We start from the raw sequence: 144,179 nt of genomic DNA on the forward strand, positions 1-144,179 counted from the left end.
TCACTATCAGGAGAAACTCTTCACCTGTGAGTCATTCCAAATAAATATTATCTAGTCAAGGGTAAGCATTATACCACTATAAGCGGAACCAATCCTATAGCACGCAATATATCAAGATCAGTAGATCATCATATCACAATAAGCAATATTTGAAAGATAATTACGTATGTTTACGGATCAAAATTAGACACATTGGTAGCATCATTAGTTGCTACCAATCTCATTAGTTGCATAGTTCAAATTATAGATCATCCTTGCATAATTGTTATCAGTCATATCAGAAACAACAGAGATAATCTTAACATTGTTGCATTAGACTAAGTGCAGATATATAGACCAAAATCACCTTACATATACCTAATTGTTGTATCAGAGATAGTAGTGACATTGTTCTCATATATCATATCAATTGTATAACATAAGAACAATCATTTAAAAGTGGTGTCATAGACTATTTTTCTTACATCAATCATTACAGTTTTAAGTGTTATTTGAGACTTTAAGACAAGAAGTCTCCTGCAATTGAGTTTTGTAAGTTATTTGTACCTATTTCCCAAATTTTAATAAAAGGAGACATTACATCAAGGGCATTATCAATGAGGAGAAACACATATATCAAAGCTATATATAGTGTTTCAGAGGCATATTTTATGACAATGAAAACTAAATCATATCAGAGGAAATAATAGAAAGTTTCAAACTGACTATTATGTACAACACAGATATCATAATCATATCATCACAAGCTCATGGACATGGAATTGGTCAACAGGATATACATTTAAGACTATATTAGATGATTGAGAATTGAAATCACATACCTATAGGATGTCCACCAGAACCCTCATCAGGTGGATGAACTTGTTGTGGCCTCCAAAAATCTTGTAACAAAACATACATATTATGGTTCATGATCCATAAATTAGTAGAAAACATAAAGCTTTATTTAACTATTGTCCTAGCAAAATACTCATTGTTGCTTACTTCCAAACAGTGTGCTTTACGACACAATTCAATTTTTGTGGCCTCTTTTTCTTCTATTAGATGCGCATCCATGGCAAGCCCAAGAATTTTTAGATTGACATTCTTCAAGGTCTTTTTACACAGGCTAATAGGGTCTTTTCTATATTCGATGTCATCGTCACATAATACAATGGCTTCCATATCAGCAAGTAATTGCTCTTGTGCAATTTGTTCCTTTCCCTTTCCCTATGAATCATATTGTGACAAAAAAAATCAGTAAAATAATCAAAACAAGCCCAAAACCTTCACGAAAGTAACATAATAATTTGACATTTTGTAAAATTAAAATTGCATTGATTTTTATACAGAAGGTTTACCTACACTGGAGAAGGAGTGGAAGCAACATCCCTTCTTTTGTCATCTGATGACTTGGCCATGTCGCCCTGTGACAAGGAATATATATAAAAACATCACCATAATCAAAGGAATAGCCCACTTAGAAAAAAAACTTATTATTAAAATATTATATTATATATTAGAGTTCTAAGTGGAAGTAATTACTTTAAATTTTATATATATAGTACTTACAAGCCCCATGATAGTAACTTTATTTGTATCTATGTGATTCAAATTGTAATCTATTAGCAACTCTTCCCCTAAACTTATTTATTTTATCGCACATAAAAAAACATGATTTCCCTCACACGCCTCGAAAATGCAATTGGGTCGCTTATAAGTTGACCCAGGATGCGTACTATTTATAAAACCTGCAATGTTCCCTATTGCTTTTGGCATTCCATCAATGTACATAGAAAGTATTTTACTTTGATCATTTTCTTTCCATTGTAGATAATTTGCTAACAGTGCATACATATGCATACTTTTTTTAATATTGAATTTTTTGCATCCAATTTTTGTAATTGTAACAAGGTCCTACATAATCCATCAATTCAACAACCTTTTTATAATTGACATTTATATCATCCATGGAAAATAGGCCCAAACCATGTAATGATGATGGAGCTATGCGATATATCCTCTTGTTAACACAAAAATCAATGTTAATTGGAGGTAATTCCTTGGATACCCATTCTTTCGCAAGGTGTGTGTACCTCAAGGGAACCTTCATATTGTTCTTTGTCTCATCACCATAAGAACATGACCCCCCTTGAGCAAGGAAAAATTGCATGTGTTTATTGAATTTTCTTCTAATCTTTTTCTCTCTAGTTTGTCTCTCTTTCATAGACCTACTACATGTCTTACTGTCCTCTTCTATTCCCACATTTCCCTCACTTGAGAAAGACAAATCTTCCAGATACCTACTTTGTGGTACTTGGAGTCCATCAAGTGAGAGATATATTTGAAGGAACAAAATATCAAGATATAAAATGAGGCTAATATTGATAAATTTTTCCTAAAGTTAATATTGAAGGTAAAGAGAAAGCAAGCATATAATAAACTTATACCTCTCAATCCATGTCACTTTGTACGATCCTTGTTAAAGGGGTATAGTTTCTTGCATATGTAAATCATTTGTCTTAATTTAGTTACAAATTACATGATACTTATGCTACAAATTATGCATAGAACATAACATGAACAATATGCATACATCGCAAAAAATATAACATTGTATATTTTTCAATTGGTTACCTCTACTAAAAACATATTATAAGTAATCAACACTTAATACATTTCCATTTATCATGTTATTGATCATCTTTTTCTCCCATCTCATCACCATGAACATCATCATTATCGCCATCATCATCCAAATCGTCAGAATGACCATCATCAACATCATGATCGTTACTATGACCATCGTCATCGTCATTGTCATCATCATCGCCATCACCATCATCATCTTCACCACCACCATCATCATCATAATCATGATCATCATCAATGCCATCACCATCATCATGAATATCTTTGCCATCAACATCATCATCATCATCTCCTTCTTCATCTTCGCCATCATTAGTATCATCATCTCCTCCTTCATCTTCACCATCATCATCATCAACTCCTCCATCTTCTTCTTGAATTACATTATACTTTATTGGTCTTCCTCTTGGATTGTGTCTAATGACAAATGACCAACCCAGTTTATGTGGAATGCCCAAGTAAAACACTTGCTCGCATTGGCTTGGAAGAACATAGCGCTCATTTCCAACTGGCTCAAATGACATTGTATTAATCATTATAAATCCATTATCATGTTCAATAACAGTTCTATCAAGATCATTTTGATTCAGTCGTAGCCTGTACCATTTGACACCGAATAGAACTTGTTTGAGGGAATCAAAGTCGCACTCAGTTATATCGTCCAAAATGTCATAGTATATATTTTGTGATTGTTGAGGATGCATGTCATTTCTATACAGAATATTGGTGACCTCTAACATTGTAGTTATCCCAAAATCACAAGTTCTCTTAGTCTCGTCTACCTTTTTATATGAAATTTATGGCCATTGTAGCACATAGCTCTATGGTGCTTGACTTGTTATTTTTCAAACATGTCAAAATTATGCATTCATCCTTGAGTTGATATTAATAAAATGGGTTATGATAGATTAACTTATACATACCTTTCCACCTCTTAAACCATTTGCTAGATCAATTACCATTGGCATAACATTGGGATCTCCGTTACAATGAGCTTCTTTAACCAATGAAACAAAACCTTCCCATGTTAATGAGCGGCCATTTTGTTGAGATCATCCATAGCATTATCCAATCAAGATTGTTTGCAATATACAAATTAAGTGCATCTCACTCACGAGCAACTTTATAAAATAAATAGACCAATTAGAAAAAGTTTATATTGATGATGAATAAGAACTAATGAACTATAATAACATCTTATAATTACCTCTCACTTTCCTCAATCTACCTTTCCCAATCAAGTACTCCTCTTCAAATCTATTCATAGAGTTGGGATCCCAAAAGTGATCTACATGGATCTTTGATGCAAACTTGGTAAGATATTCACTCATGTAAACCATGGTCTCGTAGACCATATATCCCTCAACCATGGAACCCTCAAGACATGCTCTCTGTTGAACCAAGCCCTTCAAAAAAATTAAGTGTTTCTCAACCATCCACATTGACTTAGTTGGTACAAGTCTACACAATTTGATCTCCTCAACTAGATGTATGAGGTAGTGTTCTTGTGCATTGAAAAAATTTGAAGGTAGACACTTTTTCAAATCACATAAAAGATGAGGAATTTTTCTCTTCCATTGCTTTATGTGTTTTTTATCAATTTCTTTAGATGAAAACCACATAGACGATATTCATCATGCAAAAATATACTAACGAGACTAATAACACTTCTATACAACAAATCTAACAAATAGCACGTCTAACCTCATGTATTTTCAAAGATCATATATAACATGTTTGACACTCATGTTGTCGAAATTGTGTGGCAGAGATAGAGGTAGAACATACTACAGTAATAATAAAATGATATTTTTAATATAGTATAGAATAAAACAAATCAAAAGTACATGATGTTTTCAATTATGACTTACCTTAACGAAGGTATGCCAATCATGCTTTTTCAACCTTGGCCCAAAATCACATTTCTTTGATATGAGACTACTTATGTTTGCAGAAAATCTTATGGGAAATTTAATTTTTTTATGGCATCAGTTTATTGTTGCATTAACAACCAATGAATGACGCACATATTAATCTGATTTCCATCTCTATTTGATTCAACGAAAAGTTTCAATGCATGATTGGATTCATCAATGTCATTGCAGATTTTAACCAATTTTTCTTTGTCACGCCTTCCATCCAATATTTTCCATAGTGCCTCTATTACATTCTTTCCAATATGCATAGAATCAAACAAATGCATGATTGAGAGGTGCTCGTAACACAACAAGCTACTAAATTGTCTAGGGTAGCTTTTAATTCCTTTTGGAAGTTTCTCATTGATGCCTTAATGACCTTCATGAACATCAATTATATCATTAGTAATTAAAAGACAGTATCCAAATTTAGATTTCATACGAAAATCTACATCAAATGGAATGCCATTACCTCGACGATTCAATCTATTCAATTCCAACTTCCACATGTGAGGTGTCATTCTTCATGGCTTTGATGTTGTCTCTTCTTTCCCACTGAAAGGATATTTTTTGACAATTCAATCCTTATGATTTCTGTGGAAAAATTGTCTATGTTCATCAAACACCTACTTTCCTAAACTTTTTGAATGGTGAGATTTCATCTTTGGACCACAAATTGGACATGTAAATTTTTCCTTTGTCTAAAGACCTACAAGATTGTGTATAATTGGATGAAATCTATACTATAAAATTCATATTTACAATTATCACACGCAACTTAAACATAGAACGAAAAATATGTGTTAATGGTTTTACATACCAAAAAAATGTGTTAGTGTAGGGGCATCATGTATAGTCCATACAAGCATTGCACGGAATTGAAATTGTCTTTCACCAATTGGTCTAGAGATGTCATACATTTGTGACCCCATTCTATAACTCCAACAACTCATCAATCAAAAGCTCAATATATACATTCATATCTTTCACTTGGTACTTATCTAGTTGAATGAACATAAACAAAACATAATTATTATGACCATTTCGGGACTATGTTTATAAATTAATTTAGATGACTACTAAATGGAAAAATACCTGGTATAATCATTGCCAGCATTATGTGCTTCTTTACAAACATCCAAGGAGGAATGTTATTGTTAATAACAAAAACAGGCCAGACCGAGTAAACAAATCTCATCTCTGCAAATAGATTGACATTGTCTGCTGCCAACGAAATCTTCAAATTATGAGGTTCTTGTTTAAATACTGGCTACCTATCTTCTATGTCCTTAAATGCACAACTATCCATAGGCATTTGCATAATGTCATCTTATCTTCTATTGTGTGCATGGTAATCCATAAATTGTGCCAAGCTAGTACACCTGAATAATCATTGTAGATGTGGAATAATGGGAATGTATTGAAGAACCTTATGAGACACATTTTTCATTATTTGATCTTATCAATATCTAATAATGTGACAAACAGGGCATTCTGTTGCAAATTCATCTTTTTTATGATATATAATATGATCATTGGGACATGCATGTATTGTTTGATACTCCATTCTAATATCTTTCATAATAGTCAATAATTCTCGATAAGAGCGAGGTAGAATGTTTGCTAGTGGTAACAAACACTCGCCTATCAACCTATGGAAAAACATTGATATTAATATAAAGAACATTAATGGTACGCAAACATAGAAGATGACAAAAATGACACTATACCTTAGCATACATGAGATTACTACATTAGATATACGATTCATAACCTTGAAGTTTACTAGCAAAATACAACAAAGAGAAGTGTTGTTTGGGATCCTCGATACAAGGGTTCGTATGCCTTTTCAATTATAGGTATATCAAGATTGTCTTCATCACCATCATTAGATGGATGACCATCATTGTCTTCATAATCTTCATTAGTTGCGCCAGTAACATCTTCTTCAATCCTATTCTCTAACACATTATTAGTTGCACCAATACCAAGATCTTTAATTATGTTATTTGCCTCATGATCATCTTCTTCCATGGGAGCATTACCTTTTGCTTCAATATTCACACCTCCATGTTCCACCAATTTGAAATTGACATTCACCAAAGGATGAAAATTCTTTCCCCCTTCAATGTGATCATGTTGCTTACAATGTCTCTGAGCTATTGTGATTAGAATTCTTTGATTCTTTAAGCCCTTGCACTTTTTATAAAGATAATAACATTTTCCATCACCATTTCTTTTGAATTGAGACCACAAGCTAGCAATTGTCACCTTTTATTTTGTTTTGGGTCCATATTGTTAGGCATGGATTTTCTTTACAAGAAAATATCCAAGCTATAAAATTATAACAAATATAAATATACAAACATTAGTAGTTTGTTTTATATAATTGATAATAATAAAATAATTAAATATTACTATCTCTTCAATAAAAATGGCATCTAAACAAATCAAATGAATTATACAATATAAATATTGGCATTGATTTTGATCAATATAGCATTACCGTTGATTCTAGACTTCATTCAACTTGGTAGAAAGATTTTGAACTTTTACATCCATGAGGTGAAACTGGAGAAAGTGCATACCGCATTGTGACGATCCATGCTACCTAACTATGTCCAAGGTGTCTACACACAAAAGGCATACTCCTCCTACCAGGCTGCCTACATACTCATATATACAATATCAAGACCCTTGAACTACTCACTCTAACAAATATGTAGTTTTGGTTTCTAATTGTTTTAATGTAGTTGTATTCCTATAACCATTGGTGAACTTTATTCACCTAATACAGCTCTTCACCATCATACACCCACTAGGGCGAATCAGATAGCTTTCTATAATTACAATCTTGTAATGCCCTAGTGCAACCTTTATGTTATACTTTACAATTAATGTAAGGTTAACCTATATATGTCATAACTCACTCCTTATATAGTTATGTTTTAAAGCTTGTGACAATAATAAATGGGTCTAAATAGACCAGTCAAGTTAATGCTAGTTGGGAATAGTTGATTGTTCATTTTATTGTACCTAATTTGATGACAGTTCTATAGGAATTTGTAATCAACCCAGCTAATCAACAACTAAACCAATTGACTTATATGCGTCCTAAATCATTCCTTATATAGTTATATTGAAAAGCTTGTGTCCATGCTACCTATTGAGTGAGTTTTATTGTTTATGTATGTATGATGCATACATACATACATATACACATATATATACATATACATATGTTTATATATGTATATACATACATACATATATATACATCGATCAAAAGGGCACGGCAACAAAATCCTAGATCTTGGTGCAAGGGCCCTAGGTCCTAAATAACATGGTCAAACACCAAGGAGGATGGTATAGAAGGTGATCAATAAGCGTCCAAGTTAACATGAGATAGTTTAGACAATCTCAAACATGCATTTAGGCAAGTTGTTTACATGTTGTACTAAGGTTATAGGCAAGTCAAAGGTTGGTCGACCATTAGTCAAATATTGTGAGTTGACCAAAAATATCCATTTTGTGTTTTATAATCTTTTTGCATATTTTGGTATAGTTTTGAAGGCATGTGGAGTCTTTTATTTGAAGTTTGTGTAAAAAGTTGTAAAAATTGCAAAAAATGCAATAAAAGTTGTCATGCAACTATTTGCAATTTTTCTTGCAATCTGGAAGTGTAACAATCAAATTATTTTTTTGATCAAACATGAAAGGATGAAGTTGTAAGGTCAAGATTTGTGACCTATAAATTGATTATCTTCAACCTAGTCTGGGGTTGGAATAGTACTGTACATATTTGGAATGAAATTGCAATCCTTTTTGTGGGAAAATCCTTACTCTTGTTCATTCAGTCTTCATCCCACCATAACATACATACATACATGTATACATACATACATATATACATACATACATATATATAAACATACATACATACATACATACATTTGCATATGCAATTTTATCACCCAATTTAACTAACTTTACTTTCAAATAAAAAGTTAGGAACTAAAATATTGGAATCATACAAAGGAATCATGGAGGAAAGTCCAAATTAGAACAAATATATGTAGTCTAATAGGTTCAATCAATTAAAACTAAGATGCAAAAGAAAGTCTTGTGGTTCAACACATAGCTAAATTTATGTTTGGCCTTTTGGAAGTGATTTGGGGCAAACCAATTTGATGAGAGAGACCCAAAAGAGAGAAAGAGCAAGAGCTCCTTCAATTGGAGGTATTTTGGATTATGCAGTGGTTTATTTGTACTGGTTCCTGTGATTGTTTACATTCAAGAAAATGTTGAGTGGGGTTTGGGTTTTTCTCTCCCAGTTACAGCCATGGCTATTGCTCTTACTCTATTCCTCTTCCGAACAAAGATGTGCCAACATAAAATACCTTGTTCCAGTCCAATAACTCAGATTGTCCAAGTTTTTGTTGTAGCAATTTGCAAGTGGAATCTATATGGTCATTTTGAAGAAGGCTATTTATATGGTATTCAAGGATTAAAGAATGAAAAGAGAAGACTTCTACCCTCTAATCAATTCAGGCAAATCTCATATATACCTGTTCTTGCAATTTGGAGGAGTTCATTCATAATTTCATAAGAAATTACATTTCTGTTTAGTTTTAGGTGTGATCAACTCTGCTTCTTTTTAAAATGCATTTCACAAGCTTAGGAAAATGCTCCTAAGAACATTTGGTGTTGTTCTATAGGTTTCTTGACAAAGCTACAATTGCAATAGATTAGGACCATGAGAACAAAACAAATATTGATTGGAGGCTATGTATAACTGCATTGAAGAGGTCAAGCTTGTTCTAAGATTGACACCTATTTGGATGACTTGTATGATATATGGTGTTATTTGTGCACAAACACCAACATTTTTAACAAAATAGGGAAGCACAATGGATAGAAGGATCATTGGAGACTTTAAAATACTCATAGCAAACTTGCAGAGCTTGATCAACCTGACTATTCTAGTGCTTGTACCTATGTATGATAAAATCTTTGTCCCACTGACCAGAAGCATAAGTGGAAATGAACATGGTATAATTCTCCTACAAAGAATAGGGTTTGGTATGTTTATTTTTGTCATTTCTATGATTGTTGCAGTAATGATAGAAATGAAAAGGCTTCAAGCAGCAAGAAAATATGGAATGATAGACCTGCTCCAACTAACAATTCCACTTAGTATTTTGTGGCTACTTCCTCAATACATCCTATTTCATATTTTGGATGTGCTCACCTATTTAGGCTTGCAATAGTTCTTTTAAGATCAAATGCCTAACTCAATGAGAAGCCTTGGGGTGGCCCTCTATTTGAGTATTTTTGGAATTGGTAGCTTCCTCAGCAACATTCTTATTTCTATTATTGAGGAACTCAGTAGCAAAATTATGGGACTAAAATAGTTTACAAAAAACTTAAATAGAGCTCATTTGGACTACTTCTATTGGCTTTTGGTTGCACTCAATGCACTCTTCCTGTGTATCTATATTTCGTTTGCCAAAAGCTTCATTTACAAGCAAGAAGAAATAAATGTTTGGAAAGATGAAGAGATATCCTGATCATTAAACATCACTCATAGAAATATTCTACGACAGTCCCTTCAAATTTGTCAGATTTTGGTATATAAGTACATAAAGACTCCATACTTCAAGAAATGGAGAGGAAAATCTACCTTCATGTCAAATCCTCATTGTAGGAATTTTTGTATAGAACATAAGTTTTCTAGCCCTCGTTTAGAACTACGTGTATAGAACATATATACACCATGCTTCAAGAAATGAAGAAGAAATTGTACTTTCATTTTCAAACCTCATTTTGAAAACTTTTGTATTGCATGCAATAGCAAAAGAAAGCATAAAAGTTCAAACATGTATATTATCAACTAGTTGTATAGAAGATGGATGAATCAAGTCTGCAAAATCCTGTCATTGCCCTGACTTTGAATTAGTTGACAACAAATTCAACTAATTTAGCACAAAATGACTTATTGTAATTATCATACAACTCAAATAAAACTTAATTATCATACAACTCAAATAAAACTAAGGACTTTTCGACAAAGTGTATCAAACACAATTTTTCATTCCCATGAAAGTGGGTGGTTCAGAATTCCTTAGCCATTGTTGGAAGGAAGATCAGGACAGCTGAAAGAGTATCATGGATTGAGCTTTTTATGTTAAGAGCTTCTTAAGGCTAAGTAAATTAGTACATTGAAAATCATTTGCCTTTACCTTCTATTCTCCTTGCAAGAATCTTGTAGCTGATATATAAATTTTTTTTGTGGGCAGAATGAAACATGTTGTATGTAGAGAGTCTTGTTGGCATGGATTGGGATTCTCATATTCCAATACTACTACAGGCAATAATTCCAATGACACACAATCTAGTATGGGTGATGTGCCCCTTGCTATTATACTACCTTAAAATACAACCTTGTAATGCTCTATTTTTTTTTTTTTTAAAGAAAATTAAAAATCACGAACCTTACTTTTGCGCTCTTCTATATTGTTCTTGGATCTCATACACTCATTTAAGATCATGCCCATTATTATAAAGATTCACTCTTTATTCTCATTCAAACATGTTTTTTAAGAAACTGAGAGTGGACACAGATGATTCATCCACAGTTTAGTAGTCGCTTCATGACCATGGCAAAGAAATTATTTTTTGATTGCCTGAGCTCCATTATCAAACTTTAAACTTATATAAAAACTCCCCTGAAGTCGTATAAAATGTGTTTCATGTTAGCGAACCCAAATCCTCAAATTACTCCTCATTTGCAGATCACAATTTCTATGGTCGATAAAAAGGCCGAGATCTAATCAAAAATATGGAAATTGGGGTAATTTGTGAAAACCTTCAATGTTTTGACAAAATTGTAAAAAGTGTATTAAAATTGCCGATGGAGGACGAGAACAACAAAAATAAGATCCCTAAAGGTGGTTGCAGGGGTGGAATTAAGCTATCAAAATCTCTTCCTTATTTCTTCCAAACCCTAATACATTTTAAATTTATTATGCTATCTAGTCATAGCGATATTATTCATAATTTTAAATTTATAATTCTTGCACCCTCCAAAATTTTGACAAAATGACACCAACAAATAACTCATGGCACAAAACTATCCATCACACGATAAATGCGTGATCGAAACTCAAATATGGCCGCCACAGTGCGAATAGGAAACAAAATAGATGTAATTTAACCCTTACATTTAAACATTGTTGTAAAACTCTTCCTCAAGCCTCCCTTGCTCCCGTGCACCCGTACTTTGTTGCATAAACCAATGAAGTTTCACTTTCTTTCTTTTTTGTTTATATCCCAAATGACATCGAAATTTAGACGCCAAACTTAACTTTCATCAAAAATTTGATGTTATCGGGATCATTTTTATTTTTAAAAAAATTGACAAGCCAAATTGGCTTGCCGTTGAAAATTTAGGTCGAAAATGACCCCCAAATGTATTAGTGATATGTCTACATAAAACTTATAGAGAAATGAACATGTGGTCCATTTCTACCAGAGAAGTAATTGGTAATTAGCAACAAATCATAACCTTGTTATAACTGACCTTTTTGTCATCCATGGAAAATAGGCCAAAACCATGTAATGATGATGGAGCTAGGCAATATATCCTCTCATTAACACAAAAATCAGTGTTAATTGGAGGTAATTCCTTGGGTATCAATTCTTTCTCAAGATGTGTGTACCTCAAGGGAACCTTCATGTCGCCCTTTGTCTCATCATCATAAGAACATGACCCCCCTTGAGCAAGAAAAAATTGCATGCGTTTATTGAATTCTCTTCTAATCATTTGCCCTCTAGTTTATCTCTCTTTCATAGACCTACTACATGTCTCATTGTCCTGTTCTATTCCCCCATTTCCCTCACTTGAGAAAGACAAATCTGACAGATACCTTTATCATGATACCTGGAGCCCATCAAATGAGAGATAGTTGAAGGAACAAAATATCAGGATATAAAATGAGGCTAATATTGATAAAGTTTGCCTAAAGTTTATGTTGAAGGTAAAGAGAAAGCAAGCATATAATAAGCTTATACCTCCCGATCCATGTCACTTTGTACAATCCTCATTAAAGAGGTATAGTTTCTTGCATAAGTAAATCATTTGTCTTAAGTTAGTTACAAATTACATGATACGTATGATACAAATTATGCATAGAACATAACATGAACAATATGCATACATTGCAAAAAACATAGCATTGTATATTTTTCAATTGGTTACCTCTACAAAAAAACATATTATAAGTAATCAATGTCTAATACATTTCCATTGATTGTGTCATTGATCACCTTCTTCATCCATCTCATCATCATAAACATCATCATTATCGCCATCATCATCCAAATCGTCAAAATGACCATCGTCAACATCATGATCGTCATTATAACCATCATCATCATTGTCATCGTCATCATCATCATCACCATCACCATCACCATCATCATCTTCGCCACCACCACCACCACCATCATCATGAACATCTTCGCCATCATCATCATCTCGTTCTTCATCTTTGCCATCATCAACATCATCATCTCCTCCATCTCCGCCATCATCGTCATCATCTCCTCCTTCATCTTCTTCTTCAATCATGTTATACTTTACTAGTCTTCCTCTTGGATCATGTCTAACAACAAATGACCAACCTGGTTTATGTAGAATGCCAAAGTAAAACACTTGCTCATATTGGCTTGGAAGAACATAGGGCTCATTTTCAACTAGCTCAAATGAGCTTGTATTAATCATTGTAAATTCATTATCAAGTTCAATAACAATTCTATCAAGATCATTTTGATTCGAATAGAACTTATTTGAAGGAACTAAAGTCGCACTCAATTATATTGTCCAAAACACTATAGTATATGTTTTTTGATTGTTGAGGATGCATGTCGTTTCTAGATGAAATATTGGTGACCTTGAACATTGCAGTTATCCTAGAATCACAAGCTCTCTTAGCCTCGTCCAACTTTTTTATGCGAAATTTATGGCCATTGTAATACAGAGCTCTGTGGTGCTTGACTTATTATTTTTCAAACATGTCAAAATTATGCATCCATGCTTGAGTTGATATTAATCAAATGGGTCATGATAGATTAACTTATACGTATCTTTCCACCTCTTAAACCATTTGCTAGATCAATTACCATTGGCATAACATTGGCATCTCCATTATGATAAGCTTCTTTAACCAATGAAGCAACACCTTCCCATGTTAATGAGTGACCAAAGCAACCATTTTGTTGAGATCGTTTAATCCAGAGCATCATCCAATCAAGATTGTTTGCAATATACAAATAAAATGCATCCCACTCATGAGCAACTGTATAAAACAAACAGACCAGTTAGAAACAACTTATATTGATGATGGATAAGAATTAATTAATTACAATAACATCTTATAATTATCTCTCACTTTCCTCAATCTACCTTTCCCCATCAAGTACTCCCCTTTGAATCTGTAGGTGGAGTTAGGATCCCAAATGCAATCTACATGAATCTTTGATGCAAACTTGGGAAGATATTAACTAATGTAAACCATGGTCTAGTAGACCATATATCCCTCGACCATGGAACCCTCGAAACGTGATCTCTATGGAACCAAGTCTTTCAAAAAATTTAAGTACCTCTCAACCATCCACATTGACCTAGTTGGCACAGGTCCACACAATTCGATCTCCTCAACTAGATCTATAAGGTAGTGTTCTTGTGCATTGAACAAAGTTGAAGGCAGACACTTTTGCATCTCGCACAAAAGTTGAGGAATTTTTCTCTTCCATTGCTTTGTGTTTTTTTAATCAATTTCTTTAGATGAAAACTATGTAGAAGATATTCATCACACAAAAATATACTAACAAGACTAATAAAACTTCTATACAACAATTCTAACAAGTAACAATTATAACCTCATGTATTTCCCAAGATCGTATATAACGTGTTTGACACTCATGTTGTCAAAGTTGTGTGGGAGAGATAGAGGTAGAACGTACTACAGTAATAAAAAAATAATTTTTTCAATATATTGTAAAATAAAACAATCAAAAGTACATGTTCTACAAATTTACTATAAATAGAAACGAACATGACTTACCTTGACAAAGGTATGTCAATCATGCGTTTTCAACCCTGACCCAAAATAACCTTTCTTTCATATGAGATTGCTTATGTTTTCAGCAAATCCTATGGGAAATCTAGTTTTGTTTATGGCTTTATATGGCATCAGTTTGTTACTGCTTTAATATCCAAGGAATGGCACTCGTATTAATCTGGTTTCCATCTCTATTTGATTCAACGAAAAACTTCAATGCATGATTGGATTCATCAATGTCATTGCAAATTTTGACCAATTTTTCTTTGTCACGCCTTCCATCCATTATTTTTCATAGTGTCTCTATTACATTCTTTGCAATATGCATAGCATCAAACAAATGCACGATTGGGAGGTGCCTGTAGTACAACAACATACTAACTTGTCTAGGATAACTTTTAAGTCCTTTTGGAAGTTTCTCATCGATGTCTTGATGACCTTCACGAATATCATTTATATCATTAGTAAACAGAGGATAGTATCCAAATTTAAATTTCATAAGAAAACCTACATCAGGTGGAATGACATTACCTCGATGATTCATTCTATTGTATTTCAACTTCCACATGTGAGGTGTCATTCTTTGTGGCTTTGATATTGTCTCTTCTTTCCCATTGAAAAGATATTTCTCGGCAATTCGATACTTATGATTTTTGTGGAGAAAGCGTTTATGCTCATCAAACATCTACTTTCCTAAACTTTTTGAATGGCGAGATTTCATCTTTGGACCACAAATTGTACATGCAAATTTTTCTTTTGTCTGAAGACCTACAAAATCATGTATAATTGGATGACATGTGTACCATAAGATTCATATTTACAATTATCACACGCAACTTAAACATACAACGAAAAATATATGTTAACAATTTTACATACCATAAAAATGCGTTAGTTCAGGGGCATCATGTATAGTCCATACAAGCATTGCACAAAATTGAAATTGTCTTTCACCAATTGATCTAGAGATATCCTACATAGTGACCTCATTCCATAACTCCAACCACTCATCAATCAAGGGCTCAATATATACGTTCATATCTTTCACTTGGTACTTATCTAGTTGAATGAACATAAACAAAACATAATTATTATGGCCATTTCGATATTGCATTTATAAATTAACTTAGATGACTATTAAATAAAAAAATACCTTGTACAATCATTGCCAACATTATGTGCTCCTTCTTCACAAACATCCAAGGAGGAATGTTATTGTTAATAACAAAAATAGGTCAGACTGAGTAAACAGATCTCATCTCTCCAAATGGATTGACACCATCTACTACCAATGTGTTTAAATATCGGCCACCTATCTTCTATATCCTTAAATGCAGAACCATCCTCAAGCATTCACATAATGTCATCTTGACTTCTATTGTATGCATGGCAATCCATAAATTGTGCCAAGCTAGTACACCTGAACAATTGTTGCAGACGTGGAATAATGGGAATGTACTAAAGAACCTTGTGAGGCACATTTTTCGTTATTTGATCTGATCAAATATCTACTAATGTGACAATCAAGGAATTTTGTTACAAATTCATGTTGTTTATGATATATAATATGATCATTGGGACATGCATGTATTGTTTGATACTCCATTCCAATATCTTTCATAATGGTCGATAATTTTGAGTAAGAGTGAGGTAGAATGTTTGATGGTGGTAACAAACACTCGTCTATCAACCTATGGAAAAAAATTGATATTAATATAAAGAACATTAATGGTATGCTAACATAGAAGATGACAAAAATGACACTATACCTTAACATACGTGAGATTGCTACATTGGATATACTATTCATAACCTTGAAGCTTACCAGCAACAATACAATAGAGAGAAGTCTTCCTTGGGAGCCTTGTTACAAGGGCTCGTATGCCTTTTCAATTACAGGTATATCAAGGTTGTGTTCATCATCATCATTAGATGCACGACTATCATCGTCTTTATCATCTTCATCAGTTGCGCTAGTAACATCTTCAATCATGTTCTCTAGCACATTTTCAATTGCACCAATACCAACATCTTCAGTTGTGTTCTCTACCTCATGATCATCTTCTTCCATGGGAAATTACCCTCTACTTTGATATTCACACCTCCATGTTCCACCAGTTTGAAATTGACATTCATCAAAGGATGAAAATCCTTTCCCCCTTCAATGTGATCGTGTTGCCTACAATTTATCTGAGTTGTGATTAGAATTCTTCGATTATTTAAGCCATTGCATTTTTTGCAAGAACAATAACATTTTCCATCACCATTTCTTTTGAACTAACACCACAATCTAGCAATTGTCGCCTTATTTTGTTCTAGGTTCATATTGTTAGGCGTGGACTTTCTTTAGAAGCGAAAATTCTAGCTATAAAATTATAACAAATATAAACATACAAGCATTAGTAGTATGTTGTATATAATCGATAATAATTAAATAATTAAATATTACTATCTCTTTAGTACATATGGCATCTAAAGGAATCAAGTGAGTTATACAATATAAATATTGGCATTGATTTTGAATAATATAGCATTAGCATTGATTCTAGACTTCATTTAACTTGGTAGAAAGCTTTTTAACTATTACATCCATGAGGTAAGACCGTAGAAAGTCCATACCACATTGTGATGATCTATGCTAACTAACTATGTCCAAGGCTACCTAACTATGTCCAAGGTATCTACACACTGGAGGCATACTTCGCCTACCAGGCTGCCTACATACCCGTATACATGGGATCAAGACCCTTGAACTATTCACTCTAACGAATATGTAGTTTTGGTTTCTAATTGTTTTGATATAGTTGTATTCCTATAACCACTGGTGAGCTTTACTCACCTAATATAGCTCTTTGCCATCATACACCCACTAGGGTGAATCAAGCGGTTTTCTATAATTACAATCTTGTAATACCCTAGTGCAACCTTTGTGTTGTACTTTACAGTTAATGTATGGTTAACCTATATAAGTCCTAACTCACTCCATATATAGTTATGTTTTAAAGCTTGTGATAATAATCAATGGGTCTAAATAGACCAGTCAAGTTAATGCTAGCTAAGAACAGTTGATTGTTCGTTTTATTGTACCTAATTTGATGACAGTTCTACAGGAATTTGTAATCAACCTAGCTAATCAGCAACTAGACCAATTGACTTGTATATGTCCTAACTCATTCTTTATGTAGTTGTGTTTAAAAGCTTGTGGCCATGCTACCTGTTGAGTGAGTTTTATTGTTTAGATAAATACATCCATACATACATATACATATGTATATAATGGTACATACATACATGCATACATACATAAATATACATCAATCAAAAGGGCATGGCAACTAAATCCTAGATCTTGGTGCAGGGAGCCTAGGTCCTAAATAAGGCGGTCAACCACCACATAGGATAGTATAGAAGGTGATCAATAAGTGTCCAAGCTGACACAAGATAGTTTAGACAATCTCAAACATGCATTTAGGCAAGTTGTTTACATGTTGTAATAAAGTTATAGGCAAGTCAAAGGATGGTCAACGATTGGTCAAACATTGTGAGTTGACCAAAAATCTCCATTTTTTTATTTTATAATATATTTGCATATTCTGGTATAGTTTTGAATGCATGTGGAGTCTTTTATTTGAAGTTTGTGTAAAAGTTGTAAAAATTGCAATAAATGTTGGCATGCAACTTTTTGCAACTTTTCTTGCAATATGGAAGTGAAACAGTCATATCATTATTTTGACCAAATATGGAAGGATGAAGTTGTAAGGTCCAGATTTGTGACCTATAAATTGATTATCTTCAACCTAATATGGGGCTGGAATATTACTGTACGGATTTGGAATGAAATAGCAATCCTTTTGGTGGGAAAATCCTTACTCTTGATAATTTGGCCTCCATCCCACCATAACATATATATATATATATATATATATATATATATATATATATATATATATATATATAGACACACACACACACATTTGCATATGCAATTTTATCACCTTATTTAACTAAATTTACTTTCAAATGAAAATTTTGGAATCATACAAAGGAATCATGGAGGAAAGTCAAATAGGTAAGTGAATGAATGTTAGATGGCATAGATGTTGATGATAGGAAGCACCAAGCATCGTGAACGGATATGGAATTTGATAGTTCTTGCTTTGTAATTTCTATGTTTGTGATGGAAAGTAGAAGTTACCTTCACACATCGTTCATGGTTTGAGAAATTATATATGGCCTTCTCTTATTTCTGATTGTTTTTTATCAAAGAAGATATATGATTATCTTTTATCTGAACAACAAACATGATTGTAATTTTGGCCTGAACGTTATGAACGTGCAATAAGGAATATATCAAGTCAGAGCAATAATGGAGGGAAGTGGTATGAGAAACATGGGAAGAGACTATTCATCTTCCACAATGAGTGGGAAGATACATTCACCAGTTTGCGTATGATTCAATGGAATAATCTGAGGCAAGATGGAGCCCTAGTTTTTTTTTCAAAAGTCGAGTCCTCCATTTATGATGTTGGAAAGTTGAAAATGGGTAATCATTGATGTCACTCTTATCTCATAAAGAAATATTGTCCAAAATCTTGAGAAAGAATATGGAGCTTTGGAAAGATTCTTTCAAAAAGAACATAAATAAAATCATTATTACTGGTGAGCCTGGTGTTAGAAATTTTTCAATTGCTAAAGGACTTGCTTAACGTATTATACAAGTAGTTGTTCCTGAACCACTTATAAACTAAAAAATTGTCTCAGTAGATATGGATGCGCTTATTGCTGGAACTAAGTTATGTAGAGATTTTGAAATGACAGAAAATAGTATAAAGAAAAGTTATAGCATTGAATGATCACGTTGTTGCTTCTATTGAAAATACACAAAATCTCGAGTCACAAGGAGGATGGATTGGGGCTAAAGCAATAATGATATATGAAATAGCGTGCAATTATTCTAATGCAAAACTACAAAATTTGGAGTCAAGATTGGTAGAAATTGAGATTAGATTTCTCCCAGCGGTTATAACTCACTATAAATCTAAAGATGTTATAGCAGAATACCAAGAGGACTTTGAAACTTGATTCAAGCTAATGATTGGATATGCATCTTATGGAGGAAATAGATGAAATTAATGAGTTTCAGGGCTAAAAGTTGTTTCAAATAATGGTCACATCAACATCAAAACCCATAACAACACGATTTTCTTCCTTTATTAATGCGAGCAAGAGAACTTCAAATACATCCATTAAAAATTCCTAAACAAAAAACATCCTTGAAGATTCTAAAATAAATCATTATCCAAAAAAAATTATCCATCCTTGTGATTCCCAATACAAATATTTATCATGAAGAGGGCTCATTAATGGAAGATGGAAACACAATAACCAAATTGAAATAGAGAGAAGAATGGAGATAGACCAAGCCAATGTTGGAAACGAAACAATGATAGGTATGCAAAGAATAAAGAGGATGACGGTACTCTTGTGGTTCAACACATAGCTAAGCAAGCATCCAAATTAGAACCAATCTCTACAGTCTAATAGGTTCCATCAATTAAAACTTTTGGTTATAATGAAGATGCAAAAGAAAGTCACAAATGAAACCATTTTTTTTTCAGAGACTGAGAGATATTGGTATTTTTGAGATCTTATTGACGGCTATTATGAGGTTATATGAGACTGTGATTGGTAGACTCAGGACCACAAAGGGCCTCTCTAATCCTATCCAGAGCACCATTGGGGTGAAGCAGGGCTACCCTCTCTCATCCACCTTGTTCGAGATCTACATTGATGAACTCAAGGCCTTTCTCAGTGACTCCTCGCTTCCAGGTGATGGTTGTCATCTACACCAGGTATTGATCTCCATCCTTGTCTTTGTTGATGATGCGGTTCTTCTTGCTTCCTCTCCTGAGGGTCTTCAGAGGCTTTTAGATAGACTTTCATCTTTTTGTGATATGACACAGCTGGTTGTGAACCTTGAGAAGACTCGGGTTATGCTCTTCAACGGTCTGAAGACTTCGCATCTCAATTTTCACTTCCAGGGTCGGGAAGTTGAGATTCCATCATCTTACACATACCTTGGGGTTAAGTTTTCTGGATCTCACTTCAGCTTGAGATCAGCTATTCAGCCTCAGATCAGTAAAGGGTTGGGTTCCCTTGCCATGCTCGAGAGACAGTGCTTCAGACACCACTTTCAAGATACATCATCTAAGCTATCCCTCCTGGATTCCTTAGTAAGACCCACAGTGCTCTATGGTTCGGTGGTTTGGGGTCCTTCTCTTTTAGACTCAGATTGGGCCAAGATCGAGAGTACCCAGATTATGCTCCTCCGTCGGATTATCAGATGTCACGGTTCTACCCCCCACAGTATTATTTTGGCCAAGTTCGATGCTCACCCATTCAAACTTGTAGCCATTTTTGACTTGATCTGGTTTCTCCACCGTCTTCGTAGCTTTGCTGACTCGGAGGAAGGCCAGCACAGATACCCTCATTTAGCCTACTACTCTTCAGTTGCTATAGTTGACTTTGATCCTACCACTAGAGCCCGTGGTTGGTATGCTCAAGCTACTATCCTATTGAATTCAGTGGGGATCGACACTGATCATCTTCCTCCCTACCAGTTCTCATTGGAGGCCCCTGCTCATCTACTCCCTTCTCGGCAGGAGTTGAACGGGCATGTCAGACTTGACATTTACAGGAAGTATATCACACGAACTTGGGTGGATCCTCCAGGGGGACTACGTCCAAGGATGGCTTTCTATGCTGAGCACTTCTTAGTTATCCGAGATGGGATTATTGTACGCCCTGAGTACTTACATAGATACTGGACTCACGCCCTACGTATCTCCCTTGGCTCCTTTAGGGTGGGCTCGCACAAACTCCGAATTCAGGTTGATCACCATATTGCTAGAGAGGATCGGGTGTGTACACTTTGCACCTTAGCAGAGGCAGAATCTGAGATTCATTTTCTTTTCAGATGCCCCATATACTGCGAGATTAGAGGGAGATTTTACTGTCTATTTAGAGATTGCAGATCCCTCTCAGATTTTTTCAGGTACACCGATCAGCGTTGCATTGCACTCTATCTCCGTGAGTCCTTACAACTTCGTGACCATACTTTATAGCTTTCATTTCCCAAGAGTCAAACCCAGGCATAGCTTATTACGACCTTCTTCTCTCCCTTAACTCTAGCTCGGGGTGTGAAGCGACCATACAATTTCCCTAGCACAGGCTGTTCTAGATCGGTGAGGCCCTGCAGGGGACCCTTTTGCTAGTGACACTCCTCTCGTAGCACTCAGCTTCATCACAGGGCTTCTGGTAGCCGCACAGATCAGTCACTGTTGGACTTTTTCCCTATGAAGACAGATACCTAATCTTTTCAATGATGTTTCCTACTTTCTTCTTCTTTTGTTGTGCTTGTTCTTTTTTGGACACCGTTTGGTGCTCAGTTTGTTTGCTTTTTCCTTGTTGTAAGCTTCTAGTCCCATATACCCACGTTGTGGTCTTTTGTTGGACATTAATAAATTTATCTTATCTTATCTTATCTTATCTTATATTATCGTGCAGTCAAGGGCACTTTTTTGGTTCAATAAATCTTAGACAGCTGGGTCTTTATAGAGTCCAATCAAAAAATTGGGCAATATGAACAATGTTTGAATCGCCATAATCGATGGCCAAAGTAAAAATTACCTTGAATCCTTACCGTGAAATTATACAAACAAAAATTACCTTGAACCATAACAATGAAAATGAAAAATACCTTCAACCCTTATGTTGAAATTAAGCAAGCAAACAGATGAGGATCAAACCTTAACTTGAAAGCAAGTTTTAAATAGAAGAGGACGCAAATAATGAAAATTAATCCATCAACCTTACCTTGATGGCGTTGAAAATCTCTTAATTGGTCACGCCTGAAGCCTCCTGCCTATACTTTGTTGTGTGATATGAAATGAAGTTTCACTTTTCTTTTCTTTTGTTTATATCCCCGACAATGTCAAAAGTTCGATGCCAAACTTAACTGTTTATTGGGATCAAAAAAAAATTTAAATGAATTTGACAAGCCAAATTGACCTGCTGTCGAAAATTAACATCAAAAATTACCCCCTAATGTACTAGTGCCTTAATCCTAACAAAAATGAGCATTCATTGACACTCAATAAGATATTCCAATATCTTATAGCTCTTTTACACATTCTAGGGCAGTGATAGGATCTATAGGCTTTCCAAAACTCACTAAGCTCTTAAAAAATGTATAGAATTTTGAAACACATTTGCTTACTTCAATAAATCTGTCCTAGAGTCTATGATTGCAAATATCCATTTCCTCCTTGCATTGAATAGAGAGACTCATGATGCAAAAGTATCTTGGGTCAATATTTTCTGGTTTATTGTTGATCGCTTCCCTGTTTCTTTTATCCTGTGATCTTTTTATTTAGTGATTGGAGGGATATGAGGGAGAAAGTTTGCAATTCTTTAATTTAAACAAATCACACCATTTTGTTATGATCCATTTCTAATTAATAATCTGTTTATCATTGTGTCTTTGCATTGGTTTGATATGCCTTACCTAATTATGTAATATTTATTATATCATATTTTATTATTATTCATTTATTTGCTATTTATTATTTATTTTTATATGTTAATTGTATTATGTTTAAATCATGTTCTATATTTTTATTTATTTATTAAGTTCTCTTCTATTATTATTATTATAGTTAGTAAAATAAAAATGAAATACTATTTCAAAACAGAGACATCACAATAATGAATATGGATATGATCTACTATAGGCCTGATCCCTGTTCACACTTGCTGCTCAACAATGGTCTTTCCTTGAACTGTACTTTGTGTTCCTTTTTACTTGATTTTTTGCAGATACTTGAAGCCATCTTGATATGTCTCTTCTGATCACTATTGATATGCTATTTATAGATTGCTTCCTTGGTGTGGATTGGTTTCTTATCTGTTTGATGCTTTCCTACTACCCTGCAGATGTGCCTCAATCTCTCTTGAGGTTGTTTGATACTTTCTAAATTTGATTGTTCGATGTCATTGGATGATGCCTTCTTTTCTTAAATATCCCTTAACCTTTGTTGGAGGGTCGTGACCTTTAGGCAGATCCCTTTCTCATTCAAGGAAATATAACTCTCCTACGTGCCTCTTATTTAGTTAATTCTGTTGACATCACTGCCTTAGTTGTAATTTAATTTTTATCATCATTGGCATCTTTCACTTTAATTGAGACCCACAATCAATATAATCTGCACTTGAAAGCATTATAGCCTTTCTTGTGATTCCCTTTTTGTCACCACTTCTTTCATGTAGGATCATGACCAATGGCAGGGTCATGTTGGATTATTTGCCCATTGCACCTCCTCTCATCTAGTCCTCTTTTAATTTGAGTTTGTTAATCACTCTATCAATTAATGTTGGATTACCCATTAATTAATGCTTAGCCATTCCATTGGTCAACGCAAGATCAATTCACAGAGAAGGCGATCACAAGGCAGCACTCCCGGACATGATTGATACACAATGGTTATGATTCTTGTTGTCCTGCATTTTGTCATCACAAAATGTAAGTAACAGTACGAAACTTTTTCAAATTAGTCTCGCATTTCTCTAAGTTTATTTCATTATTTACTTGGTTAGTATTGATCAACCAATCGGTACCAATTGATACAATGAATCTTTTTATTAAAGGTCTTCGTCAAGTCATTTTCATTTTGCTTTCTGTCGAGCCTTTGCTTGATTTTTTAAGCCTTCACAGTCCGTTGTTTGCTTTTGAGTTTGTGTTTGCTTGTTTTTGGTCCTTTGAATTTGCTCATGTTATGCCTTTCGATCTCCCCTTCAATTCGACCTAACCTAGAGGTCAATCGGAGTTGTCAGTCAAGAGATATGGTCATTTTAGTGCCTCAAAAGTGAACATTTGAGGTGCAACAGCACGAATTAAAAATATGATGTTATATTTTCATTTTGACATTCACTTTTTAAAAATATAACATTTTATTCACTTTTTGTTATGTTTTGAAGTTACTTTTTATTTAAATTTATAACTTAAAGTGACTATAGTGCACTTTACGTTATAATTTTAAGTTGAGTTACTTTTTAATTTTTCACTTAAAGTGACTATAGAACTATATAGTTACTTTTTAAAAATTTTATTTTTAAATCAAATACTTATATAAATATCACTTTAATATAATGTTTATGTATTATATTGATTAATATGATGCATAAATGTTATTTTTGACTCATATTGATGACATTTTTATAAAAATAAGTGAAATGCATAACTTAAAAGCCTAAAAGTGGACATTTTATGTGCATATGCATGTAAAAATTTATGAAAAGTGGAAACTTTTCATGCCAATGCATATAAAATTCATTTTTAGGACCTTTTTCATGCCATTACATCAAAAGCTTGTAAAAATGGACCTTTTTGAAGCAACGACATGAAAAGTTGAGTTTTCATGCTTGTGCACGAAAAAGATGAGATATGTTTATAAAATATGTAAGTGACTCCAAAAAGTGAAATTTTGGAGACTTGCACATTTTAAAATATGTAATGGACTTCAAAAAGTGAGATTATATCTCAAGACATTTTAAAACATGCATTCGACTCAAAAAGGTCCTATTTTGCCTTCCAACATGTTTTAAAATATGTAATGAACATAAAAATGTCCTATCATGTGAAAAAAACATGTTCTTACTCCAAAAACCTCCTATTTTGATCATAACTTTGGATTTTCTTCATGGATTTGAATGAAATCAGTTGCATTCATCATGTTTTGGAGAGGTGATCATTTTGCCCTCATAAAAAATCAAATTATTGCACCCACCCAAAAACGTGTTTGAAACTCTTCCTCTAGGGCACGTTTTTTGCATAAAACTCCATAAATCTTCAAAGTTTGATCACATTTTTGTATGGAATCAAATCGTTTTGGCCCTATTTGCTGATTACATCACATAGTGATCACCATTTTTGTGTTTAAACTTCAAATCGTTTTTTGCTTGGAGAAACACGTTTTTGCTTAAAATGTCCGAAAAATTAGAATTTTAATCCACTTTTATGCGTTTTGAAGTCACTTTTTTGAATTTTGATCCATGTATATGCATTTGGAGAAGTCGTTTTTGCATTCGCAAGTCAAAAATGACTTTACAACATGCATTTTTTAGTCACGTTTTTGCAAAAACGGCCCAGATTTTTTAATAAAAAAGTCATATTTTTGTTCAAAAATTTGCATTTTCAACCCATACATTTGATCAAAAGGGATTGTTTTTTAGTTTTAAATGCATGATATTGTTTTTGGAGACCATTTATTTGGCACTTACATGTCAAATCCGACCATTGAATGTCCATTACATGCAAGTGCGAAAAAAGTCAAAAGGTTGTTTGAAAATTCGGATTTAAGGGAGAATTGTTCTTATGACTATAAAACTTGCTATTTTAGCTCTTTCTCCTTCATTTTTGGCACATATTCTTCATGTAAGTGGACCTCTTCTTTCTTGCATTTTAATTCATGTTTATCCTTGCTGATTTTATGCATGAAATCGTTGAATGGATGCCATTTGTAAGAACCTTTGCCTTAGAATGTGCATTTTTTCTTTAAATATGAATTTCTTCTTCATTTTGATGTCTTTGGTTCTTCCCCAAGTTCCAAATTCGAATTTCATCTTTGGGAGTGCATTACATCTTGGCATGTTTTGAGTTGTTTTCAAATGTATGTTTTTCTCTTGTTTTAGTTTTGTGTGCTTATTGTCGGTTTTTCTCCATTTTGGAGAAGTTGCAAGTTTTTTCCCTAAAACTTGTTTTTCCTTCACTACATGCTAAAGCATTATTATGTCATCATTTTTCACATTCCATTTCCATGTCATTACATCTCACATTTCATCCGACAAATGGGATTACATGTTTTTCACCTCATTCGCTATTCACACATGCATGTAATCCCATTTTTCACTTCCGTTTTCACCCATCTCACCTTTCATTTCCATTCGCACAACACGATTACATGAAATGTCTTACGTGTAATTGCATCTAAAAGGTCCAATTTTGACTAAAAGTCACTTTTTGAAAAGTCAAAAAGATGTCATTTTCTCCTCTCCATATGCATTCACACTTCCATGAGCAAATATATGTTTCCATATCTTTCCATGCTTTCCATCTTAGCCTTCATCCGCATATGCATGTAAAGTGTATCTTTCACTCACAATTGTATCTCATTTCACCCTCCACCTTCCGTTATGTGGTGCATTTACATGTAATCCATTTTCCGTGCAGTGACATCTTGAAAGCCCAAGTCACTTTTTGAAAATCAGCAATTTCCATTTACACGCATTTCCATGTGCCAAGCACTTTACTTCAAAAAAAAAAAAAAAAGAGTTAAAGATGCTGATCGAAAGTTGTTTCGACTGTACATCCGAACATCGTCAAGAAGGTTTCCAAAGTGTCAAAGACTCCAGTTTGTGTTGATCTACAAAGGAGAATTCACAACAACTTGAGCGAGAAAAGATGGATCACATCAAGTTTCCACATGATAATGGACAATTCATCAAAGACAGCTAGAGGTTATCAAAAGATGCAACACTATGATTATCAACATAAATGCAGCAGTACAAGGTACAAGAACTCCCAATCCTATTATCATCTAGGATTGCATCGTCAAGTACAAGGCCTTTCAGAATTGTTCCTTTCTCTTCCATCTTCTTTCTTCTTCTTTCATGTTTGTAGTTGGAGAAGATGCATTACATGAAAAAGTGTAATTACATGTAATGCAAGTTACATGTGTATGTAAAACGATGTAATACAAGTTGCACATGCAGTTGCATATAACCCTTTATTTTCTGTAGTTAGACTTGGTCAAAGTTGGTTGAGTTGCTCTCACTTTTTCCTCCCCCTTTTTCTCAACTTCTTTGCCTATATAAAGGAGTGCCCCCTCATTGTAAAAATTATCTTTTGTTGTATGCAAAAAAGCTCCGTCACATTTGTGCAAGCATAACTTTGATTGTGTAGTACGAATTTGGGAGAAAAGTGAATAAAAGAAGCAATTGGATTCAAAGCTTTGACTGGAAGCAATTGTGATAGAACAAATTAGAAGCTTTGACTATAATTTGTGCCTATTGTCTTGATTCATGTTATTATTGTGTGTTCAATAAAAGAGCATAGAGAGTTAAGAAACAATTGAAGCCCGAGCTTTGACCAAGAACAATTGTGAAAATCCATAGCTAGAAGCTTTGTCTGTGGCTTGTATTTTCATCTTAATTCGCAAAATAGTTAGATTGTTCTTACTTTTAGGAGTCTTTGTGCCCTAATTGTAAAACTCTTACTACATAGAAGTACAACAGGACTTAGAGCCAAACTGGTACATTTTGGCTAGCCTTTGAGTTAGTTAAAATTTATCAGTATCACTGTTTTCAGCTCGTGATAGAAGTGTAATTAGAGATTCACCTTGCCCATTATTTGTCTTACGAATAAGTGGATCCTTTCTTGAAAGTTAAGAAGAAAGGAAAATAGTAACACCCTCTTTATAAATCTCTCAATTTCTTGCTTACCTTGAGTTGATCCAAGGAACAATGAGAAGGGGGAGCCTTCCCTTTAAGGTAGGAGAGACTCTGTCTCACACGCTGTGGCTGGTCATCCTATTTTGCGACTGAATTTTTACCCAAAATTGTCGGTTGCAAAATATCCACCCAACAATTCTGTTCAACGTGGGGATTAGGGGCCTCTACAAATAGTCTATGAAGAAATTGTGAGACAATTTCTAATCAGATATTGTTGAATCTGGTTGGGGAAATTACAGTGCCTACAGAATTGTAAGAAGATTCAAATATTAGCAACATTTTGCTGTGGTTTTCTTCTACTAGGGCTTCCATGTGAAATTGTGACTGCATCTTGTGCTCTCTAGATCTTACTTTTGATTATTTCTGTGTGATTGCGAGAAATTTTAGTAAGTGGCCAATAATTTCTAAGCTCCAATGCAAAAATAGAGTATATGTTCCAAAGTTTGAAATAGTTGTACCGAATGGCTGTAAAATTGAAAATCTCTCCCTGAAATATAAAAAGAGCTTCAACTAAAATTTGAAAATATGAAGTATCTTCCTCTTTCCTTAGTTTATGAAACATTTGCTTAAAGTTTGTTCAGGGCTTTTTGAAAAAAGAAGTAACTATAAAGATGCTCAAAATATAAAAAGCCAACGAGAAAGAAACCAGCTTGATCAGTCAAGAATAATAAAATAAAAGGATCAAGTAAAAATTTGAAAGCTAGAATTACAATAGGACTTTTGACTGTGATTATTATTGTCTGCAAAGGATTATAAATATGACTAACCACCCCAAATGGCCAAAAAACACCCAACAAATATTATGCACTTGCATCCAAAAATCTAAATGAGAATTAAATACCCACTGTAAGGAATGTCCTTGCCTGAAGTCAGAGATATGATATGATTAGCTTCCTTGCATGTTTTTAAGTTATGCGATTGGATCCAAGGATGGACACCTTACACCACTGCAATTTGGAAAATTTTCTACTGTTTCATCATAATGCAAAATGTGGAGCACACCTTCAAGATAGCTTTGCTAATTCTTAAAAGCACCCCAACCATAAGACAAATAGTAAACTCATTCCATGGGGATAGAAATTTAAGTGGTTTTCAGGACAACCAAATATATTTAACAGAAGAACAAGGCGTTTCAGTTGATCACTTTCACACCTTCCATGGCTGCTATAAATGTACTTTTGTCAGAACATCCACTTTCAGAATTTTAACCTGAGCAAGGATTTAATGCTACTCTGGAATCTTCAGCAGTCATATTGCATTATTAACCATATTCATCATTATCTTGTACATCATCTGAGGGTGCACCATACTGTCCAACAAACGGCTCTCCATCCGAGTGTTCTCCCCTGGCATCTTCAGCAGTATCATATTCATCTCCAGAGATATTTTTGTTTCTTCTGTTTTGCCTATTCTTTATCTTTACATGATCAACGGAGTGTGTACGTGATGATGGAGGATTCCACCCATCCTCTGCCAAAACAAAAAATATGTTAATGTTGGTTCTAGAACTAGAAGCGATGCATGTATAAATGACACAGAAAAGCAGAGCTCATTGCTTAAAGTCCTACACACACCACTCTCACCATCGGATACTTCAGAAAGCCTTTCAATTGCTTCCAGGAGGCACAATTCATGCTCCTGTTAACAAATATGGAGTTTATTAATAAATAATTACAAAAAACTACTTTAACTGTTAGACTATTGAAAATACATGAGATGGAGTCCAACTCTATAAGCAACCCAATATAACTATAACCTAGATTAAAGCTAGTAAATAATAACGTAGAATGCAAAGTTATCTGACTTGCCTTTAACAACTTCTTAGCTCTCTCCAAATTCATAGGATCAGGGTAATTTACCGCAACCACTCTTTCCACCTGTTAAATGATACAAATCCATGAAAGTTGAATCAATATTGCAAAACAAATTATTCCTCGAGAGGATTAAAATGTACATAGCAATCAGAAATTTTCTTGGTTTTTTAAGTAACTTGAGCCCATCAAAAATTGCAACGGACCATATGAGGACAAGATTGAAACACAGGCCACATATTAAGATTCTGACAGGCTAAGGATTTATAAATAACTCGTAAGATCAAAGAACATGAAAAAATAACTCACAAGGGCATTGATATCAAAACATAAATAGGGACATAACTTTAGAAGCAAATTGGAGTTTTTAGATCTAATCCTGTTCAGGATTTATAAAGTTAGATCAACACAAAAAAGTAACTCATAAGGACATTGATATTGAAACATAAATAGGGACATAACTTTAGAAGCAATTTGGAGTTTTGAGATTTAATCCTCTTCTTATAGCCCAGCAGAGTAACACTGAATGGGATTGGAAATGAAGAAAAAAGAACAGAAAAAGGGAGGAAAAATCTTTAACAAAATTTGCAGAGTAACACTGACTGGGATTGGAAATGAAGACAAAAGAACACAAAAAAGAAGGAAAAATCTTTTGCAAAAATTTACCTAAAATGTAACTGTCAAAAAAATTGCATCCTCTTCCTCTCTATTTGCTCTTGTATGTAAGTCCAATGTAGTCCATAGTAAAAGTAGGTTGCATTTATGATTTAATTGATAGGATCACATGAAATTGGCAAATTAAGATTACTTAATTTTCTCGCTTGTAAGAGTAGAGCTTTCTAGCAGAGTGTCTAGTGAGCCCAGAAAAGAGGAAGTTGATGTACCCTAAAAATACCAAAATTGTGGCTTGCTTGGCAAAAACGTGGAAAGATACAAAAACGAGTTGCTTGAGACCAAAATTGTGCATATTAAGGACATGAAATCTAAGTCTATAAGGAGACGTTTAAGGAGTTGCAGTTCAATTACGAGTCTAACTCCCGAAAAAAATGTTTTCTCAATTTGAACTTGGTATTTCAGGTTTTCTAGAGCATAAAGCTAGATGTTTTCATGTTTTTGGGTTTCATATGACCTGAATTGGCACTTAAAGACTACATTGAACTTGCAAATCATTTACACGTTAACATACAATTGAATTTGTATTGATGAGAAAATGTTCCATTTCAAGTTAAAGGGCAAAATGCTTGTAATATCAATCACTTGCAGTGACAGGTCTGAAACTCAAAATTACCAGCAAGGATAATTTTAAGACAATGAGATTTGATGAAATGAAGACCAAGGACCTTTCCCATGTTGACAAACACCTAGGAGATCGAAAAATGCCTCAAAAAGTGGGCTGGTCCGTAAAACGTTTTCATAGGTTATCCATAACTTTTACAAATTAAAAATTAGGAACAACAACTTCAAAGGCAATTAATTCTTGAAAACGACGTTATTCATGGATTTTTTTATAGACTGCGAGTTGCCACTCTCCAATTCAGCTCCAAATTCCCTGCAGTTCCTTTTCTTTTTGGCTTTTCCTTTAGCATTCATGGATTCGCCTATCAGATTGATATCAGACAAAAAGAAAATGTCCTTCATGGGAGGTGAAAGAGGAAGGTCTCAAGACTGTGACCAATTACTCACATGAATCAGTCATCAATGGGGTGAGGGCAATTCTGGAGGGGGGAGTTTTTGTTCACCAACGGCTACTCCTAGGTTAATAGAGACATCATTGTTGTGTTCTTGGTAGTCATTTTGGTATGTGAACCCAAGGTTAGGGCTAGGCTATTATGTCACAAGGTTTTCAAAGAATCCTTTGAGGATTCCATACCAACGGGACTACTTTGTGATCAACCACAAAGGAGAGAGATGTGCCCGAAATGCATGTGCTTACAGCCTTACTGTTCCCGATTTAGAGGCATTTGAGAGGAAAAAACTCAATATAAGGAATGTCATTCTCTGAAGAAGCTGTTTGGTTTGATGCTGAATGAGGCTAGCGATTAGATTTAAGAACACAAAAGTGGTGAAGGCCTGGAAAGTGAGGATGACTTTAAGCCGGACATCAGAGAAAAGGTTCGGACATGGTAGTAGTTGAGCAACTTGGTACTAGTCATAGGACGGTGACATGTCAATGGAGAGTGGAGGAGCCGAGCAACTATTCCAAATTTTATCTAAGGATAAGTGGAAGATACCTACAATTGAAAAGTCTCCTTTCTGTTTTATTGTCTTCCAGTAGAATTAGTATCTTTTAGTTGGATGTCAAGTGATTCTCCCTGAGAACACCATGTTGCTCTCTAGTGTTGCTCATTTTAGTGATGCTCATTTTGGGCTTTTGGAATGTTGTATGAGTATGGACATAAGCCTTTTTCATATAATACTTGGGGATCTGCACCTCATGCAACCATTATTTACCAAAATAGAAAGAAGGGCTAATGTATTTTGCAACACAAAAACAATTGAGACCCTCACAACCATTATGGCTGATAGAAATAAATTCACAGCATGTTTTGTTGTTGCAAGTAAAAGGTAATATTAGTTAAAGAATAGGGAATGGCCAGACTTACATATATAGTGAAAGACAAATGAAGTGGCACAAAAGTGAGTAGGATAGGATGTGCATGTCCTTATTTGAACTAGAATACATCAAGGCAATAATAAGGATTTGAAGACAGTTCAATTTACTAAATTTGTAGGGAATAAAAATCAATAGTAAGATCCATGAATGCACATCTATTTGCTTCTACAATTGGAAGAGAATCCAATGTAATGTTTGCTTTCTAAGTTCTAACACATGTTGTATGAGTTGTCACTGGCCTATTTCTCCATGGTCCCTTAGGCTAATCAAGGCATTTAAGAGACTTTTAGGCCACTTAGCCTAGGTAGTTACTGTTGCAGGTCAATCGGTAGTAGTAGGCAGCAGTTTGGGCATACTTGGGTTTTATATTAAAGGCTAACCAAGGTATTTAAAAGACATTTAGGCCAGCTGGACTAGGTTGTTATCATTGGACGTCAATCCATAGTGATTGGAGGCAGTTTGGGCATACTTACTATTTACAGTTAGTCATTTGGGCAGGGGCAGGATTTTCAGTGACAGTACCTTGTCAATGGTTAATGGTTAATACCATCAGAAAATTATATCATTGATATGATTCATTTTGTGATGTCCCCCTTCAGAAATAGAATTTCATAATATATAACTAAATATTAATAAGAACTATTTTATAAATAAATAATATTTAAAAGATAATAAATAAATAATATATCACAATCTATTATTAATATATTTTTTATATAATAATGTAGTATATTATCAATGAAATAATGTATTAGTTTCAAGTCAATAAATAAGCATGCTAATCAATGTAATGCAGAGGGAACAATAGATCAGACATGATAGAGCCCATAAGTCGAGCACCGATATGTTTTAATTATATGTAAGTTGAGTTCATATCAATATGAACGAATAACATCAGTAACAGACATATGTTGACTTATGGATAAAGAATAGTTAACATATGAAAAAAAATTAGGAAAAAATAATACGAGCCACGATCTTTTGGAGAACCACCCATTGGCTTTGATAGACACCTTAATTGAAGAGACACAATTATTGGGAAGGAGAATCCAACGAATAATTAGCATGAAAGATGATGATAACTGAACTTGCAATAAGAGACTATTATATATAGTTGGGAACCATATAATATAATATACATCAAAGGATGGAAAGGGAGGAAATAGGACAGTTTACAAAGGCTGGAATAAATCAGCGACAGCAAGGATTTCCTTGCATTCAATCAAAATATATATACTCGGCACAGAAAATCGTTGGGGAGAATAAGAGAATACTAAAAATAAAAGAAGACAATAAATAAGAGAACAGTAGATGGAGACTATTATATAATGTTAGATATTGATCGATGGGAAAGGAATAATAAAATAGGTCATACTTATCGTTGGTTGGCAGGGTACAATAAGTTAATATTGATAAAACAAAATTTGAATCAGAATATTATTAAGAAATAAGGGATAGAAAATATACATAAGCAGTATTAATTTCAGAAGTATATTTGTACAGATTGAAAAATAATTAATCAGAATCATTTATAATACATTAAATGTATACACACTTGTATACAAATAATAATGATCAGGATTCATAACTATATATGTTATATTTTATAAGGGAATATATAATACATAAGATATATATGGGTATATTTCTACTAAATGTGTATACAATAGTCATAATTAGAATTATAAATACCATTTCTTAAATCTCTTGCTATAGTCCTGGGAAATTTATTGGGGTTGTGTAGGGAGAGGCAGAGTAAAATCCCAAGATGGGTACAAACATGCAGTCCCAATGCCTTGAGGAAGTCTATTTGTGGATTGGTGTCAAGCGCCCTACAACAAGAAAACCCACGCTCTCCTTATGGTTGAGTTTAGGAACAAAATAAGGAAGCGGACTTAAATAAGTTAATTATCAAATTGTTATGAAACATGTATTATGCCTTGAAAATTGATTGTACAGTAATATGTCTAAAACATTGTCAATTGACAACCTCCTAGATGGGACATTGCACATTTATGCATTAATAAAGTTCGATTTTAAAGTTAAATATAAATGTTTAACTTTATTGATGTGAGACTATAGTTAAGTGGGAAATATTTAAATAATAAACGTTCCCTTATTTAATAACATGTTGGAGACATAAAATGTAAATGGGGAATAATGTTTATTTATCCCACATTGGTTAGAGGAGTGAATGAACTCTTCTGAGAAGATTATATAAAACATCTAAGAGCTCTCTTTCAATTGGGATGTATAATTCAAGAAATCGATGATATTGTTTGGAGATTTCCTCTCAAGGGCTTGGAGGACGAAATTGCTTTTCGCTAGCAATCTCTTCACTATTGGATGACAATCTAGAGATTTTATTGAGCAATAATGTAGAATGGTTATCAATGCATAATATACAAAACAATATAACATGGATTCAACAGCACCATCCAAACATTCATTACAAGAATACCAAATGGTGAGGAATTATTATTACTTTATTGATACCAAAAACATGAGTACCTCATCCATATTCCAAAGTTCTTATATAAGGGTCGGTTGGTTGGGAAAACCAACGCATCTCTTCACTTCCTCACTAACCAAACCCAACCAAGCTTAACTAGTTCTAATTGCAATATTCTTTATTATGTACTACACTTACCCCCCGAGAAAAGAAGTCGTCTCCAAGACAACTACACAACAAAACTAGAAAGAAAATCAGACTTCAAGAAGGAGGTTGTGAAGAAATCCTTAGACTCGAGGCTCATCCACTAAGGCGTAGGAGATCCTATTCAGCGGCCTTTTGTTCAGCACAAACTCCCTATAGAATGTAATGTCCCTTTTTTTAGCATTCATAGCATGATGTTGTCGTTAGCCTATTTCTCCATGGTCCCGTAGACTAACCAAGACATTAAAGGGGCTTAGAGGCCATTTGGCCTAGATAGTTTTAGTTGCAGGTCTTTCTGAGGGGTTTTAAAGCAACTTTGGGCATACTTACTATTTATAGTAAGTCATCTTGGATATGGTCGGACATCCAATGGCAGCGGTATGTCAATGGTAATTGTTTAAAATCGGCAAGAAGACTTGTTTATCATTGATAAGATTTGTTATGCATTGATAAAGCTATTTTATAAAGTTAAATTTAAATATTTAACTTTATTAATGAATAGACTATAGTTTGTGGGAAATATTTAAATTAAAAGAGTCCCCTTTATTTTATAACACATTGGAGACATAAGTTACATAAAGGGAGTGATGTTTTATCCCACATTGAGAAAACGAAGGATTGAGCTCTTGTGAGAACACTATAAAAGAAAGGGAAGAGCTTCTTTTTAGTATGCTTGGAAATATCAAAAAAATTGAGAAATTTGCTGGAGATTATGTCTCAATAGTTTGGAGGACGAAATCCCTTCAAGCTGGAAATCTTGACGCCATTGAAAGATATGGTCTTGAGATTCAACATAGTAGCAGTCCGAAAAAGCGGAACCGAAAAAGCAGGCTGAAAAAAGCGGGTACGAAAAAGCTGTCCGAAAAAAGTGGAACCAAAAAAGCAGGCTGAAAAAACGGGTACGAAAAAGCAAGCCGAAAAAGCAGTTCGAAAAAAGCAAAGTAGAAGAGGCAGCATAGAAGAAAATTATTACAATCATCTACAACCAGGTTCTTTTATTAGTATTGTTTTTTAGGGTGTTATAAGCTTTCAGCTGTAAGTGTGCATTATACCAGCATTATCATTTTGTAATCCATGTAAATGCCAAAGTCTTCGCCATATTTCATGAGCATTGTAATTTTCATTGTAGTTAAGAAGATAATAGTTGCTGGTGTCATTTAAGCAATTTAATATCATTATTTATCAGCTAGTTAGTTTACATACCAACTGTTTGTAAAAATGCCAGTTGGCTGTAGGTGTTCATTTCTCATGCTTAGATCATATATATGCACTGAATATTGTCAAAATTAGTAGCACACTCATGTTAGGTCATTGTGTAGTCCATTGTAGTCTTCTAGCACAAGATTTTCATTGATGCAAATTGAAGAAAAAGTCATTTGAAGCTAGCTGAAATACTATATCAGTCATACGTCCCTTGCATGTGAATTGTTTGATGAAATTCTTTGAGCTTTCATCAGCATTTTTTAGGGCAGATTTGAGGAGGGCCATTACATAGAACATGCAATGCATCCATCTTCTTTGCCTCTGGTGTTGCAAATTTTTCCTCCAAGGCAGCTTTCTCTATCTTCCAACTTTCCTCCAAAGCAACTTTCTCTGTCTTCCACTTTGCCTCCAAGGCATCCTTTTCCACTTGTCGTTTTGCCCCCAATTGAAAAACCTCCTTTTTCTGTCCACTCAAGTTCTTCTCCATCACATTCTCCTCCATACTAAGGCTAGTATGGATTCCTTTTTCCAGGCTGCTTTTCTCTGTACTAGGGCTGGTATGGACATATTGCAGGGTACAAGGGGTAGTATGGGCAGCCTCTTCCGCATTCTATACTCCAACTTCTGAAGTCTTTGCTTCCGTACTAGTAGGTTCATCGATCTGGGTGTACTCATGTACCCCTGTTGACAATGGTCTGTCTATTTTTGGAAGGAAAGTGACTTCTCTCGACGTACCCTTTAAGTGACTCAGATGGATTTTTGCCTTCTGCAAGTCAGAGGAGGATGTGTCTATACTGTTCGCATCCTTTGAACTATTCTCTCCACTCTATTCCTGACTTGAGTTCTCCACAAATGCTACCCATAGTACCTTTCTAGTTGCCTATTTCAATTTCTCTCCTAGGTTCTCCTTTGCCTAACCCTGTTCCGACGGCATTTAGGTGAACCCAATATGTCATTGCAAGCCTGTAGGATTCCACTCTATTTGCTGGGACTAATACCCCTCTATGCTCGACAACCACTTGAATACAAACTACTTCTAGAAATAAGGCTAAGGCAAGGTGTGGCATGTACAATGCTTTATGCTTCAACTCCATGAATTCTTGTAACCTTTCGAATAAAAATTGTGCCTAATTGTACACCTGCCCCTTATTCAATCCATCAACCATAGATAACATCCATAGAGCAATGTCTGATGTTCGGCTTCCCGTTGTGAATTTTCTTTTGACCAAGTCCATAATGCAACGCCATTCCTCATTGGCTATGAAAACTTTTTTGAGGCCTCGACTATTCTTTAAAATGCCTTCCCATTCTTGCTTCAACAAGTTATTCTTGCACATTAATCCCAACACCTTTTTCTTTTCCTCTATTGTCATTAGGGTTTTCATCACTTCTTGTCCTCAGTTGGGAATTCCAAAAAAATTATTTATTTCCTTGGCTGAGTAGAAAATTGTTAGAGGTTTCTGCAAATACTGAATTACCGATTTATTGGCTTGCCTATCATAGCCAACCACCATAGTGCGTAATACAGATTCAAACTCTTTTACATAAAAAAATGAGCATCGAGATTATTTTATCTACCTCGGCTTTTTGCAGCACATCCTTCAAAGGATGGTTGTCTTCTGCATGTTCCCACCAGGTGCAGCATTCACTCCTTGTGACAATTTCAAAAGTAATGTTCACAGCAGTAGTCTTGTCTATCATTTTTCCTTTGTCTCCTTTGTTTGCCATTTTCTTCACCTTCCTCACTTGCAAGGCAATATTGCTCTTCCTAGGGTGCTTGTACCTATACCCTTTAATCGGTTACTTTTCTTGTACCCGTCAGTTGTCACATGTTTGGCACACAGCTTTTCCCTCTTTATTGTACGGAAACCCCTAGAGTTTCCAACTTGATGCCTAATTTTTTGTATTTGTACCACACCCATAAGGCCTTTGTACTTGCACCACAGTCATACGGCCTTTAGACTCCATCATACTTGCACCACAACCATACGGCTTGTTGCTCTTTCCCTTCGTACAACCCTCCTTGTAATGTCAATCTATACAGTTCTCCTGATCTCCTTAGCCCGTACTAGCAACCTCCCTTGTTTTTTCACAGAATCCCTTGGAATTGTTCACATACAGCTCTCCTCTCCTTTGTGTGCCTGATCCATAGTTGATTGATTTCGATTTAGTGCTTTGTACGGCATGCCTCTCTTCCGTATACCTGATCCACAGTCGAACTGCCCCTTCACTATTCCACACTATCCTTCTCTCTCCTTGCCTAATCCATACGCCTGGAGTTTCTCTAGCCCACGCTCTTCTTTTCCCAAACTCATACATGGTTTGGTGTATGCATGTTGCTCTTCGGGTAAGTATAACTCCTTCCCTTTTAATCCCCAACTTTATATATAAGGCAATAAATTTATTAATATTGGTTTTGCTTCTTTTATTTTTCTGTTGTTTCTTCCCTAGTCCTCTCGTTTGTTGTCTCCATTTATTTCCCTTTCTTTAATTTCCCTTCCTTTAATACTTATTGAGTAAATACAACCTTCTTCCTTCCTTACTTTATAAGGCTTCAACTTAGATCCATTAACGAGGTCTTTTAAAGGGTTATTATCCAAATAGATAGTTTGACTGCTCAATTTTCTTTTACCTCCATTATTCTATATGGCCCTAGCCATCGTATTTTGAACTTATGTGGCTTTATTTCATTTTTCCTATTATACTTGATTACTAGTTGTCCTTGTTTAAAGTTCATCCTCTTCAAATATTTATCATGCTAGAATTTTCGTCAATTTTGTGCCACCTTTGTAGCCCATTGAGCCACAGTTCTCCTTTCATCTAAATTTAGTAAGGCGTTGAGCCTTTCCCTTAGACTCTGTTCCTGTCCTAGTCTTTGTTGAACTGCTATTCATAGGCTTTGTACTGTATATTCCATTGGCATTACTACTTCTTGGTCGTACATCAATTGGAAAGGAGTATGCCCAACAGTGACCTTGTAGGTAGTCTTGTACACCCATACAATTGTTGGAAGACTCTCCTCCCAATCTACTTTTTCGATTCCACAAGTTTTGTACAAAATTGTCACCAATGTTTTATTTGTGGATTTTGCTTGACCATTTGCCCTTGGATAGTACGGGCTGGAAAAAGAATGAAAGGTTTTTTACTCAATTGTCATTACCTTGATGGTGTGATTGATGAAATGCACCTCTCTATCGCTTGTCAACTAGAGTGGGATACCAAATCTTGTTACTATCTGTTCATACAAAAATATGGCTGTACTAAGAGGTGTGTTGTCTGGTAGAGCCTATACTTCTGCCCATTTTGTAAGATATCCCATTGCCACCACTATGTACCTGCACCTATAGTTATTGCTTACAGGCAAGGGCCCCACAAAGTCCAGCCCCCAACGTTCAAATGATTCTTGTGGTTGTGATGGAAACAATGGCATGAAATCTCTTTTTAAGGGTTTGCCAACTCTCTAGCACAAATCACAGCTCAAAACCCATTCTTGAGCATTTGCATATAGAGTGTACTACCTACCAGAGTCTAGCTAACAATACCTTTCTCGTTGTCGCATCAAATCCCATGTGGCCCCTTGCCAACCCTTTATGAGATTCTCTCAGGACTCTTGGAAATTCTTCCTCAATAACAAATCGCAATACGCCATCTGGTCCCATCTTGTACAATAATCCCTCGATCACCTGGAATATCCTTCTTTTGAGTGCAATCTTTCTCCTTTTTTTTGCTGCCATCTCTCTTAGAAAGGTAGCAGTTGACAAATATTATCCAACCCTTCTGGACCACTAGGGTGGTACAACAATTTGAAATAGGTGGGCATCCAGAAAATCTTCATTCACTCCGCTGCCAGAGGCTTCCCCTGACTTAATTCATGATAACTAATTTGCAATTACATGAATTTTTCTTGGCCGAACTATGATCTTAAAAGTAAATTCTTGCAAAAGTATTAGCCATCTACTCACTCTCCCTTAAATCCAAGGCTTGTTTACCAGATACATTAGTGCTTGATGGTCAACAATAAATGTGAAGGGAGTATCTAGTAGGTAATGTCTAAATTTTTGAATTGAATAGGCCATATGTAATGGCTCTCTTTCTGTGGTATTGTAGTTTCACTCGGCTTTTGATAGTAGCCTGCTCGTAATGTACACTAGATGGTCCAACCCTTCCTTCCCAGTTTGTGCTAGAGTGGCCCCTATTACATAGTTAGAAGCATCCACGTGGACATGGAATTCTTTATTCCAGTCAGGGTATATGAGAATTGGAGCACCTACCAGCATCTTCTTTAGCTCTTGGAAAGCCTCTTCCTATTCCTGCCCCCAACAATACCGTTCTCCTTGCCTAGTTAGTTTTTCTAAGGGTAAAGATACTTCGGCAAATCCTTTTATAAACCTCCTGTAGTACCCTATGTGTCCCAAGAAAGATTTGACACCAGTTACATCTGATGGATCTTCCATATCTAGAATGACCTTGATCTTGTCAGGATTTGTTTTCAATCCTTCCTTACATACTAGATGACCAAGAATTTTACATTGTGGGACCATAAATCTACATTTCTTAGGGTTCAAGGCCAGCCTTTCTCTTCAGCATTAATCCATGCATTCACTAGTGACTTTGAGATGATTCTCCTTTCCACTGTAGATGGTGTTGGTTCCCTCAATTGCAAATTGGAAATCCAAGAGCCTGCCACTTCTCTGATAGGACTTCTCAATTAGTTCTGGCCAATGAACGGGAATACTTCTTGATTCCCCTATACTTCAAGCTCCGCTACACCCAAGCGGGTAAACCTTCACCTCAAATGCTAACTATTTGGTTCAAGGCTTTTCTCTAGCGAATTTAAACTTCTAGAGTTCTCTGACTAGCAAGGTTTTGGAACTCAGTTAAAATGAAAAATTGGATGTTGGATAATGGTTGAATATTTTGTGTAATTGAATAATAATTAATTTGATGCTTGTAGGAAGGAAGTTATAGATTTTCTGACTTCAATAATAAAAAGACTAGTGCCTCTGCTCATCCGGGCAATAGAATTAACTTCAGTGAATTTTCACGTACAACTTCATAATGTTTTGCACACTTTACTACCAACAATGAAATAATCAAGATGCGACAGATCAATTATTACGCAATCTTAAATTAGTCTAGATTGAATTTTAACTCCTCTGGTAGGGAGACATACTAGCCACAAATACAGAAACAACTATATATTTCACAATATTTGTGATGATCAAATTCAAAATGCTAAATGGTCATGTCCACTTATCCGATATTTAAATTGTATACAGAATTCCAGAAAATAATTACAAAGGACGATTCGCCTGCAGTTTAAATCTCCACATCTTTAATAATAAACAAAGAACATTTTATTTTATTATTAAAATAAAATAATAGAATTTTTATTACAAAGTCATATTGAACTCCTTATCCCTCCGTACAAGTAATATAAAATAATTTCTCCTGAATATGAATGTCTTTGGAATATGTTATTTTTATGAATTCTTCTTGCCATTTTTATATCTTAATATTTAAAACAACACGACTTCTTGAAAAGTCATCTCTTTTATATAATGTTAAGAAGCACCTCCCTTAGTTGCACCTCTTCAAATATTTAACAAATTACTTTTAAATTCTTCAAATGCCTTGTAGTATTTTATCGGGCTCTTAAGAAGATTAATCGATTTAATTTGTATAGTTTAATAGTCTTAACTCTTAAACTCCCCATGCACAAATTTGTATTGCCGTGAAATTCCGGCCAAGACTATAGTCCAAGAAAAATAATTTTTTCTGAGGCGAAGTATTTCCTTGGTTTATCTGGCCTTTAGTTGGAGTATTCTCATTTTTGATGAAATGACTTGAAGCAAGACTACACTCCTTCGTAAATGCCAAAATATCAATTCTGGAACTCTTTTGCAAGCACACTCGATTTGCCTCCAGGTTGGACTTCTGTTTTGGTCCATTCCTTCAAATTCATTGCTTTAGCAGGCATGATCTAGCAAGACTCATTTAACATCATCTATCATTTTGTAAAACCCTTTTATGATATGGAGTCATCTTTAGATATGCGTGAATGGTTTTGGTGTTTGTGGGATTCCAACAGTGCTTCATTGAATCTCGATATTACTTTGCTTCTTGTCCCTTGCAAAATCACGATGGCTCCTTGTCTCATTCTTTCCTCTGAAGTCCGCCTGAATATAATTGCACTCAAAACATTTTTTGAAGGTTCATTATTATTCTAACGGCTCTTCATACATAGCATCTTCCTTTTCAGTGGGCTTTGTCTTCCAAGAAGACATGGACCAAACTCCTATCATTGTGGACCATCGTTTTTCATATGCGTATGTCACTCAAATGAGTTCGTTTGCAGATGCAGATGAGTTCTAGAAGGAAGAACATAAGAATTATTGTTTTTCCCTTTGTTGCATGAGCATAAGGAAGCAACTCTGCATCAAAATATTATCACTACCTAAATATTTTATAAACTGTTGCTCAATACTAGGCAATCTGAAGCCAATGATATTGATAAAAATCTTTGCATTCTTGTAGTAAGCCTATCCATGCTTTCAGGTGATACTAGGAAAGTCTTTATTTACAAATCTCCTATGATTGATTGTGTTTCACAAGAATGAGAAGATAGTCAATATGCATATTTTTCAATCTTGTAGTCATCCCGATAATTTTCACTTCACACACGTTGGCTTGCTTATCTGAGAGCTGAGTATCTTAGAAGAATATCAGTTAACTATAATACTTTCTGGACTCATCTTTATTATCAGAGCAGACGCAGCTTGTCCATTTTCTGCCACTAATTTCCAGTTGCTAGAGTAGGAGTCTATAATTCATCTTCAAATGATCACAATCTGAACAATAATACTTTGTGATAGACCTTTTGCATTTTCATCTATAATCATAGAGAACGAACACCTCAGTGATTGCCATAAACTCTGCCTTAATGAATCCATGAAACATGAACAGGACTAACATCAGATATATAGGCACAAAAACTAAATAAAATGAGAATCTGTATTGGTGCTACATGATTCAATGCTCATGCTCTCCCTTATGATTTCTTTCTTTAATCATAGCGTTTACTTGAGATCTCTTGTACTCCAAATCCTTAATGTTGTGAGGTTTCGCCATCATCTCCAATATAAATGGAGCCCCCAAATTTTCCAAAAAATTGGGCTCCATCAGATGGACCAATCGTCCAAAAAGGCTCTAAAATTCCCTACTGACATACCGTTAAAGATGTGTAGAATGATTCTTTGGAACGTGACTGGTGCATTACACAACCCAAACAACATTCTGATATAGGCATACACCCCATCTTCAACAATAAATGTAGTCTTTAGCTTATCCTCACCAATACTAATCTAATTATATCCTGAAAATCTGTGTATGGAGTACATTTCATGGTCGGATACCTCTTCTAGGATGCTATTCATAAAGGGAATTGGACAAGGATCTTTTATAGTTATCATGTGCAGGCATCTAATTCAATAAAAGGCTCATGCTCTCCCTTATGATTTCTTTCTTTAATCATAGCGTTTACTTGAGATCTCTTGTACTCCAAATCCTTAATGTTGTGAGGTTTCGCCATCATCTCCAATATAAATGAAGCCCCGAAATTTTCCAAAAAATTGGGCTCCATCAGATGGACCAATCGTCCATAAAGGCTCTAAAATTCCTTACTAACATATCGTCAAAGATGTGTAGAATGATTCTTTGGAACGTGGCTAGTGCATTACACAACCCAAATGACATTCCGATATAGGCATACACCCCATCTTCAACGATAAATGTAGTCTTTAGCTTATCCTCACCAATACTGATCTAATTATATCCTGAAAATCCGTCCATGGAGTACATTTCATGGTTAGATACCTCTTCTAGGATGTTATTTGTAAAGGGAATTGGAAAAGGATCTTTTATAGTTATCGCGTTCAGGCATTTGAAGTCGACACATATCTAGATTTAGCTACCATACTCCTTCAATGATATGACTATAGGAGATACTCACTCACTGGTTTGTACTTTGAATATTATCCCGACTTCAAGCAATTTGTGATTTCTTCCTAAACCTTGGCTACGTAGTTTTTATTCATTCACTATGGTCATTTGTGCATTGGTCTTGTTCCTAGTATCAATGTTATCCGATGGAAACACAATTCCGGGGGTACTCCTTTCAAGTCCTTGTGGATCCATGCGAACACGTCCCTATATTCAAGGAAAATCCTGAAAGTTGCTGACTTTAGCACTGGATCCCAGTCATCTCCTATAAAAATCTCCTAGGTTGATCCTTCTCACCCAAGTTTATTATTTGCAACTTTGCCTCTTCGTATCCTACCTTTTCTCAAATATATGTGCTAGTTTATTGTTAAGAGTTGCCACACCCTCTCTTATTCCTTATAGCCCTCTGGATATCTTTCTTCGGATTCAGCTTCTTGGATTTGCAATATATTACATTCTGGATTTGCAAAAAGTCATTGAGGGATCTTGTTTCATCTTCTGAGCACCCCTTCCTCATCTAGTTCCACTCCTTGGTCCTCTCCCTTTGCTTCTAAATCTGATGCCAAGTCCTGACTTACAGACTAGTTCCTTAGACCTATTGTGTACTTTGTGCCATCTACCTCAATCGACAAGGTGTTTCTCTTCCAACTATGGGTGGCATTTGTTGTGACTAGCCATCCTCTTCCCAACAACGTATCATACCCTTTCTTCTCTGGAGCAATCACCCCAAAGTCCAGCAGGAATTGTTGTGTTCGAATTACTACCTTTTGGCCCATCAAAGTTTCTATTGACTTAATTTTGTGTTGGTCTACAACTACCAATTGGAATGTAGGTGGCCACAATGTAGGTTTCCCTATCGCCTTCCAAGTCTCCTCAGATAGAACATTTACTCCGGAGCCTCCACCGACTATAGTGTATGAGAGTTTACATCCCAATATTTCCATCTCCACTACTGTTGGTGTCCTCTGCATTCCTATGGTGAATAGGGTGTTGGTCTCTTTTCCTACTTGTACTTCCTTTTTTTTTCTACTGCTTGTAAGATACTCTGGTACTTGCCCCTTGTGTTATTGCTACCCTCAATTGCAGCAATGTTTCTAGTAGATCTGCAATTTTCACTAGGATGGGATCTCCAGTACTTGTTTCATGATATTGGATACCGGCTAGTTATTTGGGGGTTTAACCATATTTGCTTCTCCCTCCTTTATCATGTTAGCTCTAATTTCCCTTTTGGATTCCTGAAATCTTTCTTTTTCTGTAGCTACATCTGAATATTCCAATTTCCTAGCCTACATTCTTGTGATGGCTAATACTTCGCTCTCAAGTTTTGCAAATATCAAGCATAATCACCCCTTTTTGTCTAGGGCAATTGGCATCCTCATGGTTACCTGGTCCACACCATTTACACAACATTCCTCTGTTCTATCCTCCACCATTCTGACATTTGCATGCGAAATGTCCACATTTGTTGCACTGTCTACATTGGATCATTGGCCTTCCTTTAAAATCATATTGGATTTCTCTCTTGGGTGTGTTGTTATTGTTGTTATTACTGCTACTATTATTGCTCCCTTGCCTGTTATTTTTGTATCCTCCAAGTGAGGCTTTTGTATTTGCACTTGGTGAAGGGGTGGAGGGTGGTGTGGATTGTTCTCCCTGAGTGAAAAATACCTGTGCATTCCTTGCTTTTAGATTGTACGGACAATCTTTGATTGTGTGCCCCAATACCTGACAGATATCACAAAATGCTTTACACAGACATGTCTCTTTTGCGTGGCCCTCCTTTTCGCAATTTGTGCACCATAGTTCACTCCCTTTTCTTTTCTCTTCCTTACTTCCTGCTACCTCCTTCAATAACCTCATCATATCCTTCCTCTGTGCTTGGATGGTCTTGGATTCATCCCCGCTTTCTTCTAAGCTTGAGCTTCCACTTTTGTGCCTCTTGGCTTTGGAAGTTTTGTTTTCACTTTCTATATCCATTACATGGGTACAAGCGTCCACAAAGGATGATGGTGGTACTATTTTCATCTTTTTCCTTAGGGACAACGTCAACCCTTCAATGAACCACCTTTTCTTCAATCCATCTGCAAGCTTGTTGTCAAGCTTTCCTATCAATTCCTTCAGCCTCCTACTATACGCTCTGACAGATTCGTTCTTTCCTTGCCTTGTATTATAGATCTTTGTCACTATTTCATCATTGTCTCGAAGGAGTCTAGATTCTTCTTCTTGCCTGTCTCCAAATTTGTATACCAATCAATAGCTATACCTCTTAGTGTGGCTGGAAATGCTTTTAGCCATTCATTCGCATCATTCTCTCTGTTTGCTTGCCATATGGATACGCATGTTTTACAGTGACATGTGGGGTCCTCTAAGCTGTCCCCTATGAATCTAGGGAGCTTTTATTTGTCCATTATCATTCTTCTACTATTTTTCCCTCCTGACGGGAAACTGCAATCCGACGGGCTAGATTCCAAGGTGCTAGCCCCAACAGTATCTCCTTCTCCTAGGTTGGGGTATTGTTCTTGCCAACTGCTCTCTACGTGCATGGGTTTCAGGATTTTTGCACCCTGCCTTCCTTCCTGGTATCTCAAAGATAGCCAAATTTGTTATTCCTTCGATTGTATTTTCAATCAACCCTTCTAGGATTCAGAAGTGGTCCCCTCGTCCCCTTAGATTACGTCTTTCCTCCTGTCGTTGGAGGCATAATGTCCTCAGTGCAACTTCCTCCTCTGTTTCTTCCTCTAGCACCCACCTTAGATATTTGTTTGGTTTGGTGTTTATTTACCTTCCTTGATTTATCACACTCCTCCAAGTCCCATTCCTATGTCATTTTGGCAAACTGTTGGAGCACTTGTTGCCTTCTTCGTTCTCTTTCTGTTTCCGTTCTTTCTTCCTCCATATGTACCAAGTTTCTTGCCAACAGTCAAGGAATCTATCCAAGTAGATCATACACCGTTGGTGGTACTGAAACTTCATCTCGTACCATGCTCTTTGGAACCGCTATCCCGCAGGCTTCCCTTTGCATGTATTGGTCAACAAAAACTTCCCAGGCCGTTACCAAATCGCGTGTCAACTGATCTTCTCTAGTTATTTCCTCCTCTTCATCATCACTATTTGTTACTTGTATATATGGTAGGAAGGGTCTTCCATTACTCCATCCTACTTCGATGATGACCTCTAGGTTCAGACTTAGGCAACGGTGCCAAAATGTAGAATGGTTATCAATGCACAATATACAGGACAATATAATGTGGATTTAACAGCACCATCCAAACATTCATTACTAGAATACCAATTGGCGAGGAATTATTATTACTTTATTGATACCAAAATCACGAGTACATCATCCATATTCCAAAGTTCTTATTTAAGAGTCAATTGGGAAAACCAACCAATGCATCTCCTTGCTTCCTAACTACCCAAACCTAACCAAGCTTAACTAGTTCTAGTTACAATATTACTTTATTATGTACTACAAATAAGGTAAAATCAGAGTGTTGCATTCACAATTACTACCATTGTCATTGTTGCAATTAGCGAGAGTTCAGTTTTAAGTGTTTGAGACTTGGAACTGTAGGATATTGTTGCTTGCACATTACATTTAGCTGGTCATAATAAGGATATATTAGCAACTGCTTGGTGATATTTGACTGAAGGAGGCTGTCAAATGTTGGTAGATCCCGATAGGAATGCTGTACATGCTGGTATTGCTGCCATACAAGGTTAAAGCTCCAATTTGGGAGCTATACTTGGTTTGTCAGCTCCTGTAAGTGTTTTACAGTCATATATATCTCCGTGATCTGAAGCTATACTTGTGACTATGAAAGAAAACGCTGGTATGAGATATTAAATATTATTGTTCATAGACTTTCATATTGATTTACTTCAGCAATCGGAGGTCAAATGATCATTGTATGTAATTGCTTATATATTGCTATAGTTTAGCTTATAGTTATTGCATTTTCAGTTTGCAAACTAAATGGTGATTGTTCAGTTGCTATAATAGTAGATTTATTGTAATATTATCTACTTATTGTTTGAGTTCATATTCATTTCAAACAACTGCAAAATGCACAAGTGGTACAATTAGGCAGCCCATTGCATCCAAGAAATATGTGAGACCTTGTCTCTACAGAAGAAATTAAGGAGTGCAAGGCACCCAAGCTTTGAATCAACAAAAATCATAATCTTAAGTTTGAACCACTCTAAAACTGTTTCAAATCACTCTATTACAGCCAACAGAATAAGTTCATTTCAGATGTTTTAGGCTTGAGCTCTCTGCAAAAATAATGTGGAAGGACAATGCTAATTGCATAACTCTTGTCCACAGGTGGAAGATCCCAGAGAAAGGATAATTACTATATGCATTTATGAATGACTTACATTTTTTATATGAAAAAAAAATGAATGGTTCATATTTTCGAAATCTTTTCAGTATTTTATTTGTTATCTTCATTTGGCTAGTTAATAGAGACAATAATTGGTTGAAGTCCCAAATTAGTGATGTCGAGAAATACCCGCGCACTACACATGGTATGTTGACAGTCACCACACTCACACCAAACATAGTGTTCAGTTATTCACTTGTGTAAGATGTGAGTGCACATGGTCTAGATATTTACCTTGTATCCTTTGTGGGATAGTCTATTGCAAATCGTTGACCATCAATCATGTCGATATACAAACAACTTCCAAATCTGTTAGGAAGGGGAAATTCTGCAAAATGTACCACTTCATATGATGACTCCTTATTAAACAACATGGGACTCAAATAAAACGGCCATTTAATAAATGATGGTTATTTAGCTAGTTTAAATTATCGTTTAAGTGAAATCAAACTTACAAAAACATATTATCAAAAGTATTTTGCTAGACATTGATATGTTAAATCGTAGTTTCCATAAGAAACACAAAATGCTTAGAATGGCCTAAGGGATAGAAAACGTAATAAAACCTCTGCTCTATAGACAGCATGCAGAAGCAGCCTCCAAAGAACAGAGCTTCAAGAAGAGTGCTTCCTGGAACTTTTTGATCAAATCAAATGCATTAACAATTTTATAATTACAAATGAAGGTAGAAGCTCAGCATTATTAGGCAAGTGAAAATTGGTAGGGCAAAAAGGGACAAATAGTATACAAAGAATGACTCACTCAAAACAATGTACTTGCAATTTATTGGAATTGTTCATATTGTATTTTCCACCATTTTCTTTACTGTCTCCACCCTCCTTAAATGAATGCCTTTTGTACTCAGTCACCTCCCCAAATGTGACGTGCCACAACGTACTTGAACTCGCTTATAAATGCCCATCACATCCCTCTACCATAGATCATTTGTCACACTAATTAATAAAAAGTTTAGAGCAAATACAAATCGATTAATTCTATGCACAAAATAGCAATGCTGCTTCTTTTCCAATCAAATACATCTTTATATAAGAGTATAATCTCCTGCGTTGTAAGAAACCCTATAAGCAATTTTCCCAAATATATCGAGTTATTTTTTACTTTTAACAACTTCACATATTCATACCACTAATAAAATAACCAATACAACAAACTATATCAATTGATAAGTAGGAGATAATTTCCACAGCAAGTAAAATTGTGATATTGCTATCAAGATTTAACTGTGTAATTTAAGGGTCACACTCATTGACCCCTAATATATTATTCTATTATGCATCCTATGATGCAATATGTCTAGGACCCTGCATATTGAATCATTCTTCAATGACAACCATGTTGAATAATTCATCATAAGGTTTGAGTAGGGGCATATACATCTACTCTTGATGCGTAATAGTAGAACTAGCCTCAATACACTTACTATGCTTTTATTTTAAGATAAGGACACACATCTACTCATGGAATCAACTACCAAGGATAGCGACTAACAAATATCCAAGGTTCTACATCAAGTTTTGGGTAGCATCAAACACATCTATCCAACTTCAAAGTTACGAGAAAGGACAAACACATCTGCTCACTATAACAATTGGGGGCACCATCTCATGAAAGAGGGAAAACACTTCAATTCACACAGAACCAAGAATTATGGTTGGGGACATACACATCCAACCACAAATACAAAGTTTGAGCACCAAGCCCTTTATGTTGCATGTGCAGCCACCACTATCGATAATTGTCATTGTAATCACAAATGATATGAGTTGGTCATTGCTGCCACTTAGAAACCGATTTTGGCTGTGTCATTTTCGCACAAATAAATTATCACTAATGCAATTGTGTGGCCTCCCCCCACCAGTGACTGACAAGCAGTTGTTGGATGTCCTCCAACCTCATGTGCCTTTGTCTTGTAGTTAGTTTGCTACCTCTCAAATTTGTCTTTTTGTAGCTCAGTTTTAGATTCCCATGTATGGTGCACCACAGCTACTATAATAATTTAAACACATATTAACTAGCATAAAATGATATACTACAACACTATAAACTCATTGCATTCATCTGCAATGAAGGTTACAGATACACTATTTCCACAAGGACCCTCCCAAGTGATTATCAACCAAGTCCCAATACCTAATACACTTCAAAATTCATTTCTTACAATCCAAATCAACAATTGAACACTCATCATTTCTCCAATCATCTAAAACTATCGAACTTCTAAAAAAGCTTCTTTTAACCCTATTCTTTACTGTTTCCTAGCACAGTTCTAGTTTCAATACCATTACATCTTGTCCTTTTTTTCGCTGCTTGAAAATTTTTTGAATTGTAATTTACTCTATAGAGGCAAAGTACTCAGAATAGCATGATTGTAAATACACTACAAGGAAAAATAAATACATCCTAAATAACCAGTACATGTTCTATTTTCCTCTCACAAGTTACAGTTCATTTTGTCTTTTGAAATTCTATGGTTTGTATAGATTGCTATAAACAAAAATGTATTCCAACATGCCCAAAGGGATCTTACTAATTTCTCTAGAAAAATCAATGTCTTATTTTCTTGGAAGTTGGAAAGAGCCCTTGAGAAGCTAGAAACAGTGCTATTGATGCTAATTAATTCTCTAATGAGAAGAGTGTAATGTTCCTTTCTGGGATTTACCCTAATTTTGTCCTGAAATAGTAATTTCAATTTAAAATAAGAATTATAATACATCTGTAAATATGTACCTATCAAAATTGAAAAGATTTCATCATGATGTTCAACTTAAAATTCGAAGGATTGTTTAGTAGATAGAACTTATTTTGATCTAGAGCCAAGTAATTATGTGATCCTTGAACCATTAAAACAACTGGATCACAAGGAATAGCATGATCACAGAAACCTATATAGACTCATGAAATGTCCCTTTTCTAGCAGTGTTGTCTTGCCTAATTGCTTGAGGATTCTTCCACATTATATGCATTTGATTAACATGTAAAAGCATTAGTTGCATCGTTACATTATTAGTTATATGCATTTGATTAATATGTAAAAGCATTAGCTACATCGTTGACATTCAATAATTCAGCAGGAAACTTCTGAATATTCTAATCATTCCTAACCACACAGGAACTTAATTAAGCTACAAGTCTGCCAATCTTAGCATCCATTGTTCTTTAATTAACAAGCTACCTAAAATGAGCAATGCCCATTTCAAACTTTCAGGTAAGAGTGATTATCAATACCCTCCACAATTCTATCTTGTTTCCAAACAATTGATTTGCTAAGAGAAACTCAATGATATTAATTTCTCACAATAGCAAGATTCTCCTGGACACCCTGTCTAACGTGTTTCCCTTTTGTCCAGGTAAGCTTCAGTAGAAGCAATTGTATGTTATATGTATTTGTGCGAGGACATGAGTTTACAGAAGCAGGAATGTACACATCCTGCTGATTTGCAATCCCCATTGGATTCCGAATATGAGATGTTCTTTATCACCTTATTAGTATTATATATGTTGGAGGTAATTGGCACTTTACACTCCAATGATCGGTTATGATGATGGTTGTCCTTCATTTTGTCATCATTTTGTCATCACAAAATGGAGGCAATGCTACAAAACTTTTGCAATTAAGTTTCTTATTTCTCTAAGATAACTCACTCTACGATTGGCAAAAATTGATCAAATTAATCCTTCCCAATCTATATAGTGAGTCTTTTTACAGAAGGTTCTCGTCAAGTCCTTTTTTGTTTTTAAGTTTGGTAACCTAGACTTGATTTTTGAGGCATTCAAAGTCCTTTTTTGCATTTTAGCATGTTTGTTTGGATTGTTTTAGGCTTTTTGTTTCCTTTAATCTCTTGCTTTCGGTCATGTCCTCATTTTGAACTATCTTGGGACTTAATCGAGGTTGTTGATCAAAAGTTATTAAGGTTTAAGTGCATGTGTAATCGGGTTTTAGAACCCCAATTGCATATTTTAAATATTAGACCTTATAAATTGATATTATGTTGCAGTTTTTGAAATATATGACTTACAATCACTTTACAATATGTTTTTATGTTATATAATTGAACTTGTTAATCTTTCAAGTTATAACTTAAGTCATTTAAGTTATAAAGTGCACATTTAATCTATTTTGATGTTATGTTGCACTTTACTGTTATAACTTAAATAGCTTAAGTGAAAATCTAACTTTTTCAACCCATTTTCACATAAAATGTTGTGTAAATATGTAATGGACCCCAAAAAGTGAGATTCACTTAAGTGAATCAATTAAACATGTGTAAAATAGAAACTCCAAGTATGTATAAGTCAAATACACATCTAGTTGTACCCAAAAGGCCTGATTTTTCACTTGTATTTCCTTAATCCAAGTGTCAAATCACACCTTTTTGAGTCAACTACATATTGCATATAAAATATTCTTAAAAATGCAATATGTATTTACCTTCAAAATCACGATTGGCTTGCCAAAAACTATTTGTTTTCTATCAAAACAACTTGGATGGGTAATTTTACATGTATTTTAATAATGTAAGTAACCATGAAAAGCCTGATTTGCTCATTTACATGTAAAATGCAATATGTAATCCTCCCGTAAAAGTGTGACCATCTCTATGCTTGGACCTTTATGCAACAAAGCAACATGTAAATGGTTGTGAAAAGTGCAATTGGGAATTTACATGCAATATGTGAGGTGTAAACGCCTTGGAAAAGTCCAACTTGCACTTATTGCGTAAATTGCAATGTGTAAATGATCTCTAAAACTGTAATCTACACTTTGCATGTGTTTTTAAACATGCTAGTGATCACGAAAACTGCGACTTGCATCAAAGGATTCATTTCCAACATGTAAATGGGCTGGAAAAGCTTAATTTTCACCAAAGACATGCATTTCAAAATGCAAAGGTCATTTCATTTGGACTTTTTAATTTATGTGATTTCTCATTGCATATACACCCTATTTTAAATATGCATTGTGGCTTACAAACCCTGATTTGCTTGGATATTTGAGTTTCATACTCTTGCGCCTTGCATTTTTATGCATTTTCTCATAAAAACCCCGATTTTGGGTGTTTGAAGGAAAAACATCACATGCATAGAAGCTGGAAAAGCCCGATTCATATTTAAACTCTCATTTTCAACATGCAAATCACTTGAAAAAGTGCAATTTTCTTGAGCATTTGGAGATAGAAGCTTTTTGTGCTTGCATTTGCTACATTTTTAGCATATGTTGCCTTTAAAACCACGATCTACATTTGTGAAGGCATTTCCAATGTGTGAACAAGTTGGAAAAGTGCGATTGGCACATTGAAGGAACATTCACATCATTTCCCATATCCATTTGCACATGAAAAGTGTGATTTACGGCTAGAGTTAGAATTATTCAAAAGCATTTGATCAACATATGCAAACACATTGAAGAAACCTGATTTTGGAGAAGAGAGTTTCACTCCAACTTATTGCTCCAAGTTTTTCTCTTTGCTGTCCAACTAAGTGTAAGATTTGGGTTTTGTTTGCATTTCTTGTTCATTTTTTGCTTATTTAATGCACTCTTTTGCTCGTTGTTTTCTGTTTATTTTGATGCAGCCCTAGATTTTTGTTCCAAGTTAATAAATAAGTTCAAAACTCTCATTCTTTGTAAATGCAAAGGTTCTTCATCCAAAAACAAATTTGCAAACAAAAGTGAAGTGCTGAAACTTATCAAGTTGAGTCAAAGCAAGAGGTGTGTTCTTCATTTTCGTTTCTTATTTTTGTATATACTTTGAGTGTTTGTTGGTTGCTTGTTTTAGTTTGTTTGTGAAGAAAAAGTTAGAATTTTCCCCCAAAGAATGCAAGTATCTTTCCATATTTTCAGCTTTCATCTCCAATCCATTGCCTAACTCCACATTTACCAAATGTGTAATCGGATTCCTAAAACCTGATTGCATATTTACACAAGGTAAAAATAATGAGCTTTTCACCACATTTAAATGCATCTCAAAAACCCAATTTTGAGAATATATCATATTTTTAAAATGCAAAACTCTTAGCCACATACATCCATATTCTCCCAACTTCCATTCTTATCCATTCAAAGCAAAGCCACATTTTTGCCTACGTGTAATCTGTTGATGTTTAGCGTCAGGAGAAGTAAATCTGAATCTTCTATGATGTTATTATTTATAATTACATTTTAGAGATATAAGCAATTTGTGTTCTGACTCTAATATCTATCTTATATTACAAAGAAGTATCCATGCACCACTGTCTGATATACATGACAGAGGCATATATATACGTACATGTATTCATACTGATGTATGCATACATGTACATATACATATACCCCTGTTATATATACATATATATATATATATATATATATATATATATATATATATATATATATATATATATATATATATATATATATATTGTGATAGTAAATCTGCATTATGATCGACCAACTTCAGTGGTCAAACTTTGTTATTATTTATGACAAACCTTGCTATCGGGTGTTACATTATTCACAGCAGATATCACCGTCGGGTTTCATATTACCCGTGACTAAGATTAATGCTGGGCTTCTTGTTATTCCCGACTGATGATATTGTCGGGGTGTTAACCCGCGTCAAGTATTCTTTCTTATGCCAGGTCTCCAACCCGTGTTTTGATGCTATTAATACCATCGTGATTATGCCCACTGTTATCGGTAAACAAAACATGAACAATTATGTATTAAGTTAAACATGCCTCCGAAGAGGCATGTCCCTACATGGCCCTTGGGCCACGCAGAGGCATGACTCTACGGAGTCATGGTTGTTCATCGTGTATATAATTGAGATCATTCAAACTGCAGTGAACATATAACAACAAACATACAAGTACCTACAGAGTTATATTCATATTATAATATCATTGCTATTATCATTCACAATATTTGTCTTACAGTGATCCAGTAAAAGCAATCAGTGTTGAGGAAGGAAGAATTCAAGAACCTGCTACAAATACAGAGAAGATAAGTAAAGTTATTCTGTTTATTTGATTCAAAATTTATAGACACATATTTGTAATTGATTATCTATCAGAGATCCTTTACTTTTAACATAATACACTTCCTAAAACCCGATTTTGGCCATTATCACCAAAGAAAGAAGCTGCTCCAACCATTTGCAGCCTTCCGAAGTGTTCAAAAAGTATCTAAATCATACTTTGAACACTTACTGCTCATAGATTCGTCATTGTGACTAAAATCCCAAAGACCTCCATGGATCCAATCCCGTTGGATGATGTTTGCACCCTTTGGAACTTTCTTGTTGCAGCTCAAGATATGTCTAAGGAATCTGTACATTCAAAAGGAAAAGGCAAGATGAAATACCAATATAACAAGGACCTAGCACATAGTGCCACATCTCAAGTTTCATCCTCATTTGATGGGATCACAGAGACGGAAGTTGGTCATGTTGACATGGTTGATTTCTTGCAAAGAATTGATACATCTCACCAAGAAGACATATGACCGATAAGAGAAGTAACATCCGGTTGTCCTCTACTTTCCCTATGGCAGCCCTTCAGCCTGAGTTCATATGGGAATGTGCAAATCGTTTTGATGCTAAATCAAGGACAGTCAAAGATTCAAATGGCAAGGTTGTCCTTAGGCTACACTCAGATGTGATAGAAAAGATTCAAATGTGTGTCAATCTAGCCAAGGAGAAGTCTTTGTAGTTATGGAATGAAAATAAACATGATTACACCAAGTACTTTAATGATGAGTGGTTAATCAACAAGAGGGTTAACTTCTCTAGATGGACAAAGGTTTCTCTCAAGACGTCAATGATTTGATCACTCTTCTCAATAGAGTTTGTGGCCTTAAAGAATCCAATCACTTTGAGTCATGGATGTATAAGTTTATTTATCAAATCCTTGAACGAAGAGAGCACATCTATTGGGGGCAAATCATAAGACTGCCATACGTGAGCAATTGATTCATGTGAAAAGCTCCCTCTCATTTTACATGAATTCCTATCTTGTTTACATTGCTGCAACCATGGGGACATTCTCAAGGTTCTCTACCAAGGGAGATAGGGCCTCAGTTCTAATCTGGAACTACTACAAACAACTTACTCTCACGCAAAGAAAGTACCACTAGAGAAGGGTGCAGAATGTTAGAAATAGGGAATACAGAGAAGGGGAGGGGGTATCAGTATTCCACAAAGTTTTGCCCAACTATGGATATCATTAACAATCTTTAAACTTGCATATATGATCAAACTGAAAAGTAAACATAACATTAACACAATGCAACTCATAAGACCATTATTTGTTAACTAGGGAAACCCTGGCCAAGGGAAAGCCCTAATGGGAATGGTACCCACATAATGATCCACTAATTCAAAGTATCTTGTGAAAGATATTGACCCTATTAAGAGTTTATTACATCCATATCGTGTACATGTCCTTGTTCGAGGACTAGGCCTTGTTAGTACAAAAGTTGCAAGCTAAGCCCACTACCCAAACATGCATATACAATAGTACAATCTGTATACAACATGTATAGATACAAAAACATTTATGTTATGCAAGGATCAACATCTGTACTTTACCGTACTATCATCAAGTTCACATCAATATTGATCATACAAAGTGTGCATCAAAACATTATAGCATTACATTACAATGCACACTTATTACAAACAAAAACTGTCATCTTTTATACCAAACTGCGTAACCAATTGGCCTTCAATACTTTGCATATTTCCCAAAACTTGAAATAACTTTTTGCTAAGGGTTAACATCTAGTATGTCGTCCCTACCTTGTGAAGTCCCTACCCTCGACCAAAATGCCTTTGCTCTATCATTTGCTTTGTTCTGCCTGTCATGACCTGTACCTAGAAAATTGTCCATAACTTTGTTTGTACAACAAATCTTCTTAAGCGCTTTTAACCACGTACTAAATACATCTTGTACTACCTTCTTTCAACTGTGCATACTCTTAGGTGCTTCTAGTAAAGCGCTAAAGAAAATACCTCAACTGTTCAGTGTTTCCCTGAATATTTCTTAGACAATTTTCTAAGTCTTAAGTAACCAAAACTTAATATCATGTTTTGCCTTCTTTATAGTAGGTATATGTTGCCATAAATGACAACTCGATATCATCCTTATATGTCCTCCTAGCCAAATTGGCAACACAAGATGCCTTTTATGGGCATTTCAAGTGCCACTTTGACAAAGAATTGGCAAAGAAGAGAGTGTTTGAGGAGGCATGGAGGAAAGTAAACTTGTATGGATAGTCATTCTTATAGTTTCCAACTTTCAAATACATAAGAGTTGGATTCTTTGAAGGAGAGCCCTACACTCTACTGAGGTATCCTACTAACAAGATTATCTTCATGGACTTGGCAAGGTAACTTATGGTCTTACAAGCATATAAAACCGCTCAACATAGGCCAAGATTCAAGATCTCTTTACATAATCCTCTACAAGTTGGTAAATATGCATTAAACACAATACACAAGGCCAAGTCTATGGAATTTGAGCTTCAATTAATCACATTGAAGAAATTCAAATCGAGGGCAGACTTTGACTATAGAGGGATGAACTCTAAGATAAAGAGAACACTCACCCATGTTCACCGCATGGAGGATGTTTTGATAGATCTTTAGAGTGAAGCAAATGTGACTACAATGGACTATTGTCTACTCACATTACAACAGATCATTGATCTCAACTTAGTCCCTATTCTAGAAGGGGTTGAGGATGATAACATAATCTTAGTCCTAGAATAACACAACAATTAGATTATGAAGCTTCTTCCTACCCCCATATTGCGGCAATAGAAGGAATCAACTTCAAAATTTGACCGATTTCAAGCCATCCTAATCAACACAAAGACATGGCTGAAAGGAAGGGGTCTAAAGAGAATCAAATTGAATGTTGGGATAGATTGCAACCATTTCGGTCCAATGGGAAGAAAATCTCAAGTTGAGGGTAAGAAGAAAGGCAGTTCATCCACTTCTAAACCAGAAAAGGGTTTCAAACTGAAGCTCAAACAAGGAAAGTTTGTTATTCTAACATCACATTCTTCTCCAATCTCCCTCAAGACGCAAGAATCAGATGAGGAGGAAGGAATAGCGATCCTTTCTCCACCACAACAATCAAGCAACAAAGAACCAAGTATCCTAGGTAAAGCGTTCTTGTCTGCATTGGATACTGATGTGGATTTCTTTTCTATAGTTTTTGTATCCACCATTCCTATTTCAAAAGTGAATACTTCAGCAATGCCTATCTCTTCTATGGCTCCTTTAGCTCTCACAGTGGGACAGTGTGAAAATCTGGAGAACAAATTTGACACCACCTCTACTTTTTCAACTCTCATAATGGGACAAGTTTCCCAACTTGATACCTCAACCACCAGGTTTGAAGAGTTTATGTTAGAATCATCACAAAGAGCATTCATGATCTCAGCTATGCAAATGGAGGCATGCATTATGACAACATAGATACAATCAGGATCAATGTTTGCCATAGACACCATCCCAATCTCAATTGAAGAAGATTTCAGCTTACCGACATGGTTGAGCAATATTACTATGAAGCGGATGAAGATTGAGTTACCACCCGATGATCTTTTTCCGAAAAAGAACAAATCCAAACTTTCAATACATAAGGCAAAGGTTGTCTCATGAATCCCAATTGATTCTGAGAAAACCAAGTATGCTAAAATTGGGGAACCTTTAGTGGACAAGCCACCTGAAGAGATTCATCGCTCAAATTAAAAGTTCACAAATATTGAACTTGGAAGATATTCATGGGTGGGATGCCAGCAGGATGCACATAATGTAGTTTCCACCTTGTCCAGACAAAACGATGAGCTCTGGAGAAGAAGAATCAGCTCAAGTTGGAGAATACTCACCTTCATAACATTGTTCACCAACACTCTTCACAATTTGTTGTCACCACACCATAATCAAAACAAGTGAATCGGAGAGTTGTAGCAACAAAGGCTTGGTTTGAACAGATTGTCACTGAGGGAGTCTAGGCCATAAGAGATGCGCATAAAGTTCTTGGGCACCTCAAATTTCGGATCGCTGCAAATTTATTAGCACTACTTGTAAAGTATGTGTATTCCAAAGGTAGTATTCTCTTGTATTCATATATATTAATATATTTAATTAATCTCTCTCTCTCTCTCTCTCTCTCTCTCTCTCTCTCTCTCTCTCTCTATATATATATATATATATATATATATATAATATGTCACATGATATTAATCAAATATATATATATAATATGTTCAATACTTTAATCTCATAAGTTTATCTGACTAAAGCTACCAAAAACAATAACACTCCCTCTTAGCTATGGAGGATAAACACATACATTTGATATTACCCCAGTGTAATATCAAGGATGGCATGTTTCAGAATATCTTTGTTTAGAAGATACTCACCATTAGATATCATCTCACAATATCGAGAGTAGCAGCCTCAAAATATTAAGTCGCATGATATTCACCAAGTATCTAAGTAATGGCCTCCTAAATGTCAAGTTGTAATATTTCACCAAGTACTCTAAGTAATGGTCTCCTGAACATCAAGTTGTATGATATTCACCAAGTACTCTTTGGTAAAGGCCTCCTAAACATCAAGTTGCATGAGATTCACCAAGTACTCAAACATGTTCATAAGGTATGTGCACACGTATCCTCAATGATACTTACCATAGGATCATTCATTGTCTGTTAAAGGAGCTTAATCCACCATGCAAGATATAATCTATCATGATCTGCTTTGACATCATAAGATATCCATTATAATAGAAGATTAAGTTATTGTAAGAACATCACCTTTCAATGACTTCTACAAATACAAGTGATAATCATTTGGAAGTTGTCATATTCTCATGATGTGCATAGGGGGCCGTCCCATTAAAATCAATTAGTCACACACATGACGGCAAAAAATTCCATGAAGTCAAACTCCCTCTAAATCTGATATCAATTTTCTAACCTCCTTGTGCAACGTTGTCTCTATCAAAGTGTCAGACTTCCTTTGAACCTTATATCAATCTTCTTTTTCCTGCAAGAACATCCCCAAAGTGAAACAAATAAAGATAACGGCAAATAGCTCTTATAGTATATACATGGATACAAATAAGAGATTAACTACAAGAAATATAAATAAGGGTAGAAATATAAATAAGGGTAGTTCTCAAGATATAATAATTAGAAAATAATTATCTCTTGTAGTCAAAAGATGATGCCAGAATGATGAATTCCCTTAGGATTTGGGACTGATTTTAGTATAAGAGAGTTCCTCCTCATCAAGACTCTACTTCACATAACTTCTTATATTCTGCTATCTTCCACTCATTTGTCTTCCTTGCTCAACACAAGATGTACTACACATACTTGACACCCCACATATTCTGGAATTTGTGCAAGTGTTTCATGTACTCTATGCACAAGATGGCCCACGTACCTTATATGTTGATAACTCTCTTATTTGCCAAAGGGCAAAGGATATGTTTGAACAATTATGGAAGGGTCAAATCCCATATGTTCCCTGTGCTCTTACGTTTGACTGCGATGACATTCAATATGTGGCTGCAATGGCATTCAATCGCCCCTTTTTTGATAATGTGAGAGTATTTCAAATTCACTATATTTGTTCAATTATAAAAATATCCACTTGGATACAATCATGTGTTATAATTGTAAGTGGCCTGACATCACTATGTAGCATATGTATAACGTGTAGTGGTATTCACGTAGCTTATCTTGTAGGGTAAGCTAAAGATGTTTACAGATCACTAATGGTGGATCACTGTATGTGATTCAAAAAGTTGATGCATAAAGTATTACACAAAATCTAATCTAGAAGTGCATCTCTCAAATATGTTTATAGATTATTTGCCACCTGTGATGGCTATGTCTATCTCTCTGTGTTTTTCGATAAAAATACTATATTGATCCTTGACGTCTTCTACTCTTCAATTGTGCCTTAGTTTAAGATAGTTGCAAGACCAACAAAGACCAACGGGGCTTGAACCTACAAGACCCTCCCTACCTTCGCCTGACTCAAATTAGGTATCTTTGTTGAGTTGGATTCTTTCTTTACCATCTTCATTTGCAAACTAAGCTCTGATACCATGTTGAATTTTGGATCGCTGCAAATGTATTAACACTACTTGTAAATTATGTGTGTTCCAAAGGTAGTAATCTCCTGTATTTATATTGAGAATGAGCCAAGAAGAGACATGTCCCTTCATAGGACATGTCTACTCATTATTATGTAATTAATCTAATGGCAATTACAAATTTATAATTATATGAATCTATATTATATAACTAATTTTCATGAATCATTAGTATATTAATTTCTCTCAATATATATTTATTTACTATCTCTCACATGATATTAATTAAATATGTATAATATCTTTAATAGTTTAGACTCGTAGGTTTATTTGACTAAAGCTACCAAAAACAATAACAAGGACACACTTCTTTCTTAGGTTGACTTAGTCAAGGTGGTTGAGCTTCTCCCACTTTTTTCTTTTTTTTTCTCTCTCTCCTTTGCCTGTATAAAGGAGTGCCTTTCATTATAAATAATCATCTTTTTCATTTGCAAGAAAGCTTTGCCAAATTTGTTCAAGCATAACAGTGATTTGTAGTACAAGTTTAAAAGAGAAGTGAATAGAAGAAACAAATTGTTTTCAAGCTGTGTCTAGAAACAATTGTGGTAGTACAAATTGAAAATTGTGACTGCACTTTGTGTTGCTATCTTTAGTACAAGTTTATCTTGTTTGTATTTGAAAGAGAAGCGAGTAGGAGAAACAATTTGTTTTGAAGTTGTGTCTGGAAACAATTGTGGTCATACAAATTAGAAGTTGTGACTATAGTTTGTATTGCTGTCTTATATTCACGATACTATTAGAATTAAGTGACTTTCATGTTTGTGAATCAGAATAGCTATTAGGCTTAGAATTTAGAAATCATCTACTTCTAGAAGCCTATGTGCCCCAATAGTAGTGATTTACTTTCATGGAATAAAAGAAATAGAAAAATCTAAGCCGATACGCTTTCAATCAACCTGTGAGTTGGTGTGAGTTTATCGGTATCACTATTCCGAATTTTAAGATATAAGTATAGTTAAGAGATCCATCCTGCCCATTACCTGCTTCACGAGTAAGTAGATTCTTTCCTAAAACAAGAGGAAAGAATATTGATAACACCCTCTAAAAGTATCCCTAAACTTCTTGCTTACCTTGAGTTGATCCAAGGAGTAGCAAGAAGGAGGAGCCTTCCCTTTAAAGTAGGAGAGACTTTGTCTCACACTGTGGTTGGTTTTTCTATTTTGCGATAGAAGGTATACAAACTGTTAAGCCAGACTTTATCATCCATCTCTGCCAATCATCAAGCCATTCTTGACTTGTGTGGGTGAATTCACAATTCTTTCCCAAGACACTGCACTAGAATACCCTAGCTCCAATGATAACCACAATAAGGGAAAGGCTCCCAAATTTGGAAGCAACTATAATCTTCAACAGAATATTAATTGATGCAACTCCAATAACGTCATTGGTTTTCAGTCAAATTAATAGTACAAAGGTAGTCCATCAAATAAATATTAATGATTATATAGATTACTGTTACATCCCAATTTTTGACCTAATTTAAAATATAGTCGTTGAGGTTCACATGAAATCAGTTGACAGTTAATTTGGTTATAATCCTGTGAAATGGTAAGATAGCCATTATAATTTCAAAATGAAGATAACAAGTTAGTTGATCATTTGTCACGAATTCATGGAATTGAGAAGATGGTTAACCGTTGTGATTAATTATGATTAAATAATTTATTATGATAATATAATTTCACTGCGGAGAATTTTCTTACTGGAAGCATGTCGAAGGGGTGGAAGCATTGTCAGAAAAGAATTCGCCAGGAGCATCACCATCACTGGGTAGATGGGTTGAGGATCTAGCGACTTGAAATAGGATACATCTGTGGGACCCACATGAGCTATTAAGGAAACAATATACTAAAAACATAAAATAAAATATAATGCAGACCTTTAGAGATTGTTTATTAAATTTATCTTATCATTATAATAAACACTTAAATACAAACACATAAATATAAAAATGAAATGGCACCAATAAATTATAATAATATAATTTTAAGATGTCACCTCACCAATGTACTTATGTGAACGTATATAAGAATGTATTATAATAATAAAATAAAGTTTATAACTCTTCAACTCCTTAATTCTTTTCCCTCTTTATTTCTCTTCCTTTCAAATCAAATTAATATTTGTATTCGAATGGTCATCTTGGAATTCAAATGGACAAGTAATCTTTTTTGTAACCAATGGAAGCCAAAGAGTCTTTTTAAGACCTTTTTATATCTAGAGTCGAGTGAGATACGGGGATGCAAGAACTTCCATTTCTGCATTCTTCCTTGCTTAATGCGACTTTTCTTCATAATCGGCAACCTGCTATAAGTCCATTGTATATCCGTAAGACCTTTTTCACTGTATATCAGTGCTGATGTATTCTGCCATATGCATCCTTCCTTGTTAAGGATGGATATATATAACTATGGTTACGCCTGAAGGAAACCAAAGAAGTACAGATACAAATTTGTATAGCAAGATCCAAACACCTGACTTCCAAATATTTCATGTGTCAATTCCACTCTATTTACAATCTGCACTTTCCAATCTTAAGTAGCATCAGTCTATATTATGCCAAATGTACTCTGCTCACTTTGACAAATAAAGTATTTTGCTCTTTGGAAACATTTGCAACATCTGAGGAAGGGCAGATTTCAAATCAGTTGCAAGGCTTCAAACAGATTTAAATATCCATCAGGTCATGTGTCTTACATTTTCTGCTAAGTCTAAGTCCGATTGTAGTTGGCTTTTCCTTTTCTTTTTGCTAATAATATATCAAAGAAGTAATGCTAATCATAGTTCGGATTATCACTGATTATATTAACACTGCTGTACACTATAAGTAAAAAGGCTGAGATTAAATGTGTATTCAAGAGCATAACTCCCTTCTATCCACCCTTAGTCGGATTTACATGCAAACTGGGATAATCTTCGGTATCTTGCTGTTACTTTTTCCTGTAATACATTGAGATCCTTTCTGATTTATAACGGGTATCTTTGAGATTATCTCATTTATGAATTTCAATAATAGAAAACTTAATTGAATTGCATGAATCAACTTTAATGCATGTGTTATCATAAAACATTTTCAGAGTGTTGTAACACCAAGGAATTCACCAACAAAGAAGCCATGAAGGGTGAAGAGGTGTATAATAAATAGAATGATCATGATCTTTCAGGCACCTAAGATTCACTAGCAAAAAAGCCATTGAAATGGTGAAGAGGTGGAGTTAACTTGCAAAAACCCAGAATGAAATCAGATATGACATAACAATGTTTATCATTATTAATATGAATTGTTTATTAGCTCATGAGTGATCCTGTTATGTAATCTCCTGTTGTCAAGTCGAAAGGTATGGTTAGATACCAGGTTGCTCAGCTGATGACAAGATGTCCCTGTCTATTCTGAGTAGGGAGGGCCTTTCTTGATAGAGGTTGTGTGGGGAAAAAGTCGAGGTCCAAGGTTGGGTGGCTAAGCCCCTGACAATGTTTCACCTCTCCCCAAATAGTCGGATGTGCAACAGACAAAGATAAGCTATACATTCAATTGTTTGTCGGAAATAGGTAGTATCATTTTTATGATGTATATGCAAGAAGGTAAGATTAATTTAATTCATCATTACAGTTATTTTACAGTTGGATGCGAGAGATAGATTATGAATTGTTTTTCTTTTATATGAATATCGAATATAAGTATATTTCCTAATCTTGAGTTACTGTCACAGTTAAGTAATCGGAAGGAAAGGAATCTGAAGCCCTAATTGATTGAGAGATAACTGGAAACCTAAATGATACAATGGTATCGGCAGCCCTAAGTGATACAGCGGCATCAGAATCTCTAAAAGATTCCAATGGTAATCGATGCCCCAATGATTACAGTGGTAAGTGATGCCCTAATTTTAAATAGTGTTATTTAATCGTAATCATCTTTTGAATTTGAGATAGTAGTTTTTAGATGGTAATCGTCATGTGATATTGTTATAGTGGTATTTGTGGACTAACTCGGGTGGTTGTAGAAGCATCCCTAGTTTTGATTTCGATCTCAAATTTCATGGTATGTGGTTTTTTACTTCTACAATTATTTTCATTGATGGTGTTTTTTAGATCTTAGTTAAGAAATTTTGTTTAACTGATTTAACTGACTTCCTTTGAAGATGAATTAATAACTGTATTTATTTGAGTATGTTATTTATTAATTAAGACTCGAGAAAACGAGATGTTACAATTACTACCATGTTTTTTGAGCATGATATAAATCTAGAAGGATGATGATATGATTTGTGTTAAGCATAAATAATGATATGATTTGTGTTAAGCATAAATACTAACCTATTGATTGTCGGCAAACATTAGGTACCCATAGTAATAGTTTAACAATAATCGAACAAGAATATATTATACCCCTCATTTAACAATGAATATGTTGATCAGTGATTTTCTATTTTTCCTTGTTCAATCCCTACTTAGACATGGTAAGAAGTTGTGTAATACAACCATCAGTGGTTCCCAATGTGTAGATAAGAATATGTTATTATTCCGCTCCTTCATACCCCTATGCCTTGATTTTGAAATATTCATCTATCCCTACATACTCATATTGATAAGGATTTGAGTCTTCAAGTCGCTTTTTCATTTTTGCCCTTCAGTAATTTTGTCTCAATTCTTATTCATCTAGCATTATGAATATTATTATTTTTAAATAGATATTTAATGATGATATTAATGATATATTATATTATTATATCATATTCATGTGTTGTATTATTTTATTATTAATAGATTATACTGATATTTTATTTGTTCCTTTAATTATTGATATTTAATTATTTATTTAATCATTAAATGTTATTATTTATTTCTTATTTTTAGCGAATCCTATTCTGAAACAGGGACACAACAAAAATGACCATTGAAGCTTATGCTCCTCTATTGGAAAACTCTATTAGTTGGTCCCCATGTTATTGCTATACACAAGTATGCTATCGAGGGGGGTAGTTGATTGAAGAAGTCAATGATCTAGGGTTTTTCCAATTAAAGAAGATAAAGGTTTTGATACCTACTCTTGCTAATTTTAAAAATGATGTGGCGGTTGATCCCATTGAGGGTGTTGTTCCTAGATATAACTCCTATTTGTAGTAACCTAATCTAAATTCACATTGATAAAAACACAAATATACTACAACAATAAATATTTGTGTATTTTTATATTTAAATAAATTCATACAGCTTGAAAACTACCAACCCAATACAATTAATAAAATAAAATACTAATTTGGAACATATAGCTACATCTTGAACTACATGTTGAAAGTCCTAGTTCCCAGGATAATCTCTTATCATTTTTTGAGAATCTTTTTGAAGTTCTACAATCTCCACATTTGATGCTCTAACAATACTATAGATATTATATATTTTCCTAGTAAAGAAATATACAATCCTAAGAGTTCTTGTACTAAATGAACTAACTGATTGGCCTGCTAAAACCTATATCACTTTTTTGTGAGAAAAATGACATTTTTGGTTTTCAATATTAATATGATTTCTCTTTTACTTAAGTATTATTTAATAGATCTAACTCCCAACCATAGGAAATCAATTCCACAAATGGTGGTACTAATCATCGACATTTTCCCCCAAACATAGGCAGCCAATTAAATAACTCTCTCAAATCGGTGGCGATTAACTACCTCAATTGTATGGTTTAATTGGAAGAAACTGAAGTGACCTCTTGCTAATAGAAGACATGGCTTCTTGTTCAAGTGAAAAACTCAACTTAATCCTAATTGAAAGACAAAGAAATACTATCATCTTATAATACTTTGTGACACTTTCAATTATTGAATCTTATACTCTTCTAATAGAATTTACATCCAATGCTGCCAATTGAAAAGGGGGCATGAAATTTTACCCCCTACAAGCATTGTAGCATTTGACATTCAAAGTTTCTTTGGTCTTTCTCAAGTACATCATTTGTGTGTAGATTCCTCCTATGGGTTAGGATCCCAAACTCTTATACAAAAGCAATTATCTTGGACTTGAGAGAAAGGAGCTTTGTGCTATTTCCAACAAACTATACCCATTACCATACCGAACAAATGTTATAATATTGGTCCAACAACCGCTACAGAAAAGGTTTAAGAACACATTGCTTCCAAAACTATGATAAAAGGTGACTCTAGCATCTTCGAGATATCATGTTGCATGGTTGCATCTTGGTGCATAACATGGTGAACCCAAAGAAACCCTCCACAAATTGCTCAGGCTCATACTCTACTATACACTCTTTTGTTTATTGCTGCTATTCCAAATCATTCGCTTCATACCAAACTTATATGGTAACGGCACCATCTTTTAAAGGCTTGAAATGTTGACAAAGGTTTCTTACACGCTAGTAGAATTGATAGAATACTTCTTCCAAGAACTTGGGATTCGTAGGCTTTGCTATCAAAGCTATGATATTGTCACCTTGTCAAAAGGGTTTGAAAAAAAATTTAAATATGAATATTGCATCATCCCAAGGAAATGGTGCAGAAGGACAAAAATCAAGAATTATTGATCTTTAAGGATGGGTAATAACTCATCAAAACTCCTCACTTGAACTATTCAAATGTCTAGACCAGCATGTCGTTATGGCTCTAGGACCTAGGTAATGGTTAGAAAGGATATTTTCATCTTTAGTGGCAAACAAGAACACCTCATTGAAACTAGTCATAGATACCAAACTACTATTACGATAATAGATAGTTTCTATTTATATTTAATGGTTATCTCATGTAACCTATTGAAAATATTAGAATCTTTCTGATATTTAGTAGCTATTAGTTATCTGTTACCTAGAAAATGTTTCTATTCTTGATGATCGTTTCCAAAGGAAAGATCATTTATTCATTTGTATATATTGATCTTTTGATCTCTATTAATATTAAGCAAGTATTGAACCAATTACTTTCTATAATATGGTATCAAAGAAAATACTTTTTTTTTAAATTGAATAAAAATTAATAATTTCATTTCGAAATTACTAGTGCCATTTTTGTTCAAAACTAATTTCTGTGGGTTTCCGTCTACAAATCGTACACTTTTGTTGGTCATTTTTGGAGGAGAGCTTGTTTGGATGCATTTATTCCAGCTGCCCACCTGCGTTTGTTTTCTAACTTTGCAAGGTTTCGAAGTCGCCATTTTTGCAATCATTTTTCTTGTGTCTTTTTCCTGCAAGTCATGTCTATATTGAAGCCATTTTTGGGCCCCGATTTGTAGAGATTCGGTGCCAAAACACTTGCTTTTTTTGCTTGACGTCGTGCATGTTTTTTGCATCTAGTTTTGGACGGGATTTACAGATTTTCATGGCCATTTTATGTTTCTCAAGCGGCGTCCAGGGTTTGCATAAACCTCTATCACTTATTTATGGCCAAATTGTCATTTCCATCAATTTTTTCCTATTCAAACTACCATTTGTTGGGTTTTTCAAAACAACTTGTGTTTCATTTGAAACTCTCAAGTTCTTGGGCATGGTGAAAAACTAATTATAGATTGGTGGGTTTTCGAGAGCTCAACTAGGCTATTCATTCTTTCTAGGTGCCTCAATTTTTGTGCAATGATTTTTGAGCCAATAGATCCAAAATCTCAGCATATTCCTTCTAGGTTTTTCGACCTCTCTTTCGGGCACCTCTTTATTTTTTCTAGGTCTTCCAATTTATTGCCTCGAAGTACATGCCTTTACAAATTTTCACAATTTTACACTAAAAAACGTGCTATCACATCGCTCGAGGGAAATCAGAAGTTCAATGGTCGCAATTATGGCACATGGAAGTAGCGGATGCTAACAATCTTTGTATATTGGAATACTGATCAAATTGTTCTGGGTGTTACACAACGTTCGATTGCAATTGGTACTCATCGAGATACATATAATGAGAATAATCAGGAAGTGGTGATGCTTCTAAAATTATCTGTAGCTGATGATCAGCCCCCTCAGATTCCATCCAGCAAGACAGTTGTCGAGATATGGGAGCATCTCAAGAAACTTCATGAGACATCAAACAAAAGAAGAGCCTTCTTTCTCAAGAACACTTTGTTTTCTATCGCTCCAGGAACACCTAAACAAAATTTAGGAAATCCGTGATCAATTGCTTGTCATTGGACGCAAGATGGAGGAAGAGGACATCATGGTAATCACTATCAAAAGTTTATCCAAGTTTTATGAGCATTTTATTGAGACTTTCAACATCACTTCTACTAGTGTTAATCTAAAGTTCACAGATATTTGCACACTTCTGCTTCAGCAAGATTGGTGGAAACAACAGTTTGGTATCAATTCCAGCTCCACCTCCACAGAGCAAGCCTTTGCTACTAAATCCTTTTAGAAGAATAAGGGCAAGTCTCATTCACAAGTCTTCTCAGCAGAAGCCCTCTGCTCCGATGTTAGAAGGCTCTAAGGAAAAGAACATTTAGTGCAACTACTACCACAAGTATGGTCACATGACCGTTGAACGTCGAAAATGCTTAGCTGCCCTATCTAAACAATTTGGTTCACAGCCAAAAGCAAACATTGCAAAGAACATTGAGCAGATAGAATCTTCCTTTTACGCCTTCATAGCTAAAAGACCTACGGATCATGTAGGCCTTTTTCAGATTTATTGTTGTTGGAGGCAAAGAGTACGTTGTTGTTGGCAAAGGCAATATTCAAATTCAGTCTGTTAGGAGGAATCTCATTTTCCTCGATGTGTACTACTTTCAAGGGATGGAACTAAATCTACTCTCAATCAGACAGTTGTTGTGGCACTCTCCAAGGTTGGACGTCACCTTCAAATTCACAACAGTGCAATTAGGAAGACTTGGTCTATTGTTGCAGTTGACCTTGAAGGATCATGGTCTTTTCAAAATTGCTAATTTTGGTGATTCTCAGGATTTAGCTATGGCTGCTCAGTGGTCTTTTATCAATTCACTTTGGCATTAGCGGTATGGGCACTAAAACGTGCATTATCTCTTTCAGATTGCTTAGGAAGAGCTTGTCCTAGGATTGCCAGAGATTCAAACTCAGCAAATTGGAGTTTGTGATGCATGTCGCGCTGGGAAGCAACATCGCACACCTTTCAAAAGTGGCAATTAATGGCGGTCTTCTCAGGTACTTCAGCTTGTTCATGTTGATATTTGCAGCCCTGTAGTCAATCCTTTTGTTCTTGGGTCCAAGAATTCTTTGTTGTTTGTTGATGACTTCAATATAAAAATGTGAGCCTATTTTCTTAAAAAGAAATTAGAAGCATTTACAGTATTTCGGAAGTTTAACCCCCTAGAAAATCTAGGAAATCTATTATTGCTCTTAGGTCAAATAATTGGGAGGGGGCGGGGGATTTTGTTCTAATGAATTCTCTAGCTTCTATGATATTCATGGCATCAAGCACCAATTATCCACAGCCCATGCACCACAACAGAACAGTGTAGTTCAATGTCGGAACAGAACAATCATTGAGATGGCTCGATCCATGCTCGACCACAAACATGTTTTGAAGAAGTTTTGGGCTGAAGCAGTTAACACTGCAGTTTACTTTTTTAACATTGTAGGAGTCAAAGTTAAGACTTTGAAAGAGGCTTGGACAGGTCACAAGCCCAAAATCAATTGCCTACAAGTTTTTGGTTCTCTTGCCTATGTTTGGATCCCTGATGCATCACGCACAAAGTTGGATGCCAAGAGTCAAAAACTCATGCTTGTTGGATACAGTAGTCTTCACAGAGCCTATCGCCTGATCAACACTAAGACATCTCGTCTTTGATGAGAAGCGAGGACCATTCATGCTTGTTTCTCTTGTTCCTGATATAGTAGACCAACCTATGAAGGCTCATGATTTGGGAGTTCGGCTTCCATTAGGTCCACCTGATAGGAGAGCTACAATAGCTCCAGTGATTCTTGTACAGACACCTCTGGCTTCTCCTATAAGCTCACCTAGATTTGCAAATACTTCACCTAGTTTTGATCCAGATTATTTTGATGAGGAACCTGATCATAGAGCATCTTTTGATATTTATGTTGGTCCTCCTCTCTGGCCTAAGTGGTGAGCTAGGGCACTTGCTGATCTTTGAGATGATGAGCTCATCAAAGGGAGAACTGCTTAGAAAAAGAGAAAACCTACAAAGACGGTTAATTTTTATCTCATGGCCAACATTCCAGTGTGTTTCAACCTCAGACATACTCCGAGGCTAAAGGAATTCCAAAGTGGGAACATGCCATGACATTTGAACACTAGAGTATGTTGAAGAATAACACCTAGGTCCTTTCTGATCTTCCATCGGGGAAGAAACCCATAGGTTGCAAATGGGTCTAATAAATAAAATACAACTCTGGTGGTACTTTAGATAAGTACAAAAGTTGTTTACTTGTAAAGGGCTTTGCTCAAGGTCAAGGTATTGATTACGAGGAGAGCTTTGCTCCTACAGCAAAGATGAGCACTATCATATCAATCCCATCCATGGCAGCACAGTTTGGTTGGATGGTCCATTTGATGGACAACAAGAGTGCCTTCCTGAATGGTGACCTAGAAGAAGAGGTCTACATGACGCAGCCTCCTGGTTTCAAGGTTGTTGGTAAAGAACATAAGGTTCTTAGACTGGTAAAAGCTCTCTATGTTTTGAAGCAGGCCCTAGGGCATGGTACATGAAAATTGATAAGTACCTCAGTGATCAAGGCTTTCAGAGGAGTTCTTCAGACTCAAATTTGTACATCAGGACTATTAATAGTAACATCATCCCTCCAGTCATTTATGTGAATGATTTGATCATCACTGGCAATTCGACATCTTTGATTTAGGGAATCAAACAGAGTTTATGCCAGTCTTTGATATAACTAATTTTGGGTTCATGAATTATTGTCTAGGTGTTGAGGTCTAGTAGCAATCTTCTAGTATATTCAATTCTCAGTCCAAATATGCCAGGGCTTTGTTAAACAAGTTTCATATGTAAGATTGCAAGCACGCATCTACACCCTTGGAGAAAGGTCTAAAGTTATTAAGCAAGTCTAATTCTCCTCTAGTTGTTGGTAAAGAACATCAAGTTCTTAGACTGGTGAAAGCTCTCTATGGTTTGAAGCAGGCCCTAGGGCATGGTACATGAAAATTGATAAGTACCTTAGTGATCAAGGCTTCCAGAGGAGTTTTTCAAACTCAAATTTGTACATCAAGACTATTGACAGTAACATCATCCCTCTGGTCATTTATATGAATGATTTGATCATCACTGGCAATTCGGCATCTTTGATTTAGGGAATCAAACAGAGTTTATGCCAGTCTTTGATATAACTAATTTTGGGCTCATGCATTATTGTCTAGGTGTTGAGGTCTGGTAGCAGTCTTCTGGTATATTCATTTCTCAGTGCAAATATGCCAAAGCTTTGTTAGACAAGTTTCGTATGCAAGATTGCAAGCATGCATCTACACCCTTGGAGAAAGGTTTAAAGTTATCAGCCAAGTTTAATTCTCCTCTAGTTGATACAGGCAACTAGTAGGCAACCTCATCTACCTCTCTGCTACTAGACCTAATGTCAGTTTTGCAATCAGCAACATCTCACGCTTTATGACAGCTCCCAAGGTTGATCATTGGATGGCAACAAAGCATGTGCTTCATTATGTGAAGGGCACTACAGTTTTTGGACTTATTTAATCTTGGAGTTCTAATCCTAGACTCAGTGTGTTCACGAATTCAAATTGGACAAGTTCTATTGATGATAAAAATTCAACTTTTGGATATGTGTTCAGTTTGGGATCTGGTGTTGTCACATGGACCAATAAGAGGCAACAAACAGTTTCTCTCTTCTCTACAAAGATTGAATACAAAGGAACAGTTAAGGCAACTCATGAAGTTGTTTGGCTTCATCAAATACTTGAGGATATACAAATGTCACCAACAGGACCAACAACTTTGTTTGTTGATTACGAAGGCGTTATCAAGTCAGCACAAAATCCAATCTTCCATGAACAAACCAAGCATGTAGATGTTTCACTATCACTACATACGGCAGTTGGTTGAAGATGGGACAATAGACTTGCAATATGTTCCTAAAGCGGATCAGACTGCAAACATTTTCACCAAGCCTCTTGGTCAAGATAAGTTTGTCAAATTCAGAGGACAGCTTGGTGTAGCGGATAGATTAACCATTGGGGGGGTATTATAATAATGGATAGTTTTTATTTATGTTTAATGGTCACCTCTTGTAATTTCTTGTAAATATTAAAATCTTTCTAATATTTAGTTAGTTTTTAGTTAGCTCTTAGTTATATGCTATCTAGAATAGAATGTTTCTATCCTTGATGATCGTTTCCTAAGGAAACATTGTTTATTCATTTGTATATATTGATCTTTTGATCTTTGTTAATATCAAGCAAGTATTTTACCAATCACTTCCTGTAACTACTACATAACTTTCTTCCAAAAATTCTTTGATAGCTTTGAGGATAAGGATGAGCCTAAGAAAGACATAAAATCTTTGAATCATGAATCTGAGAAGGATGATATGATGAATGCCAAGGGTAGACTTAACAACAGTGAAGAAATGTCAAATCATTCAAACGGATATTTCAAAGGCAAAGATATTCCTTCAAATGCAGAATACCATGCAGATGCCAAAACTTTTCCTATCGCTGAACCTGCATATTTGCTTGGTGAAAATGGTCAACAAAATACACAGCAAAAACAGAGTCAAAATCATTATGATACAGTTGCCAAACAAGTTGTAATGGAGACAAAGATAGGTTGTATGTAATAGCACTAAGGTGGATTGCACATATTCCTTTATTTATTAATCATCAGGATAGACAATTGCCAGCTTCTCTGCAAAGCCTCAGCCTAATATTGAAGGCAAAAGTGATGAAGACAGATGAGATTGGCCCAATCCATTTTCTACTATCAATTGTGTGGTAGAAGAAAGAGCAGCAATGGCAGCTCAGGAGAAAAGCTTTCTGAAAATAGCAAGTTTGCTTCTCTGATTGAAAGGGCACATCTGCAAGATGAACAATTTAAAACCCAAACTTTAGCTACTTCACTTAAATTGTTCTTGAGCATCTTTGGCAAACATGTTGAATTGAGGAATCCTCAATGCAACAAAAGGACAAAATTTGTGAAGCTAAAGATAAGGTAACACCAGTATGTATAGTACAGAGTACAAATGGTTGTAGGATACTGCTTGGGAATCAGCTAACATCCTAGAATACCTATCACTGTTTGCTTGAGGGCAAGAAAACTTTGGGAAGGATTTGTCACATCCACTTTTTTATCACGTGGCTTAATAATTATTAGGGAATGGACAGTCAACATAGGAGTACAAATTAGATAAGTTGGTAGTTAATTTTAATTTTTTGTTAGATATGCAAGTTGCATTTTAAGACTTAATGCAGCTCAGTCTTGTCTCCTCCAGTTGAGCAGCAGCTGGCTATCTGTCACTTCTAGTTAAGCAAAAGCTGATCTTTTAGAGATTAATAGTTAGCAGCATTAATTGACGGTGATCTGATCACTAACTACTATATGCAATTGTCCATGGTTGTGGGTTGAGAGTTTTGCAGGAGCGATCTTCATTAACTGCCTACACTTAAGGATGCCACATTTGTTGACTGATTTTCCCAAGATTGAGGATAAGTAGGATCTGGGTCCATAAGACAAATCATAAGGCAAAAGAGAGAGCATTTTTTAAAAAAATTAACAACATTCAAATCTCATTAGTATTGGTGGCATTAATAAAACAGCTAGGTGCATTGGAGATGAAACTCTTTTATGCATAAACTTATCTTGTGATAGAAACTCTCAGTAGCAATCCATATCAGTTAGCATAAAGATTTTATTTGAGCATTTAGTAAGGGGGTTTGGCGGGTTTGGCAGGTTTGGAATGGTACTAACTGCTGGTCAGTTATTTACAATTAAGCTTCCCTCTATATGCAATGTTCTGCACATATCTATATTTTGTCTGCAACTCTAAAGCTGCAACTTCCATTCCAGTAGCTCTTCCATTCTATCTTGGCTCCTCAAAATTTCCATCACCATATATTGAAAAAGATCCGCCCCCTTCCCTTTCGTCAAGATTTTCTCCATGATTCGCTGGCTGCAGGAGTGTTAGCTTTTAGTTTTATGCCACTGAAGTGACCTAATCTATACAGACATAGATAATAACCAAGAAATATTATATCACTTAATACTTTCGTGTTGTAATATTTATTCATGAACATATACAACTCGAAATCTAACCATCTAATATAACTAATAAATATGAACATACTTGTCTAATGCAAATGCCTGAACCTCGACATACTTCTTGTGTTTCTACCCCCATGGTGGCCTGTTATCTGGCTCCTTGAGAATTAGACTGAAGTACTGCAGTCTGCAATTGTGACGTTCAGATAGTCTTGCTGAAGTTCCAATCTGCAATTCTCATGTTCTGAGGAATCCAATCCCCAAGGAACTGCCTTAGCAGCCCATAAATTTACACCTCCAAGCATTCAGAACTACTGAAAGCACTGTTGCATTTCTCTGAGAGAAACAAACCTTTTGTTTTCAATTCCAAAAGATGATCTCTCTGCCTGAAGTGCTATTTAATAAGCCCATCTACCAGCAATTCCCAAACATAGGAAATCCATCCTACAAATATTGGCACTAACTGATCACTAATTTCCTCAATTATAGGCACCAACTGAATAAGAACTTCCACAGTTGTTGGTACTAAACTCTCTCAACTATAGAGGTTGACTGACCAGAACTAAAGCAACCTCTACCGAAATGAAGACATGGTCACTTACCTAAACCCATTTGAAAGACAAAAATAACTAGAGTCGCCTTATCCTATTTTGCAACACTTCCTACTATCCAGTCTTATACTTCTGCCAATGGTAATCTACTTGTGCTGCAGATCAAAGTGTACATTACATTATCCTCACTGGTGGCTGTGAGATTGTGTTGAAAACTGGATCATATATATTGAACACATGATGGTCCGGGTCGTTAAAACCTTAGACAAGAAAGCTGCTGCTTCTAGGAAGTGAAGTTTTGCATGAGGCTTATACTGTAGGATGATTCTTGTATATTGGGATCTCTTTTCATTAGCTTACTATCCTCCCTTATGCTACGGTGCAAACAAGCAATTTTGTTAGTTGAATTACAATCTGTGAAAGATGTACTCCTCAGAATTTTGATCTGATGAGCTCTTAGACAAGTTTTGTATAAGTGTTTTGAATTTATGCTATGTAGGAGCTATGCTTGGTTAGCATTTGTATTCCACTTGCTCTGCTGAGCCATATTTTTCTACACTTTCTCCAATACTAAATAAAAAGTAAGACAAATGGTAGACTTTCAGATCTGGACTCATATGGTTGTCTTAGAAATCATCGATCAGATTTCAGCACAGAAAATAAGATATGTTTTGCCTTCTCCTTTTCAGAATAGAAATTGCCACATGTATCAGTGGGTTTTACTGAGACCTATATGCAATCCAATGACATGGATCTTCACAGCCATAATCACCAAGTGCCAATTCATTTAATATTACAGATTGGCATCAGAAGTGATAAAAAGTGAAGAAACAGTCTATAAAATTCAATCATAAGTCAATGGAGCAAACAGATTGAACTCAGTTTTATATTTTAATATAGAAAAGAACATTGCAATAACAAGACACAAATATTTTTATAATATAAAAAAGGTAGAAATTTATCAGATCGGATGAGTTTTCAAATTAAAGACAGTGACCAAAAAACATCAATTGCTGATTGACATAAAAGTGAACAGCTTAAAGAATGTCCAAAGAAAAGAATGGCAAGAAAAGAAAAAAAAATTCGATGGCTGACACCTCTTTAAGAAGCCTATCTGTTTGGCGTAGTTCAATATCCCTCAAACCATTCCTGCCCATACGATTTTGTGAAGATCTATGGTCCATTGTAGATTGTCCTTTTAAAACATCTCTTCCATTGCCATCTTTTGATGACATAACCCCACAGCCAAATGATTTCTTAATGGCACCCCGACCAAATCCTTCAGGAGCAGGACCATCCCATTGAATATCTGAAGGAGACATCTGGGAAAAAAGACTTATCACAAACCAAATGCTGCAAAATTGAAAAGGCGATGACTCAAGAAACAGTTTCAAGATCTAAAAAAGCGGTATACCTCTTTCAGATTGACCCATTCCCATGTTTCACGATCAGTGTTGATATCATAAATCAGTGCATGAGTTCCCTACAAATCTCATGTCAGTGTACAAAAAAGTGAAATAATTAGGTGAAGATTCGATAGAATATGAGTACAAAACTAGAAAATAAAATCTACTACATATAGATGACAGAAGTGGCTGGGTAAATAGCATGCATGGTAGAATGAGGCAGAGACCATGAAGCATCCCTGATCTACAGCATACAATGTCTAAAATAGGCATCTTTTAAATACTTAGTCATTTATTTGTTCTCACTGAGCTTTAGTATAAAAAGTGGTGAAAAATGGCATAGCCATGAGAAATGTGCAGGTGGAATCTATTATTAAAAGTTCTTTAAAGATATTTACAGCCATGAGCTATCCTACTTCCCAATCAAATTGATCCTGTTTTGCAGAGAGATAATCACAAAGTACATTCTGTCCAGGTAGGGAAAGTATACAAGAAAACATGATAGCAAAGATAGAATGAGAAAAATAAAACTTAAGTATATCTTAAAAAAGATTGGTAATGTTAAAAAACAATAGAAACTAATATGATCTCATATGCCAAAATAACTGACTTAAAATTCCTCTTTGCAGGTATTAGGTTGATACATGGTACAGAATAGTGTATTTGAATGGGATCTGTGAAAACATAAGCAATACAACTTGTATATTTAGATTATTAGCTTGCTTAAACAGTCAATTGCTAGGGCTGATCCATTTCCATGCTTCTGCCATACTAAAGACTCTGCCCCTTATTCACTTTAAATGAAGCAGTCCCTAAAATTTTGTAATAACATTTAAGTTCCTTTACAAGCATGACTACTACTACAAATGTAAACAACAATCTATAATTTGAAATACTCCTTTTCATATGTACATCTATAATCTTAGCAAAAGGCTTCCCAAACTTATAAGTTATCAAAGGATGAATGAATTTCAATAAATCATTTGTAAATCTTAATACATAAAATAAAAAGCATAACTATCCCTACCCTGACATACAAAACAATTCAAACGTGTATGCACTTTCATAGTGATATAAATATGAATAATATATAATGCTTCATGTGAAAATCAAAAAACGTACATGACAGCATGAGATCAAAGGCAAAAAAATCATTGCACATAAATTAAATCAACAAACAAACCAGAAAACAAGCAGGTACTAAAAGAAGGGAGAATATAGTACATTTTCCGCATCATAACATGTGATTGTAGCCTCATAGAATCTATTGTCCTGGGGCCACCTTGTCATTACTTTGCGACCTATCAAAGGATCAATATTTGGTAGTGTTGTGGATTGACTTTTGCCAAATGATCGTCCAGGTGGTCGCTTATGTACAATTTGATCTCTCCCTCGTGCTGCAACCTGTGAAGTTTTTGGCATTTGAAGTACCTTTGCCTGTGGACGACCCTATCATAAAACATGACATCGTAATTGTTCAATACAGTGATTTTGTGCACGCTTTAGAATAACACACACTTTGAATCGATATATTGCATTGACGTACAGATATTATGACTATGCTACAAATATAAATTTAAGAAATCTAACTAGATTCAGAATCAAAAAGTTCAATGCTCAATACTTTGGATTTCTTGCCCCTAACCCTTGCAGAATCATCTTCGTTCCAAGGCAATCCTAATGGACCTGATGATGATGGAACTGGAGAATTGTGGAGATTAGGCAGTGAAGGTTGTAGATGCATCTTTGGCATTGCACGTCCAGCCTTCTGTTTTTTTTGGGATGCCGAAACAGTTGGACTAGGTGTAGGACCATGAGCAGATATAACATTTGTCATGAGTCCCAGTTGGTTAACACCAGCTTGTCTCCATTCTCTGCTCACAGTTTCAGTGAACTCATTAGAAACTTGGAAGGAAAATAGACATTCACAGCCAGTTCATTCATTTAGAACATAACACTACCAGAGGAGCAGTACATAAATGATATATGAAAAAGCAAATAATTATATAAAATCTGATATGAACTTCATGCCACAGATGATGCTTCCAAAAGCAGTAAACAAGGGAAACAATATATGCAAACACACCCACTATGCAATGAAGGGAAATTTTAATGCCTCATTTAAAAATTCTATCACATTAAGTTCATTTGAAAATCTCTAACCTCATCTGTCGAAGCATACCATCTGCATTAACTTTGCCTAAAAGTTCCCTGTGCTCCTCATCAGAAACTCTTAGTTCCTTTCTTAATTGGGACAGTAAAGCTTCTTTCTCCTATAAAAAAGATTAAGCTGACAATTAATCCAAACTGAGAACAGAATACAAAGCTAAAAACCTCAAATTTTATGAGCTTAAAAAACCTACGAAATATTAAAAAAATAATAGCCAAAAGCTTGAAATCAGAGTTCCAGTGACTTCAAAAGAAAACCTTACTATGTAGAAAAATAAATTAATGACAGTTTACATGTACTCAGCTTGTAATTTTCTGATATATAGGTACATTCTTGAAAATTCAGGACATAAAAACTTTATTAAAAACCATTACAATTTAAGAATGTGTTTCTAATAGAATATTAGGCAACCAAGGAGTAGGTTAAATCAATACCCAGGTTATGGCATCAGATTGAGCCTTAAAAGCCCGCAAAACACAACAATATGCCTCCTGCTCAAACCAATGAATCTGATCATTTTGTAATCTTCCGTGCTGGGTTTTCTGTACAGCACCCCTGCCATTTCCAGTGCCTCGTCCTTCTCTTGGCATCTGACTGGCATGTGGAGGAAGATCGTCATCTGTTCCTGCTTCAATTTCAGAAGTCACCCAGTTCAATCTTGAACTGCTTACTATTTCTCATATTCACACACACACACACACATACATATAGCAGCCATAATCTACAGTTTCATTCACATGTCTCCCAAAATCAAAATCAAACAGAACAGTCCACCTCTAGATATTGGATTCAAGATAATAATGTAGGAAATACAAATACAAATCGAAAAAATTGTTAAAATTCCTTCCAATGTATTATGCTATCAATTTAATCATCACTGAAGCCAATATGTGCATACACAAATCTATAAATATGATAAAAATTCAACATGCTAATGAATACACAAATGCAAACCTAGGCCTATCATTCACAACTAAATGACTCTCGAAAGAAACAATAGCTTTGACATTTATTAAATCTACCTCCTGGAAGACTATGCCAAGGCTCAAAATCTGCACTTATATTAACAGTTGTGGTTGTGTGCCCCATGCTGATCGCATTAGTCTCTATAAAGAAAAGAAAGATGTGCTGACCTCTTAGTCAGATTTAGGAGAATACTCATAGGGAGGTTTGATGAATTTCTCATTATTGCTATGTTTTTATACCTTTTTTGGCAAGGAAAGCTACAAATTAAGCCCCTTCAATTAGAAAACAATCCAAAAACTCATTGCAAATCCCTGTTCAGAGGATCCCTAATACTCAGCTTACATCAATTAAAATCAGAGGATCCCTAATACTCAGCTTACATCAATTAAAATATTCAATTTCCTATGACCACTAGTGAATTAGAACATATCTATCTATCTATCTATCTATCTATATATATATATAGAGAGAGAGAGAGAGGGATACCGAGCCAATCTGAGCCAATCCTGTCAGATTGTGGTCTTTGAAATCTATCAGAGTTACTATTAATTATTAGGATCTAGGTCTGTCTTACTGTTCCTAGATAAATTCTTCCATCCTCCATTAACCATATAATGCCTCAAGACCTTAATAAGCCAAGCTAATGATTATTTCTTGATTTTCATGCAAGCTCCAGTTAAGGTTTGTAGGATATTTGTTCTAAAATCACCAAGCCAATAGCATAGTTGGAATGTCAAAGTCCACATATTTCGTGGTGTACAACTCTCTATAGAAAAGGTTGACTAGAAAATGAAACATTGGATGCAGAAAGAACCTCACCTAATTTGTGTTTCCTGAAGTGAAACCTCAAGTGCAGAAGTGATTCAATACATGCCCATTAAACATGCATGGGCTCTTATATTGAGGTGAAGATATATGATTATCAGGAGACATAATATTTTCTGGAATTCATAAATCCTGGCCAATTTTTTAGGCAAATTAATATTACTTAATATTATACATACATACAATATATATATATATATATATATATATATATATATATATATATATAAATAAGAAAAAACTGGGCAGAATACCTTTTGTGCATTTCTAATGCACCCCCTTGTAATAAAATTCAACCCCTTTTCCAATCCTTCCTTCCATATTACCCTCATAAATTTTCAACAGAATGTTATGAAGCTTCAATAGAAGGCAGGCTTGCTCCCACATCTTTGCCTTCATCCAGGTTCCTACAAAGCAGGTTTTCTGAAGCTTGTCAGAGTAAAAACCCATCAACCATCAGTCTTTCAAATAACAACATAAAAATTCCACAGCCCCTGATAATAGCTTGCAAACTTTCTGGTTTAGGTAGAGTAAACTTATTTTATTCATCAACCTTATCTCTTCACTGGCTAGCTATCTCATCCTAATGATGGATCATGAAGTGTGATCCATAAGATTGATGAAGAAAATAAGTTTATTAGTCTAATTCAGAAATTTCGCAAGCTGGCATTGGTCTTTCAATTTAACATTTTAACTTGTTCAAAAAGATGTGCAGGAGGGCAGGCCTCACCAAATGTTCACCGTCAAAAAGTGTGATTGACTTTTTCAAAGGACTTCCTCTAATAACATTTCTCTAACCCATCCAACAGAGTTTCATTCTCATGCACTCTGAAATATCTTTTGCTCACGCATGATTTTGAAATGCTCATTACTCAAGCCTCATTTGTTTTGTTCAGGAAAAGGAATGTTTTACTGAGACAACAGCCTGTCATTTACAATTTTACACATTTCAAGTTCCATGGACTACCTCCAACAATATTCATATCATTTTCAGGTAGTGCTCCCAATTTCAGACGCATGCTACAATCATGGAGCAATACGAGCATCCTGATTACTTGAGGTTGTGCTCCTGCCAGCTAGCTTGGATGCTCCTTCTCAACTTCTCTGGAACTAATCATCAATCTGGTCTACCCTTCTTCATGACGTTCATCAACCCACTTCTTCTATATCCCTATTCTTCAATTATACATCACTGATTTTTGCAAGTGTCATGAGCTGGTAGTCCACTGCTATATGTAAGCATGAATTCATCTCCTATGTAAATCATATTTGAGTCACTGTTTAAATAGGTATCTAAATGTCTTTAATTCTCAATATCTTGTTCTAGAAAGAACTTTCAGATTTGATGTGTTCTTCTGTTTGGTGCTTGCTTATGAACCTTTTGTTTTGTAGGTTTATTATGCTTATGTCAAGAAATGATGCTCGTCTTACTTCCAATTTCACATAATTGATGTGTTCTACATCTTCACTTTAAACTGTAAAATTTTGTTGGACCAGTCCCAACTGCACTAAGTCATTGTGAACCTTGAACTCTCTTTAAATACTGTTCCCTCACATTTTTTTGCATAGGACTAGCACTAGTCTTCTCCAAGGACTACATGCTTAGGGGAAAGGTTGGCCTTGAAGATTACAGTATTGAGGCTTCCCAATATCAGAAAAAATGACACAACTTCTTGTTAATATTAGTGACTGGCATCACAGATTCTAAATGCTCCAAAGGAATCCCAAGCCCTCTTCATCCATAGGGATCACCCATGCTCTCTATCATGTCCCCTCTTTAGGCCTAACCTAAACAATTTTGCTATTAGCTCTTACGGTCCCCCGAGAGCTAGTTAGCCGCACAAGTGTTAATGTTTGGTAGCTTCAGTCGGATAATTATATGACAGATATAATTTTATGTGAGATATAAACTTATTATATGAGAGAAATATATTTATATTCATATATATATATATATAACAATAGTTAAGTTTATATACAATAATTATTTGATTATTGAATAGACATGTCCTCTGAAGGGACATGTCCATTCATGACCTATGTTTAAATATAAAAAGAGGATGTTGCATATGGAAAACATATACCTCAATAAAGGCAATGCTATTTCATATTGCAACAAGATCCGGGAAAATCAACATGGTATCAGAGCAGCGTTCTTTCTGAGGGACTTTTGATATTGGAAGACATTGGAATGATCTGATTAGCGATTGCATTGAAATAAGGATAACATCTGTGGGAATCTATCTTAAATATTTGCAGGAATCTAGAGGTATTTGGTTTCAAGGATGAAAGATTTCTCCCTAATCAAATCTATGAAGGATTCACACAGGATTCATATCTGTGTTCAAATAAAGATTTGAAGGATTTGTTTGGAGTTGTCAGCTGTTGGTATTTTTTCCTTGATGACTGGTGTTTGAATTCGCTGTTAAAACTCAACCCATATGCTCTCTGCGGTGTGTTGATGGTGTTTAAATTCAAGTGCTGGTATGTGTACTGATATGGAGCTGACTGGGACGATGTGTGTGCACTAAGTGCCAAAACATGTCATGTGGTGTGCTAGCAACAGACATCATTCACTGCATAGAGGCATAGAAACGATAAGTATAAAACAAAAAGCAGCCGCTGAACACATGGAGAATGTATTGCCCTAAAAGTTTCTGGATTTGTTATATGTTACACAGCCTTTGGTTTATTCAGAATTTGATGTTTTGGCAATCGACGGTTTTGGCATGAAAGGCTACAAGATTTTATTAAATTCAATTTTAAAAAATTCTGTCTGAAATCAATTCCTCCACATTATGCTGCGGGCTGCTTTGGAATTAGTAACTTATCAAGCTACAAGATGAATATAAGATAGATCGCTTGACGTTTGGTGTAACACATGAACATATACGCATTTTTTGTGCAAAAGGAGATTGGTTTAGAAATGGTGTGTAAAGGGATATATGCATGAAGTTTTGATTAACTATAAGTGCAACGAGTGGAGAAGTGGCTGTAAAGGTTACCATTATTGAGTGCTCTTCAAACACAATCGAATAGAATAGGAAAATATAATAAGAAGGGGCAAAGATTGCATATGGTAGAGATGGCCGATCAGAACCATCATCGCTAGAAGCGGCCTGCGCCTGTTGCAATACCATTGAACCCATTGGTGGCACACCCAGTAGTTCTGCCTCTGTTGGAAAATTAAACATCTCTGTTGTTGCCGTCGTACATTGATATCTCAGAATGGCCTCCTTGATATCCTTGTCTGGAAGATTCACAGTTTTTGGTTTGTTGCAGCGCTGCTTTGGCTGATATTGGCACTTGATGCAAAATATAATTTGAATACCCAGACATGTCAGATTGTGACCCAATCTATGGAGACGAAGGGCTGTTTTGAACACGCAACCCGTGTAAACGGCTACACATGTGTTACCCTAGAACACTGACAAAGGCTTTCCATGGGTTGCATCAATTGGGGCCCAAGTCACATATTTGTGCCTAGGATTTGCTAAGGAAGGTATGAACAGTTATTTTTGAATAACTCATTAAGATTGGGGATCATATTCAAAGTTGACTAAACAAGGTTAGCTCATAATTATTACTATTTTGATTTATCACATATATATATGTATATATATATATATATATACACACACACATAAGGTGGAGAATTATTGAATGAAGAATTCTCCTGTGATGTTATATATATAAAGAAAACACATATATTTGTTATTAAATTAAAAACATTAAATTTCTAAAGTATTTAATTTTTAATGAAATTAATTGTCTCTCTTGTATTTATTGTATTTCTATATATAAGAGCTATATACCTTGATCTTTTCCTCCGAGAATGTTCTTGCAGGAAAAAGAGGGAGATTAAGATTCAGAGGGAGAAGATTGAGGATGCTATTTGGTTAACCTTCAGTGAACCTAATCTTTTTTTATTAAGAGGGAGTAAACCATGGTTTCTCTAAAAGTTCAATAAGTTGTCACAGTCAGGAGGATTGTGACTATGTATGGGCCTATCCCTTGTGTACATCATGAGGAAGCGACGACTTCCAAATGATGCCACTTGTATTTGGAGAAGTTGTTGTAAGGTGACGATCTTACAATCAACTTGTATTATGAGATCCAATAAATTGAGTAAATGGTGAATGTCTTATATCTGAACATTCTGGGAAGCCATTACTCTTAGAGTACTTGGTGAATATCATTGATATTCTGGGAGGCCAATACTCTTGATGTCAAATGTGATATCTAAACGTTTTGAGTAAGTGGTGAATATCATTGATATTCTGGGAGGCCAATACTCTTGATATCAAATGTGATATCTAAACGTTTTGAGTAAGTGGTGAATATCATTAATATTCTGGGAGACCAATACTCTTGATATCAAATGTGGTATCTAAATGATTTTGGAGTACTTGGTGAATATCAGATGTCGATATTCTGGGAGACCAATACTCTTGATATCAAATATGATATCAAACCTTGTTTTTGAGTATTTGATGAATATCAGATGTCGGTATTCTAGGAGATCAAGACTCTTGATATTAAATGTTATATCATACCCTAGTTTGAGTAATTGATGAATATCATATGTTGATATTCTGGAGATCAATACTCTTGATATTGTATGCAATATTAAATTGTGGAAAACTTCTGAGATATCCTTATATTACCAATGGTGTAATATTTGTCTTGTGTTTATCCTCCCTTGCTAAGAGGGAGTGTTAATTTTTGGTAGCCTCAGTCGGATAATTATATGACAGATATAATTTTATGTGAGATATAAACTTATTATATGAAAGAAATATATTTATATTCATATATATATATATATAACACAATAGTTAAGCTTATATATACAATAATTATTTGATTATTGAATAGACGTGTCCTCTAAAGGGACAAATCTATTCATGACCTATGTTTAAATATAAAAAGAGGATGTTGCATATGGAAAACATATACCTCAATACAGGCAATGCTATTACATATTGCAGCAAGATCCAAGAAAATCAACAACAAGGGGGGCCATTCAAGGGGGCACACTAGTATGCCACCTTGTGTGTTAGGATTTATTTTTATAATTTGAATTTGGGCACCTACTTTTGGGACCATCAACTTTAAGATTTAGCTCTTGGCATTGCATATTTAAGTCTATCTTTTGGATGTTCATTAGCATCAATCACAGCATATCATTTCTCGTGTCTACAATTCTGATTTAGGAATTAAGCATTGGAGATTAGTTTCAGAGGCGAGAGATTCTCCTTAGTCTATTAGTTTCTACAATAAGGTGAAGTTACTTTGTAAACTTGGCACTCATCAGAATTATCATCTTTTGCAGATCATCGTCAGAGATCGATATCATTGGTAAGCCTCAGCATCAGATCACTATGATGAATCATTGGAAGGCCTTCCAATGTGGATACCAATTGTTGGAAGGCCAATTGCATTGTAATCTGCATTCTGACAGTATAAAAATCTCTGATTTTTGGCTCTCAATTTGTGCCAATTATGTAATTTTGTCCACTTCAGTACTTAAGACATTTCACTCTCCATCCAAGCGAACTGGCTTCATCAAAAGGCACACCAAGTAAGTGAGGTGGTTTTCAACCACCAATAGTTTCTAGAACACCTTGTGGGACTCAACTTACTTGGTCTTCTCCCTCATAATCCAATAGCAAATTAGTATTAAGCAGCTTGCACTCATAGTCGAATGCTGTGTGGTATAAGGTGCTAATCTTCCTCGAGGTGAACTAGTGCCTACACTTAAATTGCAAGATTTGAAATAGCATGAACTTTCATCTTCTCAATGGACTTGTGAAGCCTAAAAAATTTGTTTTTTGAATAACTCTCAATTGATTGCTGACTTCTTTCTCTTGGGATGACACACAAACCTATATTGTTGATGAGGAGGGTTTACAGTGTACACCAGGTCCTACTAGACATGCTAGAAATTGTTACATTTCCTAAAATCAGCCCACCTGCTTGCGGTGCCTTTTGACAAGGTGAATCCACTCAAGCAAAAAGCAAGACGGCAACCTAAATGGGTGAAAGGGGAGTCTCTTTACAGGGACCACTAAGCTACCAAGCCCTATTTATAGATAAAGAATGCTTATGTCTCAACAAGAGACCACATCTTCATCCAGTGAGATCACCACTACTAGAAAACCTTAAAGCGTATATGTATATGCACAATTTCAGCAAGGTTTTGGCTAAGTGACAATAGGCTTCATTAAAATTCAATTCAAATCATGATATCAAACAACTTGCACCTAGAAAATTGTGTTCATTTATTTCTCGAACCTTCAGCCTAGATATTTTTTCACAATTGGCATTGTTGACATTTCTTTGTACATGAAAAAAACTGCAATCAACCTGGCAATGGCATGTCTCAAAACATTGGAGAAGCAGATTTCATTAAGGAGACTTCTCACAATGAATCACTTGGGAAGACTATATAAATTTAAAGTTAATAAAATCTTGCACATTATTGCTATTATTCAATGCAAGGATTTGATTCAAGGTTTATAATTAGTTAGCATTAATATGGATGTCACTATACATTTCATGATGAAAATAAAAGAATGTATCATAGTTAATGCAATTATTCAAGTTCTTGTTATCTTTGCATTCAAATTCAGGTTTGGACTCGGCCAAAAAAAAATTTGGTGGGTCCCAGTACTGCGGGGGTGGGTGTGTGTGTGTGTGTGTGTGTTTTCAAGTATATGTACGTATGTATAGATTCATACATGTAATATGCTCAATGTTCATTCATCATTGGTTCAAAACTTCAAACATAATATAATAATAAGAAGCATGATACTCATAAATTCATAATGGCCAATACAATTATTAATTAAATACCTCATATATCATATTCATACTTAGCAAAAGTCTAAAAATGTCATTACACACTAAAAATTCAGATTACAAGCCATATTTCATTTTTGATATCCAAATTCATCTTCATTATCTTCATAGGAATCAAGGTCGACATTTGGGTCCACTTCAACTTCATTTGAACCAACTGTTGTGTCACTCACTATGTCCATGTCATGTGGAACAGCTACCTCTTGTTCATCTACAGAGACATGGGCAAGCTATGCAACCATGGCATCTAAATCAGCACACTCAAGGACATATCACAATTCCTTGGCACACCCTCATGGTAGTCTGTTTTCAAATGACCAAATGCATGCTTTAGGTTGAAATTGTTAAAGTTTGTAGCTGCGAAAGAGATCTTTGTCTCGAAATCTGGACGTTATTACCGTTATTGTCATCTTCAGCTGACAAGAACACTTAAGTTTAATTTGTAATATTAAATATAAATGACATGTGTCATTCACATGCATTGAGGCATGAATATTCGAAGAGTTATAATTAATTATAGGAGTTATGAGAATCTCAAGAGAGCTTTGGTTATAATGTGAAGAATCTCTCCTATTGTTATATATTCGCATCAAGCAAAGGATATTGTACACTAGAATTCATATTATCAATAAAATGATCTTTTTTCTGTGGCTGGGTTTTTCCCTTCATTCTCGAAGGGTTTTCCCAAGGTATCTTCTGGTGTTGATTTTCTCTCTAATGATCTCTTTATTACTGTTTGTCATCATTGATTTCTGGGTTAAAAACTTAACATAGTATCAGAGCCAGAACGTTGAGATTTGGAGAGAATTGTCAGAGTACAAGTTTCAAGTTTCATGACAGTAATTTTGATTCCAATGAACAAGCAGTATGAGGGCCTAGTCCTTAAAAGATTGAGTGGAAGGTTTGGAGTCCAAAAAAGGGGTCCGCTATTCTTCTAGAGCCCGATGGTAACACAGACTCATCTTAAATGCTTCAACTACAAAAAGAATTTTGGTGAGAACATTTTTGGGAGAGTAGCGTTCAACATCTATGTCATTTGGTGCCTTCATTTTGACCATTCATGGCTATCTTCTTTTAAATCAAGAATATTAAAGATACGTATTTTTTCTTTCCTTATCTTTCAATTTGTTTATCTTCTCATATTTCAATCATTTTCATTTGATGTTTGGAGAAGAAGTGAGTATGAAGCAATTGTTCGGTTATCATGCTTTCTCAAAACCACTCTAAGTTTTCAAATATTTGCATGTCTTTCGTCTCCCGGGAATAGACTATGTCTCATATCTTGCAGAGCCTCATATCTTACAATTGCAGAGGAAACCATCGTAGAATCTATAACCAATGACGTTGATGTTATGCCAGGGTATCTTGGTATATTGAAGGGCTGGAAATGTTTATTCATATCACTCAAGCGTTTCTAATTTTATTCTTCAACGCCTATCATAGATGGTTGATAAAAAGATTAAATGACATTCACTAGAGTTTTTGGTTATGTTGTTGTCAACTCTTTCATAATGCTTGTGCTAGCGTGGCAACTACGGTTTTGGCGTGGCCTTTCATCTCTCCATGTTTATAACAGTTATTGAGTGCTCTCGTGTCAGGTGACATATGTAGGACATGTTCGTGGCCATTATCTCTATTCAATCCTTGAAGTGGTGTTCATGCGTTGGACATATATTCATTCTTTCTCGGTGCTCGAGTCCTCTCAAGCGTTCTTTCTTTCATTCTTTTAAGAGTGCTTTTTTCTTTATGGTGGATTTCTTTAGATCTCTCTATCTCTTCACATTATGTATGCGCTCATTCCAGTCTGGAGTTGCCATGAGTGTTGTCATGCATTTTGCGTTCAATCTTTTCCCAAATTACTTCTTCAATTAGTAGAACTTTTACTGAAACTATTCACAGAAGATATATGTACCTATTCTACAAATGAGGATATCGGGTCTCTTTGTATCATCTATTCAATTAGAAGCGTCCCTTGGTGGAGAAGCCACCATAGCGACCAAAAGATTCTCTATCGTGGGAGCTTATTTGAGGCTATAATCAAGAATTTTTTATTGGTTTCTATGAAACGGCATCAGGAAGTTGACCGGCTAATATACTTCATTAGTTATTCTACATAGCTAAAGGAAGATAAAAAGGTTCTCTTGCGTTCACAAGTGATGATTGGAATTTGGTTCTATCTTATCATTTCATAAGTACGTGTGTATCTGAGTTCCCTGGTTAAAGGATACTAGGTGTCAGTTTATTTTCGATGTGCCAATATCTATCAAGGTGTTATTTGGAGCAAAATGATGAAATAGAACGTGACAGTAAAGAATAAAAGATCGTGTTGGAGCTACCTCACCATATATGGGGCAACATTATTTCTTTTTCTTGTGCGTTCAAAAGTTTAATGTTCGAGCATCGATATTCATTTTGCTCTGGCATTTGATATTGATTCAAGAGTTATTGTTCTTTGCAATAATTTCTTAAACTTAAGTGTCGGGTGAGCTCAAGTATTGCTAAAAGAGGAAGTCCAGTCTGTGCTGGGAGCAAAGCATTTTGTCACCTAATAACATTGGAATGTGTAAGGATGTGATCACAATTTTGCATCATCATATGGTTTTGATTCTGGTTCAAAACTTCAACTTGAAGATAAGTATTATTGTTTTGTTTTTTTTTTGGTTAGAGGCTCATAGAAGAATCTATTTTGTTTATATATAATTATATGAATGTTGCAACCTTGAAATTCCAATGATTGTAGCAGAGATGACTACAACTATTGAATATCATTAGCATGGAGATGAGCTCTGAATTGACATAGAATAGTTTTTTGTTAACATTTATCAAGTGATGTTAATTCGGTAATTGCAGGATGCAATGACAATAATCCTTAGGGGAAGGCTTCATAAGCTACACTATTATTGGTGGCATATTATCTTCATTTCAAGGGAAAATCAAATTTATAAAGGGAGAAATTATTTAGCTTCAGAGGGAGGCTTTTTAATTAAGAGGGAGTGTAAGGAATCCCCTTCATTTTCATATATGCTTGTGATATTTGTGGTATTTATAAAATTTGAGACTTAAATGGAATCAAGTCTTAGTTTGTCATTGCCTATTTTATTCTTGTGTGAATAAATGAGATTAAAAGATCAGCTATGATAACTCTTTCACTATGTGATAGTGAACATCATGTTGAGAGAGTCCATGATGTCATCATGTTGAGAGATTCTGTGATTGGCATTAGATGTCATGTTGAGAGATTCCATGCTAGCTTACATTAAGAGAGTTTGTGAATAAAGACTTAGCTGTGAGTCTTACAAATCTTTTCATGTTGAGTGATTCCATGAATATGACTCATTGTTACAGATTTTCATGTTAAGTGATTCCATGAATATGACTCATTGATACAAGTTTTCATGTTGAGTAACTCCATGAATTATGTTTTGAATTTGTATGATCAGAATTTATCATTGACATTTCTTGTTGTAGCTTTGTGTGAATGTTCAGCTAAAAATCTCTCTTGCTAAGAGGGAGTGGTAAAGTTTGTAGCTGCGATAGAGATCTTTATCTCTCGAAATCTGGACATTATTACTGTTATTGTCATCTTCAACTGAAAAGGACACTTAAGTTTAATTTGTAATATTAAATATAAATTATATGTGTCATTCACATGCATTGAAGCATGAATATTCGAAGAGTTATAATTAATTATAGGAGTTATGAGAATCTCAAGAGACCTTCGGTTATAATGTGAAGAGTCTCTCCTATTGTTGTATATTCACATCAAGCAAAGGATATTGTACACTAGAATTCATGTTATCAATAAAATGATCTTTTTTGTGTGGTTGGGTTTTTCCCTTCATTCTCAAAGAGTTTTGTGTGGTTGGATTTTTCCCTTCATTCTCGAAGAGTTTTCCCAGGATATCTTCTGGTATTGATTTTCTCTCAAATGATTTCTTTATTACTATTTGTCATCACTGATTCCTGGGTTAAAAACTTAACAAAAATAGGGTTTAGATGCTTCTTATAGATTTTTTTTTAAAATAAAAAAAATGCCATGTGGACTCCGTTTTTGGGCACCCACAACCTTGGATGCCTATAGATACCCAGCTTGAATCCTACAGGAATCTGCAAAAAACCAGAATCAAACTCGCACTCTGCAGAACCCAAAGAGAATCTAAATGCTCGATTGGAATCATGACGAAATCAGAATCAGACTTGTAGCGGTATCAGCATTTAGGGCTAAATGCAAGGATCCAATAACTTAGACTATGTGAATGAAAAAAATATATTAATAACAAACATGAGACCAAGCAATCTAAGGGACCAAGAGCCAAACCGCAAAACATTTTCAGACTCTTTCTAATGCTAAATCTCCTACTATGATTCTTGATAAAAAAAATATTCTTGTTTTTCTTGGCTTCATTCCTCAGATAAGAGCAGTTACGTAGTCCACTTTCAAGCTGATTTCATACTAAACACAGATACCATTTTGGGTTGCCCATTCAATGATGAAGTGTTATTTTCAAGGTTGCATGGGGACAAGGGTACTTGGGGTACTTGGGTACAGGTACGGGTACGAGTACGACTATTTTTCATAATAGAGGATGGGGGTACTTGGGTATGTCAAACATTATTTTTAATTATACTTTTATATTTATAAAAAACATGAAATAATGAGTCATGACAATGATTTTTCAAAACAAGAACTGTGATAAAGTTTGCAAATGTAATGTATTGTTTTCAGTTTCAAATTTGCTATTTGTTTGCAATAATAATATATCATCAATGGTTAGATGCATAACAAAGAAGGTAGACTTTAAACATGAACAAGAAAATCATAAATCATACGACAATGACATATTGGAAATGATAAAATTCTGACTTGAATAGTGATAAAGTTTATTGTTAATCATATTGTATCAAAGTTTCAAACTGATTAGGCATTGAATTAAGCTTGATGAACAACAAGCTAATACACAAACAAAAAACCGAAAAAAAAATCAGAAATCTTAATCAAGGTCCTTAGCTATGATGTTCTCCACCGAGTACCTGGTACTTAGGATATGTGTATCCGGTACTTGGGTACGTAGGTATGAGTACCAAGGGTGTGTGTAATGTCCCCACTTTAGCAAATCGACCAAGTGCGTGTGCATTAGCCTAGCTCTACATGGTCTTGAAGGCTAACGAAGGGTTTAAAGGGATCTTGGAGTGTTCTGGCCTAGTCATCTCCAGTTTGGGCCAAAATGGAGTTGATTTACTTAGTTTCAAGCATACTTACTATTTGTAGTAAGTCAACAAGACACAAAGGAGGCTAGTTTTGGTGATTGAATTTGATACTCCACGGCAAGAGTTGTTCGATGAGCTATAACTCGTGCTATTCGGAGTCCGATAGCTAATATGTTTTTATGTCTGAAGTATTATTAAAGTAACAATTAATTTTGTTGTAAAATATTAAAGTGTTACTTTAATATTAAATTTTATGCGGATGTGTGCAAATCAAAAGGGGCGCCTAAGGGAGACATAAGTGATTATTTTAATATGTTTTATATTGCACATCTTTTATCCCACATTGCTCATGTGAGTGGAATGGACCCTTAGAGAAAGAATAAAAGGGAGTGCTAGTGGCTTCATTTGGCAGGTAGAATATGAGAATAAAATTGATGTGTGAGTTGCAGATCCGTTCTTGGCATTATAGGACATCTATCCTCTCTTGTGACATTTTAAACATCATTCCCTTGGGATTTGGCTTTTGGAATTCATTGCTATCAGCTTCATTAACAGGCAGATTGGGCGCATTTCCAGCTACAGGCGGATCGGGTGTTTGCTCATATCATTCTCACTTCTTGTCCAATGTGTATGCCATTGTGAAGGGATGATTTTATGAGGGTCTTGGACTGATTGAAGGCAGATTTTACTGTAGCAGCACTGTAGCGCAGCGCTATTCATATTACTGTAGCAGCAAGATGGGAAGTCATTACTGGAAAATTATGTATAATGCTGGAGTAATTAGTGAGTTGAAAAGTCTGCTATGTATTTGATTTTATTAATTGAAAATTAATATTATCTCAGCAATAGTTCAATCTTCAGTTTGCATATTATTATAAATTCCTTCTTGTTCATGTTTTGTGGTTTCAAATCTATGCAAAGACATAAAAACAAACAAACATTTTATTTACGGAGCTATAAAAGGGTTTAAACATTTAATGGAGAAATTAAGAGTCAGATGCAATTTATTTGACTAAATTCCTATCAGCAGTTGGTTCAGTTTTTGGGCAATTCTAGGGTGCCCATTACAGTGTGGGTACAAGTACCCATGCAACCTTGGTTATTTTCTCTCAACCACCCCCTTGCTGCAAGAATAGGTGTGTTTTCATTTCCCATACTTCCTTAGGTATAGTCCATCTACCAGTCTCCCACCTAAGATGAAGCAATCCAGTCCTAAATTAGGTTATTAACAACTTTTCTTTCCCTCTAATTGCATCTCTCACATATGCCGTTTTGCCAAGTACACACATGGAGTTAAACTCTAACATAGTAAACTTTATTTAGACCAATTTGCTTTTTCCACGTCACAGTTCTAAACCTTCATATCACATGTTTGTTTAATTTCCTCAATGCTGTTTGGTTACACTGCAATTTAATGTGCAGTTTACCCATTCTACTGTTGTTCTATTTCATCTGTGTTCTTCCTTCAGCTTAGTTCATCCTCCACAACCATTCTAGAGTAACGATGGTACCCCATATTTTGAACCTTTTTTAGATAACATACAGTTCTCATATGTGCCTCCAACAATGGGAAAGTGGCTACTTCTGCCAAAAAGAATATCAAAAGGAACAAAACTTTTGATTTTGAGGCTGCTTAAGATTAAATACTTTTGAATTCTTTCTAATTGCCTACATTTGTGATCTGACATTCTACTATTCCATACTTTACACCATATATATTGGTGCGACTAAAGGATTTCTTTTCCTAATCCCATAATGCAGCATTCCTGCATCTATTTTGTAGTGAGTATGAAGATTTCTGCAGATCTCTCAATTCAGGCTGTTATGGAAATTAATTCCAAAGTACTTGTATTCTTCCATGTTGACTTCATTCAAAAGAAAGTAAATTTGGTTCATTATTCTTCTTAGCCAAAAGATTTACTTTTGTTTTGCCGGTGTTCACTTACATCTCAAACTTCTGGCAGAAGAGTTCTAAGACCCTCAAATGCTCTCTAGAACCATAAGTTGTGTTTGCAGTCAGGATAAGATCTTCAGCACATAAAAGTAACTTCACCACCTATAGAAATGGACTCAAGGCAATCTTGGACCATACAGAACTAGTAGCAAGTGGTAAAGTGGTCACTTAGTGGTGGATCCAGAGGTACTCATGGCAACATTTGTACAACTTTTTAAAAGAGTAAAGCTGATAATGACTAAGATTGAAAAGATTGAGCTGCCTTTAGCATATCGAGGCAGCAGCTCCTTCCCATCTCAAATTAACTGGTTGCAAATGCAGGCTACTCTGCAAAAAGCCCCCAAGAAGGAAGATTTCGCAGAAAAGTATGCCATCAGAGAAGCTGTTCAGTACCTCTTCAAATGGGCAAACTTAGAATCCTTCTGGGCATAGAGTGAAGGCTCAAGTGGCAAGGTAATGGTCAAAAAAAATGAAATGATCCCAAAGGCAATGATGGCCACAACAAACCTGCCAACCATGGATAGAGGTAGACTGAATCTATTAAACTGTAGTGGTTTAAACTTTAATGTTACATATAGTATCTAATGTTAGGTTGGGGTTGTCAGCACAACCAGTTTATGCTATAGAGTCTGTTTATACTGCCATCAAGACTCAAGACCAGCTGTATGACATTCTTTTAGCCCATACACTACCATTTTGCTGTTCCACAATACCTTGGCTGTTGTTTTATAATATTTTAATAGTATTATCAATATAATTCAGTATGGGCCCTACCCAACTTTGCTGATACATATATACACACACATACATCTCTGTGCGTATAAATATAAATACATATACATACACATATACATAAGCAACTCCATAGAGTGAGTTGATGTCATACATAGTGAACCTTAAAACAACATTTCCCTATATAAGCTGGGGTCCCATGGATGGAGACTTCTTAAAAAATAGAGCAGCCGCCACTGTGATTTTTTAGAAATGTTTAAAGCTGAGTGGTCCCATGAATCATAAAGTGTATTACCCCTTAAAATTTTGAGTTCCTAAACTTAAGGAAATTTGGAAGATTTTAAATTTAAAATATGAAATCAAAAAATTAAAAACTTTCTACTTTTTCAAAATTTTATTTTATTTTTTGACATGTGGCACAAAGTTGTCCTAAGCTGGTGGGGCTATTTCCAACTCCACCCCATTTTCGCCCAGTCAAATTAAGATGGGTTAAAACTAGGGACTCCTATTTTGGAGGAAAAGAATATAAATTATCATTTAGCCTCCCACAAAAAATCTCATGGGGCCTCTCTTTCCTAAAAAATAGAGCCCAAGCCCCCTCATAGGACCCCTGCCTAAATTTAGGTGAATCAGCATTCAGAATTTTCAATTAGAGAATGCTTTTGGAAAAGTTTTGACAAAAACAATATACCCCTTTAAATAAATTGGTATTTTCCCTTTCACATGGCTCGGGTGAATCCCCATGAGGATAGATTTATTCCCTGGGGCTTCACAATTGGAGGGGCAGTTATTAATTGCAGGTGACTTAGGCATTCTAGCAACATGAGTGGCATTTCACGCTCAATCTTTCCAGCTCATTATCTAGGAAACATAAAATTGAATTCAGAAAATAATCATGGGCAGCCTTTGAGCACTGGGCCTCACCAGCTCATTATCAGTCCCTAATTGTGATAATAGGAGTCTAGTTCAATCCAGAAAGAAAGAAAGAAAATGCTTACATTTGGAGATCTCAAATAAAATTAATTAGGTGTATCCCTCTGCAAAGAAAGTGAACAAAAAACTCTTGTTGATGTGGGTCCTTTACCACTGCGATTCTTTCAATCTAGATTACCCAATGTTTCCCTTCCATCAAATCCACAAAGTTAAAAACAGAAAAGAAGAAGAAGAAGAAGAAATAAAAGATTCAGCCTCCAATTTGTTTGTTAAATTGATATGTTGGCCGCAAGAGGAATCCTCACAAAGGTAAGGGCAGACACACACCAATCCAAAAAAGATGATATCATAAGTTTGCTCAACACCATAATTCATGCATTTGCAGAAAAAAAAAATAACTGAATATACTATGTGTGTGGATGTGTTCATAGATGGGGAATATTTGAATTTGAGAAGCATCCATTGGTCAAAAAACTTGCAGAGTATTAACAGTACATTTCTGACGTTGAACTGTTTGCAAGGTGCCAAAAAAAAGGATAAAAAGAAAAGGAAAATGTTAGTTTAAACATTGAAGATTCGGCTACATACCGCTGCTATCCGAGTGGCCATACTCATATTCCATGGTTTTGCCTCGTTCAATAGTTTTTTTGTGGGGATATTTTTTTGAAAAAGAGGCCCCAACGACCAAATTAGAGTTAAAATACGGTAGACCGCTCCCCTATTTATTGCTTTCAAAAAGATGGGGAAATTTGCAATAGGCGAGATTTCGTGATATCTAGCTTGCAGATCTGGCTAGACACGGCGTATGTTAAAGAGTATATAAATGGCTGCAATATGACAGAGTTCAATAACAAAACAAAAATGGCAATAAAGAAATGGCTGAATCTATGTAGGTTTTTTTAATTTTCCTTGGAGTAACTCCCCTCATACATTTTTATCAATTATAAATATTTTAAGATTTATTTATTCATTCATTTAATGAGTAATTTCCAATTTTTCAATCATTAACTTCTTAATATACATTGTCATTATCATTGATTGTATTTATAGCATTGTATTCATTGTTATTATTATTATAAATTGTACATATATTTTATGTTTGGATCTTTTATATGATTATTGGGATCGATTTTTTAATACATTTAATATTATTTTTGAGTAATAATACATTGTAATAATAAAAATATATGTTAAAATTGAAGAGTTCATATTTTATTGTTTTAAAAAGGTAAAATATAAAAATGATTTCCTCTATTCCATTTGAACTTATTTTACTCTTTGTGTGTTTAATGTATTGACTTATTGTCTAAATAGCAAAGTCTTGTCTCATTTAGAATATTCATTGTCAAAGTGGAAGCATCGTTGCTTAATCAGAAAATGTTACAAAAGCATAGTATCAACATTTGTCATAATAGGGATATATATGCATTCATGTTTATTTCTTATTGGCATGTTCTGAGCCTTGTTCCAAATCATTCAATTAATCTTAGGTTGACAAAAGTGTATTTTAGAAAGCTTGTCAACTTCCCTTCGCTAGCACGAATAGTTGTGATTGTGCTTCTAGTCACCATCTTTCATATATATTATAGTGAATGGGATTTTGAAGACCCAAAGTGTAAAGTTTGAAGCAACAAAATGTGTTTAAAACTACGCAAATGTAATGAAGATTATGGTCATAAGAGAAGAACTTAGCAAAGATGGAGTGAAGGTTATTTCATAGTTTATTGAAGCCTCACTATTACAAGTTTGATAGAAAAGAAAATAGAATTGGATCATAGAAAATATTCTATTGTGGATTATTCATTTGCAACAACTAGATATGATTATACTTGTCCTCATTTCTTTATCCATCATTTAGTTCATTATATTGTTTACTTCTATTTTGACATATACTTAAGTGCATGTGTGTTTTATTGCAAGGTTGCATCCGACATGAAATTTGTACAAATTTAGTGAAAGCCTCCCAAAATACCTTTAACTATTAGTATCCATGTAATCCATAATGTTGGAGTTATTTGTTCAACCCCACAAGCCCATGAATCACTTGCAAGCAAAACACTTATCACAATTGAAGAGAAAAAGTCATGATTAACGGTATACATCCTTAAGAGATAATTGATCCAGAGAAGAAGTGATATGTAGATTACTTTGTCAACAAGTTAGATTATTACAAATAAATAACATTTTACAGAAAGTGAGAGAATCCTAATCTAGGAGTTGATCCCACATTGTAATGGAGAGAAAATGGCATTGTAATGGTGTCACAAAGATTCAAACTCTATGGGCATTGGAGAGAGAAGGAAGAAGAGAATGATCGGGATAAAGATCGAAAGAAGATGGTAGAGGTCATGGAGGACACGAAAAGGGAAGAGGACACATAGTAGGAGGATGTGCAAGAGTAATAGGAGGATGTGCAAGAGTAGTAGGAGGATGTGCAAGAGGAGTACGACAATTGAGTGTTAATTCTAGGAGATGTCAAATGTTAGCTAGGGATGAGGACCTCTATTTGTGGCCTTTCCTAGAACAAGGGACAAGAAAAACATATGTGTTCTTCACTAATTTATTTTTAAAAGTGACCTATTTTTTAAATTAGGAAACAAAAATAACTCAAAAGAATTGAAGATTAGATTAACTAAGTGAAGTTCTTATCCTAATCTAATAAAAGATAAACAAACATCTAAGTTTAGTGTAAGTTAATAAAGTAGGATCAAAGGACCTTGTTAGATAATTGAGGGGTGGTGGGGGAAATTGGTTATAACCAAATATCCTACAAGCCTTAAAAACACTTTTCACCAACTCAAGCTCTTAAATCTTTCAAATCATTAACTTGGTAGCTAGATTTAATCATCAAGATATAAACTAATATAAACTTTGCATTAAATTATCAACTTAATATACTGAGTATCATAGTAAACTTCTAGCTTATACCAAGTTGCAGCAACAAACAATAAACATGAAATAAACTTGTAACACAATAAGCATCCACACAAGTATTTAACATGGAAACATTGTAAAGGGAAAAACCACCTGGCATCTGGCAACCCAAAATATTTGACTCTTCTAGAGTGAGCTCTATTAGGAGCCAACCTTGTAAAAGGTTACATAAAAATTGTTAAAGTGACCTTGTTAGAGAAATTTCACTAAAGATCACGTAGACCTTATTCACTCCTTGAAACATCTAAAGAGTGGCATGCATCAAAAGACTTACAAAACATTTAACAAAATGTCACTATATAGGATTTCAATAAGACTGCTAGGTCCACTTGGTTAAGAGATTTTCTACTACAACAGTTAGAGAGTAACAGTGAAATTATTTGTTGGGTTTTAGCATTACCTTTCTTGTTTAGATCTATGTGTCGCTCAATCTCTTTCATCTTTCTACTTCTAGTTGATTCACATACTTCAAACATCAACTTGGCACTTCTCTTGCTTGACCTTCACAATGCAATTCTACTCGTTTATCACTTCTTTAACTCCTTTAGCATCAAAAAGAATGAGCATTGTGGTCATCCTTTAAAAAGAAAACTTTTTCCATTCCTCTAGAATCTTTCAAGTTTTTCCACTTAATCACAATCTTCATAACCTCATCAACTTTAGATACAACGAATCCAGATGCTCAGGAAATATACTTTCACCTTGAATCTTGTGCTCCAATTCAAATTGTTAAATCTCCTTTGTCAGATCTTCTTTGAATTTCTCCAATCATTGATCTCGTAACAAACTTCATCCTTATCTTCAAAACTTCTCAAACAAGCTTTATTTTCATCAAATGTCGACCTTAGATTAATTTTTTTCTAAATGGTTCTTCCTTTTCATGCTCGGTTAACATTGCATCTTTGCTCAATCAACACTAGACTTAGTTAACATTGAAATTGCTCGGTTAACACTACACATTCTTCATTTCTTCATCAAGTGCTTGGTGACAACTATTGTAATGCCCTGCCAAGGAACCTGAGAGGAGAAGACAAATTGATACAAAGTTTGGTGAATAATATTTTTGGAATTTCTTTCACTTATTATATCTTATATGTAATGGTCCTAACAGGTTCCCTAATTTCATCTTTAAACAACATGACTTAATTTTCTTTCTAACATTTTATCCTTGCTACTTAAATGAAACCATTTATTGGTTTTGTGTCTCATTATGATTTCATACATTAGCCATCATAATATCCATTTACAAATAAGGAACTAATTCCTAATCCATATAGTCAAATATATCTAATTAACATGCAATAAAGATACATGAAATAGATTTAAACCATCAACTACACATTTAAAATAAATCATATATTGCTCTTTTGATAACATATGAAGAGTACATGGTTATTTTATTCATCGTACATTCTAAATACAAAGAAATATACAATGTCATGGCATCATCATAACTTCATTCCTCTTTTCAAATAATACAATATGTTCACATTTCCCTTCTATAATGCCATTTACCCTTTTTACATAGCTTTTCATTTCACACAATCAGTTAGCAACAAGACTAAACATTAGGAGAGAGATGAACAATATAAATTCCTGAGACAAGCTCTAATATGTCAAGCAAGAAGATAGATCAAGGGAAAATAGATAGTTATAGTAGAAAAAGAAATTTGCAGCAATGATAGAATATTCCTGCCTCCTCAAGATCGAAGTTGAAATGAGATATAGGAGATGCATAAATGAGCTAAATTTGATCAAATTGAGATAAAGTCCAAGATAATAGATAATCAAGTAAGACCAAAGAATGACCACCAAGCAATGAAGAGATGCCCTAGTTTGACTAAGTTTGACCAAGAAAGACCTAAATCATCATAATTAAGTCAAAGCTAGAAGAATAGTGAAAAGAAATGAAAGAGAAGAGTAGAAGAGAGTAGAAATGATGAAGCAATGAAGAAATAAAGATGTGCCAACAAGTTTTGAAGATTAAGCCGCAAAAGGTTAGCCAACTGCATACAAGAAGGAATAATTTTAAAATACAATTTTGACCATCAAAATGAACCCATATTTCGATTGAGATCCTGAAAATGGATCCAGGATGTTAAAAATAGGAAGGGCTGCAATTTTTGTGCAAATCCAGGGAGTTCTAAAATTAGGTCAAAAGGTTATATAAGGGGCCCAAGGGGTCATTTTCAAATCATTTGTCTTATTTGATTTTTAGAGCTCAAAGTATAGAGAGAGAGAGAGAGAGAGAGAGAGAGAGAGAGAGAGAGAGAGAGAGAGAGAGAGAGAGAGAGAGAGAGAGAGAGAGAGAGAGAGAGAGAGAGAGAGAACGATGGCTTGGAGAAGAGTTCTGACTGAGAAACACTGATTTGAGTGCAGTCAACTGCATAATTGGCCTCCACAGTATGATCCACCGGTAAGTATCTAACATCCAAGCATTTATTTCAGTTATTTTGAGAATTTTAGCATATTTTTCTAGGATTTCAATAGGCTTACAAAATATATTGTATTCTACTTTACAAAATATTGTACGATACTTTACAAAATATCGTATGATACTTTACAAAGTATCTTATCATAGTTATGAAAACTGTTGTACGATATTTCCAACACCCAACTTGTATTGTATCAAAACTATGAGTATTATCGTATTGGACTCACCCATTTATCATATAATACTAGATGAAGTATCATACCAAAAAAAAGTTTTGTATGCGTATAGGAGAAGAAAGTATCATATGATGCTTGTTCAGCCACTTAATGAAAGTTGTGGAAAATTTGCATTGTTGATTGATTTTAGGACTTAGTTGCTTTCTCATGTAGATGAGTTATGACCTTTTTAGTTTCATTCTGATTCTCATCTAATAGATACTGACATGTTTGTGTGTTTTTTCATGTAGGAGGTATTTCCAACATTGTTAATTAGGCCACCCAAGGTGGTGGAACTAAGACTAGTGTCGTAGCTAGATGTCACAAAGAAAGCTCTACTTGGGACCATGGGATTTGGAGGTTTACTATAGTTGCCCCATATCTGGGCAAACCATGGCCCACTGATAGAATTAGTAGAGAGTGGCACAGTGAGTGTAAAACCTTTTATCTTCCCACTAAAGAGGTCACCATCATACTTGAGGATGTGTAATGCATCCTTTGGGTTCCATGCCCTAGAGATCCTTTGAGTTGGTTGAGAATTTTTTGTAGTCATGTTTACTTTGCCTTATTGATATTAGTGCTAACATATAAATCTTTTGTGTCACAGGTGTACTTCGACCAATCCCTAGTGGATGGGAGAGCCACACCATGAGAGGTATGTAGATATGTCATTATCCTAGATAGATATGTAGGTTAGGACCTAATGATAACATAGTATGGAGATTGTTTTTTGGTGGCATGCGTCACATGCTCCTTGATTAGATAGGAGTTGATTATTGGCAAGAGTCGGCGAGGGTTCCCATGCAGATAGGGGAGGCTTGTGATGGATTTGATGGGGACATCAAGACAGATGGCATGGGCCCCTACCACACTGGCAGATATGCACCACAAGCTTCATAAGATTGTGTTAGGGAGGGAGGAGCTAGGGGCATAGGGCCATCTTATCACAGGTGTGGGCATAGGACCACATTACAATGATACAACCGAGAATACAACCACAAGAGAGGGGGTATCCCTTCATATATACATACTTAAGGTTCATAACACAGTTGCCCAACAGGGATGTCACCTTTTATAGGAGGATACTAGATGAGTTGACCCCCTTCGAGTGGAGGCTACATATTGGGTATGAGGGTTGGAAGGAGGCCCAGGAGGAGATAGGTTATATGTTTTGTAGCAAACCCCTATTAGGGAGACATCCTAGGACAGTGGAGAGATTTTTTATTAGCCATGTATGGAGGTAGTTTGGATAGAGGAAATAGGTCCCTATAAAGTCCACTACCTATGCTAGATTATGAGAGGAGGGGGATATGGGTTGGTTACCCATGTTGAGCTATGTGGCCTATCTACAAGAGACATAGGGGTTATAGTGAGTAACATGGGATTATCTCCTAGTAGTGATAGATGAGAGGATCTCCCCAAATTATGCTAGAGAGATGAGGAGATGATTGTTCCATTAGTTTACCATCCCTGATGCCCTACCAGGAGATGACGATAGTGTTGGAAATATAAGAGGAGTAACTGAGAGGGGAGGGGTGAGTCAACTACTACAAAAATAAATTCTAGATCCCTTGGATATCAATAAAAATCAAAACCAAACTCTACTAAAACTAAAAAAATTACCGTAACTCGATTAGCATTAAATCACTCGAAAAACACTAAGAATTACTATTACTTGAAAATCACTAAAATAAATGCTTCTTAATATGGTTTACTGTGATAAATCTTAATTAACTTAGTTTCAAAATCATAAGTAAAATAACATGAACATATATGACACCACGATTTAATGTGGAAACCCAATTTGGGAAAAACCACCAATTGCAACTAGTTACTAGTTTTCACTCTTCTGAAGTGAGCCCTATTAGGAGCCAACCCTAATTTTTTATGCAACTATATTGCTGATTTGAGATCTTCATTCTACCTTGAATACTTGATCATCCTTGATCAGATAAAACTTTGCAGCTCGGTCAACTGAGGATACTCTAATATCGTTCCAATTCACTTCCTTGATTTATCTTCTCAATCCCATGCTTCTCTCATTTAATCACACAACTTGACATTATACTTATATAATTTAACCTTATACTTATATCATTTACCTTATCAAGTCAACTTGAATATACTTTCAAATATCCAATATTCATCCTTTAAGTTGGCTAGACTTAACAAATAAATTCATCAAACTAATATGTTGATTCAAGAAAATTCTTTGTTAGCTGACTCAGCTCGGTCAGCACTAACTCAAAAAATACTTTCTTTATACTTCCTTTGTTAACCACGAGAACTTGATTAACACTGCATCCTAAATTGAATTCCCTTTGTTAACCAAGTGAGCTCGATTAGTACTGGTTCTTGGCCAACTTCTCTTTGGCACCCGAGTGAACTCAATAGACGCTATCTTCCTGCAAACTTCCTTTAATGCCCAAGTGAAGTCAATAGACAATGACTCTAAACTTGATTATCTCTGGAACACTCAGTAGACACTAGAAATTGTCTTCATCACCTGAGTGAGCTTAGTAGACACTGACTGGTAAAGACTTGACATTTTGTGTAACATCAAAGACAATATACAATTGACCAATTATTTTCAACAATCTCCCTCTTTGGCATTGATGACAACACAACATGTCATTATACAAAAAAATTTTAGAGAAAAATAGAAGTAAGGACTATATCCTTTGTTTCATTCTAATTCTTATCCATGAGAACTCCCTCTATCAGTGTGAACTCCCTATATCATCAATCTCTGATTGTAATGACTACAATATCAAATTCTCCCTCTTTGATATCAGCTCAAGTTCATTCTCCCTTTTTGACATCTCTGACATATATAAAAATATATTTGATATATGATAGCAAGCTTTCCCTATCATACATAAAATTTCTCTGATGTATGACAACAAACTCTCCCTCTTTAACATCTCATGCCAAAGATAGCATTCAATGAACTTCCATGTACCTCATATACTGATTCATAAGCAATATGCCCTTTACTATACTGCATCAACTAATCTTCAGCATGCTTGGTTAATGCATCACCAAAATCTATTTAGTGAGCTTTAGATAAGGGAATGACCCCTAGCTTACCTCTCAGATACAAGAATGCGTCCTTAGGTAATGACTTGGTGAATATGTTTGCTATCTATTCTTTTTTATTCACATATTCTAATCTTACTTCCTTTTCTTGCACCGATTTTCTCAAGAAATTATACTTTATTGCAATGTGCTTGGTTTTGGTATGCATCATAGGATTCCTGGAAATGTTAATTGAACTGGTGTTATCATAGAAAACATCGACTAGATCCTTGATTTTTTCCTTCATACCTATCAACAGTTGTTTGAACCAAACAATATCTGAGCAATGATTGCTACAAAAACATATCCTATTTTTGCTATTGATTGAGAAATACCATTTTTCTTCTTGCTTGTCCAAGATACTAGCCTCTTTCCAAGAAAGAATGCTCCACCACTAGTGCTCTTTCTATCATCAATGCTTCTTGCCCAATTTACATCAATGAATGCTTTCAATTCAAAGTTGTTTGCTTTTTTATGCCACAAAGTATAATCTTTAGTACCCTTTAGATACCTCATGATTCTTTTATTGTCATCATATGATTTTCTTTTAGATTAGCAAAGAATCTTGCCACCATTCCAACTAATAATACTATATCATGTCTTGTATGCACCACATGTTGAATTTTTACAATCATTGATCTATATGATCTACCTCTTTTGAATCATCATCTTTGAAAATCTTATGATCTAGTAGACATAGGTGTTCCAACTAGTCTAGAATCCTACATTCCAAACTTCTTGAGTATCTCCTTGATGTATTTAGATTGAGTAATGTAGATACCATCTTTCTTCTATTGAATCTACAAGCCAACAAAGAATTTGATCTCTCCAAACATTGACATTTCAAATTCCTTACTCATTTCATCAAAAAAAGATTTGCATAGATCATCATTTCTAGTAAATAATGTATCACCCACAAATATTTCTACCAACACAATCTTCTTATTTGATCCTTCTTTGATGTATAGGTTGTTGTTATCATTAGTTCTTTGAAAAAAAATCTTTGTGAGATAATTGTGTAACTTTTCATACCATGCTCTGGGGGCTTGTTTGAGACCATACAAAGCTTTGTGTAATCTGCAAACCATGTCCCTTTTGCTAGGACCAATGAAACCTTATGGTTTCTCTATGTAGACTTCCTCTTCTAAGATTCCATTCAAAAATGTTGATTTCACATCCATCTGATACACTTTGAATCCTTTGTGTGTTGCATATGCAAGGAGTGTTCTAACACCTTCTTATCTAGCAACAAGACCAAAAGTTTGTTCGTAGTCAATAACTTCCTCTTAAGCATAGCCCTTGCAAACTAATCTTGTCTTGTTTCTTGAAACTTCTCCATTCTCATTCAGTTTATTTTTGAATACCCATTTTTTGTGCCGATTACATTCTTATCCTTAGGTCTAAACAAGAGTCCAAGTCCTATTCCTTTCAATATAATCAATCTCTTCATTCATTTCTTCAATCCAACTTTCATTCTCTAATGCATCTTTTACAGATCTAGGTTTAAATTTATTAATAAAACATGTACCTTTTAATTTGTTCCTTGTCATTGTACCAACTGATTGATCTTCAATGATTTGCACTCAAGTGCATGATGCCTTCTGACATATCCAACAAGTCTAGGCTCCTTCTTTCTAAAATCACTAGGTTCACCATGATCTTCTCAATCATGCTTGGGTTCCACTGATTGTGACTCAGGTCCATCGGACGGTGACTCAGTTTTCCACTAGCTAAAACTTAGGTCCTTCTAATGACTTGGGTTGCACTAGCTGCAACTTGAGTTGAACTAGAGATTTCAGGGACTTAGGTGGTGAAGGTTGTTGATTCCCAATTGCGTTAGATAAAGTGTTAGGCTCATAGTAAACAAAGTTTTTGTAGTTTTCAAGTTCCTTGTTACTTTGTTCTTCACTCTTTTATGTAGCTGATCAATCTTCACATATACACTTTCTATAACTTTATGAGTAGATATATTCAAACATTTATATGCTTTGCTCTTATTGGAGTATCCCAGAAATGTGCCTTCATCACATTTCACATCAAAATTTCATTTTCTTGACTCCTTTAAAATATAACATTTACTGCCAAATACTTTGAAGTAACACACATTAGGTTTATAGCCATAACATAGTTCAAAAGGTGTTTGATTTGAATCCTTCAACAACTAAACTCGGTTCAAGTTATGAGTTGCAGTGTTGATTGCTTCCTTCGAGAATTTGATAGCAATATTCTTTTCTATCATAAAGGTCCTTGCACAATCCACGATTTATTTATTCCTTCTTTCAACTATGCCATCTTGCTAAGGTGTACCAAGTGCATACACTTACCTTTTTATTCCTCTCTCATTGCAAAATTCATTGAATTCATTAAAAATGAATTATCCTCGTCTATTTGATCTTAAACATTTATATTTCTTTCTCTACTGGTGCATGAACACCTAGGTAGGATAAAGGGTAGACCTAGGGCTTCTTTGGTGTTTTTGGCTTGTAGTGATGCTATCCACATCACTAGAGTAATAATAAGATCAACTTGGTCCTAAGGTGAAGGTAGATAGGTTAGAAGAGCCCCACAATGCAATATTGCTCCTACTTGCAAAAAAAATCTCATTTCTTGCAAAGTTTTCATTGACAACTTTTGCAACTTTTATGCAAAAAGAGAAATTTCTTTGTGGGAGCCCTTCAACCACTTAAATTAGTTGGAACAAAGCCTATATAAGGTCAAACTAAACTTTTTCAAGAGGTTGGAAGAAGGAGAAATGACAGTATACAGATTATAATCATTATTTTCTTTATTACAACATTTTCTTGCTTTAAGTAGTTTTTTCATGCTTTGTACAGATTAGACTTAGGGTTTTTTGAGTTGGAAGTGTTAGTGGAGGTTGTCCTTCATTTCTATTTTTAGTTTGTGTTTTTTTTTAGAGAGTTTTGTGTGTTCAAATAAATTATTTTGTAAGTTAGCAGGTTGCTATTCTAAACTGAGCAACCAACACAAAATGGAGTCTTAGGGCCATTTCCTGCTATATGAAATGTATGACCTCTTGGGATTTGGAACTAGAATCCTTGTCCATTATGTATAGCAAAGGAGAGCCCATGAGTGCAACAAGCATTTTAGTGTGATGCCCTAGGCAAGCAAACCATGTCTGGTTAGAGATCATAAATCTAAAAAAAACTATTTGGAGTGGATTGAAAGGTCTGATTCTTCAATCCAAGAATGTAGTGAGTAATTATATGGTGAGGGATAACTCTAACCTAGAGGAGGAGTCTTGGTAAGGACTTTTAGGAGGTTTAAAACTTAAACAATGCCAAAATTCTTGAAACCCTCAAATTAAGCCTAAAATTATGCTTGGGTTGTATGAACAAGTTGGGGACTTAAGAGTTACAAAGTCTTCAAGTACTCTGAAAATGGTATCCATAAAGGTGATTTTTTTTTCTATTGTTAAGGGATTTTTAAAAATATCTATGTTTTAGTGTGTTTGGAGGGCTAATTCTTATAACCTTTTTCCAAGCAAATGAGTATAGATTGACCTGTGGATTGCAAATCAAATAGGGTTTTGCACTTTTTTTGGGTGTAGTATGTTGATGATTAACCTAAGGCACGCCTAGGTATTCATTTGGAAAAATGGAAAGGTCCAAGGAGAATTAGGGTTATTTGTGTGTTTGTGGAAGTTTGAGCAATCTTGTAGTAACCTATTGATGTGCATCAGTTGATGAAGTGGGATCTCTTTGATAGAATCCTTAGAGGCATAGGGTGTGAAAGAAGCCCTATTTTATTAGTTGGAAGACCTAAGGTTATGGTTTGTGAATAAGATTGGTAGTCACATTAGAGTGTTATCAAAGCAAGTTAAAGATTTGAGAACAATTGGTGGATGTCTACAGCTACTGGAGAGTCAGAAGGTGAAACCAATATGATGAAAAATACAGAACTAGAAAAGGAAGTTGATGAACAAAGGGAGAAGAATATATTTCTTGAAGAATCCCTAGTAGAGGTGAAGGTTAATTTGGATGCATTTGTTGAAACAACCAGGAGAAAGGAAGAAGAAGAATTTGAGAAGGGTAAAGAGGTAGCAAAGGAGAATGTAGTCCCTAAACTAACCCTATCTTGAACGAAGAGCCCTTCTTGGAGGCTATCAAAGCCATAGGAGGAAAAGCTTTAGAAGGTGTACCACTTTTCAGTGGAAAGTTGGACATAGATGTAGCCATGGACTAGATAGATGGCATGGAGGACCAATTTGAGTGTGAGGGGGTATCAGAGGCACAAAAGGTTAAAGTTGCTAAGTCAAGGCTTAGAGGCTTAGCTCTAACATGGTGGAAATATGTAGCTCTAACATGGTGGGAATATGTACAAGATGAAAGAATCAACATGGCTAAGACTCCTATAGCTAACTGAACGGTTATGGTCACTAAAGTGAAGGATAACTTCTTGCCTAAAGACTTTGAAATTCAACTCCATAAGAGAAGGCAATGATTGAAGCAAAAAGAACTACATGTGACCTCTTATACTAAGAAATTTTAGAGGTTATGTTTGAGATCCAAGAAATAAGAAGATGAGCCAATCAAAGTGGCAAGATATCTAGGTGGCTCGAAGTGGAATTTCCAAGAGAAGCTCAGTTTGTGGGGCACCTACCATAGTTCAAAGATGCCATCAGCTAGCTCTAAAGGTAGAGGGAAAAAAAGAAGGAAATGAGATCCTATCTTCAAGGATAGAGGCAAGCCAAGAAATCAAATAGGAAAAATAAGAGGCTACCAGGGTAGAGGTAGTGAGCAGAAGAATCAAGGTGAAAGCAAGTTCATAGAGCAAGCTAGTGATAATTCTTCAAGGAGTGGTTACAATAAAGGTAGAGGCAACCAAGGATCATCAAGTAGGGGGAGATGATCAGGTAGATCCAATTCATACTTTTCAAGTATAAAATGTCACAATTGTGGTCACTTGGGTCATCTAGCCTATAGATGCCCAGAGAAGCCTTCTTCCTCAAATCAGGACAAAATAATGGCATATGTGCAAGAGGATTGCAACAAAGAATCTGATGTAGATCACATTGAGTTTGAAAAGGTGAGAACCTCATATTTAGGAGAGTGTTGAGAAAACAACCAATTCCTAATGAACCTAAAAATAGGAGGGCATTGTTTAGGATAAAATGTGAAATCCTAGGAAAAGTATGCAAATTAGTGGTTGATTCTGGTTCTATTGATAATGTAATATTAGAGGACATTGTTACTAAGTTGAAATTGAAAAAGATACCTCAGGATGTTACTTGGCTCAACAAGGGACAAAGAATCTTGGCGAATGAGCAAGCTTGGGTAAAATTCTCCATGGCAGGATACAAGGACAAACTGTTGTGTGATTTTTGCCTATGGATGCTTGTCATCTTTTTCTAGGTAGGCCTTGGCAATTTGATAAGGAAGTTGTGTATAATGGTAGGGAAAATTCCATAACTTTTAAGAAGGGATGAAATACCTCCAAAATTTAGTCCTTATTGGAAGGGGAGGAAACACAAGCAAAAGTGTGTAGTGTGCTATTTTGTAGCTTGAAAGAGTGTTAAAGACCTCGAGGATGAGGAATGTCAAAGTTTTGCAATACTGTTGAAGTTTGAAGCAAAGAAGAATGTAGCCAAGGAATCCTTACCAATTAAAGTCCAAATATTGCTTGAAAAGTACAAGGACATAGTGAGCGATGGTACTCCATCTACTCTACCTCCTAGGAGAGTTATTAGTCATTAAATTGACTTTGTTGTTAGGATAAAACCATGGACAGAAATAAAAACTACATGCAAATATAACCAATAACAAAAAATAATAGATCACATAGAAATGAACACAAGGCACCAAGATTTAATGTGGTTCACCCAATCCCTGGGCTACATCCACCAAACTGCAAGTCTGATATTATTACAATCTAGTGATTACAACTTGATTACAATCTGTAATCCCTTATAGCTCAATACCACCACAAGAAGCAATTTTGCATCACAACATAATGAAAATGCCTAACCCTAAACCCTTTTATAAAAGTATTTTATGTCATTTTAGGGTTACAACATGTTGGCCATATGTCAGTCATATGTCAACTACAACGTCGGCCATGACCAAGAAAATTTCCTAATCAGTCACCACAATCTAACAATCTCCCACTTAGAGACTGATCAAGCTCCACACTAAACAACAATCTCCCACTTGGAGACTGATCCTGTAGCAATACCACTACCACATGGGGCTCCACTAGATCAAACCACCCTGGACTCTATTTTTCTTTTATTCATGTTCAGTCTAGAAGACCAACCGAAGCTGAAGAGGAGTTCAACTTCTCATTTGGTACAAATTTTGTCAACATATTTGCTGGATTGTCATATGTATGTATCTTCTCTAGCTTTAACTGTCCATCCTCCAAAACTGACTGAATGAAATGATACCGCAACTATATGTGTTTGGTCTTAGAATGCAGAGCTAAATTCTTTGCAAGATGAATGGCGCTCTGACTATTTGTGAACAAATAATTATCCTTCTGAGGATGTCCCAATTCTTCCAAGAAGAATTGAAGACATATAATCTCCTTGGCTGCCTCTATAGAAAAAACATACTCTACCTCTGTAGTGGATAGAGCATTACTCTTCTATAACCTAGAAACCCAACTCACGACTGCCCCACCAACAGTAAAGACATAACCTATAGTACTCTGCTTGGTATCAACATCTCCTGCCAAATCCGAGTCAACATAAACTTGTAAATTAGTAGTAGAGCCCCCAAAGTGTAAACACTTATTAGACGTGCCTCTCAAATATTTGAGAATCCATTTGACTACATTCCAATGCTCAATTCCTGGATGACTCATATACCTATTAACGACTCCCATGACATGTGCAATATCTGGCCTAGTGCATACCATAGCATACATCAAGCTTCCTATAGCTAAAGCATAGGGTACCTTGGACATCTTATCCTCCTCTTCTTTTGTTTTGGGACACATCTCCTTAGTCAACTTCAAATGACCAAGTAAAGGTGTGCTAACAGCTGTAGTATTCTCCATAGAGAAACGTCGCAACACCTTCTCAACATAATCAGTCTGAGATAGCATCAATGTTATATTTTTCTTATCTCTACAAATCTTCATACCAAGAATTTGTTTTGCTACCCTCAAATCCTTCATAGCAAATGCATGTGCTAACTGGCATTTTAACCCCTTAATATGATCCATGTTAGACCCAGTTACAAGCATATCATCAACATATAAGCATAAAATAATGTAGTTATCATCATCCAACCTCTTTAAAAAAACACAGTAATCTGAATGACACCTATTATATCCATGCTCGTGCATAAAACTGTCAAATTTTAGATACCATTGCCGAGGTGCTTGCTTCAAGCCATATAAACTTTTCTTCAATTTGCACACTAAGTTCTCCTTACTTTTGACCTAAAAACCCTATGGCTGAGCCATACATATTTCTTCATCCAAATCACCATGAAGGAAGGTTGTTTTAACATCAAGCTGCTCTAAATACAAATCTTCAGTAGCCACAAGACTTAAAACAGTACAGATAGAAGTCATTTTAAAAACAAGAGAAAATATCTCATCAAAATCAATTCACTTTTTTTGTGCAAATCCTTTTACAACTAACCTGGCTTTAAATATTTTCTTACCTCCTTCCTCTTCTTTCAACCTGTAAACCCACTTATTTTGTAAAGCTCTTTTACCTACAGGCAACTTGCACAAATCCGATGTCTTATTCTTTAGCAAAGAGTCCATTTCATCTTTCATTGCAGACTCCCACAGAATCTTAGTATCCACTTGCACAACTTCATCATAACTTTTAAGTTCACCAGCATCAATAAGTAAAATAGAATACAAAGAGGGAGAAAATCTTTGTGGAGGTCTAATTTGCCTCGTTGACCATCTAACATTCATCGGTGTGTGTGGTATTTGTTGTTGCGGTTGTTGCACATCATGAGGAATGGTTGGAACATCAGCTTTTGGAGTATCATCTAGCACTACATAATCATCTTCTTTCTTCTCATGTTGCCGCAACAGATCTTTGTACAACACTTTCTCATTGAATATGACATCCAGACTTCTTACAATTTTATGATTTTCAAAATTCCAAAGCCTCTAACCAAATTCATTAATGCCATATCAAACAAAGACACATTTCTTTGATTTAGCTTCTAGCTTGGTTCTATTTTTAGAGTCTATATGAGCAAAAGCTTCACAAACGAAGCTCTTGAGAAAAGAATAACTCACCTTCTTACCAATTGATGCCTCCTCTGGAATACCACAGCCCAAAGGAGCAGAGGAACCTCTATTAATCAAATATATAGTAGTATTGACAACCTTCGTCCACATCTGTAAGGGCAACCCATCATGCAACCTCATGCTCCTTGCATACTCCATTATAGTCATGTTCATGCGTTCAGCCACTCCATTTTCCTGTGGAGTCCTTGGAATAGTTTTCTATCTACAAATACCATTAGTAGAGAAATAATCTTCAAATTCATGACTACAATACTCACCACCATTATCAAATCTGAGACATTTTAATTTCTTACCAGTCTCATTTTCAACCAAGCATTTCCATTTCTTAAAAGTTTGAAATACATCAGATTTCTATCTAAGGAAATAAACCCATACTTTTCTAGTTGCGTCATCAATAAATGTAACATAATAATGAGAGCCACCAAGGGAAGATACTTGAGCTAGTCCCCATACATCTGTATGCACAAGCTCTAATTTCTCCTTTTTGTTTTCCTTCCCAATCTTTACAAAACTCACTCTCTTTTGTTCTCCATACAAACAACTTTCATAGAAATCCATATTAACACATTTTAGACCTGGTAAAACTTTCTTTGAAAGAAGTACTTTCATACCTTTCTCACTCATGTGCCCAAGTCTGTTATGCCACAGTGTTGTATCAGAATCTACAACAGCTATTTGTTCTCCCTGCTCAACTACAACAATTGTTCCTGAACATTCATTTTTCTCTGAAACAATCAAAGTAGAAGGAACGATATGACCTATACAAAGATATAAGGTGCCTACTTTCACACCTTTTGCTACTACAAGGGAACCTTTTGAAACCTTCCAATCTTTATCATTAAAAGTAACTACACAACCCTCATCACCGAGTTGCCTTGCTGAAATTAAATTCCTACTCAGCCTTGGAACATGTCTTACCTCATGTAGCAGCCAAGGATTCCCACTCTGCAACTTAATCTTAAATTTTCCCTTTCCAAAAATTTGACAAGGTTCATTATCCCCCAAATAAACAAGCCCAAAATCCCCTTAGACATAATCAATGAAATAACCTATATGAGGTGTAGCATGAAATGAAGCACTAGAATCTAAAACCCATGAATCATCAACACTTTCTAAAGACAAAAGCAAAGCATCCTCTTCATATTTTTTGCTTACCATATATGCCTCCTTGTCTCCATCTAATTTATCTCCTTCATTCAATTCTAGCAATCTTTCTTTTTATGACCTGGTTTTCCATAGTACCAGCAGTTGTTCGGTCCTCTCAATTGAGATCCCTTCCCCTTTGACTAGCAATCCTTTATCTAATTTATCGCCTTCTTTTGATTCTAGCAATCTTTCTTTTTATGACCTGGTTTCCCATAGTACCAGCTGTCATTTGGTCCTCTCGATTGAGACCTCTTCCCCTTTAACTTTCCTCTTGATTTTCCACGATTTCTAGTGTTACTTCCTCTCTCAGTCGTTCTGCCCCTGCTTTGTGCATTCAAAACACTTCCTGATGTAAATCCACCTAAGGATTTCCTACGAGTTTCCTCACTCAAAACAACACTGATCACATCATCATATTTTAGGGTACTAGATCCAGGAACAAAATTACTCACTGCCATTACCAAGCCATTCCAGCTTTTAGGAAAAGAACACAAAATCAAGAGAGCCCTAATTTTTTCATCAAAATTGATACCCACAGAAGATAACTAACTAGTAATAGTATTAAACTCATTTAAATGATCTGCAACAGATCCACCTTCTACCATTTTCATATTAAATAAACGCTACATAAGAAATACCTTGTATGAAGCGGAGGCCTTTTCATATAGTGTTGCTAGGGTTTTCATTAACTCTTCTATCGTCTTCAATTTTGTAATATTAAATTCCACTGATGGTGCTAGGCATAACTGAATGCTTCCAAGTGCCTTTCCATCCAAAAGATCCCATTCATCATTTGACATAGATCCTTGATTCTTGGCTTTGCCTTCCAATGGCTTCCATAAATCCTTCTGATAAAGATAGTCTTCCATTTGCATCTTCCATAATTGAAAGTTCTGCCCATTAAACCTATCAACCCTCAACTTATCCTCATCTGCCATCGCTCCCACTCAACCGTGAGACTCCCACTTAACCGTGAGACTTTCTTGTAGAGGATAACTGAAAGACAACCTTGCTCTAATACCACTTGTTAGGATAAAACCACGGACAGAAATAAAAACTACATGCAAATATAACCAATAACATAAAATAATAGATCACCAAGAAATGAACACAAGGCATCGAGATTTAATGTGGTTCACCCAATCCCTGGGCTACATCCACCAAACTGCAAGCCTGGTATTATTACAATCCAGTGATTACAACCTGATTACAATCTGTAATCCCTTACAGCTCAATACCACTGCAAGAAGCAATTTCACATCACAACATAATGAAAATACCTAACCCTAAACCCTTTTATACAAGTATTTTATGTCATTTTAGGGTTACAACATGTCAGCCATATGAAGTATGTACAATACTTTCCTGATTAGTCACCATAATCTAACATTTGTTCCAATTGCTTCCTTGCCTGATAAAGTAGCATACAAGTTGACTCCAGATTAGAACTTAGAAGTGGAAAGACAAGTCCAAGAATTAATGGATCAAGGCTTGATACAAAAAAGCATAAGCCCATGTGCAGTTCATGTTGTGTTGGCATCTAAAAAGGAGGAAAATGGAGATTATATATATATTCAAGAGTCATCAATAGGATTACAATTAGGTATAGGTTTCCCATACCTAGGATTGAAGACCTTATGGATTGTCTTGGAGGCACTAAATACTTTACTAAGATGGGACTTGAAGAGTGGTTATCACCAAATAAGGATAAAGGAGGGAGATGAATCAAAAACAACATTTAAGACTATTGATGGTCTTTATGAATGACTTGTAATGCCATTTGGTCTTTCTAATGTTCCTAGCACATTTATGAGGCTCATGAATGAAGTGCTCAAGGATTTTATAGGCAGATTTGTAGTGGTGTATCTAGATTATATATTTATCTTTAGCAAGACCAAAGAATAGAATATCAAGCATGTTGAGGTAGTTTTGAAGAGGCTTCAAGAAGCTAGCCATAAATCTTGAGAAGTGTGACTTCTTCAAGAAGGAACTTGTGTACCTAGGTTTTGTGGTGTCTCAAGGCACATTAAAGATGGAAAAGGAGAAGGTTGTTGCTATACTAGATTGGCCAACACCTACCACATCTACTGAGGTAAGAATTTTCCATGGTTTGTCTCAATTCTATAGGAAATTCATTAGGATTTTAAACCATATTTGTGCACCTTTTTTGGGTACCATAAAGGGTGAAGTCAAGTCTAAGTGGACTTTAGAAGCTTAAAAGTCATTTGAAATGTTGAAGAAACAAGTAGCTACTCAACCTATCCTACAATAGCCTGGTTTTGAGAAATTCTTCACCTTATAATGTGATGCAAGTGGCTTACCAATAGGTGATGTTTTGAGTTAAGAAGGCAGACTGGTGAGAAGCTTAATGAGGCCAAGAAGAAGTATTCATCTTATGACTTAGAGCTCTATGCCTTAGTTCAATGTCTTAGGAAGTGGAGACATTATTTGTTGTGTTTATAGATAATCAAGCTCTTAGCTACATTAACACTCAAGAGAAGCTAAGAAAAAAACACTTGAAGTGGATGGAATACTTACAAGCCTTTACCTTCATAATCAAGCACAAGAAGGGGCAACTAAACAAAGTGGTAGATGCACTAAGTAGGAGGATTCTAATAGTCCAATAGATTCAGCTCCAAAACATTAGAATAGAGAGTTTTTAGAATGTCTACAAAGAAGATGAGGACTTTTTTGAAGCCTACAAGGTATGCATGGATTTTGAGAATCATTTTCATATCAAATTTTTAGAATATACCTTGCAAAATGGCTTGTTATTCAAGGGTAATTACTTCTATACCAAGGGGTTCCATGAGAGAGAACCTAATATAGGAGAAGCATAATGGTAACCTAAGTGGTCATTTTTGTATTAGCAAACCATAGAACTAGTCCAAAGGTCTATTATTGGCCAAAAATAGCAAGGGATGTAACCAAGTATGTGGAGGACTACATGGTGTGCATGAAAGCCAAAGAAGGAATCAATAATGCAAGTTTATATCAGCCTTTACCAATTCCAAATAGGTCATGGGATTGTGTAAGTATGGACTTTATTATAGGTTTACCAAAAACCAAGCAAGGGTATGATAGCATTTATGTTTTTGATAGATTCAAAAAAATGGGCATTTCATTCCATGTAAGATAACTAATGATGCTACTCACATTGCCCACTTATTTTTCAAGGAGGTTGTATAGATTCATGACTCCCATTAAACATTGTATCAAATAGGGATGTTAAATTTATGAGCCATTTTTGGAAAACCTTGTGGAAAACGCTTGGTATAAACATGTCATATGGTTCAGCTTACCATCCCCAAACTGATGGTCAAATTGAAGTGGTTAACAAGACCTTAGAGAACCTTCTAAGGTTCCTAACTAAGGAATATGGTGAAATTTGGGATGTTATCATTTCACAAGTAGAGTATGCATATAATGATAGCAAGAATAGGACCACTGGAAAAAGTCCTCTTGAGATAGTTTATGGAATGCATCCAAGGGGTGTATGTGAAATGGGATATCTTGGTGATATGGATCAAAGAAGTGGACAAGTTGAAGAATTTATTCAAACTATGAAGGAAATTTAAGAGCAAGTCAAGAAGACCATCCAAGATAAAACTCAAAAAGTCAAGGCAAAAGTGGATTAAAAGAGGACAAACATTCAATTTACTATTGGTGACTATGTAATGGTCCATTTGAATGAAGAAAGGCTTCAAAAAGGTGTTCCTACCAAGCTATAGATGAAGAGGGTAGGGCCTTGCAAAATCTTGGCAAAGTATGGAGCAAATGCCTATAAGGTAGACTTACCTTTAGATTTAGGCATATCCCCTATTTTCATTGTGCAAGACTTGGTGGCATACAAAGGCACCTTACCTCAGATCAGTCTAGATGTTGATGCTTACTTTGAACCTACTGCAACACCTAATATCAACAAGTTAGAATAAGAGAAAGTGTTAGACTCAAGGGTGAAGAAGTCTACAAGGCATAAGGTGTATATGAAACATCTCATTCAATGGAAGGGCAAGACAACTTCAGAGAATACTTGGGTTTCTAAAATAGATTTCAAGAAGGTTGGAATAACCTTATACATGTTGTCATCAGGTGGGACTTAGTTTTTTTGATGGGGGGAGTATGGTGCAAGAGCACCTAGGTAGGCTAAAGGGTAGACCTAGGGCTTCTTTGGTGTTTTTGGGTTGTGGTGATTCTAGCTACATCACTAGAGAAATAATAGGATCAACTTGGTCGTAAGGTGAGGTTAGAAATGTTAGAAGAGCCCCACAGTGTAATATTGCTCCTAATTGCTCAAAATTGCTCATTTGGCTCAATAGAGCATTTTTGGGTTTTGAGGGCCAAATAGGGAAATCAAGTGTTTTAGGGTCCTTATTAGGTTTTTTGGTTCCATATTAAGCCTTTTGGAAAGTTTTGTAGCAAGTAGAGAAAGTTTGGGTAGATAATTTGCAAAATTGCAAAAAATGCTCATTTCTTGCAAAGTTGTCATTGACAACTTTTGCAACTTTTATGAAAAAAGAGAAACTTATTTGTGGGAGCCCTTCAACCACTTAAATTAGTTGGAAAATTACATTACAATCCTATATAAGGTCAAACTCAACCTTTTTAAGAGGTTGGAAGAAGGAGAAATGACAGTTTATGAATTGTAATCAATATTTTTTTTATTACAACAATTTCTTTCTTTGAGTATTTTTCATACTTTGTACATACTAGAATTAGGGTTTTCTAAGTTGGAAGTGTTAGTGGAGGTTTTCCTTCATTCCTTTTTTTTTGGTTGCTTTAGAGATTTTTTTGCGTTCAAATAAATTATTTTGTAAGTTAACAGGTTGCCATTCTAAACAGGGTAGCCAACACAAAATGGAGTCTTAGGGCCACTTCCCACCATATGAAATGTATGACCTCTTGATATTTGGAACTAGAATCCTTTTACATTGTCAAGTAAATGAGATCCCATGGGAAGCACAAAAAACATTTTTAGTGTGACACCTTAGGCAAGCAAACCATGTTTGGTTAGGGATCAAAAATCTAAAAAAGAGCATTTGGAGTGGATTGAAAGGTCTAATTCTACAATCCAAGAATGTGGTGAGTAAGTAGATGGTGAGGGATAACTCAAATCTAGAGGAGGAGTCTGGGTAAGGAATTTTAGGTGGTTTACAACCCGAACAACACCAAAACCCTTGAAACCCTCAAATTAAGCCTAAAATTGTGCTTGGGCTATACAGACAATTTGGGGCCTTAAGAGTTACAAAATATTCAAGTATTCCAAAAAGGGTATCTAGAAAGGTGATTTTTTTTACCATTGTTAAGGAATTTTTCAAAATACCTTAGTTTTAGTGTGTTTGGAGGGCTAATTCTTGTAGCCTTTTTCCAAACAACTGAGTACAAATTGACCTGTGGATTGCAATTTGAATAGGGTTTTGCACTTTTTTGGGGTGTAGTATGTTGATGAGTAACCTAAGGCATGCCTAGTTATTCATTTCACCAAATGGAAAGGTCTGAGGAGAATTGGGGTTATTTGTGTGTTTGTGGAAGTTTGAGCAATCTTGTAGTAACTTGTTGATGTGCACCAGTTGAAGAAGTGGGATCTCTTTGATAGAATCCTTCAAGGCATAGGGTGTGAAAGAAGCCCTATTTGATTAGGTGGAAGATGTAAGAATACCATACAAAGCTTAGGGTTTGTGAGCAAGATTGGTAATCAAATCATCTACTTTTGCTAGATACCACTTAAACTTTTGAAAAGCTTCTGATTTATCCTTCAAGTACATTACTATTATCATTCTAGAATAATTGTCAAAATAAAAATAAAGTAGTTATCTTGTATGTATCTTTTTGTGCCAACAGGTCCAAAAAGGTCTGTATGAACCAGCTCCAACACTTCTTCAAAATGATATTTTTTGCTTTTAAAACTTTTCTTTCCCATCTTACCAATTTGACAATTCTTGCACATACCCATGTTAGATTTCTTTAATCTTGGAACACCTCTAACCCTTTCGTTATTGCTTATGTTGACCAAGTTATCAAAATTCACATGACATAACCTCTTATGCCATAACCAACTTTCTTCTACTTGAGTAATGAAACATGGAATTTAATTTAGATTTAGGTATAATAATTTACCTTTAGTTTGCTTGCCAGTTCCAACTATATTTCCTTTCCCATCCAACAGATTGGACTTTCCATTCATGAATTCTACCTTGAATCCAATGCTATTCAATTGAGCCATACTAAGTAAATCATGGTTCAGTCCTTCAACCCAATAAAAATTATCACATTTGAGTTCATTGTTTAGTGCAATATAATCTTTACCTTTCACATAACATGGTTCATTGTTGATAAATCTAACACTTCCACCATCATAATATACCAAGTTCTCAAATTTATATTTATCACCATTCATATGGTGAGAACAACCACTATCAATAATCCATGTATCATTCTTACTAATATGTGAGAAAAGTGACATCTTATCATTCTCATCATCTGATTCATCCTTAACAATAATGCAGACCATTTCATAATCTTCTTCACTACTATCAAAATCTTTAGCAATGTAACAAGATTTCTTACCTTTATCTTTGTAGTCCTTGTAGCTTTTGAAGTCCTTTTGAAGTGAACCCTATTAGGAGCCAACCCTGATTGTTGATGCAACTATATTGCTAATTTCAGATCTTTGTTCTAGCTTGAATACTTGATCCTCCTTGATTGGATAAAAATTTGCAGCTCAGTCAACTCAAGATACTTTGATATCCTTCCAATTTGCTTCCTTGATTTATCTTCTCGATCCCATGCTTCTCTCATTCAATCCCACAACTTGACCTTATAATATTTACCTTGTCAATTTGGCTTGAATATACATTCAAATATTCATATTCATCCTTTAAGTAGACTAGACTTAACAAATAAATTCATCAAACTAAATATGTTGATTTAGGAAAATTCTTTGTTAGTTGACCTAACTCAGTCAACACTAGCTCAGGAAAAGACTTTCTTTGTTAACCATGAGAATTCAGTTAAAATGGCATCTTGAGTTGAATTCCCTTTGTTAACTAATTGAGCTCAGTTAACATTGGTTCCTTGCCAACTTCTCTTTGGCACCCGAGTGAACTCGACAAACACTGTCTTCTTGCAAACTTCCTTTGGTACTTAAGTGAACTCGACAAACACTAAATTTGAACTTGATTATCTCTAGAATGCTCGATAGACACTATAAACTATCTTCATCACCCAAGTGAGCTTGATAGACACTGAATGATAAAGACTTGACATTTCTATGTAACATCAAAGACAATATACAATTGAACAATTGTTTTCAATAGATAGAGGTGGGATGATGATGATGTTGGAGGAGATAGAGGAGACAGGGAGAGAGGTGGGAGAGGGAGAGACAAACCTAGTGGCTCTAGATTGAGGAGTAGAGCTTGAGGGGATGAGGCAAAGGAGGAGGGGTACCTAGTAGAGGAGGAGAGACTAGTGAAAGACTCAAGTGGAGAGGAAAAGAGCACAACATCAGGCACCACCTATAACGGCTAGAGGTGACAATCTAAGGGACTAGAGGATCAGAGCACTGGAAGTAAAGCTATAACATACACATATCATATAGACACAAGGGAGTATCAATTAGCAGATGTTAGAGATGAGGCCTAGGAGAGAGAGAGGGTGTTGTGAGAGGACTTGGCTAGAATGAGGCAAGACACAAAGAGGCATGAGGACTAAACAACATACTAGTATGGTGCTTATATAGCAATGGTATCATTGGAGTGACAAGTGTCCCGATACTCTGAGAGAATAGGTAGATCAGAGGGAGTAGTACAGCCTCCAAATAGGACTCAAGTGCCTCCCCTTTGTCACATCAAACTAAGGAAGGAGGGAGTCAGTATTAGGTCCATCATAGGCTTTATGTCACTGTAACAGTTTTGATGTACCTTGGTTGAGACATTTATCTAGATTTTATACTCATGTTGTATAGATACTTGCTATTCCACCATTTATATATGAGATTCTAGATTTTAGATTTGGTAGTGTGTACTTGTCTCTTTTATGCTTATGTGATGGATGTATCTCGATGTTTCAATGCTTACATTTATGTTTCCATGTGATGTTGATATGTATGCTCATCCTATGTTGATATTCTCATGGATGTATTTAATGTTTCTTTATTATATGTTTAGCTTTATGTGATGATATGGACTCATGATTTGAAAACTTAGCACTTGGATGGATTATATGTGATTATGAGATTAACCCCTTGTGATGAAATGATAATAGATAGATGAGCAAAAACTAAAAGGAGATGATGAGATATGATCAAGGAGAAGTGAAAGAAAGTGAACACAATTAGCTAACACATCCATGAAACATGAAGAAGACTCTTTGAACATTCAAATGCAAAACTAAGCTATAATGAACCCTAAAATTCAAGTTAGTATGCAAAGGTACAATTGCAAGGGTTATGTAAGTAGGTCCTAGTTTTTATCATCAAGCCTTATTAGGGACATCAAAAGATCATATAATCATCACTAGTGTTAACTATGAGGATATGAATATGATCTATATCACATATAAATGTGGGAACTGAACCTATGCATCAAAGACATAAAGATCAAGGTGATAGTATAGTTAGATTCCCTAGATTTAGTGTAGCAAGCTTATGCTTGCATTGAGACACAAAATTTCAAGATGGCCATAAACTTGCACTTGCAAAAAATAGTTAAGGATGATACCTTAAAGATCCTAAGTGTCAAGTAGGACAAGCTAGATGCTTAAGACACACTAGATCAACAAGACATAGCCACATATATAAACAAAAGAAAAAATGCCCCATAACCCCTGTCCTCTAGTCCATGACATCCTCAAGAGCCTATTAGGGAAGGAATACTTAGTGAATAAATCATCATGGACAACACACAAAGGAAAAAAATTCAACAAATCTCAGCTAGTTTTAGTGTTTAAGTGTGTGTGTATAGAAGTCACATGACTATCTCTCCAGGATTTAAGTCTACCAATGAGAAGTATTGTGACATCCTAGACTATAACTAAAGTATCCAAGAAGTGTTGAAAAATACTTGATGTCAAGAGGAAGTGTTAAAAAATATTATTTAGCGAGCTTCCAAAGAAACACCATTGCAACAAGGAGACCCTGGTAAGTTATGTAGTGTATGCCCCCTAGACCTAGATTAGAGCCATTTCCAAGCTAGGAAAGGCAAAAACAAGATGAGGTGAATGGATCATGAGCACAAAGAAAAAATTATGATAGACATAAATTCAAGAGTCTCAAGTAGCGCATGTTTCCAAGTCTTCACCACTTGCCAGGATTTGATTTTTTTTTCAAGACTTTTTATGTTTTTTTTGTATTTTTGATATATTTGATTTTTTTTACTTTTATGTATTTGATTTTTTTTTTTGTGATACATCAAAGATCCTATTGCTAGGTTTTCACTAAGATGATGATTTTTTCATGATATTTTTAGCTTTTAAGGAGTTTTAAAGCATCATATATGAGTTTTTTTAGGATCACAAGGTATGTACAAGCACTAAACAATGAGAGCACTAAGCATAGAACTTCTTTAAGTGAAGTATGTTGATGGGATCTAAGATTTGTTCTCCCTCATGTGTATAGAGTTGATAAGAACTAGATACAAAAGTAGCAATAACAATGTAGTGATCTAGCCAATTAGGTTTAAACTTGCCCTTTTGTTCTTTATTTTGTTAATTTATTGGATTTTCTCTAAGGACAAGGTCACTCACTTGAAATTCTCTAGGATAAAATTTCTTGTAGCTAGTTGACATCTATTTCTCATATGCTCTCATATGATCTAAATAAGCCTTATGAAATTCATGTATGACTTCAAGCTCATGTATTCTCATAGCTCTATAATCTTCATCAGTAATTAGCCCTTTCAAAGAGACTCTCAAAGAAGGAATCTCAACTTCAAGCAGTAGAACAAATTTAGAAACATAAACTAGAGAAAATGGTGCAGCCTCAGTAGATGTGTGTATGCTAGTTCAATAGGTCCATAGCGCATGATTGATTTGAAGATGCCAATCTCTCCCATATTTATGTACAATTCTATGCAATTATTTCAAAAATATTTTGTTTGAAGCCTCAACTTGACCATTCCCTCGAGGGTAGTAGATAGAGGGCCAATGTTGTTTAATTTTGAACTTCTTTTGAAGTTGTCTAAAGTCCTTATTTTTAAATTTTCCTCTATTATTAGTGACTATAGAGGAGGGAATAACATAACAAAGAATAATGTGGTTTAGTATAAACATGGTGACATGTTTTCCTGTGATAGTAGAAATTGGAACAACTTCAACCCATTTAGTGAAGGATTCTGTAGTAGTGATAATAAATTTTATTCCATTTGGAGAGATATGATGCATTTTTCCAACTAGATCAAAGGTCCACTGCTAAAAAGGAAAATGTGTGATAGAGGGTATCAATTTACATCTAGGAGCATGAATTAAAATTACCATGTAGCTAACGCTTTTGACAGGACTTAGCATAATAGACATCTGTTTGCATAGTTTGCGAATAGTAACTAGTCCTAAGCAATTTTTGAGCAAGCACAAGGCCATTAGAGTGAGACCCACAAATGTTATCATTAACTTCAACTAACACTCATTCAAACTCATCCATCTCTAAGCACCTAAGGAGCATTCCATCTGGACCCTTCCTATACAAGTTAGTAGAGATGAGTATAATGGGAAGCATTGCAAATGAGTTGGAATTTTTCATTATGAGTGAGGTTATCAAGAATAATTTGGTCATAGAGGTACGAGTAAATGGTAGGATAGCAAGAAGAGTCACGACCAAAGAAAATGCAAATGACTTGGTTGTTAGGGGAATCATAGACAGGGTAATGTAGCTCTTCCACTAGGAATATTCTTGCAATTTTAAGATAGATTCCAAGGTAGCCATAGCATCTACAACCTTATTTTCATCCCTAGGAATTTTTTGAAAAGTGACAAAGATTAATTAATATCATAGCGTATCAACCAATTTCTTATATGGAATTGACTTGTCATCCTTGGTTTGATAATCATTATTGATTTTATTTATAACAAGTTAAAAGTCTCCATAAATGTGTAGTTGAGTTATTCTCCACTCAATAACCAATTTTATCCCATTTGTGAGAGCCTCATTTACTACTATTTTATTTCTGCAAGGGAATAATAGTTTGTAGGACTTAGGAATTGTGTTTCCATGAGGTGTAATGAACAAAATACTAACACTAACACCATATTGAGTACGCGATTCATCAAAGAAAATTTTCCAAGTCCTTTCTGTGACATACATAATAGATGAATCTGGAAATTCTATCTGCATAGAAGGATTATCTTGGAGTAGAACATCAGTAAGTTGGTCTACAATAGCTTTTCCTTTAATGGCTTTACATTTGACATATTGAATGCCAAATTCGGATAGAATCTTCATCCACTTAGCAAGTCTACTCATAAGCATAACTTTACTAGGTATTTAAGAGGATCAATTTTGGTAACCAAATGTGTAGTATGAGCTAGCATGTAATATCATAGCTTTTGGGATGAAAATACTACAACAAGACAAGATTTCTCAATATTATTGTAGTTGATCTCATAAGAAACTAAAGTTCTACTAATGTAATATATAGCTTGCTCCTTTCCAGTCTCATCATGTTGTGTTAGTAGTGCCCCTACAGAAGTAGCAATAGCTAAGATGTACAAAATTAAGGGCTTCCCTAGAATAAGAGGCACAAGAATTGGAGGTTTAGCCAAATATTCCTTAATTTGGTTTAGACTCTATTTACATTCTTTATTCTACACAAATGTAGATTCTTATTTAATGGTTGTGATCTATCAACCAACTAAGAAATAAACCTCCTTATAGATTGCAGACATCCTTGGAGACATATTAATTTACTTATGTTTCTAGGAGGTGGCATTTCAATTATAGCTTTTACTTTCTTAGAATCAATTTTAATCCCCTTAGTAGATATGATGTAGCCTATTAGTTTTCCAAAGGTGACACCAAAAGCACATTTCTTAGGATTGAGCCTAAGGTGAAATTGTTCCATACAGTCCAATATCAAACTTAAGTCATCCAAATGAATATTTCTTTGTTTAGACTTAGCTATGGTGGCATCTGCACAATCCTCCATGTTTTTGTGCACCATATCATGGAAGATGATTGACATGGCCCTTCAATAGGTAGCATCATCATTCTTGAGTCCAAATGGCTTGACATTCTAACAAAGGTACTGTTAGTTTGTGGTGACTGATCAAAAAAGTATTATACATACATAATTCCTTGATGGGGTCTTGGGATTTTTTTGGAGGCCTATTTTATTCGCATTTTTGGGCCAACATGTTGTAACTAATTTTAAGCCTAAAGTGGCAAAAATACTTCTATAAAAATGGCTTAGCGTTAGGGATTTTTCATAAGGTGTGGTGTGATAATTGCTACTTGCAATAGTATTGATTTGTAAGGGATTACAGATTGTAATCAGGTTGTAATCATTGGATCGTAATAATATTGAACTCACTATTTTGTGAATGTTGCCCAAGGATTGGGTGAACCACATCAAATCTTGGTGTCTTGTGTTCTCTTCTGTGCAATTTATTAATTTTCTAATTTTTTTAATATTTGCATGTAATTGTTATTTATGTCAATGGCTAATCCTAACAGGCACTCCATACATTGTTAGCATAATTGAGAATAACGGAGAGTAGGGCGGGTGAATCAGTTATCCTAAGGTATAGATGTACTAATTAAAATTTTAATCACCTCAAATACCTTAGATCTAAACATTCAATAGCTCGGTCTCTATAATAGGTAATGAGTGACATAAACTTGCAGTCCACTATCCTAATAGTAAGAAACTTGCAAAATATAGAACATTAATAGTAAAACATCTCAAATAACATCTACACAAGTATGACATTAGGATTTAACATGGAAACCCAATTTGGAAAAAATCATTAGTAACATATCACTAGTTTTTCACTCTTCTAAAGTGATCTTTGTTAGGAACCAACCTTGTTAGAGGCTACAAAACACATTGTTAAATGTGATCTTGTTAAAGTATTTAATCACCTTGATTAGAGTGGAATTGTTAGAGGAATTTATAACATTCCATTAGAATATCACCTTGATTAAAGGACTTACATATCACTATTAGTTCAACCTTAATTAAAGAATTTCAAAATTGATACAATAGTTAGAAAGTAACATTATATTTATCTGACAAATACAACTCACTTTTGCAAATACATATCACAATTTGGTCCAATAGCTAACTCATTAATTGTCCTCCATTAACATCTCCATCATTGATTCTCTTGGCATCCCTTCAAGCTATCACTCTTCTTCACAACTCTTCACAGTTCAACCTTTTTCTCAAGTTCACCAATCAACAAAATCAACAATTGCTCCAACCTTATTAGGTTAGCCCTTGTACCTCCTTACATAGGTAATTCAGATTGTTTTTAATTTAAACATCATTGTCGATTTTAGGTTTTGATCATAATCAATATATAAAATGAATTTTTCCACCTTTTTATTCATCTTCTTCTTTTCTAGAAACTTCTCTTTAAATCTTGCCATTGATCGCTCACCTAACCCTTTCCTTGCATTAAATAATCCAACACATCAATCCTTATCTTTTCTTTACATATTCCAAGAAATCAATTATGTCAACTAGAAATCATGCTTTCCTCACGATCTCTCAAATTTTGTCCCTCGGTCAACATTGTGACCCAACACTCGATCATTACTGAGTTGCTCAGTTGCTACCAACTATTCTATTTGGTACATTTACTAATACTTGGTCAATATTTATGTTCGATCAATACTACATTTTGCTCAACTTATAACATCACTCGATCATCTCTAGCATCACTTGACATCAAATTCAAGTTCCCTATTCTTCTGCTCTTTTTCTTGGTCAAGCCTATGCATTTGGTCATTCTTTGATAATTTATTCTAGGCTTAAGTACAATTGTCTTCTTCACTTGTAGTATGATTAAACAATCACATTATCTTCTCAAAGTCCAACTGATCAAGTGCCCATTATAGTTTCTCATAACTCAACCTTTACTCTAGTTCCTTTTATTATATCCCATCTCTCAAATCCTCTTCATCAATCATCTTGATATGGAACTATACCAAATAGAAAAGTGTCTTACCAATAAGGTTTGACATCAATGACAACATAACAATTGTTCCAATTGTAGTATCCAAAAATCTCCCTATTGGCATTGATGACAACACCTCTAGTTACTATGCAATTCAAAGTATGTAATGCTTAGAGCTTCTCCCTCTGTGTTTAGTATCATATTTTCATTAATATCCTTAGTTTCATTGTGATTCTCACCTGAGTGTCCAATAAATCTCCCTTTTTAGTTTCATTTTGATTCTCATCTATACAACTCTGATATGTAATCACACAGAGACTCCCTCTATCATATCATGTCATGAAATCAATCAACTTCCTTTGTATTATTGGAAACACCTTGCATATGTTCTCCCTCTTTGCAATATCACTTATTATCTAACTCTGCATAAATAACTCCCTCTTCATAATGCAACTGTATATAATCTCCCTCTTTGACAACAATGCCAAAGACACTACATTTTTCTCATAAATATTTATCATGAAGATATCTTCATGTTAGTACTTTTGAATCTTATTCATAATGACTAATAAATTTTTTTGTTCTTCTCTCTTCACTACTTTAGGCAACTCCTAAAGTATGACTTTTTGCATCAACTTGTAAGATAGTCCAATCAACGCATTTGATTTAGAGCTCTATCTTAGCTCAAGTATCCTTAGCTAGGGGAATCACCCTAATTTACCTCTTAGATAGTCATGTGCATCCTTAGGTAAAGCCTTAGTGAAAATGTTAGCTATTTTCTCCTTAGTGTTCACATACTCCAATATCACTTCTTTATCTTGAACCAACTCTCTCAAGTAATGATAGTTGATAGCAATATGTTTGGTCTTTGTGTGCATCATAGGGTTCTTTGATATATTTATAACACTTATGTTGTCAAAATAGATAACAACAAGATTGGTGATCTCTTTCTTTATCTCTTTCAACAATTGCTTGATCCACACAATATTTGAACAATTCATTGCTACTACTACATATTCAACTTATGTTGTTGATTGTGAAATGTAGTTATGCTTCCTGTTCAAGAAACTAGTCTCTTTCCTAGAAAGAAAGCTTGACCACTTGTACTTTTTCTATCATCAACATTGCCTGCCCAATCAACATATGTATACACTTTCAGTTCAAAGTTATCATGTTTCTTATAATATAGACCATAGTCATTTATTCCTTTCATATATCTTAGCATTATCTTCACTTCCATCATGTGATTCTCCTTAGGATTTGAAGAAAACCTAGCAACAATCCCAACTACTAACACAATATCAAGTCTACTATGAACAACACATTGTAGTTTCTAAATCATTAATCTATACAATGTTTGGTTCACATTAGTAGAATCATCATTCTTAGATAGCTTATGTCTTGTAGCCATAGGTGTGTTTATTGGTCTTGACTCTTCCATCCCCCAAAAAATTAGTATCTCCTTGATATATTTTGATTGAGTAATGTAGATACCTTGCTTCATACATGATATGCTTGTAAACCAACCAAAAAATTGATTTCTACAAACATAGACATTTCAAATTCCTTTTGCATCCTATCTACAAATGATTTGCATAATGCATCTTGTCCTCCAAATATGATATCATCCACAAATATTTTAGCTAATAGTATCCCTTTACCACCTTTAATATTCTTTTTATTTTATTTTAAAGAGGGGTAAATGCTTTGACCTGGAGCTATGAACCAGTGAGGTCACAAACATGGGACCTCATCCCCATTAGATTTGAACCTTGATGGAAAGGATAACAACTCAACAACTTAACCATCACAACATGCCACTATTGGCTTACCACCTTTAATATTCAAGTACAGATTACTGTTATCATTATTTATAGCAAAAACAATCTTTACACAATAATTGTGCAACCTTTCATACCATGCTCTAGGGGCTTGTTTCAATTCATATAGAGCTTTGTGTAGTTTACATACCATATTCTTCTTGCTAGGGTCAACAAATCCTTCTAGTTGTTCAATGTAAACCTCTTCTTCTTGTAATCTATTTAGAAATGCAGATTTTATGTCCATTTGGTACACTTTAAATCCTTTGTAAGTAGAATATGAAAGTAATGTTCTAACTCTCCTTCCAATGATGCAACTGGGGAAAATGTTTTCCCATAGTCAATACCTTCTTCTTGTGCATATCCTTTGCATACCAATCTAGCCTTACCCTTTGCATACTGGTCTAGCCTTGTTTCTTACGACTTCTCCTTTTTCATTCATCTTTTTCCTGAATACTCACTTGGTTCCAATAACATTTTTGTCCTTTGGTATAGGTACCATATGTATATGAGCAATGTTAGTATGCTAATAGAAACCAAATTTAAATAAAGCTTCTACAAACTAAACAAAATTCATAAACTTCAAGATAGACTAAGATGAGCTCTCAATTGAAAATATGAGCCATTAATGGGCTCTCTCAATGAGAAGCTCTCTTGTTGAGTGGCTTTATCTAAATGGATAGGATGTATGCTCAATATGCTTCCAAAGGCTTCAATGGATGATTGTGGATTTTTGGTGTGGATAGATGGCTTTAGTATGGATTTGGCTCTCCAAATAACATTATAACTTTACTTCATGGATTGTGTTATTTTGCAAAGGGAAAGGATCCAATTTATAGGCAAGAGGCTTGAGGGATTGAGGGCTAAGATGCAAGGATGGGAAAAAGCTCATGGAGGGCTTAGATTGCATGAGAGGAGAGCACATGGATTGTGCTTCCTTACAACCAATCAAGGAGTGACACATGTCACATGGTGAGAGGATGGAGGAAAGGGGAAGGATGAGTCAACAAAGGAGGCTCAAGGGATAAAATCTTCATAAAGACTCTTCATAAGTGCTTTGTAAGAACATTTATGAATTTGTGGGCTTTATAAAGTTTTTTGGTTGAAGATATTTGTGAGAGATACCATGAAATTCGAATTTGAGGGTTTAGGGAGGTTTTAAGCTTGCTTAGGGTTGTAAAAATGATTAGAGGAAGGGTTAGAGATGGCTTAGGACTAGGCAAGTGGATGGCAAGTGGATTGCAATTAATGAGGGTGGGTGAAGGAGGAGATATTTGTTAACTTTGGCTTGAGTTAGCAAGTTTTAACCCATGTTTAGGGAATGTGACAAGGTTAGGAGGGGATTAGGATTAGGGTTAAAGACATCTTCTAGAAGAGTCTAGGCTTTGGATGAGGATGAAGACTTTCTAGAAGAGTCTAGAACTTCCTAGGATAAGATTTTATGAAATAAATAAAGTTTTATTTATTTCAAGGGTTTGGGTTGAGGAGATATTTATTAAAATATTTTTAATAAACATGAGGATTAATATTTAATCTTGATTAAATATTTTGAGTTGGGATTAGGGGTAGGAAATGATGAGATTAGCCTTTAATCGAAATTAAAGAAGGATTAGAAGATTTTGGAAGAGGTTATTGGTCTTAAGGAAATTGGCCAACTTTTGAGAAAAAAAAAAAAAAATTATTTATTTTGGGATTTTTGGTCAATTTATTAATTAAATAATTAATAAATAAGGAAATAATGTTTAAATAAGATTTAAACATTTTTGGGAGGGATTTATTAATTAAATATTTTTAATTAAGATAAAGGGATTTAATGGCATAAAAATAAATAAATAAATTAAATAATTAATTAATTAATAAATGATGATGTCATCAGGAATTTTTTAGAAAATAAAAATACTTTATTTTCTAAAGGTTTTTTAGGTGTCTACATTTTGCCCCTCTTTGATGTGATGCCGCAAGTGGCATGGCATCAAAGATAAGAAAATAAGATGCCCAAGGCTAGAGCAGAAGAGGAGAGAATGGGTTGTGAGATGCCCCCTCAAGAAGGCGGCGGGGAGAGAAAGCGAGGCTCGACGGCTTCTTGAAAAGTACAAGAATCTCAGATGAGCAAGGAAACTTAGATTGGCAAAGAGAAGGGGCTGAATTAGCTCAAACTCTCACTATGGGAGAATGATAAAGGGAGAATCAGAGGCACAAGAGGAAGCAAGCTTAAGATCTCAAGGATTGCAGAGGATGAAGAAGCGGAGCGCTATAAAAAGAATCTAGGATGGGGAGATGGATGAGGGGATTAAAAAGATGATGCAACATGATTTCAAAGAGTTAGATTGGCGGAAGATGGGTTTCGAAGATCCCTAGGACTAGGATTATGGATCTCAAAAGATGAGGCTTGGTGGATTGATTTGGATTGGTGGATCCCTAAGACTAGGATTGTGGATCCCTAAAGCTAAAGGTGAGGAGTGATTCAAAGAGATACTGATGCATAAGCTGGGGTAGGAGAGACGGATGCTGGATATGGATGAGGGATAATGGAGATGAAGGAAAACCATTGAAGCTTTTTGAGCGGGGGGGATACTTCAAAGAGAAGTACCACCATGTAGTTGAGCACTAGATTTGCTATAGGACTATTGGTTAATTGCCAAGGTTACCAAGAACATCAAGGCCTTTTCACCAACTGTCCAGAGGACTGACGAACTGACTCAAAACAAACACGCAAGGATTGCCCCAGTATCACACATGAATCCTAGAGGAAGCAGTGTGGAAACGACACTGGGTAACCCACAAGCAAAAAAGAAAACAAGCAAAAGACATGATCAAGACCTTACGCTCTGATTGCCCCATTCACAGTATACCATGATATGGAAGATTGTGGCAACCTTGAGGAGGGAACAAGGAGATTGCTTGGAAAAGATATTTCAAGACCCAATAGGGAAGAGTCCAAATCAAAAGAAAGCAAAAATCCAAAAGAGAACCATTTGCCAATGAGATGGGTAGGACGAGGTACTAATGGACCAAGATCAGACATGAGGAAAGCTATATCTTGCAAGGACCTATCAGGGAGCACCTAAGCTGGTGGATTTGGATGAGTGATGCGTCTGGCAAGCTGAACTAAGAAAGATAACACTTTGGTGATAGGAAATCTAGCTAAAGGATGCATTGGAATAGCTAACCAAGATGTGCGATGGGTGCAAGATGCTGATCAAGGACGAACTGACATGAACGCTGGATAGATGCAATGGTACTAAGCTAAAGAGGATGTACAAGTTGATAGAACAAGATATTTACAAGTGAGCTAATCAAGATATGGTACAAGCTAACAGACCAAGATAGTTACAAGCAGGCAAAAGCTCAGGATGATAGGATAGCGCGATGGTTCGATGTTGTGCAAGATGCGAAAGCTAAGGGTGGGGTGATAGTGAAAGATATGGATTTGGCAGGATGCATCCAATGATGATGAGAGATTTTGTGACCAAGGATAGCTAGAGGAGCAGGATGAGATGGCTGGATAGGATGGTAGATAGCTAGGATTATGATGGATATAAAGAGATGACATTGGGTTTGCATGAGGATAGCCTAGAGCTAGATACCAATGACAAGGGAGGATGGACAAGACAAGATCTCCAAGGAATATAGTGCCCCCAATCAGAAGATAACATGTGGAAGGAGGTCTTATGATGGATGTGATAGGATTGAAGCTAGGATGGAAAAAGCTAAAGGGGCTAGGGAGATGGATGATAGCTGAGATGATTGGATGAAGTTGCATAAGATTAGTGGATGGTGTGAGATGGAAGCTGGAGGATGGAGGATAGGTGGATAGATTGGAAGATGGAGTTGGATGTCAAGAGATGACCAAAAGCATGAGGGTGATAGGCTAAGCTGGGGATGGCAGGATTACGCATGATGCTTGTTTGCCAAGTTTTCATCATGGTACTTGTCCAAGGCGCTTGATTTGCCAAGTTTTCACCAGTGGACGCTTTATTTTTCTTTTCTTTTTTGACTTTTTGACTTTGGACTTAGCTGGAATGATTTTGGCTTTCTTCAGCTATTTTGGCTATTTTGGGATTTTTCACTGGCTGTTGGAATGTTCAATTTTGTTGCTAGCTATTGGTAGATCGGATGTGTGATTTATGCAATAGATCGGATTAGATGGGATTGATGGTAGGAGATGGAGGGATGAAAATGCTAGAAAGGAGCATGAGATGGGGATGCTTGCGAGAGCAACATTGGCACATGTTGGAACGAGTGTGAAAAGAGCATATGGGGGATAGATGGTAGATGCGGGCGTGATGGAGGATTTGTGGAAGCGTGCTTGGGGATATAGGCACCCAAGATGGAGTTAGGAGATGGGGGACATGAGTCACTAGATGGGGGATTAGCAAAGGTGGATGCCATTATGCATTGGGTTTCAACTTTTTTCTTGGGGATCCACATGGTTTTGGATTTTCTTTTCATAGGCTTTTGCATTCTTTTGCATTCTTTGATTGGATTTTTCCTTTTTGGAGTATGTATTTTAGAATAGACATATGATTGCCTAGGATGTGGATTTTTAGCTTTATGCATTTTGAAGTTGGCATTTACATTGTTGTGGTAAGCTTTGGGAAGATGGTTAGGAGAAGCTTTGTGAGATGGAGAGGATATGAAAGAGCATGTAGGGGGATGATGATGGATGATGTGCCCTGATATGTGCCTTTTTTGATCTTGCATAGGAATGGATGGAATAGGATTTTTATGATGGCTAATAGGAGGATGGAGGATGGTAGATTTTGGGACATAGAGACCCAAAATGGATTTAGCGGATGAAGGGGGGATATGTTAGGTTGTTTTGGGTTGCAAAGATGGTGGAGGGGGGATGACATAAGATTTCTTGAAGGAGTGATGGGAGGCTGGCATGGTGGGCTTGGAGGTAGGCTTGGTTTGGGGGTGTGGTGTACCAACACCTTTAGATGGTAAGCCTTTGGATACATATCCAAGACCATGAAATCCTAGATTTTTTTGTGCAATAATAGGCTCTCTGATTCCTTGCTCTTGTGGTCCTAAACCTTGACCTTGATAATGCCATCGATTGAGCATTTGAACAAGCTGAGGAAACTTTTTGCTTGCAAAAAATGGTAGAAGTGATTTATTAGGTGTATTGCAATGGGGAGATACTGTTCTTAATTCTTCTACTAAGAGAGGGCTACCGTGGATGAATGTAAGTGAACCAAGAGGGTAGATTATAGATGGTGGAATAGCTTGGATAGGTGGTAAGATGGAAGCATGGAGCGGGGGAGATGGAAGGATAGGATCTTGATGTAGCTGGTGGGATGACAAGATATCTTGTAGTGGAGGAGATATGGCTTGAGGTTTTGGAGATGGAGGAGATGGTGATTGCACTATGGATGGAAGACATGGTACGATGATATCTTCATTTATGCTTTGGGGGATGTCAACATGCTTTTGGGCAGGATCTTGATAGGATTGGTTTGGAGTGGATGGTGCGATAGGAGGTGAAGGGATGGATTCTTCAAAGGCAACAGATGGATAGATGGGGGATTCAGTAGTGGAAATGGGTGAGTAGAAGATGGATGCATAAGGGTCATTATGAGAGATTTGGTAAATGCTTGGAGGCGATGTGGATAGGATTTGGAGGGATTTGATAGGTGGTGGGATTTTGATGCTTGCGGGAAGTGGAAGGATTTTAAGCAATTTGATGGATGGTATGGGGATGATAGCTATGGGAGATGGAGGTGATATTATAGATGGGGAAGCTTCATCACTAACTACTTCACATGGTTGGATTAGATGACATGGCTTATCGACTGTTGGAGGCAACTTTTCTTGTATTTCCTCTAGGAGATTCCTTGGAGACTCGTGTGTCGAAGGTGGAGGTGGATTGATAGGAATAGCTAGTGTGATGGGGGTGGAAGATTGGAATCTTGGTTGATGGGGTGATGGAGGGGAAGCTGGAATATCAGATGGCATGACTAGATAGTTTGGAATAACTCTTGGATTTTGGGGGATGCTTGGGGGAATGTTTCTAAGGCTTTCAATATACCCGTCATAGTCAACAAGATTTTCATCATCATTGGAATAGGAGGTGGCGGGAGCAAGGACAATGCGACCAAACACATCATGATAGGATTGGTACTTCATGCTTTGATGATGAGTTTGATGGGGATGGGGTCTTGCGTATGGATGAACATGGAAGCTCATGGTTGGATTTGGGTTAAGCACAGATTTTGGATTGGCTGATGAAAGATTTCCTAGGGAGAGTCAAAGTTGCATGACAGACCTAAGGAGGATTGGCTAGAGATTTTTGGCTGTCTTGTGGGTGGAAGACTTCAAGGGTATGCTGTCAAAAAGTGAGAGTTTTGCTTTCCTATGTGCTGGATTTGGTGGTGGCTGTGTCAACTTGAGGATAGACTAATGATCCTATGGGCATGACACGATATTGACCACTTGTGGATCCCAACCTTTAGCTCAAGGTGATGAGGGATGCAAGTGACAAAGCTAGATTACCCTAGATAATGCTCTGTCAGAGGGATAACCTTGGTGAGATTGGTTGATTGGTAGGATTGATTGGATAGCAAACTCTGGCAGAGTAACAACAACTCTTTAAAGGCTTGGGTGATTTTGGATTGGGTTGCTAGCTGGCTGGGGGGATGATTCGGATGGACTTTGGATTTGGGATTGTTCTAAGGCAAAGAACTAGATAGATTTGGTTGCAGTGGGGGAGCTTGGATGATTTTCTGATAAGGCAGTGACTACGCTAAGTATGCCTTGAGCTGGGAGATTTCTGCTTTTCTGGGATTTTGACCAAAGTTGGCAAACATTCATTCAAAAGCTATGAACAAACAAGCAGACAAAATTTTGGAGCAAGCACGTCAAACACACCAACATCCTAGGAAGCTTTCTACAAGGATGAAATTTGGTTAAGCTAGGGATTCCTCGATATACGCAAGGTACGTGAGGGCCAAATCTGTAGATGAAACCAAAAAGATGTCACACAGCCGAGAGGAGCGGTAACCCACTTCTCCTCTTTCACTTCTCAAGGGTATAAAGTTCCTTGAGGCTTAGCCCGAGTGACAAAATTTTGATCCCAAGAGAGGTGTCTTTGGATTCACCTCCCGATCTTTATACTCCGCTGGAACACTGGAGTTGAGGTCGTCCCAAGGGGTGATGAAATCCCCAAGCAGGCCTCCGAAAAAGTGTAAAACAAGACCACATACATGATCTTGGGCTTTAAAAGACACGCGTTCATTCCAATTTGACAGCGTCATTAGCATAATGAAAGTCGAGAGATCGTCAACATAAGAAATGTGAGCACCATTGAAAATGCGTCAAAACCATGCGATGTTCATTGATTTTTAGGCATTCAAGATTGAGTGTGAGTTTATTTTAAGCCCAAAACAAAGATGTGTGAAACTCGATTGCCAAGCGCGTGCCCGGAGGCCCTCCACGTCAATAGTTGTTCAATTTTAGTGCCCAAACTTGAAGTGTGATCGATTTAATCTAGAGTTTTGGTCATTTAAATTTTTTGATAAAGTTAAAGCAAACGTTCAAAGACCAAGTGAGTGAGTTAGATTGTGGAACATTTAACACCTTTTTCAAGTAGACCCATCCCCATAAATGGTGCTGAGATTGCAACCAATGGTTGAATTGATGGGTGATTAGAAAAGAGGCGAGTCCAAGGAACTAATCAAATTGATTTTTGCAAATTTGTATTTAACTTAACAAAGTCTTTGAAATATCCAAAAATCAAACTTTACCTAAATTGCATGTGGAAAAGAGATTTGTTTTGTTCAATTTTAGAAGCTCCTAATGAAGTGTTTGATATTGCAATGGTTAATTGATCCTTGGCATTCAAGATTGGATTTGTTGTTTTAATCATGCATTCAACGAAAATTTGATTTTAATCCATGGAATTCAAGAGTGTGTTTAGCAACATACATTCAAAGACAAGTGATTAAACATTCAAGTTTTTTCCTTTGAGCATTCAAGATTGAGATTTTGTGTGTTGTTTTAAGAACTTTGAAGTGCTTTGTTTTAACCTTAGATCATTCAAGATTGTTTTGGACTCAAAAGTGAAAATGACTCTTTGGACTTTACTTTTCATTCAAGATTTTGTGTTCTAGTTTGCATATTTTAAGCCCAAAAATGATATTCCTAGATTGTTTTGATGCATGAAAAACTTAAGAAACATTCAAGATTTTGCAACAAGATATTTGTTTGGAACAAATAACAAAGCTTTTAGGACAATTTTTGGCAACCATTTAGGACTCTTAGTTTTCACGAGATTTTTAAAAGAACTTTAAAATATTTGCAAATTAGGTTCATTTTATCCTTGATTGATGCTTTGAGTTTGATTTAGATTTTAGTGTGCACTTATTGTTGATTTTGAACCTTTTGAAATGGAAACTTGAAGTTCTTTTTAAATTTCCAAAAATGAAGTGTTCCTAACTTTGCATGAATGCATCTAAAACCTTGATGTTGCAAGGATGAAAATGATTGAATTGGTTTAGTTTCACTTGTTAAAAGGCTTTTTTTTTTTTTTTGCAAATTTTTAATTTTTTAATGAATTTAAGTATGATTTGGGGGTTCATTTTAAGCACTAAAAAGAAGTGTGTATGATTTTTCTTCCTTCAAAAAAAAATGGCCAAGATCTCCCACAAGAAGAAAAAGAAGAAGTAGATGGAATAAGAAGAATATAGACAAGAAGAGGAAGAAGAATTCCAAGTGCTTTGTCCACCTATAAGCTTGAAAAATCTGCAAATACTATGAGATAGACTATGAGTTCCTTTGTCTTCTTCATGCTCATGTGGACCTACAAAACCAATTTATACAATCCTACCAATCACAAAAACAAGCAAAATTAGCCAAAATTAGCAAATGACATACAAAACTTGACTAAAAAAGCTAATGAAGATGACCCATGCGGGGTCCCACCGGGCGTTCCAAAATGTATATGAGCAATGTTAGTATGCTAATAGAAACCAAATTTAAATAAAGCTTCTACAAACTAAACAAAATTCATAAACTTCAAGATAGACTAAGATGAGCTCTCAATTGAAAATATGAGCCATTAATGGGCTCTCTCAATGAGAAGCTCTCTTGTTGAGTGGCTTTATCTAAATGGATAGGATGTATGCTCAATATGCTTCCAAAGGCTTCAATGGATGATTGTGGATTTTTGGTGTGGATAGATGGCTTTAGTATGGATTTGGCTCTCAAAATAGCATTATAACTTTACTTCATGGATTGTGTTATTTTGCAAAGGGAAAGGATCCAATTTATAGGCAAGAGGCTTGAGAGATTGAGGGCTAAGATGCAAGGATGGGAAAAAGCTCATGGAGGGCTTAGATTGCATGAGAGGAGAGCACATGGATTGTGCTTCCTTACAACCAATCAAGGAGTCACACATGTCACATGGTGAGAGGATGGAGGAAAGGGGAAGGATGAGTCAACAAAGGAGGCTCAAGGGATAAAATCTTCATAAAGACCCTTCATAAGTACTTTGTAAGAACATTTATGACTTTGTGGGCTTTATAAAGTTTTGTGGTTGAAGATATTTGTGAGAGATACCATGAAATTTGAATTTGAGGGTTTAGGGAGGTTTAAAGCTTGCTTAGGGTTGTAAAAATGATTAGAGGAAGGGTTAGAGATGGCTTAGAACTAGGCAAGTGGATGGCAAGTGGATTGCAATTAATGAGGGTGGGTGAAGGAGGAGATATTTGTTAACTTTGGCTTGAGTTAGCAAGTTTTAACCCATATTTAGGGAATGTGAAAAGGTCAGGAGGGGATTAGGATTAGGGTTAAAGACATCTTCTAGAAGAGTCTAGGCTTTGGATGAGGATGAAGACTTTCTAGAAGAGTCTAGAACTTCCTAGGATAAGATTTTATGAAATAAATAAAGTTTTATTTATTTCAAGGGTTTGGGTTGAGGAGATATTTATTAAAATATTTTTAATAAACATGAGGATTAATATTTAATCTTGATTAAATATTTTGAGTTGGGATTAGGGGTAGGAAATGATGAGATTAGCCTTTAATCGAAATTAAAGAAGGATTAGAAGATTTTGGAAGAGGTTATTGGTCTTAAGGAAATTGGCCAACTTTTGGGAAAAAAATAAATTAATTATTTATTTTGATATTTTTGGTCAATTTATTAATTAAATAATTATTAAATAAGGAAATAATGTTTAAATAAGATTTAAACATTTTTGGGAGGGATTTATTAATTAAATATTTTTAATTAAGATAAATGGATTTAATGGCATAAAAATAAATAAATTAATTAAATAATTAATTAATTAATAAATGATGATGTCATCAGGAATTTTTTAGAAAATAAAAATACTTTATTTTCTAAAGGTTTTTTAGGTGTCTACACCAGAGACCAAGTTTTGTTCTTTTATATCTATTCAATTTCTTCATTCACTTCTTGAATCCAATATTCATTATCCAAGTCATCTTTTACTAATTTAGGCTCAAATTAACAAATTAAACATCTATCACTCCTTAGTCTTTTCCTAGTCATAACTCCAAAGTCCTTGTTTCCAATGATTTATTCAAGTGTATGGTGTCCTCTTACATACTTTGCCAGTGTAGGTTCTTTTTTTTCTTCTTCTTTAGGTTCATCTTGAAAATTTATTTCAAGTTCATTTTGTATCTCTACTTCTAGGTCTGGTTGTTTGGCAATAGCTTATAGATGTTTGACAACATCTTCTTGTGTCTCAACATCATCCTGTTAATGATTGACACCTACATTCTATTGCTTGGTTTCTTATTGTTGTAACTCAACATTAACTATTTTCTATTTCTTGGTAGCTTTATATTAGCATGAATGTTGATGATATTCCTTTGGGGGAGTATCCTAAGCATTAGATAGATTATGTACATAATTGAAATGTTGCATTCATGACTATATTTTTCATTGATTTCAACATAGTATTGTTTCTATGAAGATTGGTAGAGTAGCATATAGAGAACAAGGGCATATAGATTGTTTATTGATGATCAAGTCAAGTGTAGTTAATAATGTATTCTATACTATGTCCTAGTTTTGTTGATAAGTGCATTTATAGAGAGTTAGAGGCATGCATACGATATTCATGATTTATAGGAGACAATAAGCTGACGCAATACCTAATAAGTGGTTTATGATAATTGATTTATATCTCTTAACTAGGATAGAGTCATAATCAGTGCAATTAGACTATGATAGAAGACAACTTGATGATGACATTAGTAAGTGCACAAGGTCAACAATCACACATGTGAGAAGTTGTAAAGACTATGAGTCGATAGTGACTTTTAATTGTGAAAATATGTAATATTTTGTAATATCTTAATGAGGTCCTATTATAATTAATTGGAAAAGCCTCAAGTCTCAAGGAATTATTTTGCGGATATAGTATAATGGAAGGTTATTTTCCCTGTGATAAAGTGTGATGTCTAAGCAAGTGTGTGTAATTAAAGTGTGATATGAAAAGTATTTGATAAATGTGAGTAAGATATCCAAGGGATTATTTGGATGTGAAGTTGGTGATCTAGTATTGAGACCAGAAGAGGATAAGTCTAGTCAAGAGGATAGAGGAGTTTGAGATCATTCATTTCTATTATTTTACAAGGAATAATATAGAGACTAGTTGGACAATGAGTTTGATGGTCTTGCCCCTGAAGTTGTTTGGACAGTGGGTCCATCTGCCTTCTACAACTCCTAATAGGGTTGGAATCTCCTAACAGGGATTCAAAGTCTCCTAAAAGGAACTGATATGTATTGAATGTATTTCATTGGATCCTATTAGAGTGCATCCTCTTACAAGGAACTTCTATATTAGTACATCATTTTTTGGTTACTATCCCCATAGGGGTTTTCCCTTTGATCAAGGGTTTCCCTAGTTAACCCAAAGGGTAACACCGTAAACTCATAATGCTCATATCTAGTTTTGAACATAGTCTTGTGAATATCTACATCCTTGATGCAGATTTGATGATATCGTGATCTTAATCCAATATTTGAAAATATTGTATCATAGCACCAAGTTCTTGAAGAAAAATCTTAAGTAGATTGATGGTGGTTCACTTCAGAAAAGAAAGTTTTAAATTTGATGGAGTTAACTATGATAGCTGGTGTACACGATATATTCACGTATTCATGAGACTTTAATGTAGAGTGCATATAAAATGACAATGAACTAAACTAAAGCCAAGAAATCATTGTCAAAATGGAAACTCTACGAACATCCCATGTTTCCCTAACTACAACTGCTAAGAATGCTCTCAGACCAACATCCCAATGACAATTCTAGAATTATAGTATGCTTAAAATAAAGATCTACAAGAATGTATGAAAGATCTAGGACTAAATG

At 35.2% G+C, this 144,179-nt stretch overlaps 1 protein-coding gene and 1 pseudogene across 6 annotated transcripts; one reads left to right on the forward strand and one right to left on the reverse strand.

The window, feature by feature from the left end:
• The first annotated feature begins 8,718 nt into the window (after nt 1–8,718).
• LOC149575526 (protein NRT1/ PTR FAMILY 5.10 pseudogene) lies at nt 8,719–10,117 on the forward strand (annotated as a pseudogene).
• An 18,933-nt stretch (nt 10,118–29,050) lies between these two features.
• LOC149575527 (protein EMSY-LIKE 3-like) lies at nt 29,051–98,709 on the reverse strand. Of its 6 annotated transcripts, none has more exons than XM_089815288.1 (10): nt 98,438–98,698; nt 80,802–80,995; nt 80,361–80,470; nt 79,822–80,071; nt 79,422–79,646; nt 78,206–78,274; nt 77,889–78,113; nt 30,046–30,114; nt 29,812–29,875; nt 29,051–29,707 (listed from the first exon to the last, which is right to left on the reverse strand). In XM_089815288.1, exons 1-10 carry the CDS (start codon nt 98,469–98,471, stop codon nt 29,499–29,501), a joined length of 1,449 nt encoding a protein of 482 aa, XP_089671414.1. In that variant the 5' UTR covers nt 98,472–98,698; the 3' UTR covers nt 29,051–29,498. The 6 variants fall into 6 exon arrangements, with proteins under 6 accessions (XP_089671414.1, XP_089671417.1, XP_089671415.1 ...); XM_089815291.1 differs by having other exon boundaries at nt 29,821–29,875; nt 80,802–80,992; nt 98,438–98,639; XM_089815289.1 differs by having other exon boundaries at nt 80,802–80,992; nt 98,438–98,639.
• Between the last annotated feature and the right edge of the window lie 45,470 nt (nt 98,710–144,179).

Source organism: Cupressus sempervirens, chromosome 2 (assembly GCF_028749045.1).
Source record: "Cupressus sempervirens isolate cs-2001-9-10 chromosome 2, ASM2874904v1, whole genome shotgun sequence".
Lineage (NCBI taxonomy): Eukaryota > Viridiplantae > Streptophyta > Pinopsida > Cupressales > Cupressaceae > Cupressus > Cupressus sempervirens.

What these genes read in the sequence shown, in the direction of transcription:
- LOC149575527 (XM_089815288.1), bottom strand. Translation starts at nt 98,471, where the DNA reads ATGGAATATGAGTATGGCCACTCGGATAGCAGCG. An exon ending in TTAGGGGCAAGAAATCCAAA is followed by an intron (nt 79,647 to 79,821) that starts GTATTGAGCATT and finishes GTTTTATGATAG; the next exon opens with GGTCGTCCACAGGCAAAGGT. An exon ending in AGTATCCGATGGTGAGAGTG is followed by an intron (nt 29,708 to 29,811) that starts GTGTGTGTAGGA and finishes TTGTTTTGGCAG; the next exon opens with AGGATGGGTGGAATCCTCCA.